Source organism: Vespula vulgaris, chromosome 1 (genome assembly GCF_905475345.1).
Source record: "Vespula vulgaris chromosome 1, iyVesVulg1.1, whole genome shotgun sequence".
In the NCBI taxonomy this organism is placed as follows: domain Eukaryota; kingdom Metazoa; phylum Arthropoda; class Insecta; order Hymenoptera; family Vespidae; genus Vespula; species Vespula vulgaris.
The window spans coordinates 9,344,157-9,488,335 of record NC_066586.1 but is presented as its reverse complement, the minus strand read 5'-3'; the positions used below and the strand labels follow the sequence as shown (position 1 = coordinate 9,488,335).

The 144,179-nt window shown below is 38.8% G+C and overlaps 3 long non-coding RNA genes across 7 annotated transcripts in view; 1 reads left to right on the top strand and 2 right to left on the bottom strand.

Annotated features, from left to right (window-relative positions):
* The window catches only part of LOC127068726 (uncharacterized), a 71,161-nt gene extending 11,949 nt beyond the window's left edge, over positions 1-59,212 (top strand). Inside the window, exons 3-15 of the long non-coding RNA XR_007783152.1 lie at positions 119-668; positions 1,219-1,328; positions 3,638-5,397; positions 8,258-10,127; positions 10,788-11,007; positions 14,418-14,857; positions 19,916-20,465; positions 24,096-26,625; positions 36,084-36,633; positions 45,324-47,743; positions 53,354-55,113; positions 56,104-56,873; positions 58,854-59,212. This is a non-coding gene — a long non-coding RNA (uncharacterized LOC127068726). The remainder of the gene's footprint in view (positions 1-118; positions 669-1,218; positions 1,329-3,637; positions 5,398-8,257; positions 10,128-10,787; positions 11,008-14,417; positions 14,858-19,915; positions 20,466-24,095; positions 26,626-36,083; positions 36,634-45,323; positions 47,744-53,353; positions 55,114-56,103; positions 56,874-58,853) is intronic.
* Positions 59,213-67,280: 8,068 nt separating this feature from the next.
* On the bottom strand, positions 67,281-113,669 carry LOC127067515 (uncharacterized). The gene is made up of 12 exons (XR_007782642.1): positions 113,163-113,669; positions 102,601-103,260; positions 95,451-95,780; positions 93,691-94,020; positions 89,184-90,612; positions 84,899-85,117; positions 83,579-83,688; positions 81,819-82,148; positions 78,522-78,740; positions 72,917-73,795; positions 68,520-68,629; positions 67,281-67,970 (listed from the first exon to the last, which is right to left on the bottom strand). It is a non-coding gene; the product is annotated as an uncharacterized LOC127067515 (long non-coding RNA).
* Positions 113,670-130,432: 16,763 nt separating this feature from the next.
* On the bottom strand, positions 130,433-136,146 carry LOC127067536 (uncharacterized). Of its 5 annotated transcripts, none has more exons than XR_007782657.1 (3): positions 135,824-136,146; positions 134,394-134,503; positions 130,433-132,633 (listed from the first exon to the last, which is right to left on the bottom strand). It is a non-coding gene; the product is annotated as an uncharacterized LOC127067536 (long non-coding RNA). The 5 variants fall into 5 exon arrangements; XR_007782656.1 differs by lacking the exon at positions 134,394-134,503 and adding an exon at positions 134,174-134,283; XR_007782653.1 differs by lacking the exon at positions 135,824-136,146 and adding an exon at positions 135,604-135,748.
* Between the last annotated feature and the right edge of the window lie 8,033 nt (positions 136,147-144,179).

Here is a 144,179-nt window from a genome sequence, read left to right as displayed (position 1 = left end):
ACTATAAGGTCCACGTTAATAGAATTAAATGTACATCAAGAAACAATCAATTAGAAGAGTGTCCTGCCTCCCGTTCGAGATATATCGAACTCTAGAAAGCGGAAAGGAATACTATAAGGTCCACGTTAATAGAATTAAATGTACATCAAGAAACAAGCAATTAGAAGAGTGTCCTGCCTCCCATTCGAGATATATCGAACTCTAGAAGGCGGAAAGGAATACTATAAGGTCCACGTTAATAGAATTAAATGTACATTCAGAAAAAAGCAATTAGAAGAGTGTCCTGCCTCCCGTTGGAGATATATCGAACTCCAGAAGGCGGAGAGGAATACTATAAAGTCCACGTTAATAGAATTAAATGTACATTAAGAAACAAGCAATTAGAAGAGTGTCCTGCCTCCCGTTCGAGATATATCGAACTCCAGAAGGCGGAAGGGAATACTATAAGGTCGACGTTATTAGAATTAAATGTACATTAAGAAACAAGCAATTAGAAGAGTGTCCTGCCTCCCGTTCGATATATATCGAACTCCGGAAGGCGGAAAGGAATACGATAAGGTCCACGTTAATAGAATTAAATGTACATTAAGAAACAAGCAATTAGAAGAGTGTCCTGCCTCCCGTTCGAGATATATCGAACTCCAGAAGGCGGAAAGGAATACTATAAGGTCCACGTTAATAGAATTAAATGTACATCAAGAAACAAGCAATTAGAAGAGTGTCCTGCCTCCCATTCGAGATATATCGAACTCTAGAAGGCGGAAAGGAATACTATAAGGTCCACGTTAATAGAATTAAATGTACATTAAGAAACAAGCAATTAGAAGAGTGTCCTGCCTCCCGTTCGAGATATATCGAACTCCAGAAGGCGGAAAGTTATACTATAAGGTCCACGTTAATAGAATTAAATGTACATTAAGAAACAAGCAATTAGAAGAGTGTCCTGCCTCCCGTTCGAGATATATCGAACTCCAGAAGGCGTAAAGGAATATTATAAGGTCCACGTTAATAGAATTAAATGTACATTAAGAAACAAGCAATTAGAAGAGTGTCCTGCCTCCCGTTCGAGATATATCGAACTCCAGAAGGCGGAAAGGAATACTATAATGTCCACGTTAATAGAATTAAATGTACATTAAGGAACAAGCAATTAGAAGAGTGTCCTGCCTCCCGTTCGAGATATATCGAACTCCAGATGGCGGAAAGGAATACTATAAGGTCCACGTTAATAGAATTAAATGTACATTAAGAAACAAGCAATTAGAAGAGTGTCCTGCCTCCCGTTCGATATATATCGAACTCCGGAAGGCGGAAAGGAATACGATAAGGTCCACGTTAATAGAATTGAATGTACATTAAGAAACAAGCAATTAGAAGAGTGTCCTACCTCCCGTTCGAGATATATCCAACTCTAGAAAGCGGAAAGGAATACTATAAGGTCCGCGTTAATAGAATTAAATGTACATTAAGAAACAAGCAATTGAAGAGTGTCCTGCCTTCCGTTCGAGATATATCGAACTCCAGAAGGCGGAAAGGAATACTATACGGTCCACTGTAATAGAATTAAATGTACATTAAGAAACAAGCAATTAGGAGAGTGTCCTGCCTTCCGTTCGAGATATATCGAACTCTAGAAGGCGGAAAGGAATACTATAAGGTCCACGTTAATAGAATTAAATGTACATTAAGAAATGAGCAATTAGAGGAGTGTCCTGCCTCCTGTTCGAGATATATCCAACTCTAGAAAGCGGAAAGGAATACTATAAGGTCCGCGTTAATAGAATTAAATGTACATCAAGAAACAAGCAATTAGAAGAGTGTCCTGCCTCCCATTCGAGATATATCGAACTCTAGAAGGCGGAAAGGAATACTATAAGGTCCACGTTAATAGAATTAAATGTACATTAAAAAACAAGCAATTAGAAGAGTGTCCTGCCTCCCGTTCGATATATATCGAACTCCGGAAGGCGGAAAGGAATACGGTAGGGTCCACGTTAATAGAATTAAATGTACATTAAGAAACAAGCAATTAGAAGAGTGTCCTGCCTCCCGTTCGAGATATATCGAACTCTAGAAAGCGGAAAGGAATACTATAAGGTCCACGTTAATAGAATTAAATGTACATTAAGAAACAAGCAATTAGAAGAGTGTCCTGCCTCCCGTTCGAGATTTATCGAACTCTAGAAAGAGGAAAGGAATACTATAAGGTCCACGTTAATAGAATTAAATGTACATTAAGAAACAAGCAATTAGAAGAGTGTCCTGCCTCCCGTTCGAGATATATCGAACTCCAGAAGGCGGAAAGGAATACGATAAGGTCCACGTTAATAGAATTAAATGTACATTAAGAAACAAGCAATTAGAAGAGTGTCCTGCCTCCCGTTCGAGATATATCGAACTCCAGAAGGCGGAAAGGAATACGATAAGGTCCACGTTAATAGAATTAAATGTACATTAAGAAACAAGCAATTAGAAGAGTGTCCTGCCTCCCGTTCGAGATATATCGAACTCTAGAAAGCGGAAAGGAATACTATAAGGTCCACGTTAATAGAATTAAATGTACATTAAGAAACAAGCAATTAGAAGAGTGTCCTGCCTCCCGTTCGAGATATATCGAACTCCAGAAGGCGGAAAGGAATACGATAAGGTCCACGTTAATAGAATTAAATGTACATTAAGAAACAAGCAATTAGAAGAGTGTCCTGCCTCCCGTTCGAGATATATCGAACTCTAGAAAGCGGAAAGGAATACTATAAGGTCCACGTTAATAGAATTAAATGTACATCAAGAAACAAGAAATTAGAAGAGTGTCCTGCCTCCCATTCGAGATATATCGAACTCGAGAAGGCGGAAAGGAATACTATAAGGTCCACGTTAATAGAATTAAATGTACATTAAGAAACAAGCAATTAGAAGAGTGTCCTGCCTCCCGTTCGAGATATATCGAACTCTAGAAAGCGGAAAGGAATACTATAAGGTCCACGTTAATAGAATTAAATGTACATTAAGAAACAAGCAATTAGAAGAGTGTCCTGCCTCCCGTTCGAGATATATCGAACTCTAGAAGGCGGAAAGGAATATTATAAGGTCCACGTTAATAGAATTAAATGTACATTAAGAAACAAGCAATTAGAAGAGTGTCCTGCCTCCCGTTCGAGATATATCGAACTCCAGAAGGCGGAAAGGAATACGATAAGGTCCACGTTAATAGAATTAAATGTACATTAAGAAACAAGCAATTAGAAGAGTGTCCTGCCTCCCGTTCGAGATATATCGAACTCCAGAAGGCGGAAGGGAATACTATAAGGTCGACGTTAATAGAATTAAATGTACATTAAGAAACAAGCAATTAGAAGAGTGTCCTGCCTCCCGTTCGAGATATATCGAACTCCAGAAGGCGGAAAGGAATACGTTAAGGTCCACGTTAATAGAATTAAATGTACATTAAGAAACAACCAATTAGAAGAGTGTCCTGCCTCCCGTTCGAGATATATCGAACTCTACAAAGCGGAAAGGAATACTATCAGGTCCACGTTAATAGAATTAAATGTACATTAAGAAACAAGCAATTAGAAGAGTGTCCTGCCTCCCGTTCGAGATATATCGAACTCTAGAAAGCGGAAAGGTATACGATAAGGTCCACGTTAATAGAATTAAATGTACATTAAGAAACAAGCAATTAGAAGAGTGTCCTGCCTCCCGTTCGAGATATATCGAACTCCAGAAGGCGGAAAGGAATACTATAAGGTCCACGTTAATAGAATTAAATGTACATTAAGAAACAAGCAATTAGAAGAGTGTCCTGCCTCCCGTTCGAGATATATCGAACTCCAGAAGGCGGAAAGGAATACTATACGTTCCACGTTAATAGAATTAAATGTACATTAAGAAACAAGCAATTAGAAGAGTGTCCTGCCTCCCGTTCGAGATATATCGAACTCTAGAAGGCGGAAAGGAATACTATAAGGTCCACGTTAATAGAATTAAATGTACATTAAGAAACAAGCAATTAGAAGAGTGTCCTGCCTCCCGTTCGAGATATATCGAACTCCAGAAGGCGGAAAGGAATACTATACGGTCCACGTTAATAGAATTAAATGTACATTAAGAAACAAGCAATTAGAAGAGTGTCCTGCCTCCCGTTCGATATATATCGAACTCCGGAAGGCGGAAAGGAATACGATAAGGTCCACGTTAATAGAATTAAATGTACATTAAGAAACAAGCAATTAGAAGAGTGTCCTGCCTCCCGTTCGAGATATATCGAACTCCAGAAGGCGGAAAGGAATACTATAAGGTCCACGTTAATAGAATTAAATGTACATCAAGAAACAAGCAATTAGAAGAGTGTCCTGCCTCCCATTCGAGATATATCGAACTCTAGAAGGCAGAAACGAATACTATAAGGTCCACGTTAATAGAATTAAATGTACATTAAGAAACAAGCAATTAGAAGAGTGTCCTGCCTCCTGTTCGAGATATATCGAACTCCAGAAGGCGGAAAGGAATACTATAAGGTCCACGTTAATAGAATTAAATGTACATTAAGAAACAAGCAATTAGAAGAGTGTCCTGCCTCCCGTTCGAGATATATCGAACTCCAGAAGGCGGAAAGGAATACTATAAGGTCCACGTTAATAGAATTAAATGTACATTAAGAAACAAGCAATTAGAAGAGTGTCCTCCCTCCCGTTCGAGATATATCGAACTCCAGAAGGCGGAAGGGAATACTATAAGGTCGACGTTAATAGAATTAAATGTAAATTAAGAAACAAGCAATTAGAAGAGTGTCCTGCCTCCCGTTCGATATATATCGAACTCCGGAAGGCGGAAAGGAATACGATAAGGTCCACGTTAATAGAATTAAATGTACATTAAGAAACAAGCAATTAGAAGAGTGTCCTGCCTCCCGTTCGAGATATATCGAACTCCAGAAGGCGGAAAGGAATACTATAAGGTCCACGTTAATAGAATTAAATGTACATTAAGAAACAAGCAATTAGAAGAGTGTCCTGCCTCCCGTTCGATATATATCGAACTCCGGAAGGCGGAAAGGAATACGATAAGGTCCACGTTAATAGAATTAAATGTACATTAAGAAACAAGCAATTAGGAGAGTGTCCTGCCTTCCGTTCGAGATATATCGAACTCTAGAAGGCGGAAAGGAACACGATAAGGTCCACGTTAATAGAATTAAATGTACATTAAGAAACAAGCAATTAGAAGAGTGTCCTGCCTCCCGTTCGAGATATATCGAACTCCAGAAGGCGGAAAGGAATACTATAAGGTCCACGTTAATAGAATTAAATGTACATCAAGAAACAATCAATTAGAAGAGTGTCCTGCCTCCCGTTCGAGATATATCGAACTCCAGAAGGCGGAAAGGAATACTATAAGGTCGACGTTAATAGAATTAAATGTACATTAAGAAACAAGCAATTAGAAGAGTGTCCTGCCTCCCGTTCGAGATATATCGTACTCCAGAAGGCGGAAAGGAATACGATAAGGTCCACGTTAATAGAATTAAATGTACATTAAGAAACAAGCAATTAAAAGAGTGTCCTGCCTCCCGTTCGAGATATATCGGACTCCAGAAGGCGGAAAGGAATACTATAAGGTCCACGTTAATAGAATTAAATGTACATTAAGAAACAAGCAATTAGAAGAGTGTCCTGCCTCCCGTTCGAGATATATCGAACTCTAGAAAGCGGAATGGAATACGATAAGGTCCACGTTAATAGAATTAAATGTACATTAAGAAACAAGCAATTAGAAGAGTGTCCTGCCTCCCGTTCGAGATATATCGAACTCCAGAAGGCGGAAAGGAATACTATAAGGTCCACGTTAATAGAATTAAATGTACATCAAGAAACAAGCAATTAGAAGAGTGTCCTGCCTCCCATTCGAGATATATCGAACTCTAGAAGTCGGAAAGGAATACTATAAGGTCCACTTTAATAGAATTAAATGTACATTAAGAAACAAGCAATTAGAAGAGTGTCCTGCCTCCCGTTCGAGATATATCGAACTCTAGAAAGCGGAAAGGAATACGATAAGGTCGACGTTAATAGAATTAAATGTACATTAAGAAACAAGCAATTAGAAGAGTGTCCTGCCTTCCGTTCGAGATATATCGAACTCTAGAAAGCGGAATGGAATACGATAAGGTCCACGTTAATAGAATTAAATGTACATTAAGAAACAAGCAATTAGAAGAGTGTCCTGCCTCCCGTTCGAGATATATCGAACTCCAGAAGGCGGAAAGGAATACTATAAGGTCCACGTTAATAGAATTAAATGTACATCAAGAAACAAGCAATTAGAAGAGTGTCCTGCCTCCCATTCGAGATATATCGAACTCTAGAAGGCGGAAAGGAACACGATAAGGTCCACGTTAATAGAATTAAATGTACATTAAGAAACAAGCAATTAGAAGAGTGTCCTGCCTCCCGTTCGAGATATATCGAACTCCAGAAGGCGGAAAGGAATACTATAAGGTCCACGTTAATAGAATTAAATGTACATCAAGAAACAATCAATTAGAAGAGTGTCCTGCCTCCCGTTCGAGATATATCGAACTCCAGAAGGCGGAAAGGAATACTATAAGGTCGACGTTAATAGAATTAAATGTACATTAAGAAACAAGCAATTAGAAGAGTGTCCTGCCTCCCGTTCGAGATATATCGAACTCTAGAAAGCGGAAAGGAATACTATAAGGTCCACGTTAATAGAATTAAATGTACATTAAGAAACAAGCAATTAGAAGAGTGTCCTGCCTCCCGTTCGAGATATATCGAACTCCAGAAGGCGGAAAGGAATACTATACGTTCCACGTTAATAGAATTAAATGTACATTAAGAAACAAGCAATTAGAAGAGTGTCCTGCCTCCCGTTCGAGATATATCGAACTCTAGAAGGCGGAAAGGAATACTATAAGGTCCACGTTAATAGAATTAAATGTACATTAAGAAACAAGCAATTAGAAGAGTGTCCTGCCTCCCGTTCGAGATATATCGAACTCCAGAAGGCGGAAAGGAATACTATACGGTCCACGTTAATAGAATTAAATGTACATTAAGAAACAAGCAATTAGAAGAGTGTCCTGCCTCCCGTTCGATATATATCGAACTCCGGAAGGCGGAAAGGAATACGATAAGGTCCACGTTAATAGAATTAAATGTACATTAAGAAACAAGCAATTAGAAGAGTGTCCTGCCTCCCGTTCGAGATATATCGAACTCCAGAAGGCGGAAAGGAATACTATAAGGTCCACGTTAATAGAATTAAATGTACATTAAGAAACAAGCAATTAGAAGAGTGTCCTGCCTCCTGTTCGAGATATATCGAACTCCAGAAGGCGGAAAGGAATACTATAAGGTCCACGTTAATAGAATTAAATGTACATTAAGAAACAAGCAATTAGAAGAGTGTCCTGCCTCCCGTTCGAGATATATCGAACTCCAGAAGGCGGAAGGGAATACTATAAGGTCGACGTTAATAGAATTAAATGTACATTAAGAAACAAGCAATTAGAAGAGTGTCCTGCCTCCCGTTCGAGATATATCGAACTCTAGAAAGCGGAAAGGAATACTATAAGGTCCACGTTAATAGAATTAAATGTACATTAAGAAACAAGCAATTAGAAGAGTGTCCTGCCTCCCGTTCGAGATATATCGAACTCCAGAAGGCGGAAAGGAATACGATAAGGTCCACGTTAATAGAATTAAATGTACATTAAGAAACAAGCAATTAGAAGAGTGTCCTGCCTCCCGTTCGAGATATATCGAACTCTAGAAAGCGGAAAGGAATACTATAAGGTCCACGTTAATAGAATTAAATGTACATCAAGAAACAAGAAATTAGAAGAGTGTCCTGCCTCCCATTCGAGATATATCGAACTCGAGAAGGCGGAAAGGAATACTATAAGGTCCACGTTAATAGAATTAAATGTACATTAAGAAACAAGCAATTAGAAGAGTGTCCTGCCTCCCGTTCGAGATATATCGAACTCTAGAAAGCGGAAAGGAATACTATAAGGTCCACGTTAATAGAATTAAATGTACATTAAGAAACAAGCAATTAGAAGAGTGTCCTGCCTCCCGTTCGAGATATATCGAACTCTAGAAGGCGGAAAGGAATATTATAAGGTCCACGTTAATAGAATTAAATGTACATTAAGAAACAAGCAATTAGAAGAGTGTCCTGCCTCCCGTTCGAGATATATCGAACTCCAGAAGGCGGAAAGGAATACGATAAGGTCCACGTTAATAGAATTAAATGTACATTAAGAAACAAGCAATTAGAAGAGTGTCCTGCCTCCCGTTCGAGATATATCGAACTCCAGAAGGCGGAAGGGAATACTATAAGGTCGACGTTAATAGAATTAAATGTACATTAAGAAACAAGCAATTAGAAGAGTGTCCTGCCTCCCGTTCGAGATATATCGAACTCCAGAAGGCGGAAAGGAATACGTTAAGGTCCACGTTAATAGAATTAAATGTACATTAAGAAACAACCAATTAGAAGAGTGTCCTGCCTCCCGTTCGAGATATATCGAACTCTACAAAGCGGAAAGGAATACTATCAGGTCCACGTTAATAGAATTAAATGTACATTAAGAAACAAGCAATTAGAAGAGTGTCCTGCCTCCCGTTCGAGATATATCGAACTCTAGAAAGCGGAAAGGAATACGATAAGGTCCACGTTAATAGAATTAAATGTACATTAAGAAACAAGCAATTAGAAGAGTGTCCTGCCTCCCGTTCGAGATATATCGAACTCCAGAAGGCGGAAAGGAATACTATAAGGTCCACGTTAATAGAATTAAATGTACATTAAGAAACAAGCAATTAGAAGAGTGTCCTGCCTCCCGTTCGAGATATATCGAACTCCAGAAGGCGGAAAGGAATACTATACGTTCCACGTTAATAGAATTAAATGTACATTAAGAAACAAGCAATTAGAAGAGTGTCCTGCCTCCCGTTCGAGATATATCGAACTCTAGAAGGCGGAAAGGAATACTATAAGGTCCACGTTAATAGAATTAAATGTACATTAAGAAACAAGCAATTAGAAGAGTGTCCTGCCTCCCGTTCGAGATATATCGAACTCCAGAAGGCGGAAAGGAATACTATACGGTCCACGTTAATAGAATTAAATGTACATTAAGAAACAAGCAATTAGAAGAGTGTCCTGCCTCCCGTTCGATATATATCGAACTCCGGAAGGCGGAAAGGAATACGATAAGGTCCACGTTAATAGAATTAAATGTACATTAAGAAACAAGCAATTAGAAGAGTGTCCTGCCTCCCGTTCGAGATATATCGAACTCCAGAAGGCGGAAAGGAATACTATAAGGTCCACGTTAATAGAATTAAATGTACATCAAGAAACAAGCAATTAGAAGAGTGTCCTGCCTCCCATTCGAGATATATCGAACTCTAGAAGGCAGAAACGAATACTATAAGGTCCACGTTAATAGAATTAAATGTACATTAAGAAACAAGCAATTAGAAGAGTGTCCTGCCTCCTGTTCGAGATATATCGAACTCCAGAAGGCGGAAAGGAATACTATAAGGTCCACGTTAATAGAATTAAATGTACATTAAGAAACAAGCAATTAGAAGAGTGTCCTGCCTCCCGTTCGAGATATATCGAACTCCAGAAGGCGGAAAGGAATACTATAAGGTCCACGTTAATAGAATTAAATGTACATTAAGAAACAAGCAATTAGAAGAGTGTCCTCCCTCCCGTTCGAGATATATCGAACTCCAGAAGGCGGAAGGGAATACTATAAGGTCGACGTTAATAGAATTAAATGTAAATTAAGAAACAAGCAATTAGAAGAGTGTCCTGCCTCCCGTTCGATATATATCGAACTCCGGAAGGCGGAAAGGAATACGATAAGGTCCACGTTAATAGAATTAAATGTACATTAAGAAACAAGCAATTAGAAGAGTGTCCTGCCTCCCGTTCGAGATATATCGAACTCCAGAAGGCGGAAAGGAATACTATAAGGTCCACGTTAATAGAATTAAATGTACATTAAGAAACAAGCAATTAGAAGAGTGTCCTGCCTCCCGTTCGATATATATCGAACTCCGGAAGGCGGAAAGGAATACGATAAGGTCCACGTTAATAGAATTAAATGTACATTAAGAAACAAGCAATTAGGAGAGTGTCCTGCCTTCCGTTCGAGATATATCGAACTCTAGAAGGCGGAAAGGAACACGATAAGGTCCACGTTAATAGAATTAAATGTACATTAAGAAACAAGCAATTAGAAGAGTGTCCTGCCTCCCGTTCGAGATATATCGAACTCCAGAAGGCGGAAAGGAATACTATAAGGTCCACGTTAATAGAATTAAATGTACATCAAGAAACAATCAATTAGAAGAGTGTCCTGCCTCCCGTTCGAGATATATCGAACTCCAGAAGGCGGAAAGGAATACTATAAGGTCGACGTTAATAGAATTAAATGTACATTAAGAAACAAGCAATTAGAAGAGTGTCCTGCCTCCCGTTCGAGATATATCGTACTCCAGAAGGCGGAAAGGAATACGATAAGGTCCACGTTAATAGAATTAAATGTACATTAAGAAACAAGCAATTAAAAGAGTGTCCTGCCTCCCGTTCGAGATATATCGGACTCCAGAAGGCGGAAAGGAATACTATAAGGTCCACGTTAATAGAATTAAATGTACATTAAGAAACAAGCAATTAGAAGAGTGTCCTGCCTCCCGTTCGAGATATATCGAACTCTAGAAAGCGGAATGGAATACGATAAGGTCCACGTTAATAGAATTAAATGTACATTAAGAAACAAGCAATTAGAAGAGTGTCCTGCCTCCCGTTCGAGATATATCGAACTCCAGAAGGCGGAAAGGAATACTATAAGGTCCACGTTAATAGAATTAAATGTACATCAAGAAACAAGCAATTAGAAGAGTGTCCTGCCTCCCATTCGAGATATATCGAACTCTAGAAGGCGGAAAGGAATACTATAAGGTCCACTTTAATAGAATTAAATGTACATTAAGAAACAAGCAATTAGAAGAGTGTCCTGCCTCCCGTTCGAGATATATCGAACTCTAGAAAGCGGAAAGGAATACGATAAGGTCGACGTTAATAGAATTAAATGTACATTAAGAAACAAGCAATTAGAAGAGTGTCCTGCCTTCCGTTCGAGATATATCGAACTCTAGAAAGCGGAATGGAATACGATAAGGTCCACGTTAATAGAATTAAATGTACATTAAGAAACAAGCAATTAGAAGAGTGTCCTGCCTCCCGTTCGAGATATATCGAACTCCAGAAGGCGGAAAGGAATACTATAAGGTCCACGTTAATAGAATTAAATGTACATCAAGAAACAAGCAATTAGAAGAGTGTCCTGCCTCCCATTCGAGATATATCGAACTCTAGAAGGCGGAAAGGAACACGATAAGGTCCACGTTAATAGAATTAAATGTACATTAAGAAACAAGCAATTAGAAGAGTGTCCTGCCTCCCGTTCGAGATATATCGAACTCCAGAAGGCGGAAAGGAATACTATAAGGTCCACGTTAATAGAATTAAATGTACATCAAGAAACAATCAATTAGAAGAGTGTCCTGCCTTCCGTTCGAGATATATCGAACTCTAGAAGGCGGAAAGGAACACGATAAGGTCCACGTTAATAGAATTAAATGTACATTAAGAAACAAGCAATTAGAAGAGTGTCCTGCTTCCCGTTCGAGATATATCGAACTCTAGAAAGCGGAAAGGAATACTATAAGGTCCACGTTAATAGAATTAAATGTACATTAAGAAACAAGCAATTAGAAGAGTGTCCTGCTTCCCGTTCGAGATATATCGTACTCTCGAAGGCGGAAAGGAATACTATAAGGTCCACGTTAATAGAATTAAATGTACATTAAGAAACAAGCAATTAGAAGAGTGTCCTGCCTTCCGTTCGATATATATCGAACTCTAGAAGGTGGAAAGGAACACGATAAGGTCCACGTTAATAGAATTAAATGTACATCAAGAAACAAGCAATTAGAAGAGTGTCCTGCCTCCCATTCGAGATATATCGAACTCTAGAAAGCGGAAAGGAATACTATAAGGTCCACGTTAATAGAATTAAATGTACATTAAGAAACAAGCAATTAGAAGAGTGTCCTGCCTCCCGTTCGAGATATATCGAACTCTAGAAAGCGGAAAGGAATACGATAAGGTCCACGTTAATAGAATTAAATGTACATTAAGAAACAAGCAATTAGAAGAGTGTCCTGCCTTCCGTTCGAGATATATCGAACTCTAGAAGGCGGAAAGGAACACGATAAGGTCCACGTTAATAGAATTAAATGTACATTAAGAAACAAGCAATTAGAAGAGTGTCCTGCCTCCCGTTCGAGATATATCGAACTCTAGAAAGCGGAAAGGAATACTATAAGGTCCACGTTAATAGAATTAAATGTACATTAAGAAACAAGCAATTAGAAGAGTGTCCTGCCTCCCGTTCGAGATATATCGAACTCTCGAAGGCGGAAAGGAATACTATAAGGTCCACGTTAATAGAATTAAATGTACATTGAGAAACAAGCAATTAGAAGAGTGTCCTGCCTCCCGTTCGAGATATATCGAACTCTAGACAGCGGAAAGGAATACTATAAGGTCCACGTTAATAGAATTAAATGTACATTAAGAAACAAGCAATTAGAAGAGTGTCCTGCCTCCCGTTCGAGATATATTGAACTCTAGAAGGCGGAAAGGAATACTATAAGGTCCAGGTTAATAGAATTAAATGTACATTAAGAAACAAGTAATTAGAAGAGTGTCCTGCCTCCCGTTCGAGATATATCGAACTCTACAAAGCGGAAAGGAATACTATCAGGTCCACGTTAATAGAATTAAATGTACATTAAGAAACAAGCAATTAGAAGAGTGTCCTGCCTCCCGTTCGAGATATATCGAACTCCAGAAGGCGGAAAGGAATACGATAAGGTCCACGTTAATAGAATTAAATGTACATTAAGAAACAAGCAATTAGAAGAGTGTCCTGCCTCCCGTTCGAGATATATCGAACTCTACAAAGCGGAAAGGAATACTATCAGGTCCACGTTAATGGAATTAAATGTACATTAAGAAACAAGCAATTAGAAGATTGTCCTGCCTCCCGTTCGAGATATATCGAACTCCAGAAGGCGGAAAGGAACACGATAAGGTCCACGTTAATAGAATTAAATGTACATTAAGAAACAAGCAATTAGAAGAGTGTCCTGCCTCCCGTTCGAGATATATCGAACTCCAGAAGGCGGAAAGGAATACGATAAGGTCCACGTTAATAGAATTAAATGTACATTAAGAAACAAGCAATTAGAAGAGTGTCCTGCCTCCCGTCCGAGATATATCGAACTCTAGAAAGCGGAAAGGAATACGATAAGGTCCACGTTAATAGAATTAAATGTACATTAAGAAACAAGCAATTAGAAGAGTGTCCTGCCTCCCGTTCGAGATATATCGAACTCTAGAAAGCGGAAAGGAATACAATAAGGTCCACGTTAATAGAATTAAATGTACATTAAGAAACAAGCAATTAGAAGAGTGTCCTGCCTCCCGTTCGAGATATATCGAACTCTAGAAGGCGGAAAGGAACACGATAAGGTCCACGTTAATAGAATTAAATGTACATTAAGAAACAAGCAATTAGAAGATTGTCCTGCCTCCCGTTCGAGATATATCGAACTCCAGAAGGCGGAAAGGAATACTATAAGGTCCACGTTAATAGAATTAAATGTACATTAAGAAACAAGCTATTAGAAGAGTGTCCTGCCTCCCGTTCGAGATATATCGAACTCTAGAAAGCGGAATGGAATACGATAAGGTCCACGTTAATAGAATTAAATGTACATTAAGAAACAAGCAATTAGAAGAGTGTCCTGCCTCCCGTTCGAGATATATCGAACTCTAGAAAGCGGAAAGGAATACTATAAGGTCCACGTTAATAGAATTAAATGTACATTAAGAAACAAGCAATTAGAAGAGTGTCCTGCCTCCCGTTCGAGATATATCGAACTCTAGAAGGCGGAAAGGAATACTATAAGGTCCACGTTAATAGAATTAAATGTACATTAAGAAACAAGCAATTAGAAGAGTGTCCTGCCTCCCGTTCGAGATATATCGAACTCCAGAAGGAGGAAAGGAATACTATACGGTCCACGTTAATAGAATTAAATGTACATTAAGAAACAAGCAATTAGAAGAGTGTCCTGCCTCCCGTTCGATATATATCGAACTCCGGAAGGCGGAAAGGAATACGATAAGGTCCACGTTAATAGAATTAAATGTACATTAAGAAACAAGCAATTAGAAGAGTGTCCTGCCTCCCGTTCGAGATATATCGAACTCCAGAAGGCGGAAAGGAATACTATAAGGTCCACGTTAATAGAATTAAATGTACATCAAGAAACAAGCAATTAGAAGAGTGTCCTGCCTCCCATTCGAGATATATCGAACTCTAGAAGGCGGAAAGGAATACTATAAGGTCCACGTTAATAGAATTAAATGTACATTAAGAAACAAGCAATTAGAAGAGTCTCCTGCCTCCCGTTCGAGATATATCGAACTCCAGAAGGCGGAAAGGAATACTATAAGGTCCACGTTAATAGAATTAAATGTACATCAAGAAACAAGCAATTAGAAGAGTGTCCTGCCTCCCATTCGAGATATATCGAACTCTAGAAGGCGGAAAGGAATACTATAAGGTCCACGTTAATAGAATTAAATGTACATTAAGAAACAAGCAATTAGAAGAGTGTCCTGCCTCCCGTTCGAGATATATCGAACTCTAGAATGCGGAAAGGAATACTATAAGGTCCACGTTAATAGAATTAAATGTACATTAAGAAACAAGCAATTAGAAGAGTGTCCTGCCTCCCGTTCGAGATATATCGAACTCTAGAAGGCGGAAAGGAATACTATAAGGTCCACGTTAATAGAATTAAATGTACATTAAGAAACAAGCAATTAGAAGGGTGTCCTGCCTCCCGTTCGAGATATATCGAACTCCAGAAGGCGGAAAGGAATACGATAAGGTCCACGTTAATAGAATTAAATGTACATTAAGAAACAAGCAATTAGAAGAGTGTCCTGCCTCCCGTTCGTGATATATCGAACTCTAGAAAGCGGAAAGGAATACTATAAGGTCCACGTTAATAGAATTAAATGTACATTAAGAAACAAGCAATTAGAAGAGTGTCCTGCCTCCCGTTCGAAATATATCGAACTCCAGAAGGCGGAAAGGAATACGATAAGGTCCACGTTAATAGAATTAAATGTACATTAAGAAACAAGCAATTAGAAGAGTGTCCTGCCTCCCGTTCGAGATATATCGAACTCTAGAAAGCGGAAAGGAATACTATAAGGTCCACGTTAATAGAATTAAATGTACATTAAGAAACAAGCAATTAGAAGAGTGTCCTGCCTCCCGTTCGAGATATATCGAACTCTAGAAGGCGGAAAGGAATACTATAAGGTCCACGTTAATAGAATTAAATGTACATTAAGAAACAAGCAATTAGAAGAGTGTCCTGCCTCCCGTTCGAGATATATCGGACTCCTGAAGGCGGAAAGGAATACTATAAGGTCCACGTTAATAGAATTAAATGTACATTAAGAAACAAGCAATTAGAAGAGTGTCCTGCCTCCCGTTCGAGATATATCGAACTCTACAAAGCGGAAAGGAATACTATAAGGTCCACGTTAATAGAATTAAATGTACATTAAGAAACAAGCAATTAGAAGAGTGTCCTGCCTCCCGTTCGAGATATATCGAACTCTAGAAGGCGGAAAGGAATACTATAAGGTCCACGTTAATAGAATTAAATGTACATTAAGAAACAAGCAATTAGAAGAGTGTCCTGCCTCCCGTTCGAGATATATCGGACTCCTGAAGGCGGAAAGGAATACTATAAGGTCCACGTTAATAGAATTAAATGTACATTAAGAAACAAGCAATTAGAAGAGTGTCCTGCCTCCCGTTCGAGATATATCGAACTCTAGAAGGCGGAAAGGAATACGATAAGGTCCACGTTAATAGAATTAAATGTACATTAAGAAACAAGCAATTAGAAGAGTGTCCTGCCTCCCGTTCGAGATATATCGAACTCTAGAAAGCGAAAAGAAATACTATAAGGTCCACGTTAATAGAATTAAATGTACATTAAGAAACAAGCAATTAGAAGAGTGTCCTGCCTCCCGTTCGAGATATATCGAACTCCAGAAGGCGGAAAGGAATACGATAAGGTCCACGTTAATAGAATTAAATGTACATTAAGAAACAAGCAATTAGAAGAGTGTCCTGCCTCCCGTTCGAGATATATCGGACTCCAGAAGGCGGAAAGGAATACTATAAGGTCCACGTTAATAGAATTAAATGTACATTAAGAAACAAGCAATTAGAAGAGTGTCCTGCCTCCCGTTCGAGATATATCGAACTCTAGAAAGCGGAAAGGAATACTATAAGGTCCACGTTAATAGAATTAAATGTACATTAAGAAACAAGTAATTAGAAGAGTGTCCTGCCTCCCGTTCGAGATATATCGAACTCCAGAAGGCGGAAAGGAATACGATAAGGTCCACGTTAATAGAATTAAATGTACATTAAGAAACAAGCAATTGGAAGAGTGTCCTGCCTCCCGTTCGAGATATATCGAACTCTAGAAAGCGGAAAGGAATACGATAAGGTCCACGTTAAGAGAATTAAATGTACATTAAGAAACAAGCAATTAGAAGAGTGTCCTGCCTCCCGTTCGAGATATATCGAACTCTAGAAAGCGAAAAGAAATACTATAAGGTCCACGTTAATACAATTAAATGTACATTAAGAAACAAGCAATTAGAAGAGTGTCCTGCCTCCCGTTCGAGATATATCGAACTCCAGAAGGCGGAAAGGAATACGATAAGGTCCACGTTAATAGAATTAAATGTACATTAAGAAACAAGCAATTAGAAGAGTGTCCTGCCTCCCGTTCGAGATATATCGAACTCTAGAAGGCGGAAAGGAATACGATAAGGTCCACGTTAATAGAATTAAATGTACATTAAGAAACAAGCAATTAGAAGAGTGTCCTGCCTCCCGTTCGAGATATATCGAACTCTAGAAAGCGAAAAGAAATACTATAAGGTCCACGTTAATAGAATTAAATGTACATTAAGAAACAAGCAATTAGAAGAGTGTCCTGCCTCCCGTTCGAGATATATCGTACTCCAGAAGGCGGAAAGGAATACGATAAGGTCCACGTTAATAGAATTAAATGTACATTAAGAAACAAGCAATTAAAAGAGTGTCCTGCCTCCCGTTCGAGATATATCGGACTCCAGAAGGCGGAAAGGAATACTATAAGGTCCACGTTAATAGAATTAAATGTACATTAAGAAACAAGCAATTAGAAGAGTCCTGCCTCCCGTTCGAGATATATCGAACTCTAGAAAGCGGAAAGGAATACTATAAGGTCCACGTTAATAGAATTAAATGTACATTAAGAAACAAGTAATTAGAAGAGTGTCCTGCCTCCCGTTCGAGATATATCGAACTCCAGAAGGCGGAAAGGAATACGATAAGGTCCACGTTAATAGAATTAAATGTACATTAAGAAACAAGCAATTAGAAGAGTGTCCTGCCTCCCGTTCGAGATATATCGAACTCTAGAAAGCGGAATGGAATACGATAAGGTCCACGTTAATAGAATTAAATGTACATTAAGAAACAAGCAATTAGAAGAGTGTCCTGCCTCCCGTTCGAGATATATCGAACTCCAGAAGGCGGAAAGGAATACTATAAGGTCCACGTTAATAGAATTAAATGTACATCAAGAAACAAGCAATTAGAAGAGTGTCCTGCCTCCCATTCGAGATATATCGAACTCTAGAAGGCGGAAAGGAATACTATAAGGTCCACGTTAATAGAATTAAATGTACATTAAGAAACAAGCAATTAGAAGAGTGTCCTGCCTCCCGTTCGAGATATATCGAACTCTAGAAAGCGGAAAGGAATACGATAAGGTCGACGTTAATAGAATTAAATGTACATTAAGAAACAAGCAATTAGAAGAGTGTCCTGCCTTCCGTTCGAGATATATCGAACTCTAGAAAGCGGAAAGGAATACTATAAGGTCCACGTTAATAGAATTAAATGTACATTAAGAAACAAGCAATTAGAAGAGTGTCCTGCCTTCCGTTCGATATATATCGAACTCTAGAAGGCGGAAAGGAACACGATAAGGTCCACGTTAATAGATTTAAATGTACATCAAGAAACAAGCAATTAGAAGAGTGTCCTGCCTCCCATTCGAGATATATCGAACTCTAGAAAGCGGAAAGGAATACTATAAGGTCCACGTTAATAGAATTAAATGTACATTAAGAAACAAGCAATTAGAAGAGTGTCCTGCCTCCCGTTCGAGATATATCGAACTCTAGAAAGCGGAAAGGAATACGATAAGGTCCACGTTAATAGAATTAAATGTACATTAAGAAACAAGCAATTAGAAGAGTGTCCTGCCTTCCGTTCGAGATATATCGAACTCTAGAAGGCGGAAAGGAACACGATATGGTCCACGTTAATAGAATTAAATGTACATTAAGAAACAAGCAATTAGAAGAGTGTCCTGCCTCCCGTTCGAGATATATCGAACTCTAGAAAGCGGAAAGGAATACTATAAGGTCCACGTTAATAGATTTAAATGTACATTAAGAAACAAGCAATTAGAAGAGTGTCCTGCCTCCCGTTCGAGATATATCGAACTCTCGAAGGCGGAAAGGAATACTATAAGGTCCACGTTAATAGAATTAAATGTACATTGAGAAACAAGCAATTAGAAGAGTGTCCTGCCTCCCGTTCGAGATATATCGAACTCTAGACAGCGGAAAGGAATACTATAAGGTCCACGTTAATAGAATTAAATGTACATTAAGAAACAAGCAATTAGAAGAGTGTCCTGCCTCCCGTTCGAGATATATCGAACTCTAGAAGGCGGAAAGGAATACTATAAGGTCCACGTTAATAGAATTAAATGTACATTAAGAAACAAGCAATTAGAAGAGTGTCCTGCCTCCCGTTCGAGATATATCGAACTCTACAAAGCGGAAAGGAATACTATCAGGTCCACGTTAATAGAATTAAATGTACATTAAGAAACAAGCAATTAGAAGAGTGTCCTGCCTCCCGTTCGAGATATATCGAACTCCAGAAGGCGGAAAGGAATACGATAAGGTCCACGTTAATAGAATTAAATGTACATTAAGAAACAAGCAATTAGAAGAGTGTCCTGCCTCCCGTTCGAGATATATCGAACTCTGCAAAGCGGAAAGGAATACTATCAGGTCCACGTTAATGGAATTAAATGTACATTAAGAAACAAGCAATTAGAAGATTGTCCTGCCTCCCGTTCGAGATATATCGAACTCCAGAAGGCGGAAAGGAACACGATAAGGTCCACGTTAATAGAATTAAATGTACATTAAGAAACAAGCAATTAGAAGAGTGTCCTGCCTCCCGTTCGAGATATATCGAACTCCAGAAGGCGGAAAGGAATACGATAAGGTCCACGTTAATAGAATTAAATGTACATTAAGAAACAAGCAATTAGAAGAGTGTCCTGCCTCCCGTCCGAGATATATCGAACTCTAGAAAGCGGAAAGGAATACGATAAGGTCCACGTTAATAGAATTAAATGTACATTAAGAAACAAGCAATTAGAAGAGTGTCCTGCCTCCCGTTCGAGATATATCGAACTCTAGAAAGCGGAAAGGAATACTATAAGGTCCACGTTAATAGAATTAAATGTACATTAAGAAACAAGCAATTAGAAGAGTGTCCTGCCTCCCGTTCGAGATATATCGAACTCTAGAAGGCGGAAAGGAACACGATAAGGTCCACGTTAATAGAATTAAATGTACATTAAGAAACAAGCAATTAGAAGATTGTCCTGCCTCCCGTTCGAGATATATCGAACTCCAGAAGGCGGAAAGGAATACGATAAGGTCCACGTTAATAGAATTAAATGTACATTAAGAAACAAGCAATTAGAAGAGTGTCCTGCCTCCCGTTCGAGATATATCGAACTCTACAAAGCGGAAAGGAATACTATCAGGTCCACGTTAATAGAATTAAATGTACATTAAGAAACAAGCAATTAGAAGAGTGTCCTGCCTCCCGTTCGAGATATATCGAACTCTAGAAGGCGGAAAGGAATACTATAAGGTCCACGTTAATAGAATTAAATGTACATTAAGAAACAAGCTATTAGAAGAGTGTCCTGCCTCCCGTTCGAGATATATCGAACTCTAGAAAGCGGAAAGGAATACTATAAGGTCCACGTTAATAGAATTAAATGTACATTAAGAAACAAGCAATTAGAAGAGTGTCCTGCCTCCCGTTCGAGATATATCGAACTCTCGAAGGCGGAAAGGAATACTATAAGGTCCACGTTAATAGAATTAAATGTACATTGAGAAACAAGCAATTAGAAGAGTGTTCTGCCTCCCGTTCGAGATATATCGAACACTCGAAGGCGGAAAGGAATACTATAAGGTCCACGTTAATAGAATTAAATGTACATTGAGAAACAAGCAATTAGAAGAGTGTCCTGCCTCCCGTTCGAGATATGTCGAACTCTAGACAGCGGAAAGGAATACTATAAGGTCCACGTTAATAGAATTAAATGTACATTAAGAAACAAGCAATTAGAAGAGTGTCCTGCCTCCCGTTCGAGATATATCGAACTCTAGAAGGCGGAAAGGAATATTATAAGGTCCACGTTAATAGAATTAAATGTACATTAAGAAACAAGCAATTAGAAGAGTGTCCTGCCTCCCGTTCGAGATATATCGAACTCTACAAAGCGGAAAGGAATACTATCAGGTCCACGTTAATAGAATTAAATGTACATTAAGAAACAAGCAATTAGAAGAGTGTCCTGCCTCCCGTTCGAGATATATCGAACTCCAGAAGGCGGAAAGGAATACGATAAGGTCCACGTTAATAGAATTAAATGTACATTAAGAAACAAGCAATTAGAAGAGTGTCCTGCCTCCCGTTCGAGATATATCGAACTCTCGAAGGCGGAAAGGAACACGATAAGGTCCACGTTAATAGAATTAAATGTACATTAAGAAACAAGCAATTAGAAGAGTGTCCTGCCTCCCGTTCGAGATATATCGAACTCTAGAAAGCGGAAAGGAATACGATAAGGTCGACGTTAATAGAATTAAATGTACATTAAGAAACAAGCAATTAGAAGAGTGTCCTGCCTTCCGTTCGAGATATATCGAACTCTAGAAGGCGGAAAGGAACACGATAAGGTCCACGTTAATAGAATTAAATGTACATTAAGAAACAAGCAATTAGAAGAGTGTCCTGCCTCCCGTTCGAGATATATCGAACTCTAGAAAGCGGAAAGGAATACTATAAGGTCCACGTTAATAGAATTAAATGTACATTAAGAAACAAGCAATTAGAAGAGTGTCCTGCCTCCCGTTCGAGATATATCGAACTCTCGAAGGCGGAAAGGAATACTATAAGGTCCACGTTAATAGAATTAAATGTACATTAAGAAACAAGCAATTAGAAGAGTGTCCTGCCTTCCGTTCGATATATATCGAACTCTAGAAGGCGGAAAGGAACACGATAAGGTCCACGTTAATAGAATTAAATGTACATCAAGAAACAAGCAATTAGAAGAGTGTCCTGCCTCCCATTCGAGATATATCGAACTCTAGAAAGCGGAAAGGAATACTATAAGGTCCACGTTAATAGAATTAAATGTACATTAAGAAACAAGCAATTAGAAGAGTGTCCTGCCTCCCGTTCGAGATATATCGAACTCTAGAAAGCGGAAAGGAATACGATAAGGTCCACGTTAATAGAATTAAATGTACATTAAGAAACAAGCAATTAGAAGAGTGTCCTGCCTTCCGTTCGAGATATATCGAACTCTAGAAGGCGGAAAGGAACACGATAAGGTCCACGTTAATAGAATTAAATGTACATTAAGAAACAAGCAATTAGAAGAGTGTCCTGCCTCCCGTTCGAGATATATCGAACTCTAGAAAGCGGAAAGGAATACTATAAGGTCCACGTTAATAGAATTAAATGTACATTAAGAAACAAGCAATTAGAAGAGTGTCCTGCCTCCCGTTCGAGATATATCGAACTCTCGAAGGCGGAAAGGAATACTATAAGGTCCACGTTAATAGAATTAAATGTACATTGAGAAACAAGCAATTAGAAGAGTGTCCTGCCTCCCGTTCGAGATATATCGAACTCTAGACAGCGGAAAGGAATACTATAAGGTCCACGTTAATAGAATTAAATGTACATTAAGAAACAAGCAATTAGAAGAGTGTCCTGCCTCCCGTTCGAGATATATCGAACTCTAGAAGGCGGAAAGGAATACTATAAGGTCCACGTTAATAGAATTAAATGTACATTAAGAAACAAGCAATTAGAAGAGTGTCCTGCCTCCCGTTCGAGATATATCGAACTCTACAAAGCGGAAAGGAATACTATCAGGTCCACGTTAATAGAATTAAATGTACATTAAGAAACAAGCAATTAGAAGAGTGTCCTGCCTCCCGTTCGAGATATATCGAACTCCAGAAGGCGGAAAGGAATACGATAAGGTCCACGTTAATAGAATTAAATGTACATTAAGAAACAAGCAATTAGAAGAGTGTCCTGCCTCCCGTTCGAGATATATCGAACTCTACAAAGCGGAAAGGAATACTATCAGGTCCACGTTAATGGAATTAAATGTACATTAAGAAACAAGCAATTAGAAGATTGTCCTGCCTCCCGTTCGAGATATATCGAACTCCAGAAGGCGGAAAGGAACACGATAAGGTCCACGTTAATAGAATTAAATGTACATTAAGAAACAAGCAATTAGAAGAGTGTCCTGCCTCCCGTTCGAGATATATCGAACTCCAGAAGGCGGAAAGGAATACGATAAGGTCCACGTTAATAGAATTAAATGTACATTAAGAAACAAGCAATTAGAAGAGTGTCCTGCCTCCCGTCCGAGATATATCGAACTCTAGAAAGCGGAAAGGAATACGATAAGGTCCACGTTAATAGAATTAAATGTACATTAAGAAACAAGCAATTAGAAGAGTGTCCTGCCTCCCGTTCGAGATATATCGAACTCTAGAAAGCGGAAAGGAATACTATAAGGTCCACGTTAATAGAATTAAATGTACATTAAGAAACAAGCAATTAGAAGAGTGTCCTGCCTCCCGTTCGAGATATATCGAACTCTAGAAGGCGGAAAGGAACACGATAAGGTCCACGTTAATAGAATTAAATGTACATTAAGAAACAAGCAATTAGAAGATTGTCCTGCCTCCCGTTCGAGATATATCGAACTCCAGAAGGCGGAAAGGAATACGATAAGGTCCACGTTAATAGAATTAAATGTACATTAAGAAACAAGCAATTAGAAGAGTGTCCTGCCTCCCGTTCGAGATATATCGAACTCTACAAAGCGGAAAGGAATACTATCAGGTCCACGTTAATAGAATTAAATGTACATTAAGAAACAAGCAATTAGAAGAGTGTCCTGCCTCCCGTTCGAGATATATCGAACTCTAGAAGGCGGAAAGGAATACTATAAGGTCCACGTTAATAGAATTAAATGTACATTAAGAAACAAGCTATTAGAAGAGTGTCCTGCCTCCCGTTCGAGATATATCGAACTCTAGAAAGCGGAAAGGAATACTATAAGGTCCACGTTAATAGAATTAAATGTACATTAAGAAACAAGCAATTAGAAGAGTGTCCTGCCTCCCGTTCGAGATATATCGAACTCTCGAAGGCGGAAAGGAATACTATAAGGTCCACGTTAATAGAATTAAATGTACATTGAGAAACAAGCAATTAGAAGAGTGTCCTGCCTCCCGTTCGAGATATATCGAACTCTAGACAGCGGAAAGGAATACTATAAGGTCCACGTTAATAGAATTAAATGTACATTAAGAAACAAGCAATTAGAAGAGTGTTCTGCCTCCCGTTCGAGATATATCGAACTCTCGAAGGCGGAATGGAATACTATAAGGTCCACGTTAATAGAATTAAATGTACATTGAGAAACAAGCAATTAGAAGAGTGTCCTGCCTCCCGTTCGAGATATATCGAACTCTAGACAGCGGAAAGGAATACTATAAGGTCCACGTTAATAGAATTAAATGTACATTAAGAAACAAGCAATTAGAAGAGTGTCCTGCCTCCCGTTCGAGATATATCGAACTCTAGAAGGCGGAAAGGAATACTATAAGGTCCACGTTAATAGAATTAAATGTACATTAAGAAACAAGCAATTAGAAGAGTGTCCTGCCTCCCGTTCGAGATATATCGAACTCTACAAAGCGGAAAGGAATACTATCAGGTCCACGTTAATAGAATTAAATGTACATTAAGAAACAAGCAATTAGAAGAGTGTCCTGCCTCCCGTTCGAGATATATCGAACTCTAGACAGCGGAAAGGAATACTATAAGGTCCACGTTAATAGAATTAAATGTACATTCAGAAACAAGCAATTAGAAGAGTGTCCTGCCTCCCGTTCGAGATATATCGAACTCTACAAAGCGGAAAGGAATACTATCAGGTCCACGTTAATGGAATTAAATGTACATTAAGAAACAAGCAATTAGAAGATTGTCCTGCCTCCCGTTCGAGATATATCGAACTCCAGAAGGCGGAAAGGAACACGATAAGGTCCACGTTAATAGAATTAAATGTACATTAAGAAACAAGCAATTAGAAGAGTGTCCTGCCTCCCGTTCGAGATATATCGAACTCCAGAAGGCGGAAAGGAATACGATAAGGTCCACGTTAATAGAATTAAATGTACATTAAGAAACAAGCAATTAGAAGAGTGTCCTGCCTCCCGTCCGAGATATATCGAACTCTAGAAAGCGGAAAGGAATACGATAAGGTCCACGTTAATAGAATTAAATGTACATTAAGAAACAAGCAATTAGAAGAATGTCCTGCCTCCCGTTCGAGATATATCGAACTCTAGAAAGCGGAAAGGAATACTATAAGGTCCACGTTAATAGAATTAAATGTACATTAAGAAACAAGCAATTAGAAGAGTGTCCTGCCTCCCGTTCGAGATATATCGAACTCTAGAAGGCGGAAAGGAACACGATAAGGTCCACGTTAATAGAATTAAATGTACATTAAGAAACAAGCAATTAGAAGATTGTCCTGCCTCCCGTTCGAGATATATCGAACTCCAGAAGGCGGAAAGGAATACGATAAGGTCCACGTTAATAGAATTAAATGTACATTAAGAAACAAGCAATTAGAAGAGTGTCCTGCCTCCCGTTCGAGATATATCGAACTCTACAAAGCGGAAAGGAATACTATCAGGTCCACGTTAATAGAATTAAATGTACATTAAGAAACAAGCAATTAGAAGAGTGTCCTGCCTCCCGTTCGAGATATATCGAACTCTAGAAGGCGGAAAGGAATACTATAAGGTCCACGTTAATAGAATTAAATGTACATTAAGAAACAAGCTATTAGAAGAGTGTCCTGCCTCCCGTTCGAGATATATCGAACTCTAGAAGGCGGAAAGGAATACTATAAGGTCCACGTTAATAGAATTAAATGTACATTAAGAAACAAGCAATTAGAAGAGTGTCCTGCCTCCCGTTCGAGATATATCGAACTCTACAAAGCGGAAAGGAATACTATCAGGTCCACGTTAATAGAATTAAATGTACATTAAGAAACAAGCAATTAGAAGAGTGTCCTGCCTCCCGTTCGAGATATATCGAACTCCAGAAGGCGGAAAGGAATACGATAAGGTCCACGTTAATAGAATTAAATGTACATTAAGAAACAAGCAATTAGAAGAGTGTCCTGCCTCCCGTTCGAGATATATCGAACTCTCGAAGGCGGAAAGGAACACGATAAGGTCCACGTTAATAGAATTAAATGTACATTAAGAAACAAGCAATTAGAAGAGTGTCCTGCCTCCCGTTCGAGATATATCGAACTCTAGAAAGCGGAAAGGAATACGATAAGGTCGACGTTAATAGAATTAAATGTACATTAAGAAACAAGCAATTAGAAGAGTGTCCTGCCTTCCGTTCGAGATATATCGAACTCTAGAAGGCGGAAAGGAACACGATAAGGTCCACGTTAATAGAATTAAATGTACATTAAGAAACAAGCAATTAGAAGAGTGTCCTGCCTCCCGTTCGAGATATATCGAACTCTAGAAAGCGGAAAGGAATACTATAAGGTCCACGTTAATAGAATTAAATGTACATTAAGAAACAAGCAATTAGAAGAGTGTCCTGCCTCCCGTTCGAGATATATCGAACTCTCGAAGGCGGAAAGGAATACTATAAGGTCCACGTTAATAGAATTAAATGTACATTAAGAAACAAGCAATTAGAAGAGTGTCCTGCCTTCCGTTCGAGATATATCGAACTCTAGAAGGCGGAAAGGAACACGATAAGGTCCACGTTAATAGAATTAAATGTACATCAAGAAACAAGCAATTAGAAGAGTGTCCTGCCTCCCATTCGAGATATATCGAACTCTAGAAAGCGGAAAGGAATACTATAAGGTCCACGTTAATAGAATTAAATGTACATTAAGAAACAAGCAATTAGAAGAGTGTCCTGCCTCCCGTTCGAGATATATCGAACTCTAGAAAGCGGAAAGGAATACGATAAGGTCCACGTTAATAGAATTAAATGTACATTAAGAAACAAGCAATTAGAAGAGTGTCCTGCCTTCCGTTCGAGATATATCGAACTCTAGAAGGCGGAAAGGAACACGATAAGGTCCACGTTAATAGAATTAAATGTACATTAAGAAACAAGCAATTAGAAGAGTGTCCTGCCTCCCGTTCGAGATATATCGAACTCTAGAAAGCGGAAAGGAATACTATAAGGTCCACGTTAATAGAATTAAATGTACATTAAGAAACAAGCAATTAGAAGAGTGTCCTGCCTCCCGTTCGAGATATATCGAACTCTCGAAGGCGGAAAGGAATACTATAAGGTCCACGTTAATAGAATTAAATGTACATTGAGAAACAAGCAATTAGAAGAGTGTCCTGCCTCCCGTTCGAGATATATCGAACTCTAGACAGCGGAAAGGAATACTATAAGGTCCACGTTAATAGAATTAAATGTACATTAAGAAACAAGCAATTAGAAGAGTGTCCTGCCTCCCGTTCGAGATATATCGAACTCTAGAAGGCGGAAAGGAATACTATAAGGTCCACGTTAATAGAATTAAATGTACATTAAGAAACAAGCAATTAGAAGAGTGTCCTGCCTCCCGTTCGAGATATATCGAACTCTACAAAGCGGAAAGGAATACTATCAGGTCCACGTTAATAGAATTAAATGTACATTAAGAAACAAGCAATTAGAAGAGTGTCCTGCCTCCCGTTCGAGATATATCGAACTCCAGAAGGCGGAAAGGAATACGATAAGGTCCACGTTAATAGAATTAAATGTACATTAAGAAACAAGCAATTAGAAGAGTGTCCTGCCTCCCGTTCGAGATATATCGAACTCTACAAAGCGGAAAGGAATACTATCAGGTCCACGTTAATGGAATTAAATGTACATTAAGAAACAAGCAATTAGAAGATTGTCCTGCCTCCCGTTCGAGATATATCGAACTCCAGAAGGCGGAAAGGAACACGATAAGGTCCACGTTAATAGAATTAAATGTACATTAAGAAACAAGCAATTAGAAGAGTGTCCTGCCTCCCGTTCGAGATATATCGAACTCCAGAAGGCGGAAAGGAATACGATAAGGTCCACGTTAATAGAATTAAATGTACATTAAGAAACAAGCAATTAGAAGAGTGTCCTGCCTCCCGTCCGAGATATATCGAACTCTAGAAAGCGGAAAGGAATACGATAAGGTCCACGTTAATAGAATTAAATGTACATTAAGAAACAAGCAATTAGAAGAGTGTCCTGCCTCCCGTTCGAGATATATCGAACTCTAGAAAGCGGAAAGGAATACTATAAGGTCCACGTTAATAGAATTAAATGTACATTAAGAAACAAGCAATTAGAAGAGTGTCCTGCCTCCCGTTCGAGATATATCGAACTCTAGAAGGCGGAAAGGAATACGATAAGGTCCACGTTAATAGAATTAAATGTACATTAAGAAACAAGCAATTAGAAGATTGTCCTGCCTCCCGTTCGAGATATATCGAACTCCAGAAGGCGGAAAGGAATACGATAAGGTCCACGTTAATAGAATTAAATGTACATTAAGAAACAAGCAATTAGAAGAGTGTCCTGCCTCCCGTTCGAGATATATCGAACTCTACAAAGCGGAAAGGAATACTATCAGGTCCACGTTAATAGAATTAAATGTACATTAAGAAACAAGCAATTAGAAGAGTGTCCTGCCTCCCGTTCGAGATATATCGAACTCTAGAAGGCGGAAAGGAATACTATAAGGTCCACGTTAATAGAATTAAATGTACATTAAGAAACAAGCTATTAGAAGAGTGTACTGCCTCCCGTTCGAGATATATCGAACTCTAGAAAGCGGAAAGGAATACTATAAGGTCCACGTTAATAGAATTAAATGTACATTAAGAAACAAGCAATTAGAAGAGTGTCCTGCCTCCCGTTCGAGATATATCGAACTCTAGAAGGCGGAAAGGAATACTATAAGGTCCACGTTAATAGAATTAAATGTACATTGAGAAACAAGCAATTAGAAGAGTGTCCTGCCTCCCGTTCGAGATATATCGAACTCTAGACAGCGGAAAGGAATACTATAAGGTCCACGTTAATAGAATTAAATGTACATTAAGAAACAAGCAATTAGAAGAGTGTTCTGCCTCCCGTTCGAGATATATCGAACTCTCGAAGGCGGAATGGAATACTATAAGGTCCACGTTAATAGAATTAAATGTACATTGAGAAACAAGCAATTAGAAGAGTGTCCTGCCTCCCGTTCGAGATATATCGAACTCTAGACAGCGGAAAGGAATACTATAAGGTCCACGTTAATAGAATTAAATGTACATTAAGAAACAAGCAATTAGAAGAGTGTCCTGCCTCCCGTTCGAGATATATCGAACTCTAGAAGGCGGAAAGGAATACTATAAGGTCCACGTTAATAGAATTAAATGTACATTAAGAAACAAGCAATTAGAAGAGTGTCCTGCCTCCCGTTCGAGATATATCGAACTCTACAAAGCGGAAAGGAATACTATCAGCCCACGTTAATAGAATTAAATGTACATTAAGAAACAAGCAATTAGAAGAGTGTCCTGCCTCCCGTTCGAGATATATCGAACTCCAGAAGGCGGAAAGGAATACGATAAGGTCCACGTTAATAGAATTAAATGTACATTAAGAAACAAGCAATTAGAAGTGTGTCCTGCCTCCCGTTCGAGATATATCGAACTCTACAAAGCGGAAAGGAATACTATCAGGTCCACGTTAATGGAATTAAATGTACATTAAGAAACAAGCAATTAGAAGATTGTCCTGCCTCCCGTTCGAGATATATCGAACTCCAGAAGGCGGAAAGGAACAGGATAAGGTCCACGTTAATAGAATTAAATGTACATTAAGAAACAAGCAATTAGAAGAGTGTCCTGCCTCCCGTTCGAGATATATCGAACTCCAGAAGGCGGAAAGGAATACGATAAGGTCCACGTTAATAGAATTAAATGTACATTAGGAAACAAGCAATTAGAAGAGTGTCCTGCCTCCCGTCCGAGATATATCGAACTCTAGAAAGCGGAAAGGAATACGATAGGGTCCACGTTAATAGAATTAAATGTACATTAAGAAACAAGCAATTAGAAGAGTGTCCTGCCTCCCGTTCGAGATATATCGAACTCTAGAAAGCGGAAAGGAATACTATAAGGTCCACGTTAATAGAATTAAATGTACATTAAGAAACAAGCAATTAGAATAGTGTCCTGCCTCCCGTCCGAGATATATCGAACTCTAGAAAGCGGAAAGGAATACGATAGGGTCCACGTTAATAGAATTAAATGTACATTAAGAAACAAGCAATTAGAAGAGTGTCCTGCCTCCCGTTCGAGATATATCGAACTCTAGAAAGCGGAAAGGAATACTATAAGGTCCACGTTAATAGAATTAAATGTACATTAAGAAACAAGCAATTAGAAGAGTGTCCTGCCTCCCGTTCGAGATATATCGAACTCTAGACAGCGGAAAGGAATACTATAAGGTCCACGTTAATAGAATTAAATGTACATTAAGAAACAAGCAATTAGAAGAGTGTCCTGCCTCCCGTTCGAGATATATCGAACTCTAGAAAGCGGAAAGGAATACTATAAGGTCCACGTTAATAGAATTAAATGTACATTAAGAAACAAGCAATTAGAAGAGTGTCCTGCCTCCCGTTCGAGATATATCGAACTCTCGAAGGCGGAAAGGAATACTATAAGGTCCACGTTAATAGAATTAAATGTACATTAAGAAACAAGCAATTAGAAGAGTGTCCTGCCTTCCGTTCGATATATATCGAACTCTAGAAGGCGGAAAGGAACACGATAAGGTCCACGTTAATAGAATTAAATGTACATCAAGAAACAAGCAATTAGAATAGTGTCCTGCCTCCCATTCGAGATATATCGAACTCTAGAAAGCGGAAAGGAATACTATAAGGTCCACGTTAATAGAATTAAATGTACATTAAGAAACAAGCAATTAGAAGAGTGTCCTGCCTCCCGTTCGAGATATATCGAACTCTAGAAAGCGGAAAGGAATACGATAAGGTCCACGTTAATAGAATTAAATGTACATTAAGAAACAAGCAATTAGAAGAGTGTCCTGCCTTCCGTTCGAGATATATCGAACTCTAGAAGGCGGAAAGGAACACGATAAGGTCCACGTTAATAGAATTAAATGTACATTAAGAAACAAGCAATTAGAAGAGTGTCCTGCCTCCCGTTCGAGATATATCGAACTCTAGAAAGCGGAAAGGAATACTATAAGGTCCACGTTAATAGAATTAAATGTACATTAAGAAACAAGCAATTAGAAGAGTGTCCTGCCTCCCGTTCGAGATATATCGAACTCTCGAAGGCGGAAAGGAATACTATAAGGTCCACGTTAATAGAATTAAATGTACATTGAGAAACAAGCAATTAGAAGAGTGTCCTGCCTCCCGTTCGAGATATATCGAACTCTAGACAGCGGAAAGGAATACTATAAGGTCCACGTTAATAGAATTAAATGTACATTAAGAAACAAGCAATTAGAAGAGTGTCCTGCCTCCCGTTCGAGATATATCGAACTCTAGAAGGCGGAAAGGAATACTATAAGGTCCACGTTAATAGAATTAAATGTACATTAAGAAACAAGCAATTAGAAGAGTGTCCTGCCTCCCGTTCGAGATATATCGAACTCTACAAAGCGGAAAGGAATACTATCAGGTCCACGTTAATAGAATTAAATGTACATTAAGAAACAAGCAATTAGAAGAGTGTCCTGCCTCCCGTTCGAGATATATCGAACTCCAGAAGGCGGAAAGGAATACGATAAGGTCCACGTTAATAGAATTAAATGTACATTAAGAAACAAGCAATTAGAAGAGTGTCCTGCCTCCCGTTCGAGATATATCGAACTCTACAAAGCGGAAAGGAATACTATCAGGTCCACGTTAATGGAATTAAATGTACATTAAGAAACAAGCAATTAGAAGATTGTCCTGCCTCCCGTTCGAGATATATCGAACTCCAGAAGGCGGAAAGGAACACGATAAGGTCCACGTTAATAGAATTAAATGTACATTAAGAAACAAGCAATTAGAAGAGTGTCCTGCCTCCCGTTCGAGATATATCGAACTCCAGAAGGCGGAAAGGAATACGATAAGGTCCACGTTAATAGAATTAAATGTACATTAAGAAACAAGCAATTAGAAGAGTGTCCTGCCTCCCGTCCGAGATATATCGAACTCTAGAAAGCGGAAAGGAATACGATAAGGTCCACGTTAATAGAATTAAATGTACATTAAGAAACAAGCAATTAGAAGAGTGTCCTGCCTCCCGTTCGAGATATATCGAACTCTAGAAAGCGGAAAGGAATACTATAAGGTCCACGTTAATAGAATTAAATGTACATTAAGAAACAAGCAATTAGAAGAGTGTCCTGCCTCCCGTTCGAGATATATCGAACTCTAGAAGGCGGAAAGGAACACGATAAGGTCCACGTTAATAGAATTAAATGTACATTAAGAAACAAGCAATTAGAAGATTGTCCTGCCTCCCGTTCGAGATATATCGAACTCCAGAAGGCGGAAAGGAATACGATAAGGTCCACGTTAATAGAATTAAATGTACATTAAGAAACAAGCAATTAGAAGAGTGTCCTGCCTCCCGTTCGAGATATATCGAACTCTACAAAGCGGAAAGGAATACTATCAGGTCCACGTTAATAGAATTAAATGTACATTAAGAAACAAGCAATTAGAAGAGTGTCCTGCCTCCCGTTCGAGATATATCGAACTCTAGAAGGCGGAAAGGAATACTATAAGGTCCACGTTAATAGAATTAAATGTACATTAAGAAACAAGCAATTAGAAGAGTGTCCTGCCTCCCGTCCGAGATATATCGAACTCTAGAAGGCGGAAAGGAACACGATAAGGTCCACGTTAATAGAATTAAATGTACATCAAGAAACAAGCAATTAGAAGAGTGTCCTGCCTCCCGTTCGAGATATATCGAACTCTAGAAAGCGGAAAGGAATACTATAAGGTCCACGTTAATAGAATTAAATGTACATTAAGAAACAAGCAATTAGAAGAGTGTCCTGCCTCCCGTTCGAGATATATCGAACTCTCGAAGGCGGAAAGGAATACTATAAGGTCCACGTTAATAGAATTAAATGTACATTGAGAAACAAGCAATTAGAAGAGTGTCCTGCCTCCCGTTCGAGATATATCGAACTCTAGACAGCGGAAAGGAATACTATAAGGTCCACGTTAATAGAATTAAATGTACATTAAGAAACAAGCAATTAGAAGAGTGTCCTGCCTCCCGTTCGAGATATATCGAACTCTAGAAGGCGGAAAGGAATACTATAAGGTCCACGTTAATAGAATTAAATGTACATTAAGAAACAAGCAATTAGAAGAGTGTCCTGCCTCCCGTTCGAGATATATCGAACTCTACAAAGCGGAAAGGAATACTATCAGGTCCACGTTAATAGAATTAAATGTACATTAAGAAACAAGCAATTAGAAGAGTGTCCTGCCTCCCGTTCGAGATATATCGAACTCCAGAAGGCGGAAAGGAATACGATAAGGTCCACGTTAATAGAATTAAATGTACATTAAGAAACAAGCAATTAGAAGAGTGTCCTGCCTCCCGTTCGAGATATATCGAACTCTACAAAGCGGAAAGGAATACTATCAGGTCCACGTTAATGGAATTAAATGTACATTAAGAAACAAGCAATTAGAAGATTGTCCTGCCTCCCGTTCGAGATATATCGAACTCCAGAAGGCGGAAAGGAACACGATAAGGTCCACGTTAATAGAATTAAATGTACATTAAGAAACAAGCAATTAGAAGAGTGTCCTGCCTCCCGTTCGAGATATATCGAACTCCAGAAGGCGGAAAGGAATACGATAAGGTCCACGTTAATAGAATTAAATGTACATTAAGAAACAAGCAATTAGAAGAGTGTCCTGCCTCCCGTCCGAGATATATCGAACTCTAGAAAGCGGAAAGGAATACGATAAGGTCCACGTTAATAGAATTAAATGTACATTAAGAAACAAGCAATTAGAAGAGTGTCCTGCCTCCCGTTCGAGATATATCGAACTCTAGAAAGCGGAAAGGAATACTATAAGGTCCACGTTAATAGAATTAAATGTACATTAAGAAACAAGCAATTAGAAGAGTGTCCTGCCTCCCGTTCGAGATATATCGAACTCTAGAAGGCGGAAAGGAACACGATAAGGTCCACGTTAATAGAATTAAATGTACATTAAGAAACAAGCAATTAGAAGATTGTCCTGCCTCCCGTTCGAGATATATCGAACTCCAGAAGGCGGAAAGGAATACGATAAGGTCCACGTTAATAGAATTAAATGTACATTAAGAAACAAGCAATTAGAAGAGTGTCCTGCCTCCCGTTCGAGATATATCGAACTCTACAAAGCGGAAAGGAATACTATCAGGTCCACGTTAATAGAATTAAATGTACATTAAGAAACAAGCAATTAGAAGAGTGTCCTGCCTCCCGTTCGAGATATATCGAACTCTAGAAGGCGGAAAGGAATACTATAAGGTCCACGTTAATAGAATTAAATGTACATTAAGAAACAAGCTATTAGAAGAGTGTCCTGCCTCCCGTTCGAGATATATCGAACTCTAGAAAGCGGAAAGGAATACTATAAGGTCCACGTTAATAGAATTAAATGTACATTAAGAAACAAGCAATTAGAAGAGTGTCCTGCCTCCCGTTCGAGATATATCGAACTCTCGAAGGCGGAAAGGAATACTATAAGGTCCACGTTAATAGAATTAAATGTACATTGAGAAACAAGCAATTAGAAGAGTGTCCTGCCTCCCGTTCGAGATATATCGAACTCTAGACAGCGGAAAGGAATACTATAAGGTCCACGTTAATAGAATTAAATGTACATTAAGAAACAAGCAATTAGAAGAGTGTTCTGCCTCCCGTTCGAGATATATCGAACTCTCGAAGGCGGAATGGAATACTATAAGGTCCACGTTAATAGAATTAAATGTACATTGAGAAACAAGCAATTAGAAGAGTGTCCTGCCTCCCGTTCGAGATATATCGAACTCTAGACAGCGGAAAGGAATACTATAAGGTCCACGTTAATAGAATTAAATGTACATTAAGAAACAAGCAATTAGAAGAGTGTCCTGCCTCCCGTTCGAGATATATCGAACTCTAGAAGGCGGAAAGGAATACTATAAGGTCCACGTTAATAGAATTAAATGTACATTAAGAAACAAGCAATTAGAAGAGTGTCCTGCCTCCCGTTCGAGATATATCGAACTCTACAAAGCGGAAAGGAATACTATCAGCCCACGTTAATAGAATTAAATGTACATTAAGAAACAAGCAATTAGAAGAGTGTCCTGCCTCCCGTTCGAGATATATCGAACTCCAGAAGGCGGAAAGGAATACGATAAGGTCCACGTTAATAGAATTAAATGTACATTAAGAAACAAGCAATTAGAAGTGTGTCCTGCCTCCCGTTCGAGATATATCGAACTCTACAAAGCGGAAAGGAATACTATCAGGTCCACGTTAATGGAATTAAATGTACATTAAGAAACAAGCAATTAGAAGATTGTCCTGCCTCCCGTTCGAGATATATCGAACTCCAGAAGGCGGAAAGGAACAGGATAAGGTCCACGTTAATAGAATTAAATGTACATTAAGAAACAAGCAATTAGAAGAGTGTCCTGCCTCCCGTTCGAGATATATCGAACTCCAGAAGGCGGAAAGGAATACGATAAGGTCCACGTTAATAGAATTAAATGTACATTAGGAAACAAGCAATTAGAAGAGTGTCCTGCCTCCCGTCCGAGATATATCGAACTCTAGAAAGCGGAAAGGAATACGATAGGGTCCACGTTAATAGAATTAAATGTACATTAAGAAACAAGCAATTAGAAGAGTGTCCTGCCTCCCGTTCGAGATATATCGAACTCTAGAAAGCGGAAAGGAATACTATAAGGTCCACGTTAATAGAATTAAATGTACATTAAGAAACAAGCAATTAGAATAGTGTCCTGCCTCCCGTCCGAGATATATCGAACTCTAGAAAGCGGAAAGGAATACGATAGGGTCCACGTTAATAGAATTAAATGTACATTAAGAAACAAGCAATTAGAAGAGTGTCCTGCCTCCCGTTCGAGATATATCGAACTCTAGAAAGCGGAAAGGAATACTATAAGGTCCACGTTAATAGAATTAAATGTACATTAAGAAACAAGCAATTAGAAGAGTGTCCTGCCTCCCGTTCGAGATATATCGAACTCTAGACAGCGGAAAGGAATACTATAAGGTCCACGTTAATAGAATTAAATGTACATTAAGAAACAAGCAATTAGAAGAGTGTCCTGCCTCCCGTTCGAGATATATCGAACTCTAGAAAGCGGAAAGGAATACTATAAGGTCCACGTTAATAGAATTAAATGTACATTAAGAAACAAGCAATTAGAAGAGTGTCCTGCCTCCCGTTCGAGATATATCGAACTCTCGAAGGCGGAAAGGAATACTATAAGGTCCACGTTAATAGAATTAAATGTACATTAAGAAACAAGCAATTAGAAGAGTGTCCTGCCTTCCGTTCGATATATATCGAACTCTAGAAGGCGGAAAGGAACACGATAAGGTCCACGTTAATAGAATTAAATGTACATCAAGAAACAAGCAATTAGAAGAGTGTCCTGCCTCCCATTCGAGATATATCGAACTCTAGAAAGCGGAAAGGAATACTATAAGGTCCACGTTAATAGAATTAAATGTACATTAAGAAACAAGCAATTAGAAGAGTGTCCTGCCTCCCGTTCGAGATATATCGAACTCTAGAAAGCGGAAAGGAATACGATAAGGTCCACGTTAATAGAATTAAATGTACATTAAGAAACAAGCAATTAGAAGAGTGTCCTGCCTTCCGTTCGAGATATATCGAACTCTAGAAGGCGGAAAGGAACACGACAAGGTCCACGTTAATAGAATTAAATGTACATTAAGAAACAAGCAATTAGAAGAGTGTCCTGCCTCCCGTTCGAGATATATCGAACTCTAGAAAGCGGAAAGGAATACTATAAGGTCCACGTTAATAGAATTAAATGTACATTAAGAAACAAGCAATTAGAAGAGTGTCCTGCCTCCCGTTCGAGATATATCGAACTCTCGAAGGCGGAAAGGAATACTATAAGGTCCACGTTAATAGAATTAAATGTACATTGAGAAACAAGCAATTAGAAGAGTGTCCTGCCTCCCGTTCGAGATATATCGAACTCTAGACAGCGGAAAGGAATACTATAAGGTCCACGTTAATAGAATTAAATGTACATTAAGAAACAAGCAATTAGAAGAGTGTCCTGCCTCCCGTTCGAGATATATCGAACTCTAGAAGGCGGAAAGGAATACTATAAGGTCCACGTTAATAGAATTAAATGTACATTAAGAAACAAGCAATTAGAAGAGTGTCCTGCCTCCCGTTCGAGATATATCGAACTCTACAAAGCGGAAAGGAATACTATCAGGTCCACGTTAATAGAATTAAATGTACATTAAGAAACAAGCAATTAGAAGAGTGTCCTGCCTCCCGTTCGAGATATATCGAACTCCAGAAGGCGGAAAGGAATACGATAAGGTCCACGTTAATAGAATTAAATGTACATTAAGAAACAAGCAATTAGAAGAGTGTCCTGCCTCCCGTTCGAGATATATCGAACTCTACAAAGCGGAAAGGAATACTATCAGGTCCACGTTAATGGAATTAAATGTACATTAAGAAACAAGCAATTAGAAGATTGTCCTGCCTCCCGTTCGAGATATATCGAACTCCAGAAGGCGGAAAGGAACACGATAAGGTCCACGTTAATAGAATTAAATGTACATTAAGAAACAAGCAATTAGAAGAGTGTCCTGCCTCCCGTTCGAGATATATCGAACTCCAGAAGGCGGAAAGGAATACGATAAGGTCCACGTTAATAGAATTAAATGTACATTAAGAAACAAGCAATTAGAAGAGTGTCCTGCCTCCCGTCCGAGATATATCGAACTCTAGAAAGCGGAAAGGAATACGATAAGGTCCACGTTAATAGAATTAAATGTACATTAAGAAACAAGCAATTAGAAGAGTGTCCTGCCTCCCGTTCGAGATATATCGAACTCTAGAAAGCGGAAAGGAATACTATAAGGTCCACGTTAATAGAATTAAATGTACATTAAGAAACAAGCAATTAGAAGAGTGTCCTGCCTCCCGTTCGAGATATATCGAACTCTAGAAGGCGGAAAGGAACACGATAAGGTCCACGTTAATAGAATTAAATGTACATTAAGAAACAAGCAATTAGAAGATTGTCCTGCCTCCCGTTCGAGATATATCGAACTCCAGAAGGCGGAAAGGAATACGATAAGGTCCACGTTAATAGAATTAAATGTACATTAAGAAACAAGCAATTAGAAGAGTGTCCTGCCTCCCGTTCGAGATATATCGAACTCTACAAAGCGGAAAGGAATACTATCAGGTCCACGTTAATAGAATTAAATGTACATTAAGAAACAAGCAATTAGAAGAGTGTCCTGCCTCCCGTTCGAGATATATCGAACTCTAGAAGGCGGAAAGGAATACTATAAGGTCCACGTTAATAGAATTAAATGTACATTAAGAAACAAGCAATTAGAAGAGTGTCCTGCCTCCCGTTCGAGATATATCGAACTCTCGAAGGCGGAAAGGAATACTATAAGGTCCACGTTAATAGAATTAAATGTACATTGAGAAACAAGCAATTAGAAGAGTGTCCTGCCTCCCGTTCGAGATATATCGAACTCTAGACAGCGGAAAGGAATACTATAAGGTCCACGTTAATAGAATTAAATGTACATTAAGAAACAAGCAATTAGAAGAGTGTTCTGCCTCCCGTTCGAGATATATCGAACTCTCGAAGGCGGAATGGAATACTATAAGGTCCACGTTAATAGAATTAAATGTACATTGAGAAACAAGCAATTAGAAGAGTGTCCTGCCTCCCGTTCGAGATATATCGAACTCTAGACAGCGGAAAGGAATACTATAAGGTCCACGTTAATAGAATTAAATGTACATTAAGAAACAAGCAATTAGAAGAGTGTCCTGCCTCCCGTTCGAGATATATCGAACTCTAGAAGGCGGAAAGGAATACTATAAGGTCCACGTTAATAGAATTAAATGTACATTAAGAAACAAGCAATTAGAAGAGTGTCCTGCCTCCCGTTCGAGATATATCGAACTCTACAAAGCGGAAAGGAATACTATCAGGTCCACGTTAATAGAATTAAATGTACATTAAGAAACAAGCAATTAGAAGAGTGTCCTGCCTCCCGTTCGAGATATATCGAACTCCAGAAGGCGGAAAGGAATACGATAAGGTCCACGTTAATAGAATTAAATGTACATTAAGAAACAAGCAACTAGAAGAGTGTCCTGCCTCCCGTTCGAGATATATCGAACTCTACAAAGCGGAAAGGAATACTATCAGGTCCACGTTAATGGAATTAAATGTACATTAAGAAACAAGCAATTAGAAGATTGTCCTGCCTCCCGTTCGAGATATATCGAACTCCAGAAGGCGGAAAGGAACACGATAAGGTCCACGTTAATAGAATTAAATGTACATTAAGAAACAAGCAATTAGAAGAGTGTCCTGCCTCCCGTTCGAGATATATCGAACTCCAGAAGGCGGAAAGGAATACGATAAGGTCCACGTTAATAGAATTAAATGTACATTAAGAAACAAACAATTAGAAGAGTGTCCTGCCTCCCGTTCGAGATATATCGAACTCTAGAAGGCGGAAAGGAATACTATAAGGTCCACGTTAATAGAATTAAATGTACATTAAGAAACAAGCAATTAGAAGAGTGTCCTGCCTCCCGTTCGAGATATATCGAACTCCAGAAGGCGGAAAGGAATACGATAAGGTCCACGTTAATAGAATTAAATGTACATTAAGAAACAAGCAATTAGAAGATTGTCCTGCCTCCCGTTCGAGATATATCGAACTCCAGAAGGCGGAAAGGAATACGATAAGGTCCACGTTAATAGAATTAAATCTACATTAAGAAACAAGCAATTAGAAGAGTGTCCTGCCTCCCGTTCGAGATATATCGAACTCTACAAAGCGGAAAGGAATACTATCAGGTCCACGTTAATAGAATTAAATGTACATTAAGAAACAAGCAATTAGAAGAGTGTCCTGCCTCCCGTTCGAGATATATCGAACTCCAGAAGGCGGAAAGGAATACGATAAGGTCCACGTTAGTAGAATTAAATGTACATTAAGAAACAAGCAATTAGAAGAGTGTCCTGCCTCCCGTTCGAGATATATCGAACTCCAGAAGGCGGAAAGGAATACGATCAGGTCCACGTTAATAGAATTAAATGTACATTAAGAAACAAGCAATTAGAAGATTGTCCTGCCTCCCGTTCGAGATATATCGAACTCCAGAAGGCGGAAAGGAATACGATAAGGTCCACGTTAATAGAATTAAATCTACATTAAGAAACAAGCAATTAGAAGAGTGTCCTGCCTCCCGTTCGAGATATATCGAACTCTCGAAGGCCGAAAGGAACACGATAAGGTCCACGTTAATAGAATTAAATGTACATTAAGAAACAAGCAATTAGAAGAGTGTCCTGCCTCCCGTTCGAGATATATCGAACTCTAGAAAGCGGAAAGGAATACGATAAGGTCGACGTTAATAGAATTAAATGTACATTAAGAAACAAGCAATTAGAAGAGTGTCCTGCCTTCCGTTCGAGATATATCGAACTCTAGAAGGCGGAAAGGAACACGATAAGGTCCACGTTAATAGAATTAAATGTACATTAAGAAACAAGCAATTAGAAGAGTGTCCTGCCTCCCGTTCGAGATATATCGAACTCTAGAAAGCGGAAAGGAATACTATAAGGTCCACGTTAATAGAATTAAATGTACATTAAGAAACAAGCAATTAGAAGAGTGTCCTGCCTCCCGTTCGAGATATATCGAACTCTCGAAGGCGGAAAGGAATACTATAAGGTCCACGTTAATAGAATTAAATGTACATTAAGAAACAAGCAATTAGAAGAGTGTCCTGCCTTCCGTTCGATATATATCGAACTCTAGAAGGCGGAAAGGAACACGATAAGGTCCACGTTAATAGAATTAAATGTACATCAAGAAACAAGCAATTAGAAGAGTGTCCTGCCTCCCATTCGAGATATATCGAACTCTAGAAAGCGGAAAGGAATACTATAAGGTCCACGTTAATAGAATTAAATGTACATTAAGAAACAAGCAATTAGAAGAGTGTCCTGCCTCCCGTTCGAGATATATCGAACTCTAGAAAGCGGAAAGGAATACGATAAGGTCCACGTTAATAGAATTAAATGTACATTAAGAAACAAGCAATTAGAAGAGTGTCCTGCCTTCCGTTCGAGATATATCGAACTCTAGAAGGCGGAAAGGAACACGATAAGGTCCACGTTAATAGAATTAAATGTACATTAAGAAACAAGCAATTAGAAGAGTGTCCTGCCTCCCGTTCGAGATATATCGAACTCTAGAAAGCGGAAAGGAATACTATAAGGTCCACGTTAATAGAATTAAATGTACATTAAGAAACAAGCAATTAGAAGAGTGTCCTGCCTCCCGTTCGAGATATATCGAACTCTCGAAGGCGGAAAGGAATACTATAAGGTCCACGTTAATAGAATTAAATGTACATTGAGAAACAAGCAATTAGAAGAGTGTCCTGCCTCCCGTTCGAGATATATCGAACTCTAGACAGCGGAAAGGAATACTATAAGGTCCACGTTAATAGAATTAAATGTACATTAAGAAACAAGCAATTAGAAGAGTGTCCTGCCTCCCGTTCGAGATATATCGAACTCTAGAAGGCGGAAAGGAATACTATAAGGTCCACGTTAATAGAATTAAATGTACATTAAGAAACAAGCAATTAGAAGAGTGTCCTGCCTCCCGTTCGAGATATATCGAACTCTACAAAGCGGAAAGGAATACTATCAGGTCCACGTTAATAGAATTAAATGTACATTAAGAAACAAGCAATTAGAAGAGTGTCCTGCCTCCCGTTCGAGATATATCGAACTCCAGAAGGCGGAAAGGAATACGATAAGGTCCACGTTAATAGAATTAAATGTACATTAAGAAACAAGCAATTAGAAGAGTGTCCTGCCTCCCGTTCGAGATATATCGAACTCTACAAAGCGGAAAGGAATACTATCAGGTCCACGTTAATGGAATTAAATGTACATTAAGAAACAAGCAATTAGAAGATTGTCCTGCCTCCCGTTCGAGATATATCGAACTCCAGAAGGCGGAAAGGAACACGATAAGGTCCACGTTAATAGAATTAAATGTACATTAAGAAACAAGCAATTAGAAGAGTGTCCTGCCTCCCGTTCGAGATATATCGAACTCCAGAAGGCGGAAAGGAATACGATAAGGTCCACGTTAATAGAATTAAATGTACATTAAGAAACAAGCAATTAGAAGAGTGTCCTGCCTCCCGTCCGAGATATATCGAACTCTAGAAAGCGGAAAGGAATACGATAAGGTCCACGTTAATAGAATTAAATGTACATTAAGAAACAAGCAATTAGAAGAGTGTCCTGCCTCCCGTTCGAGATATATCGAACTCTAGAAAGCGGAAAGGAATACTATAAGGTCCACGTTAATAGAATTAAATGTACATTAAGAAACAAGCAATTAGAAGAGTGTCCTGCCTCCCGTTCGAGATATATCGAACTCTAGAAGGCGGAAAGGAACACGATAAGGTCCACGTTAATAGAATTAAATGTACATTAAGAAACAAGCAATTAGAAGATTGTCCTGCCTCCCGTTCGAGATATATCGAACTCCAGAAGGCGGAAAGGAATACGATAAGGTCCACGTTAATAGAATTAAATGTACATTAAGAAACAAGCAATTAGAAGAGTGTCCTGCCTCCCGTTCGAGATATATCGAACTCTACAAAGCGGAAAGGAATACTATCAGGTCCACGTTAATAGAATTAAATGTACATTAAGAAACAAGCAATTAGAAGAGTGTCCTGCCTCCCGTTCGAGATATATCGAACTCTAGAAGGCGGAAAGGAATACTATAAGGTCCACGTTAATAGAATTAAATGTACATTAAGAAACAAGCTATTAGAAGAGTGTCCTGCCTCCCGTTCGAGATATATCGAACTCTAGAAAGCGGAAAGGAATACTATAAGGTCCACGTTAATAGAATTAAATGTACATTAAGAAACAAGCAATTAGAAGAGTGTCCTGCCTCCCGTTCGAGATATATCGAACTCTCGAAGGCGGAAAGGAATACTATAAGGTCCACGTTAATAGAATTAAATGTACATTAAGAAACAAGCAATTAGAAGAGTGTCCTGCCTCCCGTTCGAGATATATCGAACTCTAGACAGCGGAAAGGAATACTATAAGGTCCACGTTAATAGAATTAAATGTACATTAAGAAACAAGCAATTAGAAGAGTGTTCTGCCTCCCGTTCGAGATATATCGAACTCTCGAAGGCGGAAAGGAATACTATAAGGTCCACGTTAATAGAATTAAATGTACATTAAGAAACAAGCAATTAGAAGAGTGTCCTGCCTCCCGTTCGAGATATATCGAACTCTAGACAGCGGAAAGGAATACTATAAGGTCCACGTTAATAGAATTAAATGTACATTAAGAAACAAGCAATTAGAAGAGTGTCCTGCCTCCCGTTCGAGATATATCGAACTCTAGAAGGCGGAAAGGAATACTATAAGGTCCACGTTAATAGAATTAAATGTACATTAAGAAACAAGCAATTAGAAGAGTGTCCTGCCTCCCGTTCGAGATATATCGAACTCTACAAAGCGGAAAGGAATACTATCAGGTCCACGTTAATAGAATTAAATGTACATTAAGAAACAAGCAATTAGAAGAGTGTCCTGCCTCCCGTTCGAGATATATCGAACTCTAGACAGCGGAAAGGAATACTATAAGGTCCACGTTAATAGAATTAAATGTACATTCAGAAACAAGCAATTAGAAGAGTGTCCTGCCTCCCGTTCGAGATATATCGAACTCTACAAAGCGGAAAGGAATACTATCAGGTCCACGTTAATGGAATTAAATGTACATTAAGAAACAAGCAATTAGAAGATTGTCCTGCCTCCCGTTCGAGATATATCGAACTCCAGAAGGCGGAAAGGAACACGATAAGGTCCACGTTAATAGAATTAAATGTACATTAAGAAACAAGCAATTAGAAGAGTGTCCTGCCTCCCGTTCGAGATATATCGAACTCCAGAAGGCGGAAAGGAATACGATAAGGTCCACGTTAATAGAATTAAATGTACATTAAGAAACAAGCAATTAGAAGAGTGTCCTGCCACCCGTCCGAGATATATCGAACTCTAGAAAGCGGAAAGGAATACGATAAGGTCCACGTTAATAGAATTAAATGTACATTAAGAAACAAGCAATTAGAAGAGTGTCCTGCCTCCCGTTCGAGATATATCGAACTCTAGAAAGCGGAAAGGAATACTATAAGGTCCACGTTAATAGAATTAAATGTACATTAAGAAACAAGCAATTAGAAGAGTGTCCTGCCTCCCGTTCGAGATATATCGAACTCTAGAAGGCGGAAAGGAACACGATAAGGTCCACGTTAATAGAATTAAATGTACATTAAGAAACAAGCAATTAGAAGATTGTCCTGCCTCCCGTTCGAGATATATCGAACTCCAGAAGGCGGAAAGGAATACGATAAGGTCCACGTTAATAGAATTAAATGTACATTAAGAAACAAGCAATTAGAAGAGTGTCCTGCCTCCCGTTCGAGATATATCGAACTCTACAAAGCGGAAAGGAATACTATCAGGTCCACGTTAATAGAATTAAATGTACATTAAGAAACAAGCAATTAGAAGAGTGTCCTGCCTCCCGTTCGAGATATATCGAACTCTAGAAGGCGGAAAGGAATACTATAAGGTCCACGTTAATAGAATTAAATGTACATTAAGAAACAAGCTATTAGAAGAGTGTCCTGCCTCCCGTTCGAGATATATCGAACTCTAGAAGGCGGAAAGGAATACTATAAGGTCCACGTTAATAGAATTAAATGTACATTAAGAAACAAGCAATTAGAAGAGTGTCCTGCCTCCCGTTCGAGATATATCGAACTCTACAAAGCGGAAAGGAATACTATCAGGTCCACGTTAATAGAATTAAATGTACATTAAGAAACAAGCAATTAGAAGAGTGTCCTGCCTCCCGTTCGAGATATATCGAACTCCAGAAGGCGGAAAGGAATACGATAAGGTCCACGTTAATAGAATTAAATGTACATTAAGAAACAAGCAATTAGAAGAGTGTCCTGCCTCCCGTTCGAGATATATCGAACTCTCGAAGGCGGAAAGGAACACGATAAGGTCCACGTTAATAGAATTAAATGTACATTAAGAAACAAGCAATTAGAAGAGTGTCCTGCCTCCCGTTCGAGATATATCGAACTCTAGAAAGAGGAAAGGAATACGATAAGGTCGACGTTAATAGAATTAAATGTACATTAAGAAACAAGCAATTAGAAGAGTGTCCTGCCTTCCGTTCGAGATATATCGAACTCTAGAAGGCGGAAAGGAACACGATAAGGTCCACGTTAATAGAATTAAATGTACATTAAGAAACAAGCAATTAGAAGAGTGTCCTGCCTCCCGTTCGAGATATATCGAACTCTAGAAAGCGGAAAGGAATACTATAAGGTCCACGTTAATAGAATTAAATGTACATTAAGAAACAAGCAATTAGAAGAGTGTCCTGCCTCCCGTTCGAGATATATCGAACTCTCGAAGGCGGAAAGGAATACTATAAGGTCCACGTTAATAGAATTAAATGTACATTAAGAAACAAGCAATTAGAAGAGTGTCCTGCCTTCCGTTCGATATATATCGAACTCTAGAAGGCGGAAAGGAACACGATAAGGTCCACGTTAATAGAATTAAATGTACATCAAGAAACAAGCAATTAGAAGAGTGTCCTGCCTCCCATTCGAGATATATCGAACTCTAGAAAGCGGAAAGGAATACTATAAGGTCCACGTTAATAGAATTAAATGTACATTAAGAAACAAGCAATTAGAAGAGTGTCCTGCCTCCCGTTCGAGATATATCGAACTCTAGAAAGCGGAAAGGAATACGATAAGGTCCACGTTAATAGAATTAAATGTACATTAAGAAACAAGCAATTAGAAGAGTGTCCTGCCTTCCGTTCGAGATATATCGAACTCTAGAAGGCGGAAAGGAACACGATAAGGTCCACGTTAATAGAATTAAATGTACATTAAGAAACAAGCAATTAGAAGAGTGTCCTGCCTCCCGTTCGAGATATATCGAACTCTAGAAAGCGGAAAGGAATACTATAAGGTCCACGTTAATAGAATTAAATGTACATTAAGAAACAAGCAATTAGAAGAGTGTCCTGCCTCCCGTTCGAGATATATCGAACTCTCGAAGGCGGAAAGGAATACTATAAGGTCCACGTTAATAGAATTAAATGTACATTGAGAAACAAGCAATTAGAAGAGTGTCCTGCCTCCCGTTCGAGATATATCGAACTCTAGACAGCGGAAAGGAATACTATAAGGTCCACGTTAATAGAATTAAATGTACATTAAGAAACAAGCAATTAGAAGAGTGTCCTGCCTCCCGTTCGAGATATATCGAACTCTAGAAGGCGGAAAGGAATACTATAAGGTCCACGTTAATAGAATTAAATGTACATTAAGAAACAAGCAATTAGAAGAGTGTCCTGCCTCCCGTTCGAGATATATCGAACTCTACAAAGCGGAAAGGAATACTATCAGGTCCACGTTAATAGAATTAAATGTACATTAAGAAACAAGCAATTAGAAGAGTGTCCTGCCTCCCGTTCGAGATATATCGAACTCCAGAAGGCGGAAAGGAATACGATAAGGTCCACGTTAATAGAATTAAATGTACATTAAGAAACAAGCAATTAGAAGAGTGTCCTGCCTCCCGTTCGAGATATATCGAACTCTAGACAGCGGAAAGGAATACTATAAGGTCCACGTTAATAGAATTAAATGTACATTAAGAAACAAGCAATTAGAAGAGTGTCCTGCCTCCCGTTCGAGATATATCGAACTCTAGAAAGCGGAAAGGAATACTATAAGGTCCACGTTAATAGAATTAAATGTACATTAAGAAACAAGCAATTAGAAGAGTGTCCTGCCTCCCGTTCGAGATATATCGAACTCTCGAAGGCGGAAAGGAATACTATAAGGTCCACGTTAATAGAATTAAATGTACATTAAGAAACAAGCAATTAGAAGAGTGTCCTGCCTTCCGTTCGATATATATCGAACTCTAGAAGGCGGAAAGGAACACGATAAGGTCCACGTTAATAGAATTAAATGTACATCAAGAAACAAGCAATTAGAAGAGTGTCCTGCCTCCCATTCGAGATATATCGAACTCTAGAAAGCGGAAAGGAATACTATAAGGTCCACGTTAATAGAATTAAATGTACATTAAGAAACAAGCAATTAGAAGAGTGTCCTGCCTCCCGTTCGAGATATATCGAACTCTAGAAAGCGGAAAGGAATACGATAAGGTCCACGTTAATAGAATTAAATGTACATTAAGAAACAAGCAATTAGAAGAGTGTCCTGCCTTCCGTTCGAGATATATCGAACTCTAGAAGGCGGAAAGGAACACGATAAGGTCCACGTTAATAGAATTAAATGTACATTAAGAAACAAGCAATTAGAAGAGTGTCCTGCCTCCCGTTCGAGATATATCGAACTCTAGAAAGCGGAAAGGAATACTATAAGGTCCACGTTAATAGAATTAAATGTACATTAAGAAACAAGCAATTAGAAGAGTGTCCTGCCTCCCGTTCGAGATATATCGAACTCTCGAAGGCGGAAAGGAATACTATAAGGTCCACGTTAATAGAATTAAATGTACATTGAGAAACAAGCAATTAGAAGAGTGTCCTGCCTCCCTTTCGAGATATATCGAACTCTAGACAGCGGAAAGGAATACTATAAGGTCCACGTTAATAGAATTAAATGTACATTAAGAAACAAGCAATTAGAAGAGTGTCCTGCCTCCCGTTCGAGATATATCGAACTCTAGAAGGCGGAAAGGAATACTATAAGGTCCACGTTAATAGAATTAAATGTACATTAAGAAACAAGCAATTAGAAGAGTGTCCTGCCTCCCGTTCGAGATATATCGAACTCTACAAAGCGGAAAGGAATACTATCAGGTCCACGTTAATAGAATTAAATGTACATTAAGAAACAAGCAATTAGAAGAGTGTCCTGCCTCCCGTTCGAGATATATCGAACTCCAGAAGGCGGAAAGGAATACGATAAGGTCCACGTTAATAGAATTAAATGTACATTAAGAAACAAGCAATTAGAAGAGTGTCCTGCCTCCCGTTCGAGATATATCGAACTCTACAAAGCGGAAAGGAATACTATCAGGTCCACGTTAATGGAATTAAATGTACATTAAGAAACAAGCAATTAGAAGATTGTCCTGCCTCCCGTTCGAGATATATCGAACTCCAGAAGGCGGAAAGGAACACGATAAGGTCCACGTTAATAGAATTAAATGTACATTAAGAAACAAGCAATTAGAAGAGTGTCCTGCCTCCCGTTCGAGATATATCGAACTCCAGAAGGCGGAAAGGAATACGATAAGGTCCACGTTAATAGAATTAAATGTACATTAAGAAACAAGCAATTAGAAGAGTGTCCTGCCTCCCGTCCGAGATATATCGAACTCTAGAAAGCGGAAAGGAATACGATAAGGTCCACGTTAATAGAATTAAATGTACATTAAGAAACAAGCAATTAGAAGAGTGTCCTGCCTCCCGTTCGAGATATATCGAACTCTAGAAAGCGGAAAGGAATACTATAAGGTCCACGTTAATAGAATTAAATGTACATTAAGAAACAAGCAATTAGAAGAGTGTCCTGCCTCCCGTTCGAGATATATCGAACTCTAGAAGGCGGAAAGGAACACGATAAGGTCCACGTTAATAGAATTAAATGTACATTAAGAAACAAGCAATTAGAAGATTGTCCTGCCTCCCGTTCGAGATATATCGAACTCCAGAAGGCGGAAAGGAATACGATAAGGTCCACGTTAATAGAATTAAATGTACATTAAGAAACAAGCAATTAGAAGAGTGTCCTGCCTCCCGTTCGAGATATATCGAACTCTACAAAGCGGAAAGGAATACTATCAGGTCCACGTTAATAGAATTAAATGTACATTAAGAAACAAGCAATTAGAAGAGTGTCCTGCCTCCCGTTCGAGATATATCGAACTCTAGAAGGCGGAAAGGAATACTATAAGGTCCACGTTAATAGAATTAAATGTACATTAAGAAACAAGCAATTAGAAGAGTGTCCTGCCTCCCGTTCGAGATATATCGAACTCTCGAAGGCGGAAAGGAATACTATAAGGTCCACGTTAATAGAATTAAATGTACATTGAGAAACAAGCAATTAGAAGAGTGTCCTGCCTCCCGTTCGAGATATATCGAACTCTAGACAGCGGAAAGGAATACTATAAGGTCCACGTTAATAGAATTAAATGTACATTAAGAAACAAGCAATTAGAAGAGTGTTCTGCCTCCCGTTCGAGATATATCGAACTCTCGAAGGCGGAATGGAATACTATAAGGTCCACGTTAATAGAATTAAATGTACATTAAGAAACAAGCAATTAGAAGAGTGTCCTGCCTCCCGTTCGAGATATATCGAACTCTAGACAGCGGAAAGGAATACTATAAGGTCCACGTTAATAGAATTAAATGTACATTAAGAAACAAGCAATTAGAAGAGTGTCCTGCCTCCCGTTCGAGATATATCGAACTCTAGAAGGCGGAAAGGAATACTATAAGGTCCACGTTAATAGAATTAAATGTACATTAAGAAACAAGCAATTAGAAGAGTGTCCTGCCTCCCGTTCGAGATATATCGAACTCTACAAAGCGGAAAGGAATACTATCAGGTCCACGTTAATAGAATTAAATGTACATTAAGAAACAAGCAATTAGAAGAGTGTCCTGCCTCCCGTTCGAGATATATCGAACTCCAGAAGGCGGAAAGGAATACGATAAGGTCCACGTTAATAGAATTAAATGTACATTAAGAAACAAGCAATTAGAAGAGTGTCCTGCCTCCCGTTCGAGATATATCGAACTCTACAAAGCGGAAAGGAATACTATCAGGTCCACGTTAATGGAATTAAATGTACATTAAGAAACAAGCAATTAGAAGATTGTCCTGCCTCCCGTTCGAGATATATCGAACTCCAGAAGGCGGAAAGGAACACGATAAGGTCCACGTTAATAGAATTAAATGTACATTAAGAAACAAGCAATTAGAAGAGTGTCCTGCCTCCCGTTCGAGATATATCGAACTCCAGAAGGCGGAAAGGAATACGATAAGGTCCACGTTAATAGAATTAAATGTACATTAAGAAACAAGCAATTAGAAGAGTGTCCTGCCTCCCGTCCGAGATATATCGAACTCTAGAAAGCGGAAAGGAATACGATAGGGTCCACGTTAATAGAATTAAATGTACATTAAGAAACAAGCAATTAGAAGAGTGTCCTGCCTCCCGTTCGAGATATATCGAACTCTAGAAAGCGGAAAGGAATACTATAAGGTCCACGTTAATAGAATTAAATGTACATTAAGAAACAAGCAATTAGAAGAGTGTCCTGCCTCCCGTTCGAGATATATCGAACTCTAGAAGGCGGAAAGGAACACGATAAGGTCCACGTTAATAGAATTAAATGTACATTAAGAAACAAGCAATTAGAAGATTGTCCTTCCTCCCGTTCGAGATATATCGAACTCCAGAAGGCGGAAAGGAATACGATAAGGTCCACGTTAATAGAATTAAATGTACATTAAGAAACAAGCAATTAGAAGAGTGTCCTGCCTCCCGTTTGAGATATATCGAACTCTACAAAGCGGAAAGGAATACTATCAGGTCCACGTTAATAGAATTAAATGTACATTAAGAAACAAGCAATTAGAAGAGTGTCCTGCCTCCCGTTCGAGATATATCGAACTCTAGAAAGCGGAAAGGAATACTATAAGGTCCACGTTAATAGAATTAAATGTACATTAAGAAAGAAGCAATTAGAAGAGTGTCCTGCCTCCCGTTCGAGATATATCGAACTCTAGAAGGCGGAAAGGAATACTATAAGGTCCACGTTAATAGAATTAAATGTACATTAAGAAACAAGCAATTAGAAGAGTGTCCTGCCTCCCGTTCGAGATATATCGAACTCCAGAAGGCGGAAAGGAATACGATAAGGTCCACGTTAATAGAATTAAATGTACATTAAGAAACAAGCAATTAGAAGATTGTCCTGCCTCCCGTTCGAGATATATCGAACTCCAGAAGGCGGAAAGGAATACGATAAGGTCCACGTTAATAGAATTAAATCTACATTAAGAAACAAGCAATTAGAAGAGTGTCCTGCCTCCCGTTCGAGATATATCGAACTCTACAAAGCGGAAAGGAATACTATCAGGTCCACGTTAATAGAATTAAATGTACATTAAGAAACAAGCAATTAGAAGAGTGTCCTGCCTCCCGTTCGAGATATATCGAACTCCAGAAGGCGGAAAGGAATACGATAAGGTCCACGTTAGTAGAATTAAATGTACATTAAGAAACAAGCAATTAGAAGAGTGTCCTGCCTCCCGTTCGAGATATATCGAACTCCAGAAGGCGGAAAGGAATACGATCAGGTCCACGTTAATAGAATTAAATGTACATTAAGAAACAAGCAATTAGAAGATTGTCCTGCCTCCCGTTCGAGATATATCGAACTCCAGAAGGCGGAAAGGAATACGATAAGGTCCACGTTAATAGAATTAAATCTACATTAAGAAACAAGCAATTAGAAGAGTGTCCTGCCTCCCGTTCGAGATATATCGAACTCTCGAAGGCCGAAAGGAACACGATAAGGTCCACGTTAATAGAATTAAATGTACATTAAGAAACAAGCAATTAGAAGAGTGTCCTGCCTCCCGTTCGAGATATATCGAACTCTAGAAAGCGGAAAGGAATACGATAAGGTCGACGTTAATAGAATTAAATGTACATTAAGAAACAAGCAATTAGAAGAGTGTCCTGCCTTCCGTTCGAGATATATCGAACTCTAGAAGGCGGAAAGGAACACGATAAGGTCCACGTTAATAGAATTAAATGTACATTAAGAAACAAGCAATTAGAAGAGTGTCCTGCCTCCCGTTCGAGATATATCGAACTCTAGAAAGCGGAAAGGAATACTATAAGGTCCACGTTAATAGAATTAAATGTACATTAAGAAACAAGCAATTAGAAGAGTGTCCTGCCTCCCGTTCGTGATATATCGAACTCTCGAAGGCGGAAAGGAATACTATAAGGTCCACGTTAATAGAATTAAATGTACATTAAGAAACAAGCAATTAGAAGAGTGTCCTGCCTTCCGTTCGATATATATCGAACTCTAGAAGGCGGAAAGGAACACGATAAGGTCCACGTTAATAGAATTAAATGTACATCAAGAAACAAGCAATTAGAAGAGTGTCCTGCCTCCCATTCGAGATATATCGAACTCTAGAAAGCGGAAAGGAATACTATCAGGTCCACGTTAATAGAATTAAATGTACATTAAGAAACAAGCAATTAGAAGAGTGTCCTGCCTCCCGTTCGAGATATATCGAACTCCAGAAGGCGGAAAGGAATACGATAAGGTCCACGTTAGTAGAATTAAATGTACATTAAGAAACAAGCAATTAGAAGAGTGTCCTGCCTCCCGTTCGAGATATATCGAACTCCAGAAGGCGGAAAGGAATACGATCAGGTCCACGTTAATAGAATTAAATGTACATTAAGAAACAAGCAATTAGAAGATTGTCCTGCCTCCCGTTCGAGATATATCGAACTCCAGAAGGCGGAAAGGAATACGATAAGGTCCACGTTAATAGAATTAAATCTACATTAAGAAACAAGCAATTAGAAGAGTGTCCTGCCTCCCGTTCGAGATATATCGAACTCTCGAAGGCCGAAAGGAACACGATAAGGTCCACGTTAATAGAATTAAATGTACATTAAGAAACAAGCAATTAGAAGAGTGTCCTGCCTCCCGTTCGAGATATATCGAACTCTAGAAAGCGGAAAGGAATACGATAAGGTCGACGTTAATAGAATTAAATGTACATTAAGAAACAAGCAATTAGAAGAGTGTCCTGCCTTCCGTTCGAGATATATCGAACTCTAGAAGGCGGAAAGGAACACGATAAGGTCCACGTTAATAGAATTAAATGTACATTAAGAAACAAGCAATTAGAAGAGTGTCCTGCCTCCCGTTCGAGATATATCGAACTCTAGAAAGCGGAAAGGAATACTATAAGGTCCACGTTAATAGAATTAAATGTACATTAAGAAACAAGCAATTAGAAGAGTGTCCTGCCTCCCGTTCGTGATATATCGAACTCTCGAAGGCGGAAAGGAATACTATAAGGTCCACGTTAATAGAATTAAATGTACATTAAGAAACAAGCAATTAGAAGAGTGTCCTGCCTTCCGTTCGATATATATCGAACTCTAGAAGGCGGAAAGGAACACGATAAGGTCCACGTTAATAGAATTAAATGTACATCAAGAAACAAGCAATTAGAAGAGTGTCCTGCCTCCCATTCGAGATATATCGAACTCTAGAAAGCGGAAAGGAATACTATAAGGTCCACGTTAATAGAATTAAATGTACATTAAGAAACAAGCAATTAGAAGAGTGTCCTGCCTCCCGTTCGAGATATATCGAACTCTAGAAAGCGGAAAGGAATACGATAAGGTCCACGTTAATAGAATTAAATGTACATTAAGAAACAAGCAATTAGAAGAGTGTCCTGCCTTCCGTTCGAGATATATCGAACTCTAGAAGGCGGAAAGGAACACGATAAGGTCCACGTTAATAGAATTAAATGTACATTAAGAAACAAGCAATTAGAAGAGTGTCCTGCCTCCCGTTCGAGATATATCGAACTCTAGAAAGCGGAAAGGAATACTATAAGGTCCACGTTAATAGAATTAAATGTACATTAAGAAACAAGCAATTAGAAGAGTGTCCTGCCTCCCGTTCGAGATATATCGAACTCTCGAAGGCGGAAAGGAATACTATAAGGTCCACGTTAATAGAATTAAATGTACATTGAGAAACAAGCAATTAGAAGAGTGTCCTGCCTCCCGTTCGAGATATATCGAACTCTAGACAGCGGAAAGGAATACTATAAGGTCCACGTTAATAGAATTAAATGTACATTAAGAAACAAGCAATTAGAAGAGTGTCCTGCCTCCCGTTCGAGATATATCGAACTCTAGAAGGCGGAAAGGAATACTATAAGGTCCACGTTAATAGAATTAAATGTACATTAAGAAACAAGCAATTAGAAGAGTGTCCTGCCTCCCGTTCGAGATATATCGAACTCTACAAAGCGGAAAGGAATACTATCAGGTCCACGTTAATAGAATTAAATGTACATTAAGAAACAAGCAATTAGAAGAGTGTCCTGCCTCCCGTTCGAGATATATCGAACTCCAGAAGGCGGAAAGGAATACGATAAGGTCCACGTTAATAGAATTAAATGTACATTAAGAAACAAGCAATTAGAAGAGTGTCCTGCCTCCCGTTCGAGATATATCGAACTCTACAAAGCGGAAAGGAATACTATCAGGTCCACGTTAATGGAATTAAATGTACATTAAGAAACAAGCAATTAGAAGATTGTCCTGCCTCCCGTTCGAGATATATCGAACTCCAGAAGGCGGAAAGGAACACGATAAGGTCCACGTTAATAGAATTAAATGTACATTAAGAAACAAGCAATTAGAAGAGTGTCCTGCCTCCCGTTCGAGATATATCGAACTCCAGAAGGCGGAAAGGAATACGATAAGGTCCACGTTAATAGAATTAAATGTACATTAAGAAACAAGCAATTAGAAGAGTGTCCTGCCTCCCGTCCGAGATATATCGAACTCTAGAAAGCGGAAAGGAATACGATAAGGTCCACGTTAATAGAATTAAATGTACATTAAGAAACAAGCAATTAGAAGAGTGTCCTGCCTCCCGTTCGAGATATATCGAACTCTAGAAAGCGGAAAGGAATACTATAAGGTCCACGTTAATAGAATTAAATGTACATTAAGAAACAAGCAATTAGAAGAGTGTCCTGCCTTCCGTTCGAGATATATCGAACTCTAGAAGGCGGAAAGGAACACGATAAGGTCCACGTTAATAGAATTAAATGTACATTAAGAAACAAGCAATTAGAAGATTGTCCTGCCTCCCGTTCGAGATATATCGAACTCCAGAAGGCGGAAAGGAATACGATAAGGTCCACGTTAATAGAATTAAATGTACATTAAGAAACAAGCAATTAGAAGAGTGTCCTGCCTCCCGTTCGAGATATATCGAACTCTACAAAGCGGAAAGGAATACTATCAGGTCCACGTTAATAGAATTAAATGTACATTAAGAAACAAGCAATTAGAAGAGTGTCCTGCCTCCCGTTCGAGATATATCGAACTCTAGAAGGCGGAAAGGAATACTATAAGGTCCACGTTAATAGAATTAAATGTACATTAAGAAACAAGCTATTAGAAGAGTGTCCTGCCTCCCGTTCGAGATATATCGAACTCTAGAAAGCGGAAAGGAATACTATAAGGTCCACGTTAATAGAATTAAATGTACATTAAGAAACAAGCAATTAGAAGAGTGTCCTGCCTCCCGTTCGAGATATATCGAACTCTCGAAGGCGGAAAGGAATACTATAAGGTCCACGTTAATAGAATTAAATGTACATTGAGAAACAAGCAATTAGAAGAGTGTCCTGCCTCCCGTTCGAGATATATCGAACTCTAGACAGCGGAAAGGAATACTATAAGGTCCACGTTAATAGAATTAAATGTACATTAAGAAACAAGCAATTAGAAGAGTGTTCTGCCTCCCGTTCGAGATATATCGAACTCTCGAAGGCGGAATGGAATACTATAAGGTCCACGTTAATAGAATTAAATGTACATTGAGAAACAAGCAATTAGAAGAGTGTCCTGCCTCCCGTTCGAGATATATCGAACTCTAGACAGCGGAAAGGAATACTATAAGGTCCACGTTAATAGAATTAAATGTACATTAAGAAACAAGCAATTAGAAGAGTGTCCTGCCTCCCGTTCGAGATATATCGAACTCCAGAAGGCGGAAAGGAACACGATAAGGTCCACGTTAATAGAATTAAATGTACATTAAGAAACAAGCAATTAGAAGAGTGTCCTGCCTCCCGTTCGAGATATATCGAACTCCAGAAGGCGGAAAGGAATACGATAAGGTCCACGTTAATAGAATTAAATGTACATTAAGAAACAAGCAATTAGAAGAGTGTCCTGCCTCCCGTCCGAGATATATCGAACTCTAGAAAGCGGAAAGGAATACGATAAGGTCCACGTTAATAGAATTAAATGTACATTAAGAAACAAGCAATTAGAAGAGTGTCCTGCCTCCCGTTCGAGATATATCGAACTCTAGAAAGCGGAAAGGAATACTATAAGGTCCACGTTAATAGAATTAAATGTACATTAAGAAACAAGCAATTAGAAGAGTGTCCTGCCTCCCGTTCGAGATATATCGAACTCTAGAAGGCGGAAAGGAACACGATAAGGTCCACGTTAATAGAATTAAATGTACATTAAGAAACAAGCAATTAGAAGATTGTCCTGCCTCCCGTTCGAGATATATCGAACTCCAGAAGGCGGAAAGGAATACGATAAGGTCCACGTTAATAGAATTAAATGTACATTAAGAAACAAGCAATTAGAAGAGTGTCCTGCCTCCCGTTCGAGATATATCGAACTCTACAAAGCGGAAAGGAATACTATCAGGTCCACGTTAATAGAATTAAATGTACATTAAGAAACAAGCAATTAGAAGAGTGTCCTGCCTCCCGTTCGAGATATATCGAACTCTAGAAGGCGGAAAGGAATACTATAAGGTCCACGTTAATAGAATTAAATGTACATTAAGAAACAAGCTATTAGAAGAGTGTCCTGCCTCCCGTTCGAGATATATCGAACTCTAGAAAGCGGAAAGGAATACTATAAGGTCCACGTTAATAGAATTAAATGTACATTAAGAAAGAAGCAATTAGAAGAGTGTCCTGCCTCCCGTTCGAGATATATCGAACTCTCGAAGGCGGAAAGGAATACTATAAGGTCCACGTTAATAGAATTAAATGTACATTGAGAAACAAGCAATTAGAAGAGTGTCCTGCCTCCCGTTCGAGATATATCGAACTCTAGACAGCGGAAAGGAATACTATAAGGTCCACGTTAATAGAATTAAATGTACATTAAGAAACAAGCAATTAGAAGAGTGTTCTGCCTCCCGTTCGAGATATATCGAACTCTCGAAGGCGGAATGGAATACTATAAGGTCCACGTTAATAGAATTAAATGTACATTGAGAAACAAGCAATTAGAAGAGTGTCCTGCCTCCCGTTCGAGATATATCGAACTCTAGACAGCGGAAAGGAATACTATAAGGTCCACGTTAATAGAATTAAATGTACATTAAGAAACAAGCAATTAGAAGAGTGTCCTGCCTCCCGTTCGAGATATATCGAACTCTAGAAGGCGGAAAGGAATACTATAAGGTCCACGTTAATAGAATTAAATGTACATTAAGAAACAAGCAATTAGAAGAGTGTCCTGCCTCCCGTTCGAGATATATCGAACTCTACAAAGCGGAAAGGAATACTATAAGGTCCACGTTAATAGAATTAAATGTACATTAAGAAACAAGCAATTAGAAGAGTGTCCTGCCTCCCGTTCGAGATATATCGAACTCCAGAAGGCGGAAAGGAATACGATAAGGTCCACGTTAATAGAATTAAATGTACATTAAGAAACAAGCAATTAGAAGTGTGTCCTGCCTCCCGTTCGAGATATATCGAACTCTACAAAGCGGAAAGGAATACTATCAGGTCCACGTTAATGGAATTAAATGTACATTAAGAAACAAGCAATTAGAAGATTGTCCTGCCTCCCGTTCGAGATATATCGAACTCCAGAAGGCGGAAAGGAACACGATAAGGTCCACGTTAATAGAATTAAATGTACATTAAGAAACAAGCAATTAGAAGAGTGTCCTGCCTCCCGTTCGAGATATATCGAACTCCAGAAGGCGGAAAGGAATACGATAAGGTCCACGTTAATAGAATTAAATGTACATTAAGAAACAAGCAATTAGAAGAGTGTCCTGCCTCCCGTCCGAGATATATCGAACTCTAGAAAGCGGAAAGGAATACGATAGGGTCCACGTTAATAGAATTAAATGTACATTAAGAAACAAGCAATTAGAAGAGTGTCCTGCCTCCCGTTCGAGATATATCGAACTCTAGAAAGCGGAAAGGAATACTATAAGGTCCACGTTAATAGAATTAAATGTACATTAAGAAACAAGCAATTAGAAGAGTGTCCTGCCTCCCGTTCGAGATATATCGAACTCTAGAAGGCGGAAAGGAACACGATAAGGTCCACGTTAATAGAATTAAATGTACATTAAGAAACAAGCAATTAGAAGATTGTCCTTCCTCCCGTTCGAGATATATCGAACTCCAGAAGGCGGAAAGGAATACGATAAGGTCCACGTTAATAGAATTAAATGTACATTAAGAAACAAGCAATTAGAAGAGTGTCCTGCCTCCCGTTCGAGATATATCGAACTCTACAAAGCGGAAAGGAATACTATCAGGTCCACGTTAATAGAATTAAATGTACATTAAGAAACAAGCAATTAGAAGAGTGTCCTGCCTCCCGTTCGAGATATATCGAACTCTAGAAAGCGGAAAGGAATACTATAAGGTCCACGTTAATAGAATTAAATGTACATTAAGAAAGAAGCAATTAGAAGAGTGTCCTGCCTCCCGTTCGAGATATATCGAACTCTAGAAGGCGGAAAGGAATACTATAAGGTCCACGTTAATAGAATTAAATGTACATTAAGAAACAAGCAATTAGAAGAGTGTCCTGCCTCCCGTTCGAGATATATCGAACTCCAGAAGGCGGAAAGGAATACGATAAGGTCCACGTTAATAGAATTAAATGTACATTAAGAAACAAGCAATTAGAAGATTGTCCTGCCTCCCGTTCGAGATATATCGAACTCCAGAAGGCGGAAAGGAACACGATAAGGTCCACGTTAATAGAATTAAATGTACATTAAGAAACAAGCAATTAGAAGAGTGTCCTGCCTCCCGTTCGAGATATATCGAACTCTAGAAAGCGGAAAGGAATACTATAAGGTCCACGTTAATAGAATTAAATGTACATTAAGAAGCAAGCAATTAGAAGAGTGTCCTGCCTCCCGTTCGAGATATATCGAACTCTAGAAGGCGGAAAGGAACACGATAAGGTCCACGTTAATAGAATTAAATGTACATTAAGAAACAAGCAATTAGAAGATTGTCCTGCCTCCCGTTCGAGATATATCGAACTCCAGAAGGCGGAAAGGAATACGATAAGGTCCACGTTAATAGAATTAAATGTACATTAAGAAACAAGCAATTAGAAGAGTGTCCTGCCTCCCGTTCGAGATATATCGAACTCTACAAAGCGGAAAGGAATACTATCAGGTCCACGTTAATAGAATTAAATGTACATTAAGAAACAAGCAATTAGAAGAGTGTCCTGCCTCCCGTTCGAGATATATCGAACTCTAGAAGGCGGAAAGGAATACTATAAGGTCCACGTTAATAGAATTAAATGTACATTAAGAAACAAGCTATTAGAAGAGTGTCCTGCCTCCCGTTCGAGATATATCGAACTCGAGAAAGCGGAAAGGAATACTATAAGGTCCACGTTAATAGAATTAAATGTACATTAAGAAACAAGCAATTAGAAGAGTGTCCTGCCTCCCGTTCGAGATATATCGAACTCCAGAAGGCGGAAAGGAATACGATAAGGTCCACGTTAATAGAATTAAATGTACATTAAGAAACAAGCAATTAGAAGAGTGTCCTGCCTCCCGTTCGAGATATATCGAACTCTAGAAGGCGGAAAGGAACACGATAAGGTCCACGTTAATAGAATTAAATGTACATTAAGAAACGAGCAATTAGAAGAGTGTCCTGCCTCCCGTTCGAGATATATCGAACTCCAGAAGGCGGAAAGGAATACGATAAGGTCCATGTTAATAGAATTAAATGTACATTAAGAAACAAGCAATTAGAAGAGTGTCCTGCCTCCCGTTCGAGATATATCGAACTCTAGAAAGCGGAAAGGAATACTATAAGGTCCACGTTAATAGAATTAAATGTACATTAAGAAATACATAAGAAGATGAGGCCAGCGCCATCTCTCGGAGATATATCGAACTTCAGTAGGCGTAATAGAATATTATAGCGACCTCCCCAGTAGAATTAAATATACGTTAAGAAACACATAAGAAGATGAGTGCAGCGCCATCTCTTGGAGAGATATCGAACTACAGAAGGCGTAATAGAATAATATAGCGACCTCCTCAGTAGAATTAAATATACGTTAAGAAACACATAAGAAGATGAGTGCAGCGCCATCTGTTGGAGATATATCGAACTACAGAAGGCGTAATAGAATAATATAGCGACCTCCTCAGTAGAATTAAATATACGTTAAGAAACACATAAGAAGATGAGTGCAGCGCCATCTGTTGGAGATATATCGAACTACAGAAGGCGTAATAGAATAATATAGCGACCTCCTCAGTAGAATTAAATATACGTTAAGAAACACATAAGAAGATGAGTGCAGCGCCATCTCTTGGAGAGATATCGAACTACAGAAGGCGTAATAGAATAATATAGCGACCTCCTCAGTAGAATTAAATATACGTTAAGAAACACATAAGAAGATGAGTGCAGCGCCATCCCTTGGAGAGATATGGAACTAAAGAAGGCGAAATAGAGTAATATAGCGACCTCCTCAGTAGAATCAAAAATATGTCAAAAAACACGCAAGACGACTGCAGCGCCATCTCTTGGAGAGATATCGAACTAAAGAAGGCGAAATAGAGTAAAATAGCGCCCTCCTCAGTAGAATCAAAATTATGTCAAAAAACACGCAAGACGAGTGCAGCGCCATCTCTTGGAGAGATATGGAACTAAAGAAGGCGAAATAGAGTAATATAACGACCTCCTCAGTAGAATCAAAAATATGTCAAAAAATACGCAAGACGACGGCAGCGCCATCTCTCGGAGAGATATCGAACTAAAGAAGGCGAAATAGAGTAAAATAGCGACCTCCTCAGTAGAATCAAAAATATGTCAAAAAACGCGCAAGACGACTGCAGCGCCATCTCCCGGAGATATATCGAACTAAAGAAGGCGAAATAGAGTACAATAGCGACCTCCTCAGTAGAATCAAAAATATGTCAAAAAACACGCAAGACGACTGCAGCGCCATCTCTCGGAGAGATATCGAACTAAAGAAGGCGAAATAGAGTAAAATAGCGACCTCCTCAGTAGAATCAAAAATATATCAAAAAACACGCAAGACGACTGCAGCGCCATCTCTCGGAGAGATATCGAACTAAAGAAGGCGAAATAGAGTAAAATAGCGATCTCCTCAGTAGAATCAAAAATATGTCAAAAAACACGCAAGACGACTGCAGCGCCATCTCTTGGAGAGATATCGAACTAAAGAAGGCGAAATAGAGTAAAATAGCGCCCTCCTCAGTAGAATCAAAATTATGTCAAAAAACACGCAAGACGAGTGCAGCGCCATCTCTTGGAGAGATATGGAACTAAAGAAGGCGAAATAGAGTAATATAACGACCTCCTCAGTAGAATCAAAAATATGTCAAAAAATACGCAAGACGACTGCAGCGCCATCTCTCGGAGAGATATCGAACTAAAGAAGGCGAAATAGAGTAATATAGCGACCTCCTCAGTAGAATCAAAAATATGTCAAAAAACACGCAAGACGACTGCAGCGCCATCTCTCGGAGAGATATCGAACTAAAGAAGGCGAAATAGAGTAAAATAGCGACCTCCTCAGTAGAATCAAAAATATGTCAAAAAACACGCAAGACGACTGCAGCGCCATCTCTCGGAGAGATATCGAACTAAAGAAGGCGAAATAGAGTAAAATAGCGACCTCCTCAGTAGAATCAAAAATATGTCAAAAAACACGCAAGACGACTGCAGCGCCATCTCTCGGAGAGATATCGAACTAAAGAAGGCGAAATAGAGTAAAATAGCGACCTCCTCAGTAGAATCAAAATTATGTCAAAAAACACGCAAGACGACTGCAGCGCCATCTCTCGGAGAGATATCGAACTAAAGAAGGCGAAATAGAGTAAAATAGCGCCCTCCTCAGTAGAATCAAAATTATGTCAAAAAATACGCAAGACGACTGCAGCGCCATCTCTCGGAGAGATATCGAACTAAAGAAGGCGAAATAGAGTAATATAGCGACCTCCTCAGTAGAATCAAAAATATGTCAAAAAACACGCAAGACGACTGCAGCGCCATCTCTCGGAGAGATATCGAACTAAAGAAGGCGAAATAGAGTAAAATAGCGACCTCCTCAGTAGAATCAAAAATATGTCAAAAAACACGCAAGACGACTGCAGCGCCATCTCTCGGAGAGATATCGAACTAAAGAAGGCGAAATAGAGTAAAATAGCGCCCTCCTCAGTAGAATCAAAATTATGTCAAAAAATACGCAAGACGACTGCAGCGCCATCTCTCGGAGAGATATCGAACTAAAGAAGGCGAAATAGAGTAATATAGCGACCTCCTCAGTAGAATCAAAAATATGTCAAAAAACACGCAAGACGACTGCAGCGCCATCTCTCGGAGAGATATCGAACTAAAGAAGGCGAAATAGAGTAAAATAGCGACCTCCTCAGTAGAATCAAAATTATGTCAAAAAACACGCAAGACGACTGCAGCGCCATCTCTCGGAGAGATATCGAACTAAAGAAGGCGAAATAGAGTAAAATAGCGACCTCCTCAGTAGAATCAAAAATATGTCAAAAAACACGCAAGACGACTGCAGCGCCATCTCTCGGAGAGATATCGAACTAAAGAAGGCGAAATAGAGTAAAATAGCGACCTCCTCAGTAGAATCAAAAATATGTCAAAAAACACGCAAGACGACTGCAGCGCCATCTCTCGGAGAGATATCGAACTAAAGAAGGCGAAATAGAGTAAAATAGCGACCTCCTCAGTAGAATCAAAAATATGTCAAAAAACACGCAAGACGACTGCAGCGCCATCTCTCGGAGAGATATCGAACTAAAGAAGGCGAAATAGAGTAAAATAGCGACCTCCTCAGTAGAATCAAAAATATGTCAAAAAACACGCAAGACGACTGCAGCGCCATCTCTCGGAGAGATATCGAACTAAAGAAGGCGAAATAGAGTAAAATAGCGACCTCCTCAGTAGAATCAAAAATATGTCAAAAAACACGCAAGACGACTGCAGCGCCATCTCTCGGAGAGATATCAAACTAAAGAAGGCGAAATAGAGTAATATAGCGACCTCCTCAGTAGAATCAAAAATATGTCAAAAAACACGCAAGACGACTGCAGCGCCATCTCTCGGAGAGATATCGAACTAAAGAAGGCGAAATAGAGTAAAATAGCGACCTCCTCAGTAGAATCAAAAATATGTCAAAAAACACGCAAGACGACTGCAGCGCCATCTCTCGGTGAGATATCGAACTAAAGAAGGCGAAATAGAGTAAAATAGCGACCTCCTCAGTAGAATCAAAAATATGTCAAAAAACACGCAAGACGACTGCAGCGCCATCTCTCGGAGAGATATCGAACTAAAGAAGGCGAAATAGAGTAAAATAGCGACCTCCTCAGTAGAATCAAAAATATGTCAAAAAACACGCAAGACGACTGCAGCGCCATCTCTCGGAGAGATATCGAACTAAAGAAGGCGAAATAGAGTAATATAGCGACCTCCTCAGTAGAACTAAAAGTATGTCAAAAAACACACAATTATTCTATCTCGCCTTCTTTAGTTCCATATCTCTCCAAGAGATGGCGCTGCAGTCGTCTTGCGTGTTTTTTGACATAATTTTGATTCTACTGAGGAGGGCGCTATATTACTCTATTTCGCCTTCTTTAGTTCGATATCTCTCCGAGAGATGGCGCTGCAGTCGTCTTGCGTGTTTTTTGACATATTTTTGATTCTACTGAGGAGGTCGCTATTTTACTCTATTTCGCCTTCTTTAGTTCGATATCTCTCCGAGAGATGGCGCTGCAGTCGTCTTGCGTGTTTTTTGACATATTTTTGATTCTACTGAGGAGGTCGCTATTTTACTCTATTTCGCCTTCTTTAGTTCGATATCTCTCCGAGAGATGGCGCTGCAGTCGTCTTGCGTGTTTTTTGACATATTTTTGATTCTACTGAGGAGGTCGCTATTTTACTCTATTTCGCCTTCTTTAGTTCGATATCTCACCGAGAGATGGCGCTGCAGTCGTCTTGCGTGTTTTTTGACATATTTTTGATTCTACTGAGGAGGTCGCTATTTTACTCTATTTCGCCTTCTTTAGTTCGATATCTCTCCGAGAGATGGCGCTGCAGTCGTCTTGCGTGTTTTTTGACATATTTTTGATTCTACTGAGGAGGTCGCTATTTTACTCTATTTCGCCTTCTTTAGTTCGATATCTCTCCGAGAGATGGCGCTGCAGTCGTCTTGCGTGTTTTTTGACATATTTTTGATTCTACTGAGGAGGTCGCTATTTTACTCTATTTCGCCTTCTTTAGTTCGATATCTCTCCGAGAGATGGCGCTGCAGTCGTCTTGCGTGTTTTTTGACATATTTTTGATTCTACTGAGGAGGTCGCTATATTACTCTATTTCGCCTTCTTTAGTTCGATATCTCTCCGAGAGATGGCGCTGCAGTCGTCTTGCGTGTTTTTTGACATATTTTTGATTCTACTGAGGAGGTCGCTATTTTACTCTATTTCGCCTTCTTTAGTTCGATATCTCTCCGAGAGATGGCGCTGCAGTCGTCTTGCGTGTTTTTTGACATATTTTTGATTCTACTGAGGAGGTCGCTATATTACTCTATTTCGCCTTCTTTAGTTCGATATCTCTCCGAGAGATGGCGCTGCAGTCGTCTTGCGTATTTTTTGACATATTTTTGATTCTACTGAGGAGGTCGTTATATTACTCTATTTCGCCTTCTTTAGTTCCATATCTCTCCAAGAGATGGCGCTGCACTCGTCTTGCGTGTTTTTTGACATAATTTTGATTCTACTGAGGAGGGCGCTATTTTACTCTATTTCGCCTTCTTTAGTTCGATATCTCTCCGAGAGATGGCGCTGTAGTCGTCTTGCGTGTTTTTTGACATATTTTTGATTCTACTGAGGAGGTCGCTATATTACTCTATTTCGCCTTCTTTAGTTCGATATCTCTCCGAGAGATGGCGCTGCAGTCGTCTTGCGTGTTTTTTGACATATTTTTGATTCTACTGAGGAGGTCGCTATTTTACTCTATTTCGCCTTCTTTAGTTCGATATCTCTCCGAGAGATGGCGCTGCAGTCGTCTTGCGTGTTTTTTGACATATTTTTGATTCTACTGAGGAGGTCGCTATATTACTCTATTTCGCCTTCTTTAGTTCGATATCTCTCCGAGAGATGGCGCTGCAGTCGTCTTGCGTGTTTTTTGACATATTTTTGATTCTACTGAGGAGGTCGCTATTTTACTCTATTTCGCCTTCTTTAGTTCGATATCTCTCCGAGAGATGGCGCTGCAGTCGTCTTGCGTGTTTTTTGACATATTTTTGATTCTACTGAGGAGGTCGCTATATTACTCTATTTCGCCTTCTTTAGTTCGATATCTCTCCGAGAGATGGCGCTGCAGTCGTCTTGCGTATTTTTTGACATATTTTTGATTCTACTGAGGAGGTCGTTATATTACTCTATTTCGCCTTCTTTAGTTCCATATCTCTCCAAGAGATGGCGCTGCACTCGTCTTGCGTGTTTTTTGACATAATTTTGATTCTACTGAGGAGGGCGCTATTTTACTCTATTTCGCCTTCTTTAGTTCGATATCTCTCCAAGAGATGGCGCTGCAGTCGTCTTGCGTGTTTTTTGACATATTTTTGATTCTACTGAGGAGATCGCTATTTTACTCTATTTCTCCTTCTTTAGTTCGATATCTCTCCGAGAGATGGCGCTGCAGTCGTCTTGCGTGTTTTTTGACATATTTTTGATTCTACTGAGGAGGTCGCTATTTTACTCTATTTCGCCTTCTTTAGTTCGATATCTCTCCGAGAGATGGCGCTGCAGTCGTCTTGCGTGTTTTTTGACATATTTTTGATTCTACTGAGGAGGTCGCTATTTTACTCTATTTCGCCTTCTTTAGTTCGATATCTCTCCGAGAGATGGCGCTGCAGTCGTCTTGCGTGTTTTTTGACATATTTTTGATTCTACTGAGGAGGTCGCTATTGTACTCTATTTCGCCTTCTTTAGTTCGATATATCTCCGGGAGATGGCGCTGCAGTCGTCTTGCGTGTTTTTTGACATATTTTTGATTCTACTGAGGAGGTCGCTATTTTACTCTATTTCGCCTTCTTTAGTTCGATATCTCTCCGAGAGATGGCGCTGCAGTCGTCTTGCGTGTTTTTTGACATATTTTTGATTCTACTGAGGAGGTCGCTATATTACTCTATTTCGCCTTCTTTAGTTCCATATCTCTCCAAGGGATGGCGCTGCACTCATCTTCTTATGTGTTTCTTAACGTATATTTAATTCTACTGAGGAGGTCGCTATATTATTCTATTACGCCTTCTGTAGTTCGATATCTCTCCAAGAGATGGCGCTGCACTCATCTTCTTATGTGTTTCTTAACGTATATTTAATTCTACTGAGGAGGTCGCTATATTATTCTATTACGCCTTCTGTAGTTCGATATATCTCCAACAGATGGCGCTGCACTCATCTCCTTATGTGTTTCTTAACGTATATTTAATTCTACTGAGGAGGTCGCTATATTATTCTATTACGCATTCTGTAGTTCGATATATCTCCAACAGATGGCGCTGCACTCATCTTCTTATGTGTTTCTTAACGTATATTTAATTCTACTGAGGAGGTCGCTATATTATTCTATTACGCCTTCTGTAGTTCGATATATCTCCAACAGATGGCGCTGCACTCATCTTCTTATGTGTTTCTTAACGTATATTTAATTCTACTGAGGAGGTCGCTATATTATTCTATTACGCCTTCTGTAGTTCGATATCTCTCCAAGAGATGGCGCTGCACTCATCTTCTTATGTGTTTCTTAACGTATATTTAATTCTACTGGGGAGGTCGCTATAATATTCTATTACGCCTACTGAAGTTCGATATATCTCCGAGAGATGGCGCTGGCCTCATCTTCTTATGTATTTCTTAATGTACATTTAATTCTATTAACGTGGACCTTATAGTATTCCTTTCCGCTTTCTAGAGTTCGATATATCTCGAACGGGAGGCAGGACACTCTTCTAATTGCTTGTTTCTTAATGTACATTTAATTCTATTAACATGGACCTTATCGTATTCCTTTCCGCCTTCTGGAGTTCGATATATCTCGAACGGGAGGCAGGACACTCTTCTAATTGCTCGTTTCTTAATGTACATTAAATTCTATTAACGTGGACCTTATCGTGTTCCTTTCCGCCTTCTAGAGTTCGATATATCTCGAACGGGAGGCAGGACACTCTTCTAATTGCTTGTTTCTTAATGTACATTTAATTCTATTAACGTGGACCTTATAGTATTCCTTTCCGCTTTCTAGAGTTCGATATATCTCGAACGGGAGGCAGGACACTCTTCTAATAGCTTGTTTCTTAATGTACATTTAATTCTATTAACGTGGACCTTATCGTATTCCTTTCCGCTTTCTAGAGTTCGATATATCTCGAACGGGAGGCAGGACACTCTTCTAATTGCTTGTTTCTTAATGTACATTTAATTCTATTAACGTGGACCTTATCGTATTCCTTTCCGCCTTCTGGAGTTCGATATATCTCGAACGGGAGGCAGGACACTCTTCTAATTGCTTGTTTCTTAATGTACATTTAATTCTATTAACGTGGACCTTATAGTATTCCTTTCCGCTTTCTAGAGTTCGATATATCTCGAACGGAGGCAGGACACTCTTCTAATTGCTTGTTTCTTAATGTACATTTAATTCTATTAACGGGGACATTATAGTATTCCTTTCCGCTTTCTAGAGTTCGATATATCTCGAACGGGAGGCAGGACACTCTTCTAATTGCTTGTTTCTTAATGTGCATTTAATTCTATTAACGTGGACCTTATCGTATTCCTTTCCGCCTTCAGGAGTTCGATATATCTCGAACGGGAGGCAGGACACTCTTCTAATTGCTTGTTTCTTAATGTACATTTAATTCTGTTAACGTGGACCTTATCGTGTTCTTTTCCGCCTTCTAGAGTTCGATATATCTCGAACGGAAGGCAGGACACTCTTCTAATTGCTTGTTTCTTAATGTACATTTAATTCTATTTACGTGGACCTTATAGCATTCCTTTCCGCCTTCTGGAGTTCGATATATCTCGAACGGGAGGCAGAACAATCTTCTAATTGCTTGTTTCTTAATGTACATTTAATTCTATTAACGTGGACCTTATAGTATTCCTTTCCGCTTTCTAGAGTTCGATATATCTCGAACGGGAGGCAGGACACTCTTCTAATTGCTTGTTTCTTAATGTACATTTAATTCTATTAACGTGGACCTTATCGTATTCCTTTCCGCCTTCAGGAGTTCGATATATCTCGAACGGGAGGCAGGACACTCTTCTAATTGCTTGTTTCTTAATGTACATTTAATTCTATTTACGTGGACCTTATAGCATTCCTTTCCGCTTTCTAGAGTTCGATATATCTCGAACGGGAGGCAGGACACTCTTCTAATTGCTTGTTTCTTAATGTACATTTAATTCTATTAACGTGGACCTTATCGCATTCCTTTCCGCCTTCTGGAGTTCGATATATCTCGAACGGGAGGCAGGACACTCTTCTAATAGCTTGTTTCTTAATGTACATTTAATTCTATTAACGTGGACCTTATAGTATTCCTTTCCGCTTTCTAGAGTTCGATATATCTCGAACGGGAGGCAGGACACTCTTCTAATTGCTTGTTTCTTAATGTACATTTAATTCTATTAACGTGGACCTTATCGTATTCCTTTCCGCCTTCTGGAGTTCGATATATCTCGAACGGGAGGCAGGACAATCTTCTAATTGCTTGTTTCTTAATGTACATTTAATTCTATTAACGTGGACCTTATAGTATTCCTTTCCGCTTTCTAGAGTTCGATATATCTCGAACGGAGGCAGGACACTCTTCTAATTGCTTGTTTCTTAATGTACATTTAATTCTATTAACGTGGACCTTATCGTATTCCTTTCCGCCTTCTAGAGTTCGATATATCTCGAACGGGAGGCAGGACACTCTTCTAATTGCTTGTTTCTTAATGTACATTTAATTCTATTAACGTGGACCTTATCGTATTCCTTTCCGCCTTCTCGAGTTCGATATATCTCGAACGGGAGGCAGGACACTCTTCTAATTGCTTGTTTCTTAATGTACATTTAATTCTATTAACGTGGACCTTATCGTGTTCCTTTCCGCCTTCTGGAGGTCGGTATATCTCGAACGGGAGGCAGGACACTCTTCTAATTGCTTGTTTCTTAATGTACATTTAATTCTATTAACGTGGACCTTATAGCATTCCTTTCCGCTTTCTAGAGTTCGATATATCTCGAACGGGAGGCAGGACACTCTTCTAATTGCTTGTTTCTTAATGTACATTTAATTCTATTAACGTGGACCTTATCGTATTCCTTTCCGCCTTCTGGAGTTCGATATATCTCGAACGGGAGGCAGGACACTCTTCTAATAGCTTGTTTCTTAATGTACATTTAATTCTATTAACGTGGACCTTATAGTATTCCTTTCCGCTTTCTAGAGTTCGATATATCTCGAACGGGAGGCAGGACACTCTTCTAATTGCTTGTTTCTTAATGTACATTTAATTCTATTAACGTGGACATTATCGTATTCCTTTCCGCCTTCTGGAGTTCGATATATCTCCAACGGGAGGCAGGACAGTCTTCTAATTGCTTGTTTCTTAATGTACATTTAATTCTATTAACGTGGACCTTATCGTATTCCTTTCCGCCTTCTGGAGTTCGATATATCTCGAACGGGAGGCAGGACACTCTTCTAATTGCTTGTTTCTTAATGTACATTTAATTCTATTAACGTGGACCTTATCGTATTCCTTTCCGCCTTCTGGAGTTCGATATATCTCGAACGGGAGGAAGGACAATCTTCTAATTGCTCATTTCTTAATGTACATTTAATTCTATTAACGTGGACCTTATAGTATTCCTTTCCGCTTTCTAGAGTTCGATATATCTCGAACGGAGGCAGGACACTCTTCTAATTGCTTGTTTCTTAATGTACATTTAATTCTATTAACGTGGACCTTATCGTATTCCTTTCCGCCTTCTGGAGTTCGATATATCTCGAACGGGAGGCAGGACAATCTTCTAATTGCTTGTTTCTTAATGTACATTTAATTCTATTAACGGGGACATTATAGTATTCCTTTCCGCTTTCTAGAGTTCGATATATCTCGAACGGGAGGCAGGACACTCTTCTAATTGCTTGTTTCTTAATGTACATTTAATTCTATTAACGTGGACCTTATCGTATTCCTTTCCGCCTTCAGGAGTTCGATATATCTCGAACGGGAGGCAGGACACTCTTCTAATTGCTTGTTTCTTAATGTACATTTAATTCTGTTAACGTGGACCTTATCGTGTTCTTTTCCGCCTTCTAGAGTTCGATATATCTCGAACGGAAGGCAGGACACTCTTCTAATTGCTTGTTTCTTAATGTACATTTAATTCTATTAACGTGGACCTTATAGCATTCCTTTCCGCCTTCTGGAGTTCGATATATCTCGAACGGGAGGCAGGACACTCTTCTAATTGCTTGTTTCTTAATGTACATTTAATTCTATTAACGTGGACCTTATCGTATTCCTTTCCGCCTTCTGGAGTTCGATATATCTCGAACGGGAGGCAGGACACTCTTCTAATTGCTTGTTTCTTAATGTACATTTAATTCTGTTAACGTGGACCTTATCGTGTTCTTTTCCGCCTTCTAGAGTTCGATATATCTCGAACGGAAGGCAGGACACTCTTCTAATTGCTTGTTTCTTAATGTACATTTAATTCTATTTACGTGGACCTTATCGTATTCCTTTCCGCCTTCTGGAGTTCGATATATCTCGAACGGGAGGCAGGACAATCTTCTAATTGCTTGTTTCTTAATGTACATTTAATTCTATTAACGTGGACCTTATCGTATTCCTTTCCGCCTTCTGGAGTTCGATATATCTCGAACGGGAGGCAGGACACTCTTCTAATTGCTTGTTTCTTAATGTACATTTAATTCTATTAACGTGGACCTTATCGTATTCCTTTCCGCCTTCTGGAGTTCGATATATCTCGAACGGGAGGAAGGACAATCTTCTAATTGCTTGTTTCTTAATGTACATTTAATTCTATTAACGTGGACCTTATAGTATTCCTTTCCGCTTTCTAGAGTTCGATATATCTCGAACGGAGGCAGGACACTCTTCTAATTGCTTGTTTCTTAATGTACATTTAATTCTATTAACGTGGACCTTATCGTATTCCTTTCCGCCTTCTGGAGTTCGATATATCTCGAACGGGAGGCAGGACAATCTTCTAATTGCTTGTTTCTTAATGTACATTTAATTCTATTAACGTGGACCTTATAGTATTCCTTTCCGCTTTCTAGAGTTCGATATATCTCGAACGGGAGGCAGGACACTCTTCTAATTGCTTGTTTCTTAATGTACATTTAATTCTATTAACGTGGACCTTATCGTATTCCTTTCCGCCTTCAGGAGTTCGATATATCTCGAACGGGAGGCAGGACACTCTTCTAATTGCTTGTTTCTTAATGTACATTTAATTCTATTAACGTGGACCTTATCGTATTCCTTTCCGCCTTCTGGAGTTCGATATATCTCGAACGGGAGGCAGGACAATCTTCTAATTGCTTGTTTCTTAATGTACATTTAATTCTATTAACGTGGACCTTATAGTATTCCTTTCCGCTTTCTAGAGTTCGATATATCTCGAACGGGAGGCAGGACACTCTTCTAATTGCTTGTTTCTTAAAGTACATTTAATTCTATTAACGTGGACCTTATCGTATTCCTTTCCCCCTTTTGGAGTTCGATATATCTCGAACGGGAGGCAGGACACTCTTCTAATTGCTTGTTTCTTAATGTACATTTAATTCTGTTAACGTGGACCTTATCGTGTTCTTTTCCGCCTTCTAGAGTTCGATATATCTCGAACGGAAGGCAGGACACTCTTCTAATTGCTTGTTTCTTAATGTACATTTAATTCTATTTACGTGGACCTTATAGCATTCCTTTCCGCTTTCTAGAGTTCGATATATCTCGAACGGGAGGCAGGACACTCTTCTAATTGCTTGTTTCTTAATGTACATTTAATTCTATTAACGTGGACCTTATCGTATTCCTTTCCGCCTTCTGGAGTTCGATATATCTCGAACGGGAGGCAGGACACTCTTCTAATAGCTTGTTTCTTAATGTACATTTAATTCTATTAACGTGGACCTTATAGTATTCCTTTCCGCCTTCTGGAGTTCGATATATCTCGAACGGGAGGCAGGACAATCTTCTAATTGCTTGTTTCTTAATGTACATTTAATTCTATTAACGTGGACCTTATAGTATTCCTTTCCGCTTTCTAGAGTTCGATATATCTCGAACGGGAGGCAGGACACTCTTCTAATAGCTTGTTTCTTAATGTACATTTAATTCTATTAACGTGGACCTTATCGTATTCCTTTCCGCTTTCTAGAGTTCGATATATCTCGAACGGGAGGCAGGACACTCTTCTAATAGCTTGTTTCTTAATGTACATTTAATTCTATTAACGTGGACCTTATCGTATTCCTTTCCGCTTTCTAGAGTTCGATATATCTCGAACGGGAGGCAGGACACTCTTCTAATTGCTTGTTTCTTAATGTACATTTAATTCTATTAACGTGGACCTTATCGTATTCCTTTCCGCCTTCTGGAGTTCGATATATCTCGAACGGGAGGAAGGACAATCTTCTAATTGCTTGTTTCTTAATGTACATTTAATTCTATTAACGTGGACCTTATAGTATTCCTTTCCGCCTTCTGGAGTTCGATATATCTCGAACGGGAGGCAGGACAATCTTCTAATTGCTTGTTTCTTAATGTACATTTAATTCTATTAACGTGGACCTTATAGTATTCCTTTCCGCTTTCTAGAGTTCGATATATCTCGAACGGAGGCAGGACACTCTTCTAATTGCTTGTTTCTTAATGTACATTTAATTCTATTAACGTGGACCTTATCGTGTTCCTTTCCGCCTTCTGGAGTTCGATATATCTCGAACGGGAGGCAGGACACTCTTCTAATTGCTTGTTTCTTAATGTACATTTAATTCTATTAACGTGGACCTTATAGCATTCCTTTCCGCTTTCTAGAGTTCGATATATCTCGAACGGGAGGCAGGACACTCTTCTAATTGCTTGTTTCTTAATGTACATTTAATTCTATTAACGTGGACCTTATCGTATTCCTTTCCGCCTTCTGGAGTTCGATATATCTCCAACGGGAGGCAGGACAGTCTTCTAATTGCTTGTTTCTTAATGTACATTTAATTCTATTAACGTGGACCTTATCGTATTCCTTTCCGCCTTCTGGAGTTCGATATATCTCGAACGGGAGGCAGGACACTCTTCTAATTGCTTGTTTCTTAATGTACATTTAATTCTATTAACGTGGACCTTATCGTATTCCTTTCCGCCTTCTGGAGTTCGATATATCTCGAACGGGAGGAAGGACAATCTTCTAATTGCTTGTTTCTTAATGTACATTTAATTCTATTAACGTGGACCTTATAGTATTCCTTTCCGCTTTCTAGAATTCGATATATCTCGAACGGAGGCAGGACACTCTTCTAATTGCTTGTTTCTTAATGTACATTTAATTCTATTAACGTGGACCTTATCGTATTCCTTTCCGCCTTCTGGAGTTCGATATATCTCGAACGGGAGGCAGGACAATCTTCTAATTGCTTGTTTCTTAATGTACATTTAATTCTATTAACGTGGACATTATAGTATTCCTTTCCGCTTTCTAGAGTTCGATATATCTCGAACGGGAGGCAGGACACTCTTCTAATTGCTTGTTTCTTAATGTACATTTAACTCTATTAACGTGGACCTTATCGTATTCCTTTCCGCCTTCAGGAGTTCGATATATCTCGAACGGAGGCAGGACACTCTTCTAATTGCTTGTTTCTTAATGTACATTTAATTCTATTAACGTGGACCTTATCGTGTTCCTTTCCGCCTTCTGGAGTTCGATATATCTCGAACGGGAGGCAGGACACTCTTCTAATTGCTTGTTTCTTAATGTACATTTAATTCTATTAACGTGGACCTTATAGCATTCCTTTCCGCTTTCTAGAGTTCGATATATCTCGAACGGGAGGCAGGACACTCTTCTAATTGCTTGTTTCTTAATGTACATTTAATTCTATTAACGTGGACCTTATCGTATTCCTTTCCGCCTTCTGGAGTTCGATATATCTCGAACGGGAGGCAGGACACTCTTCTAATAGCTTGTTTCTTAATGTACATTTAATTCTATTAACGTGGACCTTATAGTATTCCTTTCCGCTTTCTAGAGTTCGATATATCTCGAACGGGAGGCAGGACACTCTTCTAATTGCTTGTTTCTTAATGTACATTTAATTCTATTAACGTGGACCTTATCGTATTCCTTTCCGCCTTCTGGAGTTCGATATATCTCCAACGGGAGGCAGGACAGTCTTCTAATTGCTTGTTTCTTAATGTACATTTAATTCTATTAACGTGGACCTTATCGTATTCCTTTCCGCCTTCTGGAGTTCGATATATCTCGAACGGGAGGCAGGACACTCTTCTAATTGCTTGTTTCTTAATGTACATTTAATTCTATTAACGTGGACCTTATCGTATTCCTTTCCGCCTTCTGGAGTTCGATATATCTCGAACGGGAGGAAGGACAATCTTCTAATTGCTTGTTTCTTAATGTACATTTAATTCTATTAACGTGGACCTTATAGTATTCCTTTCCGCTTTCTAGAATTCGATATATCTCGAACGGAGGCAGGACACTCTTCTAATTGCTTGTTTCTTAATGTACATTTAATTCTATTAACGTGGACCTTATCGTATTCCTTTCCGCCTTCTGGAGTTCGATATATCTCGAACGGGAGGCAGGACAATCTTCTAATTGCTTGTTTCTTAATGTACATTTAATTCTATTAACGTGGACATTATAGTATTCCTTTCCGCTTTCTAGAGTTCGATATATCTCGAACGGGAGGCAGGACACTCTTCTAATTGCTTGTTTCTTAATGTACATTTAATTCTATTAACGTGGACCTTATCGTATTCCTTTCCGCCTTCAGGAGTTCGATATATCTCGAACGGGAGGCAGGACACTCTTCTAATTGCTTGTTTCTTAATGTACATTTAATTCTGTTAACGTGGACCTTATCGTGTTCTTTTCCGCCTTCTAGAGTTCGATATATCTCGAACGGAAGGCAGGACACTCTTCTAATTGCTTGTTTCTTAATGTACATTTAATTCTATTAACGTGGACCTTATAGCATTCCTTTCCGCCTTCTGGAGTTCGATATATCTCGAACGGGAGGCAGGACACTCTTCTAATTGCTTGTTTCTTAATGTACATTTAATTCTATTAACGTGGACCTTATCGTATTCCTTTCCGCCTTCTGGAGTTCGATATATCTCGAACGGGAGGCAGGACACTCTTCTAATTGCTTGTTTCTTAATGTACATTTAATTCTGTTAACGTGGACCTTATCGTGTTCTTTTCCGCCTTCTAGAGTTCGATATATCTCGAACGGAAGGCAGGACAATCTTCTAATTGCTTGTTTCTTAATGTACATTTAATTCTATTAACGTGGACCTTATCGTATTCCTTTCCGCCTTCTGGAGTTCGATATATCTCGAACGGGAGGCAGGACAATCTTCTAATTGCTTGTTTCTTAATGTACATTTAATTCTATTAACGTGGACCTTATAGTATTCCTTTCCGCTTTCTAGAGTTCGATATATCTCGAACGGGAGGCAGGACACTCTTCTAATTGCTTGTTTCTTAATGTACATTTAATTCTATTAACGTGGACCTTATCGTATTCCTTTCCCCCTTTTGGAGTTCGATGTATCTCGAACGGGAGGCAGGACACTCTTCTAATTGCTTGTTTCTTAATGTACATTTAATTCTGTTAACGTGGACCTTATCGTGTTCTTTTCCGCCTTCTAGAGTTCGATATATCTCGAACGGAAGGCAGGACACTCTTCTAATTGCTTGTTTCTTAATGTACATTTAATTCTATTAACGTGGACCTTATAGCATTCCTTTCCGCTTTCTAGAGTTCGATATATCTCGAACGGGAGGCAGGACACTCTTCTAATTGCTTGTTTCTTAATGTACATTTAATTCTATTAACGTGGACCTTATCGTATTCCTTTCCGCCTTCTGGAGTTCGATATATCTCGAACGGGAGGCAGGACACTCTTCTAATAGCTTGTTTCTTAATGTACATTTAATTCTATTAACGTGGACCTTATAGTATTCCTTTCCGCTTTCTAGAGTTCGATATATCTCGAACGGGAGGCAGGACACTCTTCTAATTGCTTGTTTCTTAATGTACATTTAATTCTATTAACGTGGACCTTATCGTATTCCTTTCCGCCTTCTGGAGTTCGATATATCTCCAACGGGAGGCAGGACAGTCTTCTAATTGCTTGTTTCTTAATGTACATTTAATTCTATTAACGTGGACCTTATCGTATTCCTTTCCGCCTTCTGGAGTTCGATATATCTCGAACGGGAGGCAGGACACTCTTCTAATTGCTTGTTTCTTAATGTACATTTAATTCTATTAACGTGGACCTTATCGTATTCCTTTCCGCCTTCTGGAGTTCGATATATCTCGAACGGGAGGAAGGACAATCTTCTAATTGCTTGTTTCTTAATGTACATTTAATTCTATTAACGTGGACCTTATAGTATTCCTTTCCGCTTTCTAGAGTTCGATATATCTCGAACGGAGGCAGGACACTCTTCTAATTGCTTGTTTCTTAATGTACATTTAATTCTATTAACGTGGACCTTATCGTATTCCTTTCCGCCTTCTGGAGTTCGATATATCTCGAACGGGAGGCAGGACAATCTTCTAATTGCTTGTTTCTTAATGTACATTTAATTCTATTAACGTGGACCTTATAGTATTCCTTTCCGCTTTCTAGAGTTCGATATATCTCGAACGGGAGGCAGGACACTCTTCTAATTGCTTGTTTCTTAATGTACATTTAATTCTATTAACGTGGACCTTATCGTATTCCTTTCCGCCTTCAGGAGTTCGATATATCTCGAACGGGAGGCAGGACACTCTTCTAATTGCTTGTTTCTTAATGTACATTTAATTCTATTAACGTGGACCTTATCGTATTCCTTTCCGCCTTCTGGAGTTCGATATATCTCGAACGGGAGGCAGGACAATCTTCTAATTGCTTGTTTCTTAATGTACATTTAATTCTATTAACGTGGACCTTATAGTATTCCTTTCCGCTTTCTAGAGTTCGATATATCTCGAACGGGAGGCAGGACACTCTTCTAATTGCTTGTTTCTTAATGTACATTTAATTCTATTAACGTGGACCTTATCGTATTCCTTTCCCCCTTTTGGAGTTCGATATATCTCGAACGGGAGGCAGGACACTCTTCTAATTGCTTGTTTCTTAATGTACATTTAATTCTGTTAACGTGGACCTTATCGTGTTCTTTTCCGCCTTCTAGAGTTCGATATATCTCGAACGGAAGGCAGGACACTCTTCTAATTGCTTGTTTCTTAATGTACATTTAATTCTATTTACGTGGACCTTATAGCATTCCTTTCCGCTTTCTAGAGTTCGATATATCTCGAACGGGAGGCAGGACACTCTTCTAATAGCTTGTTTCTTAATGTACATTTAATTCTATTAACGTGGACCTTATAGTATTCCTTTCCGCTTTCTAGAGTTCGATATATCTCGAACGGGAGGCAGGACACTCTTCTAATTGCTTGTTTCTTAATGTACATTTAATTCTATTAACGTGGACCTTATCGTATTCCTTTCCGCCTTCTGGAGTTCGATATATCTCGAACGGGAGGCAGGACAATCTTCTAATTGCTTGTTTCTTAATGTACATTTAATTCTATTAACGTGGACCTTATCGTGTTCCTTTCCGCCTTCTCGAGTTCGATATATCTCGAACGGGAGGCAGGACACTCTTCTAATTGCTTGTTTCTTAATGTACATTTAATTCTATTAACGTGGACCTTATCGTGTTCCTTTCCGCCTTCTGGAGTTCGATATATCTCGAACGGGAGGCAGGACACTCTTCTAATTGCTTGTTTCTTAATGTACATTTAATTCTATTAACGTGGACCTTATAGTATTCCTTTCCGCTTTCTAGAGTTCGATATATCTCGAACGGAGGCAGGACACTCTTCTAATTGCTTGTTTCTTAATGTACATTTAATTCTATTAACGTGGACCTTATCGTATTCCTTTCCGCCTTCTAGAGTTCGATATATCTCGAACGGGAGGCAGGACACTCTTCTAATTGCTTGTTTCTTAATGTACATTTAATTCTATTAACGTGGACCTTATCGTATTCCTTTCCGCCTTCTCGAGTTCGATATATCTCGAACGGGAGGCAGGACACTCTTCTAATTGCTTGTTTCTTAATGTACATTTAATTCTATTAACGTGGACCTTATCGTGTTCCTTTCCGCCTTCTGGAGTTCGATATATCTCGAACGGGAGGCAGGACACTCTTCTAATTGCTTGTTTCTTAATGTACATTTAATTCTATTAACGTGGACCTTATAGCATTCCTTTCCGCTTTCTAGAGTTCGATATATCTCGAACGGGAGGCAGGACACTCTTCTAATTGCTTGTTTCTTAATGTACATTTAATTCTATTAACGTGGACCTTATCGTATTCCTTTCCGCCTTCTGGAGTTCGATATATCTCGAACGGGAGGCAGGACACTCTTCTAATAGCTTGTTTCTTAATGTACATTTAATTCTATTAACGTGGACCTTATAGTATTCCTTTCCGCTTTCTAGAGTTCGATATATCTCGAACGGAGGCAGGACACTCTTCTAATTGCTTGTTTCTTAATGTACATTTAATTCTATTAACGTGGACCTTATCGTATTCCTTTCCGCCTTCTGGAGTTCGATATATCTCGAACGGGAGGCAGGACAATCTTCTAATTGCTTGTTTCTTAATGTACATTTAATTCTATTAACGTGGACATTATAGTATTCCTTTCCGCTTTCTAGAGTTCGATATATCTCGAACGGGAGGCAGGACACTCTTCTAATTGCTTGTTTCTTAATGTACATTTAATTCTATTAACGTGGACCTTATCGTATTCCTTTCCGCCTTCAGGAGTTCGATATATCTCGAACGGGAGGCAGGACACTCTTCTAATTGCTTGTTTCTTAATGTACATTTAATTCTGTTAACGTGGACCTTATCGTGTTCTTTTCCGCCTTCTAGAGTTCGATATATCTCGAACGGAAGGCAGGACACTCTTCTAATTGCTTGTTTCTTAATGTACATTTAATTCTATTAACGTGGACCTTATAGCATTCCTTTCCGCCTTCTGGAGTTCGATATATCTCGAACGGGAGGCAGGACACTCTTCTAATTGCTTGTTTCTTAATGTACATTTAATTCTATTAACGTGGACCTTATCGTATTCCTTTCCGCCTTCTGGAGTTCGATATATCTCGAACGGGAGGCAGGACACTCTTCTAATTGCTTGTTTCTTAATGTACATTTAATTCTGTTAACGTGGACCTTATCGTGTTCTTTTCCGCCTTCTAGAGTTCGATATATCTCGAACGGAAGGCAGGACACTCTTCTAATTGCTTGTTTCTTAATGTACATTTAATTCTATTAACGTGGACCTTATAGCATTCCTTTCCGCCTTCTGGAGTTCGATATATCTCGAACGGGAGGCAGGACACTCTTCTAATTGCTTGTTTCTTAATGTACATTTAATTCTATTAACGTGGACCTTATCGTATTCCTTTCCGCCTTCTGGAGTTCGATATATCTCGAACGGGAGGAAGGACAATCTTCTAATTGCTTGTTTCTTAATGTACATTTAATTCTATTAACGTGGACCTTATAGTATTCCTTTCCGCTTTCTAGAGTTCGATATATCTCGAACGGAGGCAGGACACTCTTCTAATTGCTTGTTTCTTAATGTACATTTAATTCTATTAACGTGGACCTTATCGTATTCCTTTCCGCCTTCTGGAGTTCGATATATCTCGAACGGGAGGCAGGACAATCTTCTAATTGCTTGTTTCTTAATGTACATTTAATTCTATTAACGTGGACCTTATAGTATTCCTTTCCGCTTTCTAGAGTTCGATATATCTCGAACGGGAGGCAGGACACTCTTCTAATTGCTTGTTTCTTAATGTACATTTAATTCTATTAACGTGGACCTTATCGTATTCCTTTCCGCCTTCAGGAGTTCGATATATCTCGAACGGGAGGCAGGACACTCTTCTAATTGCTTGTTTCTTAATGTACATTTAATTCTATTAACGTGGACCTTATCGTATTCCTTTCCGCCTTCTGGAGTTCGATATATCTCGAACGGGAGGCAGGACACTCTTCTAATTGCTTGTTTCTTAATGTACATTTAATTCTATTAACGTGGACCTTATCGTATTCCTTTCCGCTTTCTAGAGTTCGATATATCTCGAACGGGAGGCAGGACACTCTTCTAATTGCTTGTTTCTTAATGTACATTTAATTCTATTAACGTGGACCTTATCGTATTCCTTTCCCCCTTTTGGAGTTCGATATATCTCGAACGGGAGGCAGGACACTCTTCTAATTGCTTGTTTCTTAATGTACATTTAATTCTATTAACGTGGACCTTATCGTATTCCTTTCCGTCTTCTGGAGTTCGATATATCTCGAACGGAGGGCAGGAGACTCTTCTAATTGCTTGTTTCCTAATGTACATTTAATTCTATTAACGTGGACCTTATTGTATTCCTTTCCGCCTTCTGGAGTTCGATATATCTCGAACGGGAGGCAGGACACTCTTCTAATTGCTTGTTTCTTAATGTACATTTAATTCTATTAACGTGGACCTTATTGTATTCCTTTCCGCCTTCTGCAGTTCGATATATCTCGAACGGGAGGCAGGACACTCTTCTAATTGCTTGTTTCTTAATGTACATTTAATTCTATTAACGAGGACTTTATCGTATTCCTTTCCGCCTTCTGGAGTTCGATATATCTCGAACGGGAGGCAGGACACTCTTCTAATTGTTTGTTTCTTAATGTACATTTAATTCTATTAACGTGGACCTTATTTTATTCCTTTCCGCCTTCTGGAGTTCGATATATCTCGAACGGGAGGCAGGACACTCTTCTAATTGCTTGTTTCTTAATGTACATTTAATTCTATTAACGTGGACCTTATAGTATTCCTTTCCGTCTTCTGGAGTTCGATATATCTCGAACGGAGGGCAGGAGACTCTTCTAATTGCTTGTTTCTTAATGTACATTTAATTCTATTAACGTGGACCTTATTGTATTCCTTTCCGCCTTCTGGAGTTCGATATATCTCGAACGGGAGGCAGGACACTCTTCTAATTGCTTGTTTCTTAATGTACATTTAATTCTATTAACGTGGACCTTATCGTATTCCTTTCCGCCTTCTAGAGTTCGATATATCTCGAACGGGAGGCAGGACACTCTTCTAATTGCTTGTTTCTTAATGTACATTTAATTCTATTAACGAGGACTTTATCGTATTCCTTTCCGCCTTCTGGAGTTCGATATATCTCGAACGGGAGGCAGGACACTCTTCTAATTGCTTGTTTCTTAATGTACATTTAATTCTATTAACGTGGACCTTATTTTATTCCTTTCCGCCTTCTGGAGTTCGATATATCTCGAACGGGAGGCAGGACACTCTTCTAATTGCTTGTTTCTTAATGTACATTTAATTCTATTAACGTGGACCTTATCGTATTCCTTTGCGCCTTCTGGAGTTCGATATATCTCGAAAGGGAGGCAGGACACTCTTCTAATTGCTTGTTTCTTAATGTACATTTAATTCTATTAACGTGGACCTTATCGTATTCCTTTCCGCCTTCTGGAGTTCGATATATCTCGAACGGGAGGCAGGACACTCTTCTAATTGCTTGTTTCTTAATGTACATTTAATTCTATTAACGTGGACCTTATCGTATTCCTTTCCGCCTTCTGGAGTTCGATATATCTCGAACGGGAGGCAGGACACTCTTCTAATTGCTTGTTTCTTAATGTACATTTAGTTCTATTAACGTGGACCTTATAGTATTCCTTTCCGTCTTCTGGAGTTCGATATATCTCGAACGGAGGGCAGGAGACTCTTCTAATTGCTTGTTTCTTAATGTACATTTAATTCTATTAACGTGGACCTTATCGTATTCCTTTGCGCCTTCTGGAGTTCGATATATCTCGAAAGGGAGGCAGGACACTCTTCTAATTGCTTGTTTCTTAATGTACATTTAATTCTATTAACGTGGACCTTATCGTATTCCTTTCCGCCTTCTGGAGTTCGATATATCTCGAACGGGAGGCAGGACACTCTTCTAATTGCTTGTTTCTTAATGTACATTTAGTTCTATTAACGTGGACCTTATCGTATTCCTTTCCGCCTTCTGGAGTTCGATATATCTCGAACGGGAGGCAGGACACTCTTCTAATTGCTTGTTTCTTAATGTACATTTAATTCTATTAACGTGGACCTTATTGTATTCCTTTCCGCCTTCTGGAGTTCGATATATCTCGAACGGAAGGCAGGACACTCTTCTAATTGCATGTTTCTTAATGTACATTTAATTCTATTAACGTGGACCTTATCGTATTCCTTCCCGCCTTCTAGAGTTCGATATATCTCGAACGGGAGGCAGGACACTCTTCTAATTGCTTGTTTCTTAATGTACATTTAATTCTATTAACGTGGACCTTATAGTATTCCTTTCCGTCTTCTGGAGTTCGATATATCTCGAACGGAGGGCAGGAGACTCTTCTAATTGCTTGTTTCTTAATGTACATTTAATTCTATTAACGTGGACCTTATTGTATTCCTTTCCGCCTTCTGGAGTTCGATATATCTCGAACGGGAGGCAGGACACTCTTCTAATTGCTTGTTTCTTAATGTACATTTAATTCTATTAACGTGGACCTTATTGTATTCCTTTCCGCCTTCTGCAGTTCGATATCTCTCGAACGGGAGGCAGGACACTCTTCTAATTGCTTGTTTCTTAATGTACATTTAATTCTATTAACGAGGACTTTATCGTATTCCTTTCCGCCTTCTGGAGTTCGATATATCTCGAACGGGAGGCAGGACACTCTTCTAATTGCTTGTTTCTTAATGTACATTTAATTCTATTAACGTGGACCTTATTTTATTCCTTTCCGCCTTCTGGAGTTCGATATATCTCGAACGGGAGGCAGGACACTCTTCTAATTGCTTGTTTCTTAATGTACATTTAATTCTATTAACGTGGACCTTATAGTATTCCTTTCCGTCTTCTGGAGTTCGATATATCTCGAACGGAGGGCAGGAGACTCTTCTAATTGCTTGTTTCTTAATGTACATTTAATTCTATTAACGTGGACCTTATTGTATTCCTTTCCGCCTTCTGGAGTTCGATATATCTCGAACGGGAGGCAGGACACTCTTCTAATTGCTTGTTTCTTAATGTACATTTAATTCTATTAACGTGGACCTTATCGTATTCCTTTCCGCCTTCTAGAGTTCGATATATCTCGAACGGGAGGCAGGACACTCTTCTAATTGCTTGTTTCTTAATGTACATTTAATTCTATTAACGAGGACTTTATCGTATTCCTTTCCGCCTTCTGGAGTTCGATATATCTCGAACGGGAGGCAGGACACTCTTCTAATTGCTTGTTTCTTAATGTACATTTAATTCTATTAACGTGGACCTTATTTTATTCCTTTCCGCCTTCTGGAGTTCGATATATCTCGAACGGGAGGCAGGACACTCTTCTAATTGCTTGTTTCTTAATGTACATTTAATTCTATTAACGTGGACCTTATCGTATTCCTTTGCGCCTTCTGGAGTTCGATATATCTCGAAAGGGAGGCAGGACACTCTTCTAATTGCTTGTTTCTTAATGTACATTTAATTCTATTAACGTGGACCTTATCGTATTCCTTTCCGCCTTCTGGAGTTCGATATATCTCGAACGGGAGGCAGGACACTCTTCTAATTGCTTGTTTCTTAATGTACATTTAATTCTATTAACGTGGACCTTATCGTATTCCTTTCCGCCTTCTGGAGTTCGATATATCTCGAACGGGAGGCAGGACACTCTTCTAATAGCTTGTTTCTTAATGTACATTTAATTCTATTAACGTGGACCTTATCGTATTCCTTTCCCCCTTTTGGAGTTCGATATATCTCGAACGGGAGGCAGGACACTCTTCTAATTGCTTGTTTCTTAATGTACATTTAATTCTATTAACGTGGACCTTATAGTATTCCTTTCCGCTTTCTAGAGTTCGATATATCTCGAACGGGAGGCAGGACACTCTTCTAATTGCTTGTTTCTTAATGTACATTTAATTCTATTAACGTGGACCTTATCGTATTCCTTTCCGCCTTCTGGAGTTCGATATATCTCGAACGGGAGGAAGGACAATCTTCTAATTGCTTGTTTCTTAATGTACATTTAATTCTATTAACGTGGACCTTATAGTATTCCTTTCCGCCTTCTGGAGTTCGATATATCTCGAACGGGAGGCAGGACAATCTTCTAATTGCTTGTTTCTTAATGTACATTTAATTCTATTAACGTGGACCTTATAGTATTCCTTTCCGCTTTCTAGAGTTCGATATATCTCGAACGGAGGCAGGACACTCTTCTAATTGCTTGTTTCTTAATGTACATTTAATTCTATTAACGTGGACCTTATCGTGTTCCTTTCCGCCTTCTGGAGTTCGATATATCTCGAACGGGAGGCAGGACACTCTTCTAATTGCTTGTTTCTTAATGTACATTTAATTCTATTAACGTGGACCTTATAGCATTCCTTTCCGCTTTCTAGAGTTCGATATATCTCGAACGGGAGGCAGGACACTCTTCTAATTGCTTGTTTCTTAATGTACATTTAATTCTATTAACGTGGACCTTATCGTATTCCTTTCCGCCTTCTGGAGTTCGATATATCTCGAACGGGAGGCAGGACACTCTTCTAATAGCTTGTTTCTTAATGTACATTTAATTCTATTAACGTGGACCTTATAGTATTCCTTTCCGCTTTCTAGAGTTCGATATATCTCGAACGGGAGGCAGGACACTCTTCTAATTGCTTGTTTCTTAATGTACATTTAATTCTATTAACGTGGACCTTATCGTATTCCTTTCCGCCTTCTGGAGTTCGATATATCTCCAACGGGAGGCAGGACAGTCTTCTAATTGCTTGTTTCTTAATGTACATTTAATTCTATTAACGTGGACCTTATCGTATTCCTTTCCGCCTTCTGGAGTTCGATATATCTCGAACGGGAGGCAGGACACTCTTCTAATTGCTTGTTTCTTAATGTACATTTAATTCTATTAACGTGGACCTTATCGTATTCCTTTCCGCCTTCTGGAGTTCGATATATCTCGAACGGGAGGAAGGACAATCTTCTAATTGCTTGTTTCTTAATGTACATTTAATTCTATTAACGTGGACCTTATAGTATTCCTTTCCGCTTTCTAGAATTCGATATATCTCGAACGGAGGCAGGACACTCTTCTAATTGCTTGTTTCTTAATGTACATTTAATTCTATTAACGTGGACCTTATCGTATTCCTTTCCGCCTTCTGGAGTTCGATATATCTCGAACGGGAGGCAGGACAATCTTCTAATTGCTTGTTTCTTAATGTACATTTAATTCTATTAACGTGGACATTATAGTATTCCTTTCCGCTTTCTAGAGTTCGATATATCTCGAACGGGAGGCAGGACACTCTTCTAATTGCTTGTTTCTTAATGTACATTTAATTCTATTAACGTGGACCTTATCGTATTCCTTTCCGCCTTCAGGAGTTCGATATATCTCGAACGGAGGCAGGACACTCTTCTAATTGCTTGTTTCTTAATGTACATTTAATTCTATTAACGTGGACCTTATCGTGTTCCTTTCCGCCTTCTGGAGTTCGATATATCTCGAACGGGAGGCAGGACACTCTTCTAATTGCTTGTTTCTTAATGTACATTTAATTCTATTAACGTGGACCTTATAGCATTCCTTTCCGCTTTCTAGAGTTCGATATATCTCGAACGGGAGGCAGGACACTCTTCTAATTGCTTGTTTCTTAATGTACATTTAATTCTATTAACGTGGACCTTATCGTATTCCTTTCCGCCTTCTGGAGTTCGATATATCTCGAACGGGAGGCAGGACACTCTTCTAATAGCTTGTTTCTTAATGTACATTTAATTCTATTAACGTGGACCTTATAGTATTCCTTTCCGCTTTCTAGAGTTCGATATATCTCGAACGGGAGGCAGGACACTCTTCTAATTGCTTGTTTCTTAATGTACATTTAATTCTATTAACGTGGACCTTATCGTATTCCTTTCCGCCTTCTGGAGTTCGATATATCTCCAACGGGAGGCAGGACAGTCTTCTAATTGCTTGTTTCTTAATGTACATTTAATTCTATTAACGTGGACCTTATCGTATTCCTTTCCGCCTTCTGGAGTTCGATATATCTCGAACGGGAGGCAGGACACTCTTCTAATTGCTTGTTTCTTAATGTACATTTAATTCTATTAACGTGGACCTTATCGTATTCCTTTCCGCCTTCTGGAGTTCGATATATCTCGAACGGGAGGAAGGACAATCTTCTAATTGCTTGTTTCTTAATGTACATTTAATTCTATTAACGTGGACCTTATAGTATTCCTTTCCGCTTTCTAGAATTCGATATATCTCGAACGGAGGCAGGACACTCTTCTAATTGCTTGTTTCTTAATGTACATTTAATTCTATTAACGTGGACCTTATCGTATTCCTTTCCGCCTTCTGGAGTTCGATATATCTCGAACGGGAGGCAGGACAATCTTCTAATTGCTTGTTTCTTAATGTACATTTAATTCTATTAACGTGGACATTATAGTATTCCTTTCCGCTTTCTAGAGTTCGATATATCTCGAACGGGAGGCAGGACACTCTTCTAATTGCTTGTTTCTTAATGTACATTTAATTCTATTAACGTGGACCTTATCGTATTCCTTTCCGCCTTCAGGAGTTCGATATATCTCGAACGGGAGGCAGGACACTCTTCTAATTGCTTGTTTCTTAATGTACATTTAATTCTGTTAACGTGGACCTTATCGTGTTCTTTTCCGCCTTCTAGAGTTCGATATATCTCGAACGGAAGGCAGGACACTCTTCTAATTGCTTGTTTCTTAATGTACATTTAATTCTATTAACGTGGACCTTATAGCATTCCTTTCCGCCTTCTGGAGTTCGATATATCTCGAACGGGAGGCAGGACACTCTTCTAATTGCTTGTTTCTTAATGTACATTTAATTCTATTAACGTGGACCTTATCGTATTCCTTTCCGCCTTCTGGAGTTCGATATATCTCGAACGGGAGGCAGGACACTCTTCTAATTGCTTGTTTCTTAATGTACATTTAATTCTGTTAACGTGGACCTTATCGTGTTCTTTTCCGCCTTCTAGAGTTCGATATATCTCGAACGGAAGGCAGGACAATCTTCTAATTGCTTGTTTCTTAATGTACATTTAATTCTATTAACGTGGACCTTATCGTATTCCTTTCCGCCTTCTGGAGTTCGATATATCTCGAACGGGAGGCAGGACAATCTTCTAATTGCTTGTTTCTTAATGTACATTTAATTCTATTAACGTGGACCTTATAGTATTCCTTTCCGCTTTCTAGAGTTCGATATATCTCGAACGGGAGGCAGGACACTCTTCTAATTGCTTGTTTCTTAATGTACATTTAATTCTATTAACGTGGACCTTATCGTATTCCTTTCCCCCTTTTGGAGTTCGATGTATCTCGAACGGGAGGCAGGACACTCTTCTAATTGCTTGTTTCTTAATGTACATTTAATTCTGTTAACGTGGACCTTATCGTGTTCTTTTCCGCCTTCTAGAGTTCGATATATCTCGAACGGAAGGCAGGACACTCTTCTAATTGCTTGTTTCTTAATGTACATTTAATTCTATTAACGTGGACCTTATAGCATTCCTTTCCGCTTTCTAGAGTTCGATATATCTCGAACGGGAGGCAGGACACTCTTCTAATTGCTTGTTTCTTAATGTACATTTAATTCTATTAACGTGGACCTTATCGTATTCCTTTCCGCCTTCTGGAGTTCGATATATCTCGAACGGGAGGCAGGACACTCTTCTAATAGCTTGTTTCTTAATGTACATTTAATTCTATTAACGTGGACCTTATAGTATTCCTTTCCGCTTTCTAGAGTTCGATATATCTCGAACGGGAGGCAGGACACTCTTCTAATTGCTTGTTTCTTAATGTACATTTAATTCTATTAACGTGGACCTTATCGTATTCCTTTCCGCCTTCTGGAGTTCGATATATCTCCAACGGGAGGCAGGACAGTCTTCTAATTGCTTGTTTCTTAATGTACATTTAATTCTATTAACGTGGACCTTATCGTATTCCTTTCCGCCTTCTGGAGTTCGATATATCTCGAACGGGAGGCAGGACACTCTTCTAATTGCTTGTTTCTTAATGTACATTTAATTCTATTAACGTGGACCTTATCGTATTCCTTTCCGCCTTCTGGAGTTCGATATATCTCGAACGGGAGGAAGGACAATCTTCTAATTGCTTGTTTCTTAATGTACATTTAATTCTATTAACGTGGACCTTATAGAATTCCTTTCCGCTTTCTAGAGTTCGATATATCTCGAACGGAGGCAGGACACTCTTCTAATTGCTTGTTTCTTAATGTACATTTAATTCTATTAACGTGGACCTTATCGTATTCCTTTCCGCCTTCTGGAGTTCGATATATCTCGAACGGGAGGCAGGACAATCTTCTAATTGCTTGTTTCTTAATGTACATTTAATTCTATTAACGTGGACCTTATAGTATTCCTTTCCGCTTTCTAGAGTTCGATATATCTCGAACGGGAGGCAGGACACTCTTCTAATTGCTTGTTTCTTAATGTACATTTAATTCTATTAACGTGGACCTTATCGTATTCCTTTCCGCCTTCAGGAGTTCGATATATCTCGAACGGGAGGCAGGACACTCTTCTAATTGCTTGTTTCTTAATGTACATTTAATTCTATTAACGTGGACCTTATCGTATTCCTTTCCGCCTTCTGGAGTTCGATATATCTCGAACGGGAGGCAGGACAATCTTCTAATTGCTTGTTTCTTAATGTACATTTAATTCTATTAACGTGGACCTTATAGTATTCCTTTCCGCTTTCTAGAGTTCGATATATCTCGAACGGGAGGCAGGACACTCTTCTAATTGCTTGTTTCTTAATGTACATTTAATTCTATTAACGTGGACCTTATCGTATTCCTTTCCCCCTTTTGGAGTTCGATATATCTCGAACGGGAGGCAGGACACTCTTCTAATTGCTTGTTTCTTAATGTACATTTAATTCTGTTAACGTGGACCTTATCGTGTTCTTTTCCGCCTTCTAGAGTTCGATATATCTCGAACGGAAGGCAGGACACTCTTCTAATTGCTTGTTTCTTAATGTACATTTAATTCTATTTACGTGGACCTTATAGCATTCCTTTCCGCTTTCTAGAGTTCGATATATCTCGAACGGGAGGCAGGACACTCTTCTAATTGCTTGTTTCTTAATGTACATTTAATTCTATTAACGTGGACCTTATCGTATTCCTTTCCGCCTTCTGGAGTTCGATATATCTCGAACGGGAGGCAGGACACTCTTCTAATAGCTTGTTTCTTAATGTACATTTAATTCTATTAACGTGGACCTTATAGTATTCCTTTCCGCTTTCTAGAGTTCGATATATCTCGAACGGGAGGCAGGACACTCTTCTAATTGCTTGTTTCTTAATGTACATTTAATTCTATTAACGTGGACCTTATCGTATTCCTTTCCGCCTTCTGGAGTTCGATATATCTCGAACGGGAGGCAGGACAATCTTCTAATTGCTTGTTTCTTAATGTACATTTAATTCTATTAACGTGGACCTTATAGTATTCCTTTCCGCTTTCTAGAGTTCGATATATCTCGAACGGAGGCAGGACACTCTTCTAATTGCTTGTTTCTTAATGTACATTTAATTCTATTAACGTGGACCTTATCGTATTCCTTTCCGCCTTCTAGAGTTCGATATATCTCGAACGGGAGGCAGGACACTCTTCTAATTGCTTGTTTCTTAATGTACATTTAATTCTATTAACGTGGACCTTATCGTATTCCTTTCCGCCTTCTCGAGTTCGATATATCTCGAACGGGAGGCAGGACACTCTTCTAATTGCTTGTTTCTTAATGTACATTTAATTCTATTAACGTGGACCTTATCGTGTTCCTTTCCGCCTTCTGGAGTTCGATATATCTCGAACGGGAGGCAGGACACTCTTCTAATTGCTTGTTTCTTAATGTACATTTAATTCTATTAACGTGGACCTTATAGCATTCCTTTCCGCTTTCTAGAGTTCGATATATCTCGAACGGGAGGCAGGACACTCTTCTAATTGCTTGTTTCTTCATGTACATTTAATTCTATTAACGTGGACCTTATCGTATTCCTTTCCGCCTTCTGGAGTTCGATATATCTCGAACGGGAGGCAGGACACTCTTCTAATAGCTTGTTTCTTAATGTACATTTAATTCTATTAACGTGGACCTTATAGTATTCCTTTCCGCTTTCTAGAGTTCGATATATCTCGAACGGAGGCAGGACACTCTTCTAATTGCTTGTTTCTTAATGTACATTTAATTCTATTAACGTGGACCTTATCGTATTCCTTTCCGCCTTCTGGAGTTCGATATATCTCGAACGGGAGGCAGGACAATCTTCTAATTGCTTGTTTCTTAATGTACATTTAATTCTATTAACGTGGACATTATAGTATTCCTTTCCGCTTTCTAGAGTTCGATATATCTCGAACGGGAGGCAGGACACTCTTCTAATTGCTTGTTTCTTAATGTACATTTAATTCTATTAACGTGGACCTTATCGTATTCCTTTCCGCCTTCAGGAGTTCGATATATCTCGAACGGGAGGCAGGACACTCTTCTAATTGCTTGTTTCTTAATGTACATTTAATTCTGTTAACGTGGACCTTATCGTGTTCTTTTCCGCCTTCTAGAGTTCGATATATCTCGAACGGAAGGCAGGACACTCTTCTAATTGCTTGTTTCTTAATGTACATTTAATTCTATTAACGTGGACCTTATAGCATTCCTTTCCGCCTTCTGGAGTTCGATATATCTCGAACGGGAGGCAGGACACTCTTCTAATTGCTTGTTTCTTAATGTACATTTAATTCTATTAACGTGGACCTTATCGTATTCCTTTCCGCCTTCTGGAGTTCGATATATCTCGAACGGGAGGCAGGACACTCTTCTAATTGCTTGTTTCTTAATGTACATTTAATTCTGTTAACGTGGACCTTATCGTGTTCTTTTCCGCCTTCTAGAGTTCGATATATCTCGAACGGAAGGCAGGACACTCTTCTAATTGCTTGTTTCTTAATGTACATTTAATTCTATTAACGTGGACCTTATAGCATTCCTTTCCGCCTTCTGGAGTTCGATATATCTCGAACGGGAGGCAGGACACTCTTCTAATTGCTTGTTTCTTAATGTACATTTAATTCTATTAACGTGGACCTTATCGTATTCCTTTCCGCCTTCTGGAGTTCGATATATCTCGAACGGGAGGAAGGACAATCTTCTAATTGCTTGTTTCTTAATGTACATTTAATTCTATTAACGTGGACCTTATAGTATTCCTTTCCGCTTTCTAGAGTTCGATATATCTCGAACGGAGGCAGGACACTCTTCTAATTGCTTGTTTCTTAATGTACATTTAATTCTATTAACGTGGACCTTATCGTATTCCTTTCCGCCTTCTGGAGTTCGATATATCTCGAACGGGAGGCAGGACAATCTTCTAATTGCTTGTTTCTTAATGTACATTTAATTCTATTAACGTGGACCTTATAGTATTCCTTTCCGCTTTCTAGAGTTCGATATATCTCGAACGGGAGGCAGGACACTCTTCTAATTGCTTGTTTCTTAATGTACATTTAATTCTATTAACGTGGACCTTATCGTATTCCTTTCCGCCTTCAGGAGTTCGATATATCTCGAACGGGAGGCAGGACACTCTTCTAATTGCTTGTTTCTTAATGTACATTTAATTCTATTAACGTGGACCTTATCGTATTCCTTTCCGCCTTCTGGAGTTCGATATATCTCGAACGGGAGGCAGGACAATCTTCTAATTGCTTGTTTCTTAATGTACATTTAATTCTATTAACGTGGACCTTATAGTATTCCTTTCCGCTTTCTAGAGTTCGATATATCTCGAACGGGAGGCAGGACACTCTTCTAATTGCTTGTTTCTTAATGTACATTTAATTCTATTAACGTGGACCTTATCGTATTCCTTTCCCCCTTTTGGAGTTCGATATATCTCGAACGGGAGGCAGGACACTCTTCTAATTGCTTGTTTCTTAATGTACATTTAATTCTATTAACGTGGACCTTATCGTATTCCTTTCCGTCTTCTGGAGTTCGATATATCTCGAACGGAGGGCAGGAGACTCTTCTAATTGCTTGTTTCCTAATGTACATTTAATTCTATTAACGTGGACCTTATTGTATTCCTTTCCGCCTTCTGGAGTTCGATATATCTCGAACGGGAGGCAGGACACTCTTCTAATTGCTTGTTTCTTAATGTACATTTAATTCTATTAACGTGGACCTTATTGTATTCCTTTCCGCCTTCTGCAGTTCGATATCTCTCGAACGGGAGGCAGGACACTCTTCTAATTGCTTGTTTCTTAATGTACATTTAATTCTATTAACGAGGACTTTATCGTATTCCTTTCCGCCTTCTGGAGTTCGATATATCTCGAACGGGAGGCAGGACACTCTTCTAATTGTTTGTTTCTTAATGTACATTTAATTCTATTAACGTGGACCTTATTTTATTCCTTTCCGCCTTCTGGAGTTCGATATATCTCGAACGGGAGGCAGGACACTCTTCTAATTGCTTGTTTCTTAATGTACATTTAATTCTATTAACGTGGACCTTATAGTATTCCTTTCCGTCTTCTGGAGTTCGATATATCTCGAACGGAGGGCAGGAGACTCTTCTAATTGCTTGTTTCTTAATGTACATTTAATTCTATTAACGTGGACCTTATTGTATTCCTTTCCGCCTTCTGGAGTTCGATATATCTCGAACGGGAGGCAGGACACTCTTCTAATTGCTTGTTTCTTAATGTACATTTAATTCTATTAACGTGGACCTTATCGTATTCCTTTCCGCCTTCTAGAGTTCGATATATCTCGAACGGGAGGCAGGACACTCTTCTAATTGCTTGTTTCTTAATGTACATTTAATTCTATTAACGAGGACTTTATCGTATTCCTTTCCGCCTTCTGGAGTTCGATATATCTCGAACGGGAGGCAGGACACTCTTCTAATTGCTTGTTTCTTAATGTACATTTAATTCTATTAACGTGGACCTTATTTTATTCCTTTCCGCCTTCTGGAGTTCGATATATCTCGAACGGGAGGCAGGACACTCTTCTAATTGCTTGTTTCTTAATGTACATTTAATTCTATTAACGTGGACCTTATCGTATTCCTTTGCGCCTTCTGGAGTTCGATATATCTCGAAAGGGAGGCAGGACACTCTTCTAATTGCTTGTTTCTTAATGTACATTTAATTCTATTAACGTGGACCTTATCGTATTCCTTTCCGCCTTCTGGAGTTCGATATATCTCGAACGGGAGGCAGGACACTCTTCTAATTGCTTGTTTCTTAATGTACATTTAATTCTATTAACGTGGACCTTATCGTATTCCTTTCCGCCTTCTGGAGTTCGATATATCTCGAACGGGAGGCAGGACACTCTTCTAATTGCTTGTTTCTTAATGTACATTTAGTTCTATTAACGTGGACCTTATAGTATTCCTTTCCGTCTTCTGGAGTTCGATATATCTCGAACGGAGGGCAGGAGACTCTTCTAATTGCTTGTTTCTTAATGTACATTTAATTCTATTAACGTGGACCTTATCGTATTCCTTTGCGCCTTCTGGAGTTCGATATATCTCGAAAGGGAGGCAGGACACTCTTCTAATTGCTTGTTTCTTAATGTACATTTAATTCTATTAACGTGGACCTTATCGTATTCCTTTCCGCCTTCTGGAGTTCGATATATCTCGAACGGGAGGCAGGACACTCTTCTAATTGCTTGTTTCTTAATGTACATTTAGTTCTATTAACGTGGACCTTATCGTATTCCTTTGCGCCTTCTGGAGTTCGATATATCTCGAACGGGAGGCAGGACACTCTTCTAATTGCTTGTTTCTTAATGTACATTTAATTCTATTAACGTGGACCTTATTGTATTCCTTTCCGCCTTCTGGAGTTCGATATATCTCGAACGGAAGGCAGGACACTCTTCTAATTGCATGTTTCTTAATGTACATTTAATTCTATTAACGTGGACCTTATCGTATTCCTTCCCGCCTTCTAGAGTTCGATATATCTCGAACGGGAGGCAGGACACTCTTCTAATTGCTTGTTTCTTAATGTACATTTAATTCTATTAACGTGGACCTTATAGTATTCCTTTCCGTCTTCTGGAGTTCGATATATCTCGAACGGAGGGCAGGAGACTCTTCTAATTGCTTGTTTCTTAATGTACATTTAATTCTATTAACGTGGACCTTATTGTATTCCTTTCCGCCTTCTGGAGTTCGATATATCTCGAACGGGAGGCAGGACACTCTTCTAATTGCTTGTTTCTTAATGTACATTTAATTCTATTAACGTGGACCTTATTGTATTCCTTTCCGCCTTCTGCAGTTCGATATCTCTCGAACGGGAGGCAGGACACTCTTCTAATTGCTTGTTTCTTAATGTACATTTAATTCTATTAACGAGGACTTTATCGTATTCCTTTCCGCCTTCTGGAGTTCGATATATCTCGAACGGGAGGCAGGACACTCTTCTAATTGCTTGTTTCTTAATGTACATTTAATTCTATTAACGTGGACCTTATTTTATTCCTTTCCGCCTTCTGGAGTTCGATATATCTCGAACGGGAGGCAGGACACTCTTCTAATTGCTTGTTTCTTAATGTACATTTAATTCTATTAACGTGGACCTTATAGTATTCCTTTCCGTCTTCTGGAGTTCGATATATCTCGAACGGAGGGCAGGAGACTCTTCTAATTGCTTGTTTCTTAATGTACATTTAATTCTATTAACGTGGACCTTATTGTATTCCTTTCCGCCTTCTGGAGTTCGATATATCTCGAACGGGAGGCAGGACACTCTTCTAATTGCTTGTTTCTTAATGTACATTTAATTCTATTAACGTGGACCTTATCGTATTCCTTTCCGCCTTCTAGAGTTCGATATATCTCGAACGGGAGGCAGGACACTCTTCTAATTGCTTGTTTCTTAATGTACATTTAATTCTATTAACGAGGACTTTATCGTATTCCTTTCCGCCTTCTGGAGTTCGATATATCTCGAACGGGAGGCAGGACACTCTTCTAATTGCTTGTTTCTTAATGTACATTTAATTCTATTAACGTGGACCTTATTTTATTCCTTTCCGCCTTCTGGAGTTCGATATATCTCGAACGGGAGGCAGGACACTCTTCTAATTGCTTGTTTCTTAATGTACATTTAATTCTATTAACGTGGACCTTATCGTATTCCTTTGCGCCTTCTGGAGTTCGATATATCTCGAAAGGGAGGCAGGACACTCTTCTAATTGCTTGTTTCTTAATGTACATTTAATTCTATTAACGTGGACCTTATCGTATTCCTTTCCGCCTTCTGGAGTTCGATATATCTCGAACGGGAGGCAGGACACTCTTCTAATTGCTTGTTTCTTAATGTACATTTAATTCTATTAACGTGGACCTTATCGTATTCCTTTCCGCCTTCTGGAGTTCGATATATCTCGAACGGGAGGCAGGACACTCTTCTAATTGCTTGTTTCTTAATGTACATTTAGTTCTATTAACGTGGACCTTATAGTATTCCTTTCCGTCTTCTGGAGTTCGATATATCTCGAACGGAGGGCAGGAGACTCTTCTAATTGCTTGTTTCTTAATGTACATTTAATTCTATTAACGTGGACCTTATCGTATTCCTTTGCGCCTTCTGGAGTTCGATATATCTCGAAAGGGAGGCAGGACACTCTTCTAATTGCTTGTTTCTTAATGTACATTTAATTCTATTAACGTGGACCTTATCGTATTCCTTTCCGCCTTCTGGAGTTCGATATATCTCGAACGGGAGGCAGGACACTCTTCTAATTGCTTGTTTCTTAATGTACATTTAGTTCTATTAACGTGGACCTTATCGTATTCCTTTGCGCCTTCTGGAGTTCGATATATCTCGAACGGGAGGCAGGACACTCTTCTAATTGCTTGTTTCTTAATGTACATTTAATTCTATTAACGTGGACCTTATTGTATTCCTTTCCGCCTTCTGGAGTTCGATATATCTCGAACGGGAGGCAGGACACTCTTCTAATTGCTTGTTTCTTAATGTACATTTAGTTCTATTAACGTGGACCTTATAGTATTCCTTTCCGTCTTCTGGAGTTCGATATATCTCGAACGGAGGGCAGGGGACTCTTCTAATTGCTTGTTTCTTAATGTACATTTAATTCTATTAACGTGGACCTTATTGTATTCCTTTCCGCCTTCTGGAGTTCGATATATCTCGAACGGGAGGCAGGACACTCTTCTAATTGCTTGTTTCTTAATGTACATTTAATTCTATTAACGTGGACCTTATTGTATTCCTTTCCGCCTTCTGGAGTTCGATATATCTCGAACGGGAGGCAGGACACTCTTCTAATTGCTTGTTTCTTAATGTACATTTAATTCTATTAACGTGGACCTTATTGTATTCCTTTCCGCCTTCTGGAGTTCGATATATCTCGAACGGAAGGCAGGACACTCTTCTAATTGCATGTTTCTTAATGTACATTTAATTCTATTAACGTGGACCTTATCGTATTCCTTTCCGCCTTCTAGAGTTCGATATATCTCGAACGGAAGGCAGGAGACTCTTCTAATTGCTTGTTTCTTAATGTACATTTAATTCTATTAACGTGGACCTTATAGTATTCATTTCCGTCTTCTGGAGTTCGATATATCTCGAACGGAAGGCAGGACACTCTTCTAATTGCATGTTTCTTAATGTACATTTAATTCTATTAACGTGGACCTTATCGTATTCCTTTCCGCCTTCTAGAGTTCGATATATCTCGAACGGAAGGCAGGAGACTCTTCTAATTGCTTGTTTCTTAATGTACATTTAATTCTATTAACGTGGACCTTATAGTATTCATTTCCGTCTTCTGGAGTTCGATATATCTCGAACGGAGGGCAGGAGACTCTTCTAATTGCTTGTTTCTTAATGTACATTTAATTCTATTAACGTGGACCTTATCGTATTCCTTTCCGCCTTCTGGAGTTCGATATATCTCGAACGGGAGGCAGGACACTCTTCTAATTGCTTGTTTCTTACTGTACATTTAATTCTATTAACTAGGACCTTATAGTATTCCTTTCCGTCTTCTGGAGTTCGATATATCTCGAAAGGGAGGCAGGACACTCTTCTAATTGCTTGTTTCTTAACGTACATTTAATTCTATTAACGTGGACCTTATCGTATTCCATTCCGCCTTCTAGAGTTCGATATATCTCGAACGGAAGGCAGGACACTCTTCTAATTGCATGTTTCTTAATGTACATTTAAATCTATTAACGTGGACCTTATCGTATTCCTTTCCGCCTTCTAGAGTTCGATATATCTCGAACGGAAGGCAGGAGACTCTTCTAATTGCTTGTTTCTTAATGTACATTTAATTCTATTAACGTGGACCTTATAGTATTCATTTCCGTCTTCTGGAGTTCGATATATCTCGAACGGAGGGCAGGAGACTCTTCTAATTGCTTGTTTCTTAATGTACATTTAATTCTATTAACGTGGACCTTATTGTATTCCTTTCCGCCTTCTGGAGTTCGATATATCTCGAACGGGAGGCAGGACACTCTTCTAATTGCTTGTTTCTTAATGTACATTTAATTCTATTAACGTGGACCTTATCGTATTCCTTTCCGCCTTCTGGAGTTCGATATATCTCGAACGGGAGGCAGGACACTCTTCTAATTGCTTGTTTCTTACTGTACATTTAATTCTATTAACTAGGACATTATAGTATTCCTTTCCGTCTTCTGGAGTTCGATATATCTCGAACGGGAGGCAGGACACTCTTCTAATTGCATGTTTCTTAATGTACATTTAATTCTATTAACGTGGACCTTATCGTATTCCTCTCCGCCTTCTAGAGTTCGATATATCTCGAACGGAAGGCAGGACACTCTTCTAATTGCATGTTTCTTAATGTACATTTAATTCTATTAACGTGGACCTTATCGTATTCCTTTCCGCCTTCTAGAGTTCGATATATCTCGAACGGGAGGCAGGACACTCTTCTAATTGCTTGTTTCTTAATGTACATTTAATTCTATTAACGTGGACCTTATCGTATTCCTTTCCGCCTTCTAGAGTTCGATATATCTCGAACGGAAGGCAGGACACTCTTCTAATTGCACGTTTCTTAATGTACATTTAATTCTATTAACGTGGACCTTATTGTATTCCTTTCCGCCTTCTGGAGTTCGATATATCTCGAACGGGAGGCAGGACACTCTTCTAATTGCTTGTTTCTTAATGTACGTTTAATTCTATTAACTTGGACCTTATCGTATTCCATTCCGCCTTCTAGAGTTCGATATATCTCGAACGGTAGGCAGGACACTCTTCTAATTGCACGTTTCTTAATGTACATTTAATCCTATTAACGTGGACCTTATCGTATTCCATTCCGCCTTCTAGAGTTCGATATATCTCGAACGGAAGGCAGGACACTCTTCTAATTGCACGTTTCTTAATGTACATTTAATTCTATTAACGTGGACCTTATTGTATTCCTTTCCGCCTTCTGGAGTTCGATATATCTCGAACGGGAGGCAGGACACTCTTCTAATTGCTTGTTTCTTAATGTACATTTAATTCTATTAACGTGGACCTTATTGTATTCCTTTCCGCCTTCTGGAGTTCGATATATCTCGAACGGGAGGAAGGACACTCTTTTAATTGCTTGTTTCTTAATGTACATTTAATTCTATTAACGTGGACCTTATCGTATTCCTTTCCGCCTTCTGGAGTTCGATATATCTCGAACGGAAGGCAGGACACTCTTCTAATTGCTTGTTTCTTAATGTACATTTAATTCTATTAACGTGGACCTTATCGTATTCCTTTCCGCCTTCTGGAGTTCGATATATCTCGAACGGAAGGCAGGACACTCTTCTAATTGCTTGTTTCTTAATGTACATTTAATTCTATTAACGTGGACCTTATAGTATTCCTTTCCCTCTTCTGGAGTTCGATATATCTCGAACGGAAGACAGGAGACTCTTCTAATTGCTTGTTTCTTAATGTACATTTAATTCTATTAACGTGGACCTTATTGTATTCCTTTCCGCCTTCTGGAGTTCGATATATCTCGAACGGAAGGCAGGACACTCTTCTAATTGCATGTTTCTTAATGTACATTTAATTCTATTAACGTGGACCTTATCGTATTCCTTTCCACCTTCTAGAGTTCGATATATCTCGAACGGAAGGCAGGACACTCTTCTAATTGCATGTTTCTTAATGTACACTTAATTCTATTAACGTGGACCTTATCGTATTCCATTCCGCCTTCTGGAGTTCGATATATCCCGAACGGGAGGAAGGACACTCTTCCAATTGTTTGTTTCTTAATGTACATTTAATTCTATTAACGTGGACCTTATCGTATTCCTCTCCGCCTTCTAGAGTTCGATATATCTCGAACGGGAGGCAGGACACTCTTCTAATTGCTTGTTTCTTAATGTACATTTAATTCTATTAACGTGGACCTTATCGTATTCCTTTCCGCCTTCTGGAGTTCGATATATCTCGAACGGAAGGCAGGACACTCTTCTAATTGCTTGTTTCTTAATGTACATTTAATTCTATTAACGTGGACCTTCTCGTATTCCTTACCCCCTTCTGGAGTTCGATATATCTCGAACGGAACGCAAGACACTCTTCCAATTGTTTGTTTCTTAATGGACATTTATTTCTATTAATGAGATCCTTATCGTATTCCTTTCCGCCTTCTGGAGTTCGATATATCTCAAACAGAAGGGAGGACACTCTTCTAATTTCTTGTTTCTTAATGTACATTTAATTTTATTAACATGGACCTTATCGTATTCCTTTCCGCCTTCTGGAGTTCGATACATCTCGAACGGGAGGCAGGACAATCTTCTAATTGCTTGTATCTTAATGGACATTTATTTCTATTAATGAGATCCTTATCGTATTCCTTTCCGCCTTCTGGAGTTCGATATATCTTGAAGGGAATGCAGGACACTCTTCTAATTGCTTGTTTCTTAATGGACATTTATTTCTATTAATGAGATCCTTATCGTATTCCTTTCCGCCTTCTGGAGTTCGATATATCTCGAAGGGAATGCAGGACACTCTTCTAATTGCTTGTTTCTTAATGGACATTTATTTCTATTAATGAGATCCTTATCGTATTCCTTTCCGCCTTCTGGAGTTCGATATATCTCGAAGGGAATGCAGGACACTCTTCTAATTCCTTGTTTCTTAATGTACATTCAATTCTATTAACGTGGACCTTATCGTATTCCTTACCGCCTTCTGGAGTTCGATATATCTCGAAGGGAAGGCAAGACAGTCTTCCAATTGTTTGTTTCTTAATGAACATTTAATTCTATTAACGTGGACCTTATCGTACTCCTTCCCGCCTTCTGGAGTTCGATATATCTCAAACGGAAGGCAGGACACTCTTCTAATTGTTTGTTTCTTAATGAACATTTAATTCTATTAACGTGGACTTTATCGTATTCCTTTCCGCCTTTTGGAGTTCGATATATCTCGAAGGGAAGGCAAGACACTCTTCCAATTGTTTGTTTCCTAATGAACATTTAATTCTATTAACGTGGACCTTATCGTACTCCTTCCCGCCTTCTGGAGTTCGATATATCTCGAACGGATGGCAGGACACTCTTCTAATTGCTTGTTTCTTAATGTACATTCAATTCTATTAACGTGGACTTTATCGTATTCCTTTCCGCCTTCTGGAGTTCGATATATCTCGAACGGAAGGCAGGACACTCTTCCAATTGCTTGTTTCTTAATGTACATGTAATTTTATTAACGTGGACCTTATCGTACTCCTTCCCGCCTTCTGGAGTTCGATATATCTCGAACGGATGGCAGGACACTCTTCTAATTGCTTGTTTCTTAATGTACATTCAATTCTATTAACGTGGACTTTATCGTATTCCTTTCCGCCTTTTGGAGTCCGATATATCTCGAAGGGAAGGCAAGACACTCTTCCAATTGTTTGTTTCTTAATGAACATTTAATTCTATTAACGTGGACCTTATCGTACTCCTTCCCGCCTTCTGGAGTTCGATATATCTCGAACGGATGGCAGGACACTCTTCTAATTGCTTGTTTCTTAATGTCCATTCAATTCTATTAACGTGGACTTTATCGTATTCCTTTCCGCCTTTTGGAGTTCGATATATCTCGAAGGGAAGGCAAGACACTCTTCCAATTGTTTGTTTCTTAATGAACATTTAATTCTATTAACGTGGACCTTATCGTACTCCTTCCCGCCTTCTGGAGTTCGATATATCTCAAACGGAAGGCAGGACACTCTTCTAATTGTTTGTTTCTTAATGAACATTTAATTCTATTAACGTGGACTTTATCGTATTCCTTTCCGCCTTTTGGAGTTCGATATATCTCGAAGGGAAGGCAAGACACTCTTCCAATCGTTTGCTTCTCAATGAACATTTAATTCTATTAACGTGGACCTTATCGTACTCCTTCCCGCCTTCTGGAGTTCGATATATCTCGAACGGGAGGCAGGACACTCTTCTAATTGCTAGTTTCTTAATGTACATTTAATTCTATTAACGTGGACCTTATCGTATTCCTCTCCGCCTTCTAGAGTTCGATATATCTCGAACGGAAGGCAGGACACTCTTCTAATTGCACGTTTCTTAATGTACATTTAATTCTATTAACGTGGACCTTATCGTATTCCTTTCCGCCTTCTAGAGTTCGATATATCTCGAACGGAAGGCAGGACACTCTTCTAATTGCTTGTTTCTTAATGTACATTTAATTCTATTAACGTGGACCTTATTGTATTCCTTTCCGCCTTCTGGAGTTCGATATATCTCGAACGGGAGGCAGGACACTCTTCTAATTGCTTGTTTCTTAATGTACATTTAATTCTATTAACGTGGACCTTATCGTATTCCTTTCCGCCTTCTGGAGTTCGATATATCTCGAACGGGAGGCAGGACACTCTTCTAATTGCTTGTTTCTTACTGTACATTTAATTCTATTAACTAGGACATTATAGTATTCCTTTCCGTCTTCTGGAGTTCGATATATCTCGAACGGGAGGCAGGACACTCTTCTAATTGCATGTTTCTTAATGTACATTTAATTCTATTAACGTGGACCTTATCGTATTCCTCTCCGCCTTCTAGAGTTCGATATATCTCGAACGGAAGGCAGGACACTCTTCTAATTGCATGTTTCTTAATGTACATTTAATTCTATTAACGTGGACCTTATCGTATTCCTTTCCGCCTTCTAGAGTTCGATATATCTCGAACGGGAGGCAGGACACTCTTCTAATTGCTTGTTTCTTAATGTACATTTAATTCTATTAACGTGGACCTTATCGTATTCCTTTCCGCCTTCTAGAGTTCGATATATCTCGAACGGAAGGCAGGACACTCTTCTAATTGCACGTTTCTTAATGTACATTTAATTCTATTAACGTGGACCTTATTGTATTCCTTTCCGCCTTCTGGAGTTCGATATATCTCGAACGGGAGGCAGGACACTCTTCTAATTGCTTGTTTCTTAATGTACGTTTAATTCTATTAACGTGGACCTTATCGTATTCCATTCCGCCTTCTAGAGTTCGATATATCTCGAACGGTAGGCAGGACACTCTTCTAATTGCACGTTTCTTAATGTACATTTAATCCTATTAACGTGGACCTTATCGTATTCCATTCCGCCTTCTAGAGTTCGATATATCTCGAACGGAAGGCAGGACACTCTTCTAATTGCACGTTTCTTAATGTACATTTAATTCTATTAACGTGGACCTTATTGTATTCCTTTCCGCCTTCTGGAGTTCGATATATCTCGAACGGGAGGCAGGACACTCTTCTAATTGCTTGTTTCTTAATGTACATTTAATTCTATTAACGTGGACCTTATTGTATTCCTTTCCGCCTTCTGGAGTTCGATATATCTCGAACGGGAGGAAGGACACTCTTTTAATTGCTTGTTTCTTAATGTACATTTAATTCTATTAACGTGGACCTTATCGTATTCCTTTCCGCCTTCTGGAGTTCGATATATCTCGAACGGAAGGCAGGACACTCTTCTAATTGCTTGTTTCTTAATGTACATTTAATTCTATTAACGTGGACCTTATCGTATTCCTTTCCGCCTTCTGGAGTTCGATATATCTCGAACGGAAGGCAGGACACTCTTCTAATTGCATGTTTCTTAATGTACATTTAATTCTATTAACGTGGACCTTATCGTATTCCTTTCCACCTTCTAGAGTTCGATATATCTCGAACGGAAGGCAGGACACTCTTCTAATTGCATGTTTCTTAATGTACACTTAATTCTATTAACGTGGACCTTATCGTATTCCATTCCGCCTTCTGGAGTTCGATATATCCCGAACGGGAGGAAGGACACTCTTCCAATTGTTTGTTTCTTAATGTACATTTAATTCTATTAACGTGGACCTTATCGTATTCCTCTCCGCCTTCTAGAGTTCGATATATCTCGAACGGGAGGCAGGACACTCTTCTAATTGCTTGTTTCTTAATGTACATTTAATTCTATTAACGTGGACCTTATCGTATTCCTTTCCGCCTTCTGGAGTTCGATATATCTCGAACGGAAGGCAGGACACTCTTCTAATTGCTTGTTTCTTAATGTACATTTAATTCTATTAACGTGGACCTTCTCGTATTCCTTACCCCCTTCTGGAGTTCGATATATCTCGAACGGAACGCAAGACACTCTTCCAATTGTTTGTTTCTTAATGGACATTTATTTCTATTAATGAGATCCTTATCGTATTCCTTTCCGCCTTCTGGAGTTCGATATATCTCGAAGGGAATGCAGGACACTCTTCTAATTCCTTGTTTCTTAATGTACATTCAATTCTATTAACGTGGACCTTATCGTATTCCTTTCCGCCTTTTGGAGTTCGATATATCTCGAACGGAAGGCAGGACACTCTTCTAATTGCTTGTTTCTTAATGTACATTTAATTCTATTAACGTGGACCTTATCGTATTCCTCTCCGCCTTCTAGAGTTCGATACATCTCGAACGGGAGGCAGGACACTCTTCTAATTGCTTGTATCTTAATGGACATTTATTTCTATTAATGAGATCCTTATCGTATTCCTTTCCGCCTTCTGGAGTTCGATATATCTTGAAGGGAATGCAGGACACTCTTCTAATTGCTTGTTTCTTAATGGACATTTATTTCTATTAATGAGATCCTTATCGTATTCCTTTCCGCCTTCTGGAGTTCGATATATCTCGAAGGGAATGCAGGACACTCTTCTAATTGCTTGTTTCTTAATGGACATTTATTTCTATTAATGAGATCCTTATCGTATTCCTTTCCGCCTTCTGGAGTTCGATATATCTCGAAGGGAATGCAGGACACTCTTCTAATTCCTTGTTTCTTAATGTACATTCAATTCTATTAACGTGGACCTTATCGTATTCCTTACCGCCTTCTGGAGTTCGATATATCTCGAAGGGAAGGCAAGACAGTCTTCCAATTGTTTGTTTCTTAATGAACATTTAATTCTATTAACGTGGACCTTATCGTACTCCTTCCCGCCTTCTGGAGTTCGATATATCTCAAACGGAAGGCAGGACACTCTTCTAATTGTTTGTTTCTTAATGAACATTTAATTCTATTAACGTGGACTTTATCGTATTCCTTTCCGCCTTTTGGAGTTCGATATATCTCGAAGGGAAGGCAAGACACTCTTCCAATTGTTTGTTTCCTAATGAACATTTAATTCTATTAACGTGGACCTTATCGTACTCCTTCCCGCCTTCTGGAGTTCGATATATCTCGAACGGATGGCAGGACACTCTTCTAATTGCTTGTTTCTTAATGTACATTCAATTCTATTAACGTGGACTTTATCGTATTCCTTTCCGCCTTCTGGAGTTCGATATATCTCGAACGGAAGGCAGGACACTCTTCCAATTGCTTGTTTCTTAATGTACATGTAATTTTATTAACGTGGACCTTATCGTACTCCTTCCCGCCTTCTGGAGTTCGATATATCTCGAACGGATGGCAGGACACTCTTCTAATTGCTTGTTTCTTAATGTACATTCAATTCTATTAACGTGGACTTTATCGTATTCCTTTCCGCCTTTTGGAGTCCGATATATCTCGAAGGGAAGGCAAGACACTCTTCCAATTGTTTGTTTCTTAATGAACATTTAATTCTATTAACGTGGACCTTATCGTACTCCTTCCCGCCTTCTGGAGTTCGATATATCTCGAACGGATGGCAGGACACTCTTCTAATTGCTTGTTTCTTAATGTCCATTCAATTCTATTAACGTGGACTTTATCGTATTCCTTTCCGCCTTTTGGAGTTCGATATATCTCGAAGGGAAGGCAAGACACTCTTCCAATTGTTTGTTTCTTAATGAACATTTAATTCTATTAACGTGGACCTTATCGTACTCCTTCCCGCCTTCTGGAGTTCGATATATCTCAAACGGAAGGCAGGACACTCTTCTAATTGTTTGTTTCTTAATGAACATTTAATTCTATTAACGTGGACTTTATCGTATTCCTTTCCGCCTTTTGGAGTTCGATATATCTCGAAGGGAAGGCAAGACACTCTTCCAATCGTTTGCTTCTCAATGAACATTTAATTCTATTAACGTGGACCTTATCGTACTCCTTCCCGCCTTCTGGAGTTCGATATATCTCGAACGGATGGCAGGACACTCTTCTAATTGCTTGTTTCTTAATGTACATTCAATTCTATTAACGTGGACTTTATCGTATTTCTTACCCCCTTCTGGAATTCGATATATCTCGAAAGGACGGCAGGACAATCTTCTAATTGCTTGTTTCTTAATAGACATTTATTTCTATTAATGAGATCCTTATCGTATTCCTTTCCGCCTTCTGGAGTTCGATATATCTCGAAGGAAAGGCAGGACACTCTTCTAATTGCTTGTTTCTTAATGTACAATTAATTCTATTAACGTGGACCTTATCGTATTCCTTTCCGCCTTCTGGAGTTCGATATATCTCGAACGGAACGCAAGACACTCTTCCAATTGTTTGTTTCTTAATGGACATTTATTTCTATTAATCAGATCCTTATCGTATTCCTTTCCGCCTTCTGGAGTTCGATATATCTCGAACGGAAGGCAAGACACTCTTCCAATTGTTTGTTTCTTAATGTACATTTAATTCTATTAACGTGGACCATATCGTATTCTTTTCCGCCTTCTGGAGTTCGATATATCTCGAACGGAAAGCAAGACACTCTTCCAATTGTATGTTTCTTAATGTACGTTTATTTCTATTTACGTGGACCTTATCGTATTCCTTTCCGCCTTCTGGAGTTCGATATATCTCGAACGGAACGCAAGACACTCTTCCAATTGTTTGTTTCTTAATGGACATTTATTTCTATTAATGAGATCCTTATCGTATTCCTTTCCGCCTTCTGGAGTTCGATATATCTCGAAGGGAAGGCAGGACACTCTTCTAATTGCTTGTTTCTTAATGTACAATTAATTCTATTAACGTGGACCTTATCGTATTCCTTTCCGCCTTCTGGAGTTCGATATATCTCGAACGGAAGGCAGGACACTCTTCTAATTGCTTGTTTCTTAATGGACATTTATTTCTATTAATGAGGACCTTATCGAATTCCTTTCCGCCTTCTGGAGTTCGATATATCTCGAACGGTAGGCAAGACACTCTTCCAATTGTTTGTTTCTTAATGGACATTTATTTCTATTAATCAGATCCTTATCGTATTCCTTTCCGCCTTCTGGAGTTCGATATATATCGTAGGGAAGGCAGGACACTCTTCTAATTGCTTGTTTCTTAATGTACATTCAATTCTATTAACGTGGACCTTATCGTACTCCTTCCCGCCTTCTGGAGTTCGATATATCTCGAACGGAAGGCAAGACACTCTTCCAATTGCTTGTTTCTTAATGTACATGTAATTTTATTAAAGTGGACCTTATCGTACTCCTTCCCGCCTTCTGGAGTTCGATATATCTCGAACGGATGGCAGGACACTCTTCTAATTGCTTGTTTCTTAATGTACATTCAATTCTATTAACGTGGACTTTATCGTATTTCTTACCCCCTTCTGGAGTTCGATATATCTCGAAGGGACGGCAGGACAATCTTCTAATTGCTTGTTTCTTAATGGACATTTCTTTCTATTAATGAGATCCTTATCGTATTCCTTTCCGCCTTCAGGAGTTCGATATATCTCGTACGGAAGGCAAGACACTCTTCCAATTGTTTGTTTCTTAATGTACATTTAATTCTATTAACGTGGACCATATCGTATTCTTTTCCGCCTTCTGGAGTTCGATATATCTCGAACGGAACGCAAGACACTCTTCCAATTGTTTGTTTCTTAACGGACATTTATTTCTATTAATGAGATCCTTATCGTATTCCTTTCCGCCTTCTGGAGTTCGATATATCTCGAAGGGAGGGCAGGACAATCTTCTAATTGCTTGTTTCTTAATGGACATTTATTTCTAATAATGATATCCTTATCGTATTCCTTTCCGCCTTCTGGAGTTCGATATATCTCGAACGGACGGCAAGACACTCTTCCAATTGTTTGTTTCTTAATCTACATTTAATTCTATTAACGTGGACCATATCGTATTCTTTTCCGCCTTCTGGAGTTCGATATATCTCGAACGGAAAGCAAGACACTCTTCCAATTGTATGTTTCTTAATGTACATTCAATTCTATTAACGTGGACCTTATCGTACTCCTTCCCGCCTTCTGGAGTTCGATATATCTCGAACGGAAGGCAAGACACTCTTCCAATTGCTTGTTTCTTAATGTACATGTAATTTTATTAAAGTGGACCTTATCGTACTCCTTCCCGCCTTCTGGAGTTCGATATATCTCGAAGGGAAGGCAGGACAATCTTCTAATTGCTTGTTTCTTAATGGACATTTATTTCTATTAATGAGATCCTTATCGTATTCCTTTCCGCCTTCTGGAGTTCGATATATCTCGAAGGGAAGGCAGGACAATCTTCTAATTGCTTGTTTCTTAATGGACATTTATTTCTATTAATGAGATCCTTATCGTATTCCTTTCCGCCTTCTGGAGTTCGATATATCTCGAAGGGAAGGCAGGACACTCTTCTAATTGCTTGCTTCTTAATGTACAATTAATTCTATTAACGTGGACTTTATCGTATTCCTTTCCGCCTTCTGGAGTTCGATATATCTCGAAGGGAGGGCAGGACAATCTTCTAATTGCTTGTTTCTTAATGGACATTTATTTCTATTAATGAGATCCTTATCGTATTCCTTTCCGCCTTCTGGAGTTCGATATATCTCGAAGGGAAGGCAGGACAATCTTCTAATTGCTTGTTTCTTAATGGACATTTATTTCTATTAATGAGATCCTTATCGTATTCCTTTCCGCCTTCTGGAGTTCGATATATCTCGAAGGGAAGGCAGGACACTCTTCTAATTGCTTGTTTCTTAATGTTCATTCAATTCTATTAACGTGGACCTTATCGTATTCCTTTCCGCCTTCTGGAGTTCGATATATCTCGAACGGAAGGCAGGACACTCTTCCAATTGTTTGTTTCTTAATGTACATTTAATTCTATTAATGAGGACCTTATCGTATTCCTTTCCGCCTTCTGGAGTTCGATATATCTCGAACGGAACGCAAGACACTCTTCCAATTGTATGTTTCTTAATGTACGTTTATTTCTATTAACGTGGACCTTATCGTATTCCTTTCCGCCTTCTGGAGTTCGATATATCTCGAACGGAAGGCAAGACACTCTTCCAATTGTTTGTTTCTTAATGGACATTTATTTCTATAAAATAAGATCCTTATCGTATTCCTTTCCGCCTTCTGGAGTTCGATATATCTCGAAGGGAAGGCAGGACAATCTTCTAATTGCTTGTTTCTTAATGGACATTTATTTCTATTAATGAGATCCTTATCGTATTCCTTTCCGCCTTCTGGAGTTCGATATATCTCGAAGGGAAGGCAGGACACTCTTCCAATTGTTTGTTTCTTAATGGACATTTATTTCTATTAATGAGATCCTTATCGTATTCCTTTCCGCCTTCTGGAGTTCGATATATCTCGAAGGGAAGGCAGGACACTCTTCTAATTGCTTGTTTCTTAATGTACATTCAATTCTATTAACGTGGACCTTATCGTATTCCTTACCGCCTTCTGGAGTTCGATATATCTCGAACGGAACGCAAGACACTCTTCCAATTGTTTGTTTCTTAATGGACATTTATTTCTATTAATGAGATCCTTATCGTATTCCTTTCCGCCTTCTGGAGTTCGATATATCTCGAAGGGAAGGCAGAACACTCTTCTAATTGCTTGTTTCTTAATGTACATTCAATTCTATTAACGTGGACCTTATCGTATTCCTTACCGCCTTCTGGTGTTCGATATATCTCGAACGGAACGCAAGACACTCTTCCAATTGTTTGTTTCTTAATGGACATTTATTTCTATAAAATGAGATCCTTATCGTATTCCTTTCCGCCTTCTGGAGTTCGATATATATCGAACGGAAGGCAAGACACTCTTCCAATTGTTTGTTTCTTAATGTACATTTAATTCTATTAATGAGGACCTTATCGTATTCCTTTCCGCCTTCTGGAGTTCGATATATCTCGAACGGAAGGCAAGACACTCTTCCAATTGTTTGTTTCTTAATGGACATTTATTTCTATTAATGAGATCTTTATCGTATTCCTTTCCGCCTTCTGGAGTTCGATATATCTCGAAGGGAGGGCAGGACACTCTTCTAATTGCTTGTTTCTTAATGTACATTTAATTCTATTAACGTGGACCTTATCGTATTCCTTTCCGCCTTCTGGAGTTCGATATATCTCGAACGGTAGGCAAGACACTCTTCTAATTGCTTGTTTCTTAATGGACATTTATTTCTATTAATGAGATCCTTATCGTATTCCTTTCCGCCTTCTGGAGTTCGATATATCTCGTAGGGAAGGCAGGACACTCTTCTAATTGCTTGTTTCTGAATGTACATTCAATTCTATTAACGTGGACCCTATCGTATTCCTTTCCGCCTTCTGGAGTTCGATATATCTCGAAGGGAGGGCAGGACAATCTTCTAATTGCTTGTTTCTTAATGGACATTTATTTCTATTAATGAGATCCTTATCGTATTCCTTTCCGCCTTCTGGAGTTCGATATATCTCGTAGGGAAGGCAGGACACTCTTCTAATTGCTTGTTTCTGAATGTACATTCAATTCTATTAACGTGGACCTTATCGTATTCCTTTCCGCCTTCTGGAGTTCGATATATCTCGAACGGAAGGCAGGACACTCTTCCAATTGTTTGTTTCTTAATGTACATTTAATTCTATTAATGAGGACCTTATCGTATTCCTTTCCGCCTTCTGGAGTTCGATATATCTCGAACGGAAGGCAAGACACTCTTCCAATTGTTTGTTTCTTAATGTACATTTAATTCTATTAATGAGGACCTTATCGTATTCCTTTCCGCCTTCTGGAGTTCGATATATCTCGAACGGAAGGCAAGACACTCTTCCAATTGTTTGTTTCTTAATGGACATTTATTTCTATTAATGAGATCTTTATCGTATTCCTTTCCGCCTTCTGGAGTTCGATATATCTCGAAGGGAGGGCAGGACACTCTTCTAATTGCTTGTTTCTTAATGTACATTTAATTCTATTAACGTGGACCTTATCGTATTCCTTTCCGCCTTCTGGAGTTCGATATATCTCGAACGGTAGGCAGGACACTCTTCCAATTGTTTGTTTCTTAATGTACATTTAATTCTATTAATGAGGACCTTATCGTATTCCTTTCCGCCTTCTGGAGTTCGATATATCTCGAACGGAAGGCAGGACACTCTTCCAATTGTTTGTTTCTTAATGTACATTTAATTCTATTAATGAGGACCTTATCGTATTCCTTTCCGCCTTCTGGAGTTCGATATATCTCGAACGGAACGCAAGACACTCTTCCAATTCTTTGTTTCTTAATGTACGTTTATTTCTATTTACGTGGACCTTATCGTATTCCTTTCCGCCTTCTGGAGTTCGATATATCTCGAAGGGAACGCAGGACACTCTTCTAATTGCTTGTTTCTTAATGTACATTCAATTCTATTAACGTGGACCTTATCGTATTCCTTACCGCCTTCTGGAGTTCGATATATCTCGAACGGAACGCAAGACACTCTTCCAATTGTATGTTTCTTAAAGTACGTTTATTTCTATTTACGTGGACCTTATCGTATTCCTTTCCGCCTTCTGGAGTTCGATATATCTCGAAGGGAATGCAGGACACTCTTCTAATTGCTTGTTTCTTAATGTACATTTAATTCTATTAACGTGGACCTTATCGTATTCCTTTCCGCCTTCTGGAGTTCGATATATCTCGAACGGTAGGCAAGACACTCTTCTAATTGCTTGTTTCTTAATGGACATTTATTTCTATTAATGAGATCCTTATCGTATTCCTTTCCGCCTTCTGGAGTTCGATATATCTCGAAGGGAAGGCAGGACACTCTTCTAATTGCTTGTTTCTTAACGTACACTCAATTCTATTAACGTGGACCTTATCGTATTCCTTTCCGCCTTCTGGAGTTCGATATATCTCGAACGGAAGGCACGACACTCTTCCAATTGTTTGTTTCTTAATGTACATTTAATTCTATTAATGAGGACCTTATCGTATTCCTTTCCGCCTTCTGGAGTTCGATATATCTCGAACGGAAGGCAAGACACTCTTCCAATTGTTTGTTTCTTAATGTACATTTAATTCTATTAATGAGGACCTTATCGTATTCCTTTCCGCCTTCTGGAGTTCGATATATCTCGAACGGAAGGCAAGACACTCTTCCAATTGTTTGTTTCTTAATGGACATTTATTTCTATTAATGAGATCTTTATCGTATTCCTTTCCGCCTTCTGGAGTTCGATATATCTCGAAGGGAATGCAGGACACTCTTCTAATTGCTTGTTTCTTAATGTACATTTAATTCTATTAACGTGGACCTTATCGTATTCCTTCCCGCCTTCTGGAGTTCGATATATCTCGAAGGGAATGCAGGACACTCTTCTAATTGCTTGTTTCTTAATGTACATTTAATTCTATTAACGTGGACCTTACAGTATTCCTTTCCGCCTTCCGGAGTTCGATATATCTCGAACGGGAGGCAGGACACTCTTCTAATTGCTTGTTTCTTAATGTACTTGTAATTCTATGAACGTGGACCTTATCGTATTCCTTTCCGCCTTCTAGAGTTCGATATATCTCGAACGGGAGGCAGGACACTCTTCTAATTGCTTGTTTCTTAATGTACATTTAATTCTATTAACTAGGACCTTATAGTATTCCTTTCCGTCTTCTGGAGTTCGATATATCTCGAACGGGAGGCAGGACACTCTTCTAATTGCTTGTTTCTTAATGTACATTTAATTCTATTAACGTGGACCTTATTGTATTCCTTTCCGTCTTCTGGAGTTCGATATATCTCGAACGGAAAGCAGGAGACTCTTCTAATTGCTTGTTTCTTAATGTACATTTAATTCTATTAACGTGGACCTTATTGTATTCCTTTCCGCCTTCTGGAGTTCGATATATCTCGAACGGGAGGCAGGACACTCTTCTAATTGCTTGTTTCTTAATGTACATTTAATTCTATTAACGTGGACCTTATCGTATTCCTTTCCGCCTTTTGGAGTTCGATATATCTCGAACGGAAGGCAGGACACTCTTCTAATTGCTTGTTTCTTAATGTTCATTTAATTCTATTAACGTCGACATTATAGTATTCCTTTCCGTCTTCTGGAGTTCGATATATCTCGAACGGAAAGCAGGAGACTCTTCTAATTGCTTGTTTCTTAATGTACATTTAATTCTATTAACGTGGACCTTATTGTATTCCTTTCCGCCTTCTAGAGTTCGATATATCTCGAACGGGAGGCAGGACACTCTTCTAATTGCTTGTTTCTTAATGTTCATTTAATTCTATTAACGTCGACATTATAGTATTCCTTTCCGTCTTCTGGAGTTCGATATATCTCGAACGGAAAGCAGGAGACTCTTCTAATGGCTTGTTTCTTAATGTACATTTAATTCTATTAACGTGGACCTTATCGTATTCCTTTCCGCCTTCTGGAGTTCGATATATCTCGAACGGGAGGCAGGACACTCTTCTAATTGCTTGTTTCTTAATGTACATTTAATTCTATTAACGTGGACCTTATTGTATTCCTTTCCGCCTTCCGGAGTTCGATATATCTCGAACGGGAGGCAGGAGACTCTTCTAATTGCTTGTTTCTTAATGTACATTTAATTCTATTAACTAGGACCTTATAGTATTCCTTTCCGTCTTCTGGAGTTCGATATATCTCGAAGGGAATGCAGGACACTCTTCCAATTGTTTGTTTCTTAATGGACATTTATTTCTATTAATGAGATCCTTATCGTATTCCTTTCCGCCTTCTGGAGTTCGATATATCTCGAAGGGAATGCAGGACACTCTTCTAATTGCTTGTTTCTTAATGGACATTTATTTCTATTAATGAGATCCTTATCGTATTCCTTTCCGCCTTTTGGAGTTCGATATATCTCGAAGGGAAGGCAAGACACTCTTCCAATTGTTTGTTTCTTAATGTGCATTCAATTCTATTAACGTGGACCTTATCGTATTCCTTACCGCCTTCTGGAGTTCGATATATCTCGAACGGAACGCAAGACACTCTTCTAATTGCTTGTTTCTTAATGTACATTCAATTCTATTAACGTGGACCTTATCGTATTCCTTTCCGCCTTCTGGAGTTCGATATATCTCGAACGGAAGGCAAGACACTCTTCCAATTGTTTGTTTCTTAATGGACATTTATTTCTATTAATGAGATCCTTATCGTATTCCTTTCCGCCTTCTGGAGTTCGATATATCTCGAAGGGAATGCAGGACACTCTTCTAATTGCTTGTTTCTTAATGGACATTTATTCCTATTAATGAGATCCTTATCGAATTCCTTTCCGCCTTCTGGAGTTCGATATATCTCGAAGGGAATGCAGGACACTCTTCTAATTGCTTGTTTCTTAACGTACATTCAATTCTATTAACGTGGACTTTATCGTATTCCTTTCCGCCTTTTGGAGTTCGATATATCTCGAAGGGAAGGCAAGACACTCTTCCAATTGTTTGTTTCTTAATGTGCATTCAATTCTATTAACGTGGACCTTATCGTATTCCTTACCGCCTTCTGGAGTTCGATATATCTCGAACGGAACGCAAGACACTCTTCCAATTGTTTGTTTCTTAATGTACATTTAAATCTATTAACGTGGACCTTATCGTATTCCTTTCCGCCTTCTGGAGTTCGATATATCTCGAACGGATGGCAGGACACTCTTCTAATTGCTTGTTTCTTAATGTGCATTCAATTCTATTAACGTGGACCTTATCGTATTCCTTACCGCCTTCTGGAGTTCGATATATCTCGAACGGAACGCAAGACAATCTTCCAATTGTTTGTTTCTTAATGTACGTTTATTTCTATTTACGTGGACCTTATCGTATTCCTTTCCGCCTTCTGGAGTTCGATATATCTCGAAGGGAAGGCAGGACACTCTTCTAATTGCTTGTTTCTTAATGGACATTTATTTCTATTAATGAGATCCTTATCGTATTCCTTTCCGCCTTCTGGAGTTCGACATATCTCGAACGGGAGGCAGGACACTCTTCTAATTGCTTGTTTCTTAATGTACATTCAATTCTATTAACGTGGACCTTATCGTACTCCTTCCCGCCTTCTGGAGTTCGATATATCTCGAACGGAAGGCAAGACACTCTTCCAATTGCTTGTTTCTTAATGTACATTCAATTCTATTAACGTGGACCTTATCGTATTCCTTTCCGCCTTCTGGAGTTCGATATATCTCGAACGGATGGCAGGACACTCTTCTAATTGCTTGTTTCTTAATGTGCATTCAATTCTATTAACGTGGACCTTATCGTATTCCTTACCGCCTTCTGGAGTTCGATATATCTCGAACGGAACGCAAGACACTCTTCCAATTGTTTGTTTCTTAATGTACGTTTATTTCTATTTACGTGGACCTTATCGTATTCCTTTCCGCTTTCTAGAGTTCGATATATCTCGAACGGGAGGCAGGACACTCTTCTAATTGCTTGTTTCTTAATGTACATTCAATTCTATTAACGTGGACTTTATCGTATTTCTTACCCCCTTCTGGAGTTCGATATATCTCGAACGGAAAGCAAGACACTCTTCCAATTGTATGTTTCTTAATGTACATTCAATTCTATTAACGTGGACCTTATCGTACTCCTTCCCGCCTTCTGGAGTTCGATATATCTCGAAGGGACGGCAGGACAATCTTCTAATTGCTTGTTTCTTAATGGACATTTATTTCTATTAATGAGATCCTTATCGTATTCCTTTCCGCCTTCTGGAGTTCGATATATCTCGAAGGGAAGGCAGGACACTCTTCTAATTGCTTGTTTCTTAACGGACATTTATTTCTATTAATGAGATCCTTATCGTATTCCTTTCCGCCTTCTGGAGTTCGATATATCTCGAAGGGAGGGCAGGACAATCTTCTAATTGCTTGTTTCTTAATGGACATTTATTTCTAATAATGATATCCTTATCGTATTCCTTTCCGCCTTCTGGAGTTCGATATATCTCGAACGGACGGCAAGACACTCTTCCAATTGTTTGTTTCTTAATCTACATTTAATTCTATTAACGTGGACCATATCGTATTCTTTTCCGCCTTCTGGAGTTCGATATATCTCGAACGGAAAGCAAGACACTCTTCCAATTGTATGTTTCTTAATGTACATTCAATTCTATTAACGTGGACCTTATCGTACTCCTTCCCGCCTTCTGGAGTTCGATATATCTCGAAGGGACGGCAGGACAATCTTCTAATTGCTTGTTTCTTAATGGACATTTATTTCTATTAATGAGATCCTTATCGTATTCCTTTCCGCCTTCTGGAGTTCGATATATCTCGAAGGGAAGGCAGGACACTCTTCTAATTGCTTGTTTCTTAATGGACATTTATTTCTATTAATGAGATCCTTATCGTATTCCTTTCCGCCTTCTGGAGTTCGATATATCTCGAAGGGAGGGCAGGACAATCTTCTAATTGCTTGTTTCTTAATGGACATTTATTTCTATTAATGAGATCCTTATCGTATTCCTTTCCGCCTTCTGGAGTTCGATATATCTCGAAGGGAAGGCAGGACACTCTTCCAATTGTTTGTTTCTTAATGGACATTTATTTCTATTAATGAGATCCTTATCGTATTCCTTTCCGCCTTCTGGAGTTCGATATATCTCGAAGGGAAGGCAGGACACTCTTCTAATTGCTTGTTTCTTAATGTACATTCAATTCTATTAACGTGGACCTTATCGTATTCCTTTCCGCTTTCTAGAGTTCGATATATCTCGAACGGGAGGCAGGACACTCTTCTAATTGCTTGTTTCTTAATGTACATTTAATTCTATTAACGTGGACCTTATCGTATTCCTTTCCGCCTTCTGGAGTTCGATATATCTCGAACGGGAGGCAGGACAATCTTCTCATTGCTTATTTCTTAATGTACATTTAATTCTATTAAGATGGACCTTATCGTATTCCTTTCCGCCTTCTGGAGTTCGATATATCTCGAACGGGAGGCAGGACACTCTTCTAATTGCTTGTTTCTTAATGTACATTTAATTCTATTAACGTGGACCTTATCGTGTTCTTTTCCGCCTTCTAGAGTTCGATATATCTCGAACGGAAGGCAGGACACTCTTCTAATTGCTTGTTTCTTAATGTACATTTAATTCTATTAACGTGGACCTTATCGTATTCCTTTCCGCTTACTAGTGTTCGATATATCTCGAACGGGAGGCAGGACACTCTTCTAATTGCTTGTTTCTTAATGTACATTTAATTCTATTAACGTGGACCTTATCGTATTCCTTTCCGCCATCTGGAGTTCGATATATCTCGAACGGGAGGCAGGACACTCTTCTAATTGCTTGTTTCTTAATGTACATTTAATTCTATTAACGTGGACCTTATAGTATTCCTTTCCGCTTTCTAGAGTTCGATATATCTCGAACGGGAGGCAGGACACTCTTCTAATTGTTTGTTCCTTAATGTACATTTAATTCTATTAACGTGGACCTTATCGTATTCCTTTCCGCCTTCTGGAGTTCGATATATCTCGAACGGGAGGCAGGACAATCTTCTAATTGCTTGTTTCTTAATGTACATTTAATTCTATTAACGTGGACCTTATAGTATTCCTTTCCGCTTTCTAGAGTTCGATATATCTCGAACGGGAGGCAGGACACTCTTCTAATTGCTTGTTTCTTAATGTACATTTAATTCTATTAACGTGGACCTTATCGTATTCCTTTCCGCTTACTAGAGTTCGATATATCTCGAACGGGAGGCAGGAAACTCTTCTAATTGCTTGTTTCTTAATGTACATTTAATTCTATTAACGTGGACCTTATCGTATTCCTTTCCGCCTTCTGGAGTTCGATATATCTCGAACGGGAGGCAGGACACTCTTCTAATTGCTCGTTTCTTAATGTACATTTAATTCTATTAATGTGGACCTTATCGTATTCCTTTCCGCTTTCTAGAGTTCGATATATCTCGAACGGGAGGCAGGACAATCTTCTAATTGCTTGTTTCTTAATGTACATTTAATTCTATTAACGTGGACCTTATAGTATTCCTTTCCGCTTTCTAGAGTTCGATATATCTCGAACGGGAGGCAGGACACTCTTCTAATTGCTTGTTTCTTAATGTACATTTAATTCTATTAACGTGGACCTTATCGTATTCCTTTCCGCTTACTAGAGTTCGATATATCTCGAACGGGAGGCAGGAAACTCTTCTAATTGCTTGTTTCTTAATGTACATTTAATTCTATTAACGTGGACCTTATCGTATTCCTTTCCGCCTTCTGGAGTTCGATATATCTCGAACGGGAGGCAGGACACTCTTCTAATTGCTCGTTTCTTAATGTACATTTAATTCTATTAATGTGGACCTTATCGTATTCCTTTCCGCTTTCTAGAGTTCGATATATCTCGAACGGGAGGCAGGAAACTCTTCTAATTGCTTGTTTCTTAATGTACATTTAATTCTATTAACGTGGACCTTATCGTATTCCTTTCCGCCTTCTGGAGTTCGATATATCTCGAACGGGAGGCAGGACACTCTTCTAATTGCTTGTTTCTTAATGTACATTTAATTCTATTAACGTGGACCTTATCGTATTCCTTTCCGCCTTCTGGAGTTCGATATATCTCGAACGGGAGACAGGACACTCTTCTAATTGCTTGTTTCTTAATGTACATTTAATTCTATTAACGTAGACCTTATAGTATTCCTTTCCGCTTTCTAGAGTTCGATATATCTCGAACGGGAGGCAGGACACTCTTCTAATTGCTTGTTTCTGAATGTACATTTAATTCTATTAACGTGGACCTTATCGTATTCCTTTCCGCCTTCTGGAGTTCGATATATCTCGAACGGGAGGCAGGAAACTCTTCTAATTGCTTGTTTCTTACTGTACATTTAATTCTTTTAACTAGGACCTTATAGTATTACTTTCCGTCTTCTGGAGTTCGATATATCTCGAACGGAGGGCAGGAGACTCTTCTAATTGCTTGTTTCTTAATGTACATTTAATTCTATTAACGTGGACCTTATTGTATTCCTTTCCGCCTTCTGGAGTTCCATATATCTCGAACGGGAGGCAGGACACTCTTCTAATTGCTTGTTTCTTAATGTGCATTTAATTCTATTAACGTGGACCTTATCGTATTCCTTTCCGTCTTCTGGAGTTCGATATATCTCGAACGGGAGGCAGGACACTCTTCTAATTGCTTGTTTCTTAATATACATTTAATTCTATTAACGTGGACCTTATCGTATTCCTTCCCGCCTTCTGGAGTTCGATATATCTCGAACGGGAGGCAGGACACTCTTCTAATTGCATGTTTCTTAATGTACATTTAATTCTATTAACGTGGACCTTATCGTATTCCTTTCCGCCTTCTAGAGTTCGATATATCTCGAACGGAAGGCAGGACACTCTTCTAATTGCTTGTTTCTTAATGTACGTTTAATTCTATTAACTAGGACCTTATAGTATTCCTTTCCGTCTTCTGGTGTTCGATATATCTCGAAAGGTAGGCAGGACACTCTTCTAATTGCTTGTTTCTTAATGTACGTTTAATTCTATTAACGTGGACCTTATTGTATTCCTTTCCGCCTTCTGGAGTTCGATATATCTCGAACGGTAGGCAGGACACTCTTCTAATTGCTTGTTTCTTAATGTACATTTAATTCTATTAACGTGGACCTTATTGTATTCCTTTCCGCCTTCTGGAGTTCGATATATCTAGAACGGGAGGCAGGACAATCTTCTAGTTGCTTGTTTCTTAATGTACGTTTAATTCTATTAACTAGGACCTTATAGTATTCCTTTCCGTCTTCTGGTGTTCGATATATCTCGAAAGGTAGGCAGGACACTCTTCTAATTGCTTGTTTCTTAATGTACGTTTAATTCTATTAACGTGGACCTTATTGTATTCCTTTCCGCCTTCTGGAGTTCGATATATCTCGAACGGAAGGCAGGACACTCTTCTAATTGCTTGTTTCTTAATGTACATTTAATTCTATTAACGTGGACCTTATCGTATTCCTTTCCGCCTTCTGGAGTTCGATATATCTCGAACGGGAGGCAGGACACTCTTCTAATTGCTTGTTTCTTAATGTACATTTAATTCTATTAACGTGGACCTTATCGTATTCCTTTCCGCCTTCTGGAGTTCGATATATCTCGAACGGGAGGCAGGACACTCTTCTAATTGCTTGTTTCTTAATGTACATTTAATTCTATTAACGTGGACCTTATCGTATTCCTTTCCGCCTTCTGGAGTTCGATATATCTCGAACGGGAGACAGGACACTCTTCTAATTGCTTGTTTCTTAATGTACATTTAATTCTATTAACGTAGACCTTATAGTATTCCTTTCCGCTTTCTAGAGTTCGATATATCTCGAACGGGAGGCAGGACACTCTTCTAATTGCTTGTTTCTGAATGTACATTTAATTCTATTAACGTGGACCTTATCGTATTCCTTTCCGCCTTCTGGAGTTCGATATATCTCGAACGGGAGGCAGGAAACTCTTCTAATTGCTTGTTTCTTACTGTACATTTAATTCTTTTAACTAGGACCTTATAGTATTACTTTCCGTCTTCTGGAGTTCGATATATCTCGAACGGAGGGCAGGAGACTCTTCTAATTGCTTGTTTCTTAATGTACATTTAATTCTATTAACGTGGACCTTATTGTATTCCTTTCCGCCTTCTGGAGTTCCATATATCTCGAACGGGAGGCAGGACACTCTTCTAATTGCTTGTTTCTTAATGTGCATTTAATTCTATTAACGTGGACCTTATCGTATTCCTTTCCGTCTTCTGGAGTTCGATATATCTCGAACGGGAGGCAGGACACTCTTCTAATTGCTTGTTTCTTAATATACATTTAATTCTATTAACGTGGACCTTATCGTATTCCTTCCCGCCTTCTGGAGTTCGATATATCTCGAACGGGAGGCAGGACACTCTTCTAATTGCATGTTTCTTAATGTACATTTAATTCTATTAACGTGGACCTTATCGTATTCCTTTCCGCCTTCTAGAGTTCGATATATCTCGAACGGAAGGCAGGACACTCTTCTAATTGCTTGTTTCTTAATGTACGTTTAATTCTATTAACGTGGACCTTATTGTATTCCTTTCCGCCTTCTGGAGTTCGATATATCTCGAACGGTAGGCAGGACACTCTTCTAATTGCTTGTTTCTTAATGTACGTTTAATTCTATTAACGTGGACCTTATTGTATTCCTTTCCGCCTTCTGGAGTTCGATATATCTCGAACGGTAGGCAGGACACTCTTCTAATTGCTTGTTTCTTAATGTACATTTAATTCTATTAACGTGGACCTTATTGTATTCCTTTCCGCCTTCTGGAGTTCGATATATCTAGAACGGGAGGCAGGACAATCTTCTAGTTGCTTGTTTCTTAATGTACGTTTAATTCTATTAACTAGGACCTTATAGTATTCCTTTCCGTCTTCTGGTGTTCGATATATCTCGAAAGGTAGGCAGGACACTCTTCTAATTGCTTGTTTCTTAATGTACGTTTAATTCTATTAACGTGGACCTTATTGTATTCCTTTCCGCCTTCTGGAGTTCGATATATCTCGAACGGAAGGCAGGACACTCTTCTAATTGCATGTTTCTTAATGTACATTTAATTCTATTAACGTGGACCTTATCGTATTCCTTTCCGCCTTCTGGAGTTCGATATATCTCGAACGGGAGGCAGGACACTCTTCTAGTTGCTTGTTTCTTAATGTACGTTTAATTCTATTAACGTGGACATTATCGTATTCCTTTCCCCTTCTGGAGTTCGATATATCTCGAACGGGAGGCAGGACACTCTTCTAATTGCTTGTTTCTTAATGTACATTTAATTCTATTAACGTGGACCTTATTGTATTCCTTTCCGCCTTCTGGAGTTCGATATATCTCGAACGGGAGGCAGGACAATCTTCTAGTTGCTTGTTTCTTAATGTACGTTTAATTCTATTAACGTGGACCTTATTGTATTCCTTTCCGCCTTCTGGAGTTCGATATATCTCGAACGGAAGGCAGGACACTCTTCTAATTGCTTGTTTCTTAATGTACATTTAATTCTATTAACGTGGACCTTATTGTATTCCTTTCCGCCTTCTGGAGTTCGATATATCTAGAACGGGAGGCAGGACAATCTTCTAGTTGCTTGTTTCTTAATGTACGTTTAATTCTATTAACGTGGACCTTATTGTATTCCTTTCCGCCTTCTGGAGTTCGATATATGTCGAAAGGAAGGCAGAACAATCTTCTAATTGCATGTTTCTTAATGTACATTTAATTCTATTAACGTGGACCTTATAGTATTCCTTTCCGCCTTCTAGAGTTCGATATATCTCGAACGGAAGGCAGGACACTCTTCTAATTGCTTGTTTCTTAATGTACATTTAATTCTATTAACGTGGACCTTATTGTATTCCTTTCCGCCTTCTGGAGTTCGATACATCTCGAACGGGAGGCAGGACAATCTTCTAGTTGCTTGTTTCTTAATGTACGTTTAATTCTATTAACGTGGACCTTATTGTATTCCTTTCCGCCTTCTGGAGTTCGATATATCTCGAACGGTAGGCAGGACACTCTTCTAATTGCTTGTTTCTTAATGTACGTTTAATTCTATTAACGTGGACCTTATTGTATTCCTTTCCGCCTTCTGGAGTTCGATATATCTCGAACGGAAGGCAGGACACTCTTCTAATTGCTTGTTTCTTAATGTACATTTAATTCAATTAACGTGGACCTTATCGTATTCCTTTCCGCCTTCTGGAGTTCGATATATCTCGAACGGGAGGCAGGACACTCTTCTAATTGCTTGTTTCTTACTGTACATTTAATTCTATTAACTAGGACCTTATAGTATTCCTTTCCGTCTTCTGGTGTTCGATATATCTCGAACGGGAGGCAGAACACTCTTCTAATTGCTTGTTTCTTAATGTACATTTAATTCTATTAACGTGGACCTTATAGTATTCCTTTCCGTCTTCTGGAGTTCGATATATCTCGAACGGAGGGCAGGAGACTCTTCTAATTGCTTGTTTCTTAATGTACATTTAATTCTATTAACGTGGACCTTATTGTATTCCTTTCCGCCTTCTGGAGTTCGATATATCTCGAACGGGAGGCAGGACACTCTTCTAATTGCTAGTTTCTTAATGTACATTTAATTCTATTAACGTGGACCTTATCGTATTCCTTTCCGCCTTCTAGAGTTCGATATATCTCGAACGGAAGACAGGACACTCTTCTAATTGCACGTTTCTTAATGTACATTTAATTCTATTATCGTGGACCTTATTGCATTCCTTTCCGCCTTCTGGAGTTCGATATATCTCGAACGGGAGGCAGGACACTCTTCTAATTGCTTGTTTCTTAATGTACATTTAATTCTATTAACGTGGACCTTATTTTATTCCTTTCCGCCTTCTGGAGTTCGATATATCTCGAACGGGAGGCAGGACACTCTTCTAATTGCTTGTTTCTTAATGTACATTTAATTCTATTAACGTGGACCTTATCGTATTCCTTTCCGCCTTCTGGAGTTCGATATATCTCGAACGGGAGGCAGGACACTCTTCTAATTGCTCGTTTCTTACTGTACATTTAATTCTATTAACTAGGACCTTATAGTATTCCTTTCCGTCTTCTGGAGTTCGATATATCTCGAACGGAAGGCAGGACACTCTTCTAAATGCATGTTTCTTAATGTACATTTAATTCTATTAACGTGGACCTTATCGTATTCCTTTCCGCCTTCTAGAGTTCGATATATCTCGAACGGAAGGCAGGACACTCTTCTAATTGCTTGTTTCTTAATGTACATTTAATTCTATTAACGTGGACTTTATCGTATTCCTTTCCGCCTTCTGGAGTTCGATATATCTCGAACGGGAGGCAGGACACTCTTCTAATTGCTTGTTTCTTAATGTACGTTTAATTCTATTAACGTGGACCTTATTGTATTCCTTTCCGCCTTCTGGAGTTCGATATATCTCGAACGGAAGGCAGGACACTCTTCTAATTGCATGTTTCTTAATGTACATTTAATTCTATTAACGTGGACATTATCGTATTCCTTTCCGCCTTCTAGAGTTCGATATATCTCGAACGGGAGGCAGGACACTCTTCTAATTGCTTGTTTCTTAATGTACATTTAATTCTATTAACGTGGACCTTATCGTATTCCTTTCCGTCTTCTGGAGTTCGATATATCTCGAACGGAGGGCAGGAGACTCTTCTAATTGCTTGTTTCTTAATGTACATTTAATTCTATTAACGTGGACCTTATCGTATTCCTTTCCGCCTTCTGGAGTTCGATATATCTCGAACGGGAGGCAGGACACTCTTCTAATTGCTTGTTTCTTAATGTACATTTAATTCTATTAACGTGGACCTTATTGTATTCCTTTCCGCCTTCTGGAGTTCGATATATCTCGAACGGGAGGCAGGACACTCTTCTAATTGCTAGTTTCTTAATGTACATTTAATTCTATTAACGTGGACCTTATCGTATTCCTTTCCGCCTTCTGGAGTTCGATATATCTCGAACGGGAGGCAGGACACTCTTCTAATTGCTTGTTTCTTAATGTACATTTAATTCTATTAACGTGGACCTTATTGTATTCCTTTCCGCCTTCTGGAGTTCGATATATCTCGAATGGGAGGCAGGACAATCTTCTAATTGCTTGTTTCTTAATGTACATTTAATTCTATTAACGTGGACCTTATCGTATTCCATTCCGCCTTCTAGAGTTCGATATATCTCGAACGGAAGGCAGGACACTCTTCTAATTGCATGTTTCTTAATGTACATTTAATTCTATTAACGTGGACCTTATCGTATTCCTTTCCGCCTTCTAGAGTTCGATATATCTCGAACGGAAGGCAGGAGACTCTTCTAATTGCTTGTTTCTTAATGTACATTTAATTCTATTAACGTGGACCTTATAGTATTCATTTCCGTCTTCTGGAGTTCGATATATCTCGAACGGAGGGCAGGAGACTCTTCTAATTGCTTGTTTCTTAATGTACATTTAATTCTATTAACGTGGACCTTATTGTATTCCTTTCCGCCTTCTGGAGTTCGATATATCTCGAACGGGAGGCAGGACACTCTTCTAATTGCTTGTTTCTTAATGTACATTTAATTCTATTAACGTGGACCTTATAGTATTCATTTCCGTCTTCTGGAGTTCGATATATCTCGAACGGAGGGCAGGAGACTCTTCTAATTGCTTGTTTCTTAATGTACATTTAATTCTATTAACGTGGACCTTATTGTATTCCTTTCCGCCTTCTGGAGTTCGATATATCTCGAACGGGAGGCAGGACAATCTTCTAATTGCTTGTTTCTTAATGTACATTTAATTCTATTAACGTGGACCTTATCGTATTCCCTTCCGCCTTCTAGAGTTCGATATATCTCGAACGGAAGGCAGGAGACTCTTCTAATTGCTTGTTTCTTAATGTACATTTAATTCTATTAACGTGGACCTTATAGTATTCATTTCCGTCTTCTGGAGTTCGATATATCTCGAACGGAGGGCAGGAGACTCTTCTAATTGCTTGTTTCTTAATGTACATTTAATTCTATTAACGTGGACCTTACTGTATACCTCTCCGCCTTCTGGAGTTCGATATATCTCGAACGGGAGGCAGGACACTCTTCTAATTGCATGTTTCTTAATGTAGATTTAATTCTATTAATGTGGACCTTATCGTATTCCTTTCCGCCTTCTAGAGTTCCATATATCTCGAACGGGAGGCAGGACACCCTTCTAATTGCATGTTTCTTAATGTACATTTAATTCTATTAACGTGGACCTTACTGTATACCTCTCCGCCTTCTGGAGTTCGATATATCTCGAACGGGAGGCAGGACACTCTTCTAATTGCTTGTTTCTTAATGTACGTTTAATTCTATTAACGTGGACCTTATCGTATTCCTTTCCGCCTTCTGGAGTTCGATATATCTCGAACGGGAGGCAGGACACTCTTCTAATTGCTTGTTTCTTAATGTACGTTTAATTCTATTAACGTGGACCTTATCGTATTCCTTTCCGCCTTCTAGAGTTCCATATATCTCGAACGGGAGGCAGGACACTCTTCTAATTGCTTGTTTCTTACTATACATTTAATTCTATTAACGTGGACCTTATCGTATTCCTTTCCGCCTTCTAGAGTTCGATATATCTCGAACGGAAGGCAGGACACTCTTCTAATTGCATGTTTCTTAATGTACATTTAATTCTATTAACGTGGACCTTATCGTATTCCTTTCCGCCTTCTGGAGTTCGATATATCTCGAACGGAAGGCAGGACACTCTTCTAATTGCTTGTTTCTTAATGTACATTTAATTCTATTAACGTGGACCTTATAGTATTCCTTTCCCTCTTCTGGAGTTCGATATATCTCGAACGGAAGGCAGGACACTCTTCCAATTGTTTGTTTCTTAATGTACATTTAATTCTATTAACGTGGACCTTCTCGTATTCCTTACCCCCTTCTGGAGTTCGATATATCTCGAACGGAACGCAAGACACTCTTCCAATTGTTTGTTTCTTAATGGACATTTATTTCTATTAATGAGATCCTTATCGTATTCCTTTCCGCCTTCTGGAGTTCGATATATCTCAAACAGAAGGGAGGACACTCTTCTAATTGCATGTTTCTTAATGTACATTTAATTCTATTAACGTGGACCTTATCGTATTCCTTTCCACCTTCTAGAGTTCGATATATCTCGAACGGAAGGCAGGACACTCTTCTAATTGCATGTTTCTTAATGTACACTTAATTCTATTAACGTGGACCTTCTCGTATTCCTTACCCCCTTCTGGAGTTCGATATATCTCGAACGGAACGCAAGACACTCTTCCAATTGTTTGTTTCTTAATGGACAATTATTTCTATTAATGAGATCCTTATCGTATTCCTTTCCGCCTTCTGGAGTTCGATATATCTCAAACAGAAGGGAGGACACTCTTCTAATTGCATGTTTCTTAATGTACATTTAATTCTATTAACGTGGATCTTATTGTATTCCTTTCCGCCTTCTGGAGTTCGATATATCTCGAAGGGAATGCAGGAAACTCTTCTAATTGCTTGTATCTTAATGTACATTCAATTCTATTAACGTGGACCTTATCGTATTCCTTACCGCCTTCTGGAGTTCGATATATCTCGAAGGGAAGGCAAGACAGTCTTCCAATTGTTTGTTTCTTAATGAACATTTAATTCTATTAACGTGGACCTTATCGTACTCCTTCCCGCCTTCTGGAGTTCGATATATCTCAAACGGAAGGCAGGACACTCTTCTAATTGTTTGTTTCTTAATGAACATTTAATTCTATTAACGTGGACTTTATCGTATTCCCTTCCGCCTTTTGGAGTTCGATATATCTCGAACGGAAGGCAAGACACTCTTCCAATTGCTTGTTTCTTAATGTACATTCAATTCTATTAACGTGGACTTTATCGTATTCCTTTCCGCCTTCTGGAGTTCGATATATCTCGAACGGAAGGCAGGACACTCTTCCAATTGCTTGTTTCTTAATGTACATGTAATTTTATTAACGTGGACCTTATCGTACTCCTTCCCGCCTTCTGGAGTTCGATATATCTCGAACGGATGGCAGGACACTCTTCTAATTGCTTGTTTCTTAATGTACATTCAATTCTATTAACGTGGACTTTATCGTATTCCTATCCCCATTCTGGAGTTCGATATATCTCGAAGGGAAGGCAGGACACTCTTCTAATTGCTTGTTTCTTAATGTACATTCAATTCTATTAACGTGGACTTTATCGTATTTCTTACCCCCTTCTGGAATTCGATATATCTCGAAGGGACGGCAGGACAATCTTCTAATTGCTTGTTTCTTAATGTACATTCAATTCTATTAACGTGGACCTTCTCGTATTCCTTACCCCCTTCTGGAGTTCGATATATCTCGAACGGAACGCAAGACACTCTTCCAATTGTTTGTTTCTTAATGGACATTTATTTCTATTAATGAGATCCTTATCGTATTCCTTTCCGCCTTCTGGAGTTCGATATATCTCGTAGGGAAGGCAGGACACTCTTCTAATTGCTTGTTTCTTAATGTACATTCAATTCTATTAACGTGGACCTTATCGTACTCCTTCCCGCCTTCTGGAGTTCGATATATCTCAAACGGAAGGCAGGACACTCTTCTAATTGTTTGTTTCTTAATGAACATTTAATTCTATTAACGTGGACCTTATCGTATTCCTTACCGCCTTCTGGAGTTCGATATATCTCGAAGGGAATGCAGGACACTCTTCTAATTGCTTGTTTCTTAATGGACATTTATTTCTATTAATGAGATCCTTATCGTATTCCTTTCCGCCTTTTGGAGTTCGATATATCTCGAAGAGAAGGCAAGACACTCTTCCAATTGTTTGTTTCTTAATGATCATTTAATTCTATTAACGTGGACTTTATCGTATTCCTTTCCGCCTTTTGGAGTTCGATATATCTCGAAGGGAAGGCAAGACACTCTTCCAATTATTTGTTTCTTAATGAACATTTAAATCTATTAACGTGGACCTTATCGTACTCCTTCCCGCCTTCTGGAGTTCGATATATCTCGAACGGAAGGCAAGACACTCTTCCAATTGTTTGTTTCTTAATGTGCATTCAATTCTATTAACGTGGACCTTATCGTACTCCTTCCCGCCTTCTGGAGTTCGATATATCTCGAACGGAAGGCAAGACACTCTTCCAATTGTTTGTTTCTTAATGTGCATTCAATTCTATTAACGTGGACCTTCTCGTATTCCTTACCCCCTTCTGGAGTTCGATATATCTCGAACGGAACGCAAGACACTCTTCTAATTGCTTGATTCTTAATGTACATTCAATTCTATTAACGTGGACCTTATCGTATTCCTTACCGCCTTCTGGAGTTCGATATATCTCGAAGGGAATGCAGGACACTCTTCTAATTGCTTGTTTCTTAATGGACATTTATTTCTATTAATGAGATCCTTATCGTATTCCTTTCCGCCTTCTGGAGTTCGATATATCTCGAAGGGAATGCAGGACACTCTTCTAATTGCTTGTTTCTTAATGTACATTCAATTCTATTAACGTGGACCTTATCGTATTCCTTACCGCCTTCTGGAGTTCGATATATCTCGAAGGGAATGCAGGACACTCTTCTAATTGCTTGTTTCTTAATGGACATTTATTTCTATTAATGAGATCCTTATCGTATTCCTTTCCGCCTTTTGGAGTTCGATATATCTCGAAGAGAAGGCAAGACACTCTTCCAATTGTTTGTTTCTTAATGATCATTTAATTCTATTAACGTGGACTTTATCGTATTCCTTTCCGCCTTTTGGAGTTCGATATATCTCGAAGGGAAGGCAAGACACTCTTCCAATTATTTGTTTCTTAATGAACATTTAAATCTATTAACGTGGACCTTATCGTACTCCTTCCCGCCTTCTGGAGTTCGATATATCTCGAACGGAAGGCAAGACACTCTTCCAATTGTTTGTTTCTTAATGTGCATTCAATTCTATTAACGTGGACCTTATCGTATTCCTTACCGCCTTCTGGAGTTCGATATATCTCGAACGGAACGCAAGACACTCTTCCAATTGTTTGTTTCTTAATGTACATTTAAATCTATTAACGCGGACCTTATCGTATTCCTTTCCGCCTTCTGGAGTTCGATATATCTCGAACGGATGGCAGGACACTCTTCTAATTGCTTGTTTCTTAATGTGCATTCAATTCTATTAACGCGGACCTTATCGTATTCCTTTCCGCCTTCTGGAGTTCGATATATCTCGAACGGATGGCAGGACACTCTTCTAATTGCTTGTTTCTTAATGGACATTTATTTCTATTAATGAGATCCTTATCGTATTCCTTTCCGCCTTCTGGAGTTCGATATATCTCGAAGGGAAGGCAGGACACTCTTCTAATTGCTTGTTTCTTAATGGACATTTATTTCTAATAATGATATCCTTATCGTATTCCTTTCCGAATTCTGGAGTTCGATATATCTCGAACGGACGGCAAGACACTCTTCCAATTGTTTGTTTCTTAATGTACATTTAATTCTATTAACGTGGACCATATCGTATTCTTTTCCGCCTTCTGGAGTTCGATATATCTCGAACGGAAAGCAAGACACTCTTCCAATTGTTTGTTTCTTAATGTACATTTAATTCTATTAACGTGGACCATATCGTATTCTTTTCCGCCTTCTGGAGTTCGATATATCTCGAACGGAAAGCAAGACACTCTTCCAATTGTTTGTTTCTTAATGTACATTTAATTCTATTAACGTGGACCATATCGTATTCTTTTCCGCCTTCTGGAGTTCGATATATCTCGAACGGAAAGCAAGACACTCTTCCAATTGTATGTTTCTTAATGTACGTTTATTTCTATTTACGTGGACCTTATCGTATTCCTTTCCGCCTTCTGGAGTTCGATATATCTCGAAGGGAAGGCAGGACACTCTTCTAATTGCTTGTTTCTTAATGGACATTTATTTCTATTAATGAGATCCTTATCGTATTCCTTTCCGCCTTCTGGAGTTCGATATATCTCGAAGGGAAGGCAGGACACTCTTCTAATTGCTTGTTTCTTAATGTACAATTAATTCTATTAATGTGGACTTTATCGTATTCCTTTCCGCCTTCTGGAGTTCGATATATCTCGAAGGGAGGGCAGGACAATCTCCTAATTGCTTGTTTCTTAATGGACATTTATTTCTATTAATGAGATCCTTATCGTATTCCTTTCCGCCTTCTGGAGTTCGATATATCTCGAAGGGAAGGCAGGACACTCTTCTAATTGCTTGTTTCTTAATGTACATTCAATTCTATTAACGTGGACCTTATCGTATTCCTTACCGCCTTCTGGAGTTCGATATATCTCGAACGGAAGGCAAGACACTCTTCCAATTGTTTGTTTCTTAATGGACATTTATTTCTATAAAATGAGATCCTTATCGTATTCCTTTCCGCCTTCTGGAGTTCGATATATCTCGAAGGGAAGGCAGGACACTCTTCTAATTGCTTGTTTCTTAATGTACAATTAATTCTATTAACGTGGACCTTATCGTATTCCTTTCCGCCTTCTGGAGTTCGATATATCTCGAACGGAAGGCAAGACACTCTTCCAATTGTTTGTTTCTTAATGGACATTTATTTCTATAAAATGAGATCCTTATCGTATTCCTTTCCGCCTTCTGGAGTTCGATATATCTCGAAGGGAAGGCAGGACACTCTTCTAATTGCTTGTTTCTTAATGTACATTCAATTCTATTAACGTGGACCTTATCGTATTCCTTTCCGCCTTCTGGAGTTCGATATATCTCGAAGGGAAGGCAGGACACTCTTCTAATTGCTTGTTTCTTAATGTACAATTAATTCTATTAACGTGGACCTTATCGTATTCCTTTCCGCCTTCTGGAGTTCGATATATCTCGAACGGAAGGCAAGACACTCTTCCAATTGCTTGTTTCTTAATGGACATTTATTTCTATTAATGAGATCCTTATCGTATTCCTTTCCGCCTTCTGGAGTTCGATATATCTCGAACGGTAGGCAAGACACTCTTCTAATTGCTTGTTTCTTAATGTACATTCAATTCTATTAACGTGGACCTTATCGTATTCCTTTCCGCCTTCTGGAGTTCGATATATCTCGAACGGAAGGCAAGACACTCTTCCAATTGTTTGTTTCTTAATGATCATTTATTTCTATTAATGAGATCCTTATCGTATTCCTTTCCGCCTTCTGGAGTTCGATATATCTCGAAGGGAATGCAGGGCACTCTTCTAATTGCTTGTTTCTTAATGGACATTTATTTCTATTAATGAGATCCTTATCGTATTCCTTTCCGCCTTCTGGAGTTCGATATATCTCGAACGGAAGGCAAGACACTCTTCCAATTGCTTGTTTCTTAATGTACATGTAATTTTATTAACGTGGACCTTATCGTATTCCTTACCGCCTTCTGGAGTTCGATATATCTCGAAGGGAATGCAGGACACTCTTCTAATTGCTTGTTTCTTAATGGACATTTATTTCTATTAATGAGATCCTTATCGTATTCCTTTCCGCCTTCTGGAGTTCGATATATCTCGAACGGAAGGCAAGACACTCTTCTAATTGCTTGTTTCTTAATGTACAATTAATTCTATTAACGTGGACCTTATCGTATTCCTTTCCGCCTTCTGGAGTTCGATATATCTCGAACGGAAGGCAAGACACTCTTCCAATTGCTTGTTTCTTAATGGACATTTATTTCTATTAATGAGATCCTTATCGTATTCCTTTCGGCCTTCTGGAGTTCGATATATCTCGAAGGGAAGGCAGGACACTCTTCTAATTGCTTGTTTCTTAATGTACAATTAATTCTATTAACGTGGACCTTATCGTATTCCTTTCCGCCTTCTGGAGTTCGATATATCTCGAACGGAAGGCAAGACACTCTTCCAATTGCTTGTTTCTTAATGGACATTTATTTCTATTAATGAGATCCTTATCGTATTCCTTTCCGCCTTCTGGAGTTCGATATATCTCGAACGGTAGGCAAGACACTCTTCTAATTGCTTGTTTCTTAATGTACATTCAATTCTATTAACGTGGACCTTATCGTATTCCTTTCCGCCTTCTGGAGTTCGATATATCTCGAACGGAAGGCAAGACACTCTTCCAATTGTTTGTTTCTTAATGATCATTTATTTCTATTAATGAGATCCTTATCGTATTCCTTTCCGCCTTCTGGAGTTCGATATATCTCGAAGGGAATGCAGGGCACTCTTCTAATTGCTTGTTTCTTAATGGACATTTATTTCTATTAATGAGATCCTTATCGTATTCCTTTCCGCCTTCTGGAGTTCGATATATCTCGAACGGAAGGCAAGACACTCTTCCAATTGCTTGTTTCTTAATGTACATGTAATTTTATTAACGTGGACCTTATCGTATTCCTTACCGCCTTCTGGAGTTCGATATATCTCGAAGGGAATGCAGGACACTCTTCTAATTGCTTGTTTCTTAATGGACATTTATTTCTATTAATGAGATCCTTATCGTATTCCTTTCCGCCTTCTGGAGTTCGATATATCTCGAAGGGAATGCAGGGCACGCTTCTAATTGCTTGTTTCTTAATGGACATTTATTTCTATTAATGAGATCCTTATCGTATTCCTTTCCGCCTTCTGGAGTTCGATATATCTCGAAGGGAAGGCAAGACACTCTTCCAATTGTTTGTTTCTTAATGAACATTTAATTCTATTAACGTGGACCTTATCGTACTCCTTCCCGCCTTCTGGAGTTCGATATATCTCGAACGGAAGGCAAGACACTCTTCCAATTGTTTGTTTCTTAATGTACATTTAAATCTATTAACGTGGACCTTATCGTATTCCTTTCCGCCTTCTGGAGTTCGATATATCTCGAACGGAAGGCAAAACACTCTTCCAATTGCTTGTTTCTTAATGTACATGTAATTTTATTAACGTGGACCTTATCGTACTTCTTCCCGCCTTCTGGAGTTCGATATATCTCGAACGGATGGCAGGACACTCTTCTAATTGCTTGTTTCTTAATGTGCATTCAATTCTATTAACGTGGACCTTATCGTATTCCTTTCCGCCTTCTGGAGTTCGATATATCTCGAACGGAAGGCAAGACACTCTTCCAATTGCTTGTTTCTTAATGTATATGTAATTTTATTAACGTGGACCTTATCGTACTTCTTCCCGCCTTCTGGAGTTCGATATATCTCGAACGGATGGCAGGACACTCTTCTAATTGCTTGTTTCTTAATGTGCATTCAATTCTATTAACGTGGACCTTATCGTATTCCTTACCGCCTTCTGGAGTTCGATATATCTCGAACGGAAGGCAAGACACTCTTCCAATTGCTTGTTTCTTAATGTACATTTAATTTTATTAACGTGGACCTTATCGTACTTCTTCCCGCCTTCTGGAGTTCGATATATCTCGAACGGATGGCAGGACACTCTTCTAATTGCTTGTTTCTTAATGTGCATTCAATTCTATTAACGTCGACCTTATCGTATTCCTTTCCGCCTTCTGGAGTTCGATATATCTCGAACGGAAGGCAAGACACTCTTCCAATTGCTTGTTTCTTAATGTACATGTAATTTTATTAACGTGGACCTTATCGTACTTCTTCCCGCCTTCTGGAGTTCGATATATCTCGAACGGAAGGCAAGACACTCTTCCAATTGCTTGTTTCTTAATGTACATGTAATTTTATTAACGTGGACCTTATCGTATTCCTTACCGCCTTCTGGAGTTAGATATATCTCGAACGGAAGGCAAGACACTCTTCCAATTGCTTGTTTCTTAATATACATTCAATTCTATTAACGTGGACTTTATCGTATTTCTTACCCCCTTCTGGAGTTCGATATATCTCGAACGGAACGCAAGACACTCTTCCAATTGTTTGTTTCTTAATGAACATTTAAATCTATTAACGTGGACCTTATCGTACTCCTTCCCGCCTTCTGGAGTTCGATATATCTCGAACGGAAGGCAAGACACTCTTCCAATTGCTTGTTTCTTAATGTACATTCAATTCTATTAACGTGGACTTTATCGTATTTCTTACCCCCTTCTGGAGTTCGATATATCTCGAAGGGACGGCAGGACAATCTTCTAATTGCTTGTTTCTTAATGGACATTTATTTCTATTAATGAGATCCTTATCGTATTCCTTTCCGCCTTCAGGAGTTCGATATATCTCGAACGGAAGGCAAGACACTCTTCCAATTGTTTGTTTCTTAATGTACATTCAATTCTATTAACGTGGACTTTATCGTATTTCTTACCCCCTTCTGGAGTTCGATATATCTCGAAGGGACGGCAGGACAATCTTCTAATTGCTTGTTTCTTAATGTACATTCAATTCTATTAACGTGGACTTTATCGTATTTCTTACCCCCTTCTGGAGTTCGATATATCTCGAAGGGACGGCAGGACAATCTTCTAATTGCTTGTTTCTTAATGGACATTTATTTCTATTAATGAGATCCTTATCGTATTCCTTTCCGCCTTCAGGAGTTCGATATATCTCGAACGGAAGGCAAGACACTCTTCCAATTGTTTGTTTCTTAATGTACATTCAATTCTATTAACGTGAACTTTATCGTATTTCTTACCCCCTTCTGGAGTTCGATATATCTCGAAGGGACGGCAGGACAATCTTCTAATTGCTTGTTTCTTAATGGACATTTATTTCTATTAATGAGATCCTTATCGTATTCCTTTCCGCCTTCAGGAGTTCGATATATCTCGAACGGAAGGCAAGACACTCTTCCAATTGTTTGTTTCTTAATGTACATTTAATTCTATTAACGTGGACCATATCGTATTCCTTTCCGCCTTCTGGAGTTCGATATATCTCGAACGGAAGGCAAGACACTCTTCCAATTGTTTGTTTCTTAATGGACATTTATTTCTATTAATGAGATCCTTATCGTATTCCTTTCCGCCTTCTGGAGTTCGATATATCTCGATCGGAAAGCAAGACACTCTTCCAATTGTATGTTTCTTAATGTACGTTTATTTCTATTTACGTGGACCTTATCGTATTCCTTTCCGCCTTCTGGAGTTCGATATATCTCGAAGGGAAGGCAGGACACTCTTCTAATTGCTTGTTTCTTAATGTACATTCAATTCTATTAACGTGGACCTTATCGTATTCCTTACCGCCTTCTGGAGTTCGATATATCTCGAACGGAACGCAAGACACTCTTCCAATTGTTTGTTTCTTAATGGACATTTATTTCTATAAAATGAGATCCTTATCGTATTCCTTTCCGCCTTCTGGAGTTCGATATATCTCGAAGGGAGGGCAGGACACTCTTCCAATTGTTTGTTTCTTAATGTACATTTAATTCTATTAACGTGGACCTTATCGTATCCCTTTCCGACTTCTGGAGTTCGATATATCTCGAACGGAAGGCAAGACACTCTTCCAATTGTTTGTTTCTTAATGTACATTTAATTCTATTAACGTGGACCTTATCGTATTCCTTTCCGCCTTCTGGAATTCGATATATCTCGAACGGAAGGCAAGACACTCTTCCAATTGTTTGTTTCTTAATGGACATTTATTTCTATTAATGAGATCCTTATCGTATTCCTTTCCGCCTTCTGGAGTTCGATATATCTCGAAGGGAATGCAGGACACTCTTCTAATTGCTTGTTTCTTAATGGACATTTATTTCTATTAATGAGATCCTTATCGTATTCCTTTCCGCCTTCTGGAGTTCGATATATCTCGAAGGGAATGCAGGACACTCTTCTAATTGCTTGTTTCTTAACGTACATTCAATTCTATTAACGTGGACCTTATCGTATTCCTTACCGCCTTCTGGAGTTCGATAAATCTCGAAGGGAAGGCAAGACACTCTTCCAATTGTTTGTTTCTTAATGAACATTTAATTCTATTAACGTGGACCTTATCGTACTCCTTCCCGCCTTCTGGAGTTCGATATATCTCAAACGGAAGGCAGGACACTCTTCTAATTGTTTGTTTCTTAATGATCATTTAATTCTATTAACGTGGACTTTATCGTATTCCTTTCCGCCTTTTGGAGTTCGATATATCTCGAAGGGAAGGCAAGACACTCTTCCAATTATTTGTTTCTTAATGAACATTTAAATCTATTAACGTGGACCTTATCGTACTCCTTCCCGCCTTCTGGAGTTCGATATATCTCGAACGGAAGGCAAGACACTCTTCCAATTGTTTGTTTCTTAATGTGCATTCAATTCTATTAACGTGGACCTTATCGTATTCCTTACCGCCTTCTGGAGTTCGATATATCTCGAACGGAACGCAAGACACTCTTCCAATTGTTTGTTTCTTAATGTACATTTAAATCTATTAACGTGGACCTTATCGTATTCCTTTCCGCCTTCTGGAGTTCGATATATCTCGAACGGATGGCAGGACACTCTTCTAATTGCTTGTTTCTTAATGTGCATTCAATTCTATTAACGTGGACCTTATCGTATTCCTTACCGCCTTCTGGAGTTCGATATATCTCGAACGGAACGCAAGACACTCTTCCAATTGTTTGTTTCTTAATGTACATTTAAATCTATTAACGTGGACCTTATGGTATTCCTTCCCGCCTTCTGGAGTTCGATATATCTCGAACGGATGGCAGGACACTCTTCTAATTGCTTGTTTCTTAATGTACATTCAATTCTATTAACGTGGACCTTATCGTATCCCTTACCCCCTTCTGGAGTTCGATATATCTCGAACGGAACGCAAGACACTCTTCCAATTGTTTGTTTCTTAATGGACATTTATTTCTATTAATGAGATCCTTATCGTATTCCTTTCCGCCTTCTGGAGTTCGATATATCTCGAACGGAAGGCAAGACACTCTTCCAATTGTTTGTTTCTTAATGTACGTTTATTTCTATTTACGTGGACCTCATCGTATTCCTTACCGCCTTCTGGAGTTCGATATATCTCGAACGGGAGGCAGGACACTCTTCTAATTGCTTGTTTCTTAATGTACATTCAATTCTATTAACGTGGACCTTCTCGTATTCCTTACCCCCTTCTGGAGTTCGATATATCTCGAACGGAATGCAAGACACTCTTCCAATTGTTTGTTTCTTAATGTACGTTTATTTCTATTAACGTCGACCTTATCGTATTCCTTTCCGCCTTCTGGAGTTCGACATATCTCGAACGGGAGGCAGGACACTCTTCTAATTGCTTGTTTCTTAATGTACATTCAATTCTATTAACGTGGACTTTATCGTATTCCTTTCCGCCTTCTGGAGTTCGATATATCTCGAACGGAAGGCAGGACACTCTTCTAATTGCTTGTTTCTTAATGTACATTCAATTCTATTAACGTGGACTTTATCGTATTTCTTACCCCCTTCTGGAGTTCGATATATCTCGAAGGGACGGCAGGACAATCTTCTAATTGCTTGTTTCTTAATGGACATTTCTTTCTATTAATGAGATCCTTATCGTATTCCTTTCCGCCTTCAGGAGTTCGATATATCTCGAACGGAAGGCAAGACACTCTTCCAATTGTTTGTTTCTTAATGTACATTTAATTCTATTAACGTGGACCTTCTCGTATTCCTTACCCCCTTCTGGAGTTCGATATATCTCGAACGGAACGCAAGACACTCTTCTAATTGCTTGTTTCTTAATGGACATTTATTTCTATTAATGAGATCCTTATCGTATTCCTTTCCGCCTTCTGGAGTTCGATATATCTCGAAGGGAATGCAGGACACTCTTCTAATTGCTTGTTTCTTAATGGACATTTATTTCTATTAATGAGATCCTTATCGTATTCCTTTCCGCCTTCTGGAGTTCGATATATCTCGAAGGGAATGCAGGGCACTCTTCTAATTGCTTGTTTCTTAATGGACATTTATTTCTATTAATGAGATCCTTATCGTATTCCTTTCCGCCTTCTGGAGTTCGATATATCTCGAACGGAAGGCAGGACACTCTTCTAATTGCTTGTTTCTTAATGTACATTCAATTCTATTAACGTGGACTTTATCGTATTTCTTACCCCCTTCTGGAGTTCGATATATCTCGAAGGGACGGCAGGACAATCTTCTAATTGCTTGTTTCTTAATGGACATTTCTTTCTATTAATGAGATCCTTATCGTATTCCTTTCCGCCTTCAGGAGTTCGATATATCTCGAACGGAACGCAAGACACTCTTCTAATTGCTTGTTTCTTAATGTACATTCAATTCTATTAACGTGGACCTTATCGTATTCCTTACCGCCTTCTGGAGTTCGATATATCTCGAAGGGAATGCAGGACACTCTTCTAATTGCTTGTTTCTTAATGGACATTTATTTCTATTAATGAGATCCATATCGTATTCCTTTCCGCCTTTTGGAGTTCGATATATCTCGAAGGGACGGCAGGACAATCTTCTAATTGCTTGTTTCTTAATGGACATTTCTTTCTATTAATGAGATCCTTATCGTATTCCTTTCCGCCTTCAGGAGTTCGATATATCTCGAACGGAAGGCAAGACACTCTTCCAATTGTTTGTTTCTTAATGTACATTTAATTCTATTAACGTGGACCATATCGTATTCTTTTCCGCCTTCTGGAGTTCGATATATCTCGAACGGAACGCAAGACACTCTTCTAATTGCTTGTTTCTTAATGTACATTCAATTCTATTAACGTGGACCTTATCGTATTCCTTACCGCCTTCTGGAGTTCGATATATCTCGAAGGGAATGCAGGACACTCTTCTAATTGCTTGTTTCTTAATGGACATTTATTTCTATTAATGAGATCCATATCGTATTCCTTTCCGCCTTCTGGAGTTCGATATATCTCGAAGGGAATGCAGGGCACTCTTCTAATTGCTTGTTTCTTAATGGACATTTATTTCTATTAATGAGATCCTTATCGTATTCCTTTGCGCCTTCTGGAGTTCGATATATCTCGAAGGGAAGGCAAGACACTCTTCCAATTGTTTGTTTCTTAATGAACATTTAATTCTATTAACGTGGACCTTATCGTACTCCTTCCCGCCTTCTGGAGTTCGATATATCTCAAACGGAAGGCAGGACACTCTTCTAATTGTTTGTTTCTTAATGATCATTTAATTCTATTAACGTGGACTTTATCGTATTCCTTTCCGCCTTTTGGAGTTCGATATATCTCGAACGGAAGGCAAGACACTCTTCCAATTGCTTGTTTCTTAATGTACATGTAATTTTATTAACGTGGACCTTATCGTACTTCTTCCCGCCTTCTGGAGTTCGATATATCTCGAACGGATGGCAGGACACTCTTCTAATTGTTTGTTTCTTAATGGAAATTTTTATATTAATGAGATCCTTATCGTATTCCTTTGCGCCTTCTGGAGTTCGATATATCTCGAAGGGAAGGCAGGACACTCTTCTAATTGCTTGTTTCTTAATGTACAATTAATTCTATTAACGTGGACTTTATCGTATTCCTTTCCGCCTTCTGGAGTTCGATATATCTCGAAGGGAAGGCAGGACACTCTTCTAATTGCTTGTTTCTTAATGTACATTCAATTCTATTAACGTGGACCTTATCGTATTCCTTACCGCCTTCTGGAGTTCGATATATCTCGAACGGAACGCAAGACACTCTTCCAATTGTTTGTTTCTTAATGGACATTTATTTCTATTAATGAGATCCTTATCGTATTCCTTTGCGCCTTCTGGAGTTCGATATATCTCGAAGGGAAGGCAAGACACTCTTCCAATTGTTTGTTTCTTAATGAACATTTAATTCTATTAACGTGGACCTTATCGTACTCCTTCCCGCCTTCTGGAGTTCGATATATCTCAAACGGAAGGCAGGACACTCTTCTAATTGTTTGTTTCTTAATGATCATTTAATTCTATTAACGTGGACTTTATCGTATTCCTTACCGCCTTCTGGAGTTCGATATATCTCGAACGGAACGCAAGACACTCTTCCAATTGTTTGTTTCTTAATGTACATTTAAATCTATTAACGTGGACCTTATGGTATTCCTTCCCGCCTTCTGGAGTTCGATATATCTCGAACGGAACGCAAGACACTCTTCCAATTGTTTGTTTCTTAATGGAAATTTATTTCTATTAATGAGATCCTTATCGTCTTCCTTTCCGCCTTCTGGAGTTCGATATATCTCGAAGGGAAGGCAGGACACTCTTCTAATTGCTTGTTTCTTAATGTACAATTAATTCTATTAACGTGGACTTTATCGTATTCCTTTCCGCCTTCTGGAGTTCGATATATCTCGAAGGGAAGGCAGGACACTCTTCTAATTGCTTGTTTCTTAATGTACATTCAATTCTATTAACGTGGACCTTATCGTATTCCTTACCGCCTTCTGGAGTTCGATATATCTCGAACGGAACGCAAGACACTCTTCCAATTGTTTGTTTCTTAATGGACATTTATTTCTATTAATGAGATCCTTATCGTATTCCTTTCCGCCTTCTGGAGTTCGATATATCTCGAAGGGAAGGCAGGACACTCTTCTAATTGCTTGTTTCTTAATGTACATTCAATTCTATTAACGTGGACCTTATCGTATTCCTTACCGCCTTCTGGAGTTCGATATATCTCGAACGGAACGCAAGACACTCTTCCAATTGTTTGTTTCTTAATGGACATTTATTTCTATAAAATGAGATCCTTATCGTATTCCTTTCCGCCTTCTGGAGTTCGATATATCTCGAAGGGAAGGCAGGACACTCTTCTAATTGCTTGTTTCTTAATGTACAATTAATTCTATTAACGTGGACTTTATCGTATTCCTTTCCGCCTTCTGGAGTTCGATATATCTCGAAGGGAAGGCAGGACACTCTTCTAATTGCTTGTTTCTTAATGTACATTCAATTCTATTAACGTGGACCTTATCGTATTCCTTACCGCCTTCTGGAGTTCGATATATCTCGAACGGAACGCAAGACACTCTTCCAATTGTTTGTTTCTTAATGGACATTTATTTCTATAAAATGAGATCCTTATCGTATTCCTTTCCGCCTTCTGGAGTTCGATATATCTCGAAGGGAAGGCAGGACACTCTTCTAATTGCTTGTTTCTTAATGTACAATTAATTCTATTAACGTGGACTTTATCGTATTCCTTTCCGCCTTCTGGAGTTCGATATATCTCGAAGGGAGGGCAGGACACTCTTCTAATTGCTTGTTTCTTAATGTACATTTAATTCTATTAACGTGGACCTTATTGTATTCCTTTCCGCCTTCCGGAGTTCGATATATCTCGAACGGGAGGCAGGACACTCTTCTAATTGCTTGTTTCTTAATGTACGTTTAATTCTATTAACGTGGACCTTACAGAATTTCTTTCCGCCTTCTGGAGTTCGATATATCTCGAACGGACGGCAGGATACTCTTCTAATTGCTTGTTTCTTAATGTACATTTAATTCTATTAACGTGGACCTTATCGTATTCCTTTCCGCCTTCTAGAGTTCGATATATCTCGAACGGGAGGCAGGACACTCTTCTAATTTCTTGTTTCTTAATGTACATTTAATTTTATTAACGTGGACCTTATAGTATTCCTTTCCGTCTTCTGGAGTTCGATATATCTCGAACGGGAGGCAGGACACTCTTCTAATTGCACGTTTCTTAATGTACATTTAATTCTATTAACGTGGACCTTATTGTATTCCTTTCCGCCTTCCGGAGTTCGATATATCTCGAACGGGAGGCAGGACACTATTCTAATTGCTTGTTTCTTAATGTACCTTTAATTCTATTAACGTGGACCTTACAGAATTTCTTTCCGCCTTCTGGAGTTCGATATATCTCGAACGGACGGCAGGATACTCTTCTAATTGCTAGTTTCTCAATGTACATTTAATTCTATTAACGTGGACCTTATCGTATTCCATTCCGTCTTCTAGAGTTCGATATATCTCGAACGGGAGGCAGGACACTCTTCTAATTGCTTGTTTCTTACTGTACATTTAATTCTATTAACTAGGACCTTACAGTATTCCTTTCCGTCTTCTGGAGTTCGATATATCTCGAACGGGAGGCAGGACACTCTTCTAATTGCTTGTTTCTTAATGTACATTTAATTCTATTAACGTGGACCTTATTGTATTCCTCTCCGCCTTCTATAGTTCGATATATCTCGAACGGGAGGCAGGACACTCTTCTAATTGCTTGTTTCTTACTGTACATTTAATTCTATTAACTAGGACCTTACAGTATTCCTTTCCGTCTTCTGGAGTTCGATATATCTCGAACGGGAGGCAGGACACTCTTCTAATTGCTTGTTTCTTAATGTACATTTAATTCTATGAACGTGGACCTTATCGTATTCCTTTCCGCCTTCCGGAGTTCGATATATCTCGAACGGGAGGCAGGACACTCTTCCAATTGTTTGTTTCTTAATGTACATTTAATTCTATTAACGTGGACCTTATAGTATTCCTTTCCGCCTCCTGGAGTTCGATATATCTCGAACGGGAGGCAGGACACTCTTCCAATTGTTTGTTTCTTAATGTACATTTAATTCTATTAACGTGGACCTTATAGTATTCCTTTCCGCCTCCTGGAGTTCGATATATCATGAACGGGAGGCAGGACACTCTTCTAATTGATTGTTTCTTAATGTACATTTAATTCAATTAACGTGGACCTTATCGTATTCCTTTCCGCCTCCTGGAGTTCGATATATCATGAACGGGAGGCAGGACACTCTTCTAATTGATTGTTTCTTAATGTACATTTAATTCAATTAACGTGGACCTTATCGTATTCCTTTCCGCCTTCTAGAGTTCGATATATCTCGAACGGGAGGCAGGACACTCTTCTAATTGCTTGTTTCTTAATGTACATTTAATTCTATTAACGTGGACCTTATCGAATTCCTTTCCGCCTTCTAGAGTTCGATATATCTCGAACAGATGGCAGGACACTCTTCTAATTGCTTGTTTCTTAATGTACATGTAATTTTATTAACG